Genomic DNA, 144,179 nt, shown 5'->3' with positions numbered 1-144,179 from the left:
AAATATTTAAATTCTATAAAAATGAATACTTAAATCATTGTCCAAGTATGCATACAAAGAAGCTTGAGTTAATAAAAACATATATAAATACATAAACTTCCAAACTTCAATAACAAGATTTCGGCTAGCTCCTCTACATGAATATATATTGCCAAATGAGTCTCTAGATACATTATGTTGTGCGCATGCATTATGTAAAGCATTTATTAGCTAACATATTCTCGATAAATAATTTACAAGGCGAGAGAAATTCTAATTCCGTTCTTTCTCTCAATTTTTGTTTTGCTTGTCTCGTGCAAATGAGATAATCTCAGGTTATAGAACAGAACCGAGGAAAGAATAAAACATTATTATATTATAGATGAGTTAACAAAGTCCTGAAAATTTGATGCTTATGCATTCATAGAATGAGTTTAAACATATTCCAAATTTTAAAGATTCATCCTCTGCAAACAGCGGGATGTCTTTTATATATGTCGACATGGAGTAGTTTTCTTATCGATCATTTCTTAAAAGTATTTTACACAACTGTAATTTAGAGGATCAAATATGGAGAAATAAAATACCTTTTGAAAAGCTTTCCATGGTTTGTAAGTTTTAAGAATCATTTCAAAAAATGTTTGTGGGCTATCAGGCGATGTAAAAATTTCCAAAGGATTTATTGATACTAAATTATAATTTTCGGTGAAGTTATAACTCATTGAACTATGAAGTAAAAATACTGGAATATCTTTCACTTTGGAAAATAGGCTGAACAAACAGATTGATGGTCCAGTTGAATCTTTAAGAATATCTTTCCCTTTTCTCAGTGAAGTATTACACTGAGCAGGTAATTTATTAGATAAACCTTCCAATTCCTTTAATTGGAATGTTCTAGTTATTAATTAATTTATTTGCAGGTGGAAAGATACGTGTGTGCGTCTTTAGTATGTATATCGTTTTGCCTTGTCATTCTCGCGATGAAATGTGCGAGAATAGGCATTTCAGGCTTGAATGGACATGAAGACAGGAAGTGTCTTTGAAAATAACGTAGTAGTCAGTATAATCATACCAGATGTTGCTATGGTAGCAATCCTGATGGAGTTTTCACATAATGAGTCTTGGGAGTATATTGAGATTGATCCAATAAACAAACAACATTCAGCCAAAAGCGACCCTGTGGCCAGGAACAGCTCCCGATACGACGGACCACCGGAGGCTGAGAAGAATTGTGGAGAGTTGTAGAAAGACTACAGTCAATCAAATGACAACCCAGTAGAACAGTTGATAAATAAAGCCACATTTCAGAAAGCACAACTCATCGTATCATGCACCCAGCGACCGAATCGGGTTCCACAACTGTTAGCAAAAAAAGCTCAAGGAGTGAAGGACAGGAAAAACGTTTCCTGGTCTGACATATCCCGGTTCTTGCTGTTTTACGATGATGGAAGGAGCAGCATATGGATAAAATAGTACGAGTCTATGGAATTCAAGCTGGTAGTGGTGATGTAAGGGTGTATGGAGTGTTTTCGTAGTGTACACTGAGTCCGTCCATACAGGGGAGCATCATTTGGATGCCACGTTTTCCGACCAGCGCATCCCTTCATAACTACGGTATATCCATATGCAAATGGATTCGTCCAACAGGATAATGCGATATGGCACAAGGCGAATATTGTGCCCAGTTGGTGCCAGAAACAGAAGAGTCAATTTAGCCTACCTACTGTGGTGGCCTTCTCAGTCATAAAAATGACTGGGAAGGCCACCACAACAGGTTAAATTCAGTAAATTGGATTGAGCATCACAACTGGTGCCCAACCCATTGAGCAGCAGTTGAGGATATCTTTTGAGCACGTCATTTCCCCGGTGCTAAATTGGAATTTAACGCCAAGGAAATGAGGTAGAAATAGCTGTTAGGAGTAAAGAAAACCAAGGAAATCACTGGTGTGATTTCCTTGGTTTTCTTCTCTTTCCTTCGTTTTTATATCTTTATCCACTATAGAACAGTGGATAAAAATCATTTTGTCTAACGAGTCTTTTTTTATACTTTCTTGTAAAAAAAGTGCAAAAAAATTACACTTTTTCTTGCACTAATATTAAGAGTAAAATTGTGGCATGCCAAACATGAAGCCATGCAACAAGACGGTCTCGTGTCTACCAATCAAGCAGATGGAGATGATAAAGTGATGTGGAGTTTGTTCTGTTGGTACGGAGTGAGTCCGTTCGTACCTTTAGAAAGTCGTGTTTCCAATGAATGTCATTCTGCCATATCGGAACCAACTTCACCCATCAACACTCCATTTTTTTCTGTACTAAAGTCAGTTATTTCAAGACGACAACAAAAATTGTCGTTCAAAGATTGTATCTGAATGGTACGAGGAACATTCACAAGATTTTCAAAATTTACTGTGGCTGAATCCAATTGAGAATGTCTATGATATACTGGAAAGAGCAGTTCGGTTTCGCAGTTCTTCTCTACCAACGGCATTACAGAAGCTGACAAATAGTCAGATGAAAGAATGGTAAAATCTGCAGGTAGACTCCTTCAGACTCCTAATGGAATCAATACTAAGATTTGTACGAGCTGTAATTCGAAGAAAAGGTGGCTGTACTAGATATTGAATAAAAATTTATAATATTTTGGCCACTGTGTGTACCACAGTGTGCCACACAGTGTACTCACCAATTTATTAATTTTTGTTAAAGTGGTTCCCGTGATGCTAGTTTTATTTTTTAAATGCAATAAAAAGGAAAGTATATCTAATTTAGCCATATAATGCTTGTAGATGGCCTCGTGTATTTTATTTCTATTTTCCAACGCTGTCAAACTGTATTAACTTTAATAATGCAATGTACTTCGCCCCATTTCACTTCACCTCGAATAATGAAGAATGTGCATAAGCTGATATTCGTATGATATTGTACTTTATATTCAGTAATTTAAGTTACAATTTTCGAACACAAATTATTAATAATTTATGGTGCGCTTTTTATATTATAATTTGCTGTCTAGCTTAGGGTTATTAGAAACAAATGGTAGACAACAAATACTAACAGTTTAATAAAGCAAAGCCATTAATATATGTATTACCTTTCTGATTTTTCAAAGCACTCAATTTGATGCGAAACTTCTTCTAATGTAGACTAAGGACCATAGATAGCTCAGCGGCTGAATTCGATTAGAATCTAATCTTCGTATTCATATACGTTAAATCTTTAATGCCACTTTCGAGTTTTTAGAAATTTTGCTTATAAACTCGCGTTCTTTTAGAGAAAGAAAAATTGAAAGAAGCATCCAATTTTAGAGCACACAAGTGAAAAAACACCCAAAGTGTAATCCTAGGAAATCCTGGACTCCTCCTGAGGTCCTATAAATGACTTCTTTGGTGGCAAGAAATTATGCAGGTGTCAAATGATCCTTAATCTACGAAGGTTCGGAACCACTGACCTAGTGGGTGATGCATCGGTTGCTAGGCAACCGCTCAAGGAGAAATTTAATGACTGGGGCACTGACTCGTAGTCTGAAATGCTGAACCTCTTCGTAAACTTTGGCTTCTCTTATTTAAAGGAAATTGTGCACATTTTAAGCGAGAATTAATTGACAGATGATGAGCGTCGAGCTTCGTTTCGATGCCTGCTGTAAGCCGTGCGCGTGACAGATAGGCTGTGTCTGAACATAAAAGAAGAATTCTTCAAATTCTTTCTTCCCAGGAATTTAGACAATTCGAAGTCGTTTAACAGAATTTTGCCGGTATTTCTTTAGTCATTTGTTTTCAATGTTAATCAGTTAAACACGTAACGGTTCTTAAAAGACACTTTGGTGTTAATAACTACGTTGTTTTGTTGTTAAGATAACTTTTGAATCTGTGAAGTAAGTTGTGTACATACGATCTGCTATTATAATTTATTCACAGTTAAATATCCAAAGTGCATTCAAGACAATCGACTTCATATTCGGAGCTCAATTTGAAGCTCTACTATATCTATTTCAGCTCAAAGAATTACTCGAAACTACTGAGTTACAAATAAGTGAAATATCAGAATGTCCACACACTTGTTGGACTCATTAGCAGATAAACTTGTCCCCCCCCCCATGATGGCAGACAATCTCAAATCCCTACATCTCCTGTTAAAATTATAATATCGCTTCTTCGGCTCTATGGACAGCCTGGCTTACCTCCTAGCGGTGTTTACGCGCAACGCGAAATCCCATTAGGGGTCCGGTGGCCAAAAGCCAGACCACAATAGAACCCAACATAATACTTCCCACATACAACCCAAAATACTTTTGTCTGGCTTTTACAGAGTAATGTATAGTAAGACGTATATGTATACATAAGTATACGCTAACTAACTCAGCCAAGGAGTGGAAAAAAGTCCAGAAACGTTTCCTCGCCTAATTTTTTGGTATTCGAACCGGGGCCTTTCCCATTCAGTATGTGACGTATTACTACAATTCACATTTTATTTATTCTGGAATCGAAATAGGCCTATTCCACACGTAAAGAAGGAGTAGTCATGTCCACTATGCTAACTGCGAGGGCACCTGATAAGGCTGTTGTAATGGGTTTTTTTAGGAGTATCAGCGACTAAGGCCATATTGCTCTCGTGTATATTGTCTGTAAATTGCGTGTATTCTGAGTTCAATTTTCTTTGTTGGACAAAGGAGTTCTTATCTATTACCCCAACTGGACATATTATCTAGACGTTCTGGGGGCAGAAACGTTTCAAGTGAGCGGGTAGCTAATGCCAGGGAAGCGAACCTAAAAAAACTTCAAGGGTTGTGTTAGGGTAATTAAATATACAAGCACAGTAAGTCTTAATTGTTTATATAGTAATGTTAGAAGTGTCGTCAATAAAATGAGCGAATTCGAACTGCTGGTTAAAACAAGTAAAGCGGACACAACAGGGCTTACAGAGACGTGGTGCCACTAGGAAATTGGGGATGATGAGTTTCAGTACGGTTTGTTTAATGTATGTAGGAAGGATAGGGTAGATAGAAGGGGTGGTGGGGTTATGCTTCTTATCAGAAGCAGCCTGAGTGCGACGATAGCTTTCCCGGATTCAGACGTTTCACATGCTAGTTTAGAATCTGTATGGTGTGAGATAGTTGGAAACAAAGGTATAATGCGAGTAGGAAATCTACTGACCAGGTGATTGTGAAGATTATGACGAAAGACTCTACATGCAAATGGAATGGGCAAGTAAGCGTCAATGTCTTATTATGGGTGATTTCAATTTGCCTCTAATTGATTGGAGTAAATGGGAAGGAAACTCGACATGGGGAACAAAATTTTTAAATCAACTAGATGACTGTTATTTATATCAACATGTCAGGGAAAGTACTAGAGAAAAGAATATCCTAGACCTCATCATCACACATGAATCAGATGACATAACAGGGCTGACAGTAGAGGAACCAGTGGCAGGAAGTGATCACGGAGTTCTACGGTGGATGATGACGAGAGAGGTAGCAGAAGTAAAAGGCAAAGGAATGGGTTTTAATTTCAGAAAAGGAAATTACGATGCCTTAAGGTACTACATGGCCTCTATTAACTGGGTAGATATCGCGCAGAGAATGAATACAATTGAACTGTAGTATGCTTTTAAAACATTAATCACAGATGCCCTGAATGCGTATTTACCATTAACAAAATACTCCACGAGGAGGATTCCAAGTTGGATGAATAGTGAAGTTGCCGCATTACTTGAGCAGAAAAAGGTGGCATGGAAAGGTTACAGAGCAATAAAAAGTACTGAAGCCTATAACAGCTACAAGGTGATGTGTAATAGAGCCGCAGAAAGATTCGACAGGCAAAGGCAGTTTATGAGAAATCACTAGCAAACAGAGGGGGAGATAGGGAATTCTTCACATATATAAATGCCAAGAAGAGTAGGATAAACCAGATCGGACCTTTACGTAAGGGAAAGGGTTAATAAACTCAACAGTTATTTTGCATCGATATTTATAGTAGAAAAACCTTTTGTGGCAATGGGAAATTGTTTTTTTTTTTTTTTTTTGTAGTTGTTGGCGCATCGGCTTCTGTGGCCATAATGCACCTCCCAAGGTTTTTGCAGTACTTTGATCCAAGCCCGAGGCGGGATTCGAATTAGCCATTGAGAATTAGCCATTGAGGCTAATTATGCGAGCATCACTAGACTCTGGGGAGATTCTGTTGGATTGGAAAAGTGACAATGTATCTCCCAAAGGGTGGCTCTAAGAGTGAAGTGGGAAATTATCGACCTGTCAATCTGACTTCAGTGGAAGGAAAATTAAGGAGGCAATGATCAAGGGTGGAATTCAGGATCATTTGGATCGAATTGAAATTCTCAAGGATACTCAGCATGGTTTTGTAAAGGGACAATCATGTTTAACAAATCTGGTTCGCTATTTTGAAAGGGTCACTCACGAGCTGGATTTAGGGAATAATTTCGACATTGTTTATTTAGATTTCAGCAAAGCTTTTGACTCAGTCCCACGTGAGCGGTTGCTTTATAAGCTGGAACTGGTTGGAATCACTGGGAAAATCTTTAGATGGATAGCAGGACTGTGCTGGAGGCAGAGGGTTGTGATAAATGGCTATTTCTCAAATTGGGTTGATGTAAGAAGTGGGGTTCCCCAAGGATCAGTATTAGGACTACTGTTGTTTTTAATTTTCATAAACGACATCGATGAAGGGATAGAATGTGTGATGTCTAAATTTGCAGATGATGTTAAAATTGGTAATTAATGATCACTGTCAAGCTAAGCTTCTTCAGAGAGACCTAGATAGACTTCAGGAATGGTCAGAAAAATGGCAGCTATGCTTTAATCCAACAAAGTGTAAGGTATTACACCTGGGAAACAGTAATCCCAAAATAACTTATTCACTTGGTGAAGTTCAACTAAACCCAGAAGAAGAAGAAGAACTCTTAATTGCATACAAAACGCACATGCCGTACACAATACCCTTCACGGCTACAAGCCAGTACTGGAAGAAAGGGACTTGGGTGTTACGATATGGTCAGACATGAAATTCTCTGAGCATTGTAAACAGGTTGCAAGGAAGGCCCATTGTGTCCTATCGATGATCTATCGAACTTTTGCAAGTAGAGATAGGGACGTGATAATCCCATTAGATAAGGCTTTTGTTAGACCACACTTGGAATACTGTGTTCAAATATGGAGACTGCACCTAAAGAAAGACATCGAGCTTCTTGAAAGGGTGCAAAGATGGGTAACTCGCCTGGCGAGATCGGGAAAAGGGCGTCCTTATGAAGAAAGACTTCGAATATATGTGGGTTGCAGAGTTTGGAAACTAGACACCTTAGAGGAGATTTGATTGAGGTGTTTAAGGCTCTGAGAGGCATCAGTAAAATGAATGAGGACAAAATTTTCAAGATTATAAATGATGCTAGAACTAGGGGACATAAATTCAAGTTACGCGGGGAAATGTTTAGATTGGACTGCAGGAAGTTTTATTTTAGCCAGCGAGTTATAAATTACTGGAATAAGTTGCCTTCATGGGTGGTAGAGGCCGACAGTTTGGGGAGATTCAAAGGTCATCTGGATAGTACCTTCGGGTGAGGGAAACGCGTAAAAACAGATGATAGGTTTAATTTCTTTTTTTTTATTAATTATTTTATTTTTATTTTTTTTTTGTCATTGTTTTATTCGTTTTTTTTTTTTTTTTTTTTTTTTTTGCCATAGGCTTTCTTGCACCATTGATAAGGCAATTCTAAACGTAACTTGGTCTTATCACATTATTTTCTATGGGAAACTGAATTCCGAGCGACGAGTTTCTTTTTAACACGACTATTACCAGGAACTCTTTAATGGCGTCATTCAAGAGATATCTGCACTTATGTTTTTGAGGGTGTAGCATATTATATTTATGAATAAATATTTCCATCTGCTAATAGTACTCCAACTATCCATACGAAACACTAGACTTAATACTTAAAACGAATTTATGCAAATTAATTAACATAACCTCCATATAACAGAAGAAATAAATTTGAAATCTGAGATTGTTAATTAAGTAGGTTATATGTTCAAACCAATTAGGATCATAATCAATTAATTGTTTTAAACATCCCATTTGTGACAGTAATTATCGTTGAAACTTCTATTTTAAATTGCAAACAAATCCAAGCCCAGAAAAAAGATGGTCCTATCTACTATTATATACGCTCGTTAACTATTTTGTTGGTGACTTTATGTTGCACCATGTTTTTCTTCTCTCGATAAGAGCAGATTAAGTAAGAGATGTCATTATCAGAAAATAGTCCCCAATTAACTCAGTCGAAAATCGCTGGAACTAAATGGATAAAGTTGTTGTCGATAAGAAACCGCAAACGTTGTTAGAAACCTGTGAAGTACGAGTGAATCATGATGAAGTGAAACAGAACTACTTCCAACACAAGATTCTGTCAATGCTTCGTGGCTGCAATATAATCATTAAGGCCAAAGGACAACCTCAACGAACCATTAGCGAACTCTAATGACCAAAACTTGATAAAAAATCAAGTTGTCACATTTCTATTTTTATTTAATGATGTCAGTTGGTTCATTTCCTTCTCTGTTACTCCATTCTATATTCGAGTTCAAGATAGATGATATTACACTGTTTACTCTGTCAAATTCGTTTTTAATTTATATATACGCTATCTTACCATTAATATCCACACACCCCACCGGTGATGGTCACATCTTACAAAATCTCACCCACGAGCATATTTACAATTATAAATATGCTGGTAGGCTTTCGAGGAAAAAGTTGCTGTTGTTTTCGTAGGGTTTAAGTGTGTGTTATGTGGTCGATTTGCTGTTTTTTGGACCAAACACCGGAGATTCCGGGAAGAAAAAAACATGCAACACTCGCCTAAGACCGACTAACTCAGCTGCATTATGAAAAGGCCCGTAAAAATTCCTCGCTGCATTAAAATTCAAGCTCATTTCTTTTCTACCCGGTGGGTTGAGGATGGTGATTATACCAACTGTGTTAATCTCGGACACAGGAAACTAGTACGATGGTGAATGCAAGATGCCGCGATCGACAGAATTAACAGACTTCCAGCGCGGAATGATAACAGGGTGTCACATAAGCAATTGGTTTTTTACGTGACATTTTAACGGCGCTGAAGATCCCTAGGTCCTTGATTTGTGATTTGCAAGTGAAAACGGACTGATGCAATCTTCAAGAAAAGACCAGGAAACTCTCCAAAGATAATGGAAAGTGACGGAGAGCCGTGTAAAGAATTGTCTGCTCTGAACGCGGATCGACGTTGTCACAGCACACAGAGGCCTTCATTGAGGGAATTGGGACACGTGTCGGCACTAGTACAGTGCACAGGTGGCGTAGTCTGAGGCTGTTTTTCATGGTTTGACCTAGCACCATTGCTTGTTTTGGACAAACCCATGAATGCCGAGATCCAGCTTAATGTCCTGGACAATAATGCGTTATCTACTTTGTGACTGCACGTGAGGGAAGGCCCATACCTGCATCACCAGGAAAATTCTCCATGCCATACTGCTGGCATTGTGATGGACTGGTTTGTAAGCTTTTAACTCAGCCACGGAGTAAAAAAAGCCCATTAAAGTTCCTTGCGTCATCGACGGGATTCGAACCCAGAACTTTTCCAACCTGTTTTAGAAGGTCGGTAAAGATTCCACTGTGCTACCCACGCAGACAGATAAAAGCTGACTGAGTGTATTAAGACTCAGTCAGATGGTTCAAAGAGATAGAACGGGCATTTATAAAATCTGTACATTCGGTTAAAGATGCTTCGCGGATAAAACAATGTCTCACTGCTCGCACATAGGAAAGTCATCGGCCCTCAGCAGAAAGGAATGTGTCAGATGACTTTGTCCTATGCGGGGCCTAGCAAGAACAACTTCCTCCTTACGATCCTGCGCAGACCAGACTGCTATAATTTGATTACAGGCTTGATCTGTTAAAGTTTGTTTGTTGCCTGCCGATGCCACATATCTTGCCACAGGGAGTATAATTTATTGCGTAATACTTGCATATTCTGTATAGGAGACTGACAGGTCAAGATTATTCGAAAGGGTTGGTGATTTGGCTGCATTGTCAGCCAACTCATTTTCTTTAATCTCGATATGGCTGAGGATCCAGCAGAAGCGGATATCGAAGCCACCTTCATAGAGGGCGCATATTATCTGCTTAACACGCTATAGACCTTGGACCACATAAGAACTTGCCAATACCGACAGTTTATTATATACACCGATTCAACAGGCTTTATCAGCGATGAGACACACTACTCATCCAAACTTGTCCCGGGTTTGGATGCGTAGTGTGTCAGAATATACACCTCAATTCTGCAGTGTATATTCTGCATTCAGGATGAATCTGCTCAGATATAATATAGTGAAAAAAGACAGCGGCAGATCCCACAGACGATTCTGACTTCGAGCCATCTGTAAAAATTTGCAAAAAGTTAGTGTTCGGTTTGGTGTTGTGAATAGAACTGAAGGTAGACGGCAGACGGCGTATCTGAATTCATCCAGTTTTTAAAGAAGTGGCATGGTGGAATTTCAGCAAGCCAGGGTGGAAAGGGTTGCTTTGGTGATTAGGCCACCTTGCCTACCGATAAGTTAAACTCTCTGAGAAGCTATTGGACACGAATACAAAATGGCGATTGGCAGTCTGATGTTGGTTATAAATATTTCCCCATCGCAGTTCAAAAACGGATTTTCATGTAGGGTGGTCTGGCGGGGAGTTCAGTTTAAAAGCATATTGTAGAGATAACTGTTTTCTTCGAATCGACAGGGATGGTTCGTTCGCTTCGACATACAGACTTTGGACATGTGGTGTTCTGAATGCACCAGTAACAATATGAATGGCTTGATGATGAATGGGGTCAAGCCAATGAAGGTCACAGTTTCTGGCAGCCGCCATAATCTAATTTTGATCGTACAAGTCAATGCTATAGACGGAGTAAAGCGCACCAGTCTGCACCCCCCCCCCCCACCCAAAACGTAGAACAGAGAGCACTGAGAATGTTCAGCCCTCTCATGTACTTTGTGGGTAGCTGACGAATATGCTGGAGGAATGTCAGCTTTCTGTCAAATATGAGTCCCAAGAATTTCGTTTCCGCTACTACTGGGATGATGCTTTATCTAAGTGTTAATTCAGGTTCGGAGTGAAGGTTACGCTTGTGGCAAAAATGGATGCAAACGGTCTTCGGTGAGTAACTGAAACCATTTGCCATGGCCCCGAAATTGAGGCACTCAATGGCTTGTTGCAATTGTCTTTCAATAATCCTCATGTTGCATTATTGACAAAATATGCTGAAGTCATCGATGTAGAGTGCACTGTTTATAGTTGGAGGAGGTTGTTCGGTAATACAATTAACTTTAATGACAAAAAGCGTAACGCTTAAGACAGATCCTTGTGGTACTTCCTCCGATTGGCAAAAGGGGCGAGAGAGGGTGGATCCTAATATAACTTGGAAAACACGATGGGATAGCAAGTTTTTTATAAAATACCAGGAAGAGGGCCTCTCACGATGGGAAAACACGATGGGGTAGCAAATTTTTTATAAAAACAGGAATGGGGACCTCTCAGGCCGAGGTTCTAAAGATCGTTTAATATCCCAAATCTTCAAGTTGTGTCATAAGCTTTATCTGAATAGATTATGTGGTCCAGAGTACCTGTTCCTATGGAAGGCCCTCGTGGATAGCACAGATGGTAGTATCGCCATCCTCCCCACACCGGGTAGAAAAGATCCTAGTTTGAATCCCGTCGATGACGGAAGGAATTTCTATGGGTCTTTTTCACAATGGCTAAGTTAGTTGGTTTCAGGAGAGCGAGGGCAGGGTAGCATGGTTGGGTCTTTTTCACAATGGCTAAGTTAGTTGGTTTCAGGCGAGGGCAGGGTAGCATGGTTTTTCCTCCCGGAAACTCGGGTTTTTCGTCCAGCAGCAAATAGAAAATCGACCTCAGAGCGCATGCAATTTACAGACAATATACAAGGAGCAACATGGTCTTAGTCACCGATGCTCCTAAAACCCAACAACAACAACAACAACAATCCTTCGGAAGGCACGCTGAAAGCAGAAGAGAAGATCGTTTGATTGCAAGTACCATAAAAGACGAGCTTTGACCATTCTCTCCAATATTTTGCACAAAATTCAAATTATCATATTAGGGCCTCCCGTAATTTCTTACATATACCCGTTTATGTAATATGTCTATAAATTGCGTGTGTTCTCTGTTCGATTTGCCTTCTTTGTTGGACGAAAAACCTCGAAAAACTTTGCTATCTACGCCTGAGACCGACTAACTCATCCACGGAGTGAAAAAAGTCCATTAAAGTTCCTCGCGTCAACGGGATTCGAACTCGGGCCTTTTCCATCCGGTGGGCGGAGAACGGTGACGATACCACTGTGCTATACGCGCAGACAATATTATGCACAAACAGCTAGTCAGAGCAATTGGACGTATTTTTTTGGAAATTAAGAATCTTTTCCTTGCTTAGTAAAATCAATAATAATTGCCTTGCGCCAGCTATCCGGAAACAGCTCATCAAAGAAAATTCTGTTGCATAGGAAGATCAGATGGTCCATGGATTTTGGTGACAGATGTTTAATCATAATGGATGTCTTCTGATTCAACAGCACTAACCTTGGTAGGCGTGACAGCTGTTTTCAGCTCATGCATAGTGAATGATCCATATGAGTGGATATCCTTTGATGTAAAATTAAGGGCGTGTTTCTCGGTTTAGTGTTTAAGTACCAGAAATTCTGGAGAGTAAGATGTTGTTGCTGAGATATTACAAAATGTTTCCCCAAGAGCATTGACTATTGCAGTAGAGTCTGCAATACTGCATCCATTATGTTCCAGGACCGATGAGGGTCGCTCTGTGTATTTTTCCTTCATTTCCCGGATTTTTCCTAGACCACCTGGTCGCCTTGTAAACAGAAGATGTAAAACGGATCCAGGATTCCTTTTGGCTCTGACGTCGGATATAACTTGCTTTAACACGTGTGCGTTTAAAATTATGAGATTAGCTGTGGTGGGATATCGTCGGAATATCCCCCAGACATTGTTATGCACCTTTTTGGCTGCTGTGCATTCTGGATTCCACCACGGTTTGCGAAATAGTAGAAAAAGGGGTGGACGTTTTTGGAATTGCATTTGCAGCTGCATATACAATATTTTTTATGATGTACGTGACTACATCATTGATAGGCTCCTAACTGAGTGTAGTCATGTCAAGATTTGTCATATCTTGAAAGGCACTCTAGTCAACATGATCAATCTTCCACCGCGATAACCTAAAAGGAAGACAGTCTCCCACTATGTAAGCAGGTTATCATGAGGAAGCGACCACTTCCATAAGGGTTTTCTTCCACCTCTCTTATAGGCTTAGTCATTTTGGCCCTTTACAAACACAGCACCTAAAGTAGCACCTCTCTATTAGCTCTCCCAGTCGCTTTATATTTCTTTTCTTTCCATCTTCTTTTTGATCTCCACAATTTTTTCTTCTTCTTCTTCTTCGTTTTCATTTTCTTTTTGTCAATTTTGTTCTCTTTCTTACTTTTCTCGTGTCCATTCTTCTGTTCCATTTTTTCTATCTTTCTCATTTTTCCCCATTTTCTCTTTTTTATTCCTTTTCTTTCATCTCCACCCCTCTTCTTTCTCGCATTTCCTTATTTTCTTTCTGTCATTATCTCTCTTAATTTTTCCATCTTTTTTGCCATCCTCCTCTCTCTCTCTCTCTCTCTCTCTCTCTCTCTCTCTCTCTCTCTCGTTGCCACATTTTTTCTCTTCCGTGTTGGAAAATTAGTCAAAAGAACTCATATTTCTTTTATTATAGAATTAAAGAAAAATGCAAATGACATTTCTAGCACTCTAAAGTACTGGATATACTAAGATTACTTGAAAGTTTATCATCCATAATGTTACTAGACGGTGAACTATACTTAAGAGGGAAAGTGAGAAAGAGCTCTTTTGCAAATCTTCAAAAAAAAATACCGACTGGATGCCTTTGCGTGGGCTGAAGCAGTACTTGAAAACACTCCAAACCCTGGGCATTGAAAAGCGAGCAGGGATCTAGTAATGAAGATGGAATCGCTTTCGTTTAAAACCTTAACTGCCTCGTGGTGCGAAGAGCGAACTGACACACAGCCTATTATCGAAAGGGTCAAGTTGCTTCTAAAAATAGGAGACTTCTTCAAGTTCTGCTGCAGCTGTGTGCGAGAGATTGGAACAATTTTCCGTGTAAAGAAGGTTCATTTGTTGACATATAAGATGTTCCGAAAAAATCTGAAAACAAAAAAATGATAAGCAACGCCTGCGCGAGTGAAATCTTTCGCAAGGAAAGGGTCATTTCAATCGATTTTGTGTAATTCTAGAGTTCAGTAAACTCTTAAAGCGTTGTTTTAATTAAGGCGAAGTAGAATCTGAGTGTAATGCTAACAAGATACTGTAATAACAAAAATCTCTAAGGAGGAAACTTTTAGCAGAAAATGTTGAGAAGAAGGAAAAAAACTGAAAATAAAGGAGAATGGAAGGAATGAAATGGGAAATAAAAGGAAGGAGAAAGAGAGTGAGCAAACTAATTCTATACTTGAAATTCGGGTTATTCATTTATCAATTTATACAGAAAATTGGAGTTGTTCTTTTGCTAGTAGGGAGAAGGACGTCATTATACAATACGATTTTTAAATCACACGGTATACTGTTTTCAAGTCTGGAGACTGCATCTAAAACAGACATGGAACTTCTGGAGAGGGTTCAAATTAGGGTCACCAGGTCAATGATAAGTCCAAATCGATACGCATATGTGGAGAACGATTTAGAAGGTGTGGACTGCAGAGTTCGACAACTATATAACTAAGGGGAGATTTGATTGAGGGGAAAGTAAAATGAACAAAGATTGTCTGTTCTATTTTGTAGATGAGATAAGAATTTGGGAAAGGCACTAATATAAAGATCTTGGGAAATAACAGAAGATTGGAACGCTTGTATTTCACTCATGGCCAGGGAGTTGTGGAACCAATACCGATCCCTGATGGACCTGGCTTGTTACACAAGTCCATCCGAAATACTGACCATTTACGATAACCCTCTGTCTCATATTTTTCAGCCAGCCAGTGACCCAGTGGAATTATCTTAACAGCAGTCCCCATGTGAAAATACTAACCGAAGTCGAGGTAATGGCAAAAAGATTTCCAGCATCTAACTATTTAACAACTTCATCATAGTAATTTACCAGATTTGTGAGGCGTGGCTGCCCCCTAACGAACCCATGCTGGGATCTGATAATTTTTTGTTTTTGTCTATATGGTCCTGATTTGCATTGTGTTAACGCGATGCGAATCAGGACCGCGATGTTAATCGCAGAGATCAAACTTATCTGTCTATAGTTCCGTGGAAATTCCCTAACACAAGAGAATCTTTCGGAGTCTAGTGATACATTCTAACATTTCAAACTGGCGGGTAGCACAGCTGATAGAATCGCCGTCAGTCAGTCAGTAGTAAGGTTTTAGGAGCATCAGCCATAAGGCCGTATTGTTCCGTGTATACTGTCTGTAAATTGCGCATATGGTCGATTTTCTGTTTGCTGGATAAAAAACCCGAGTTTCCAGCAGAAAAAACCGGAGTTTCCAGGAGAAAAAACCATGCTGCTATCGCCTGAGCCCGACTAACTCAGCCACGTTGTGAAAAAGGCCCATAAAAATTCCTCACATCATTGACAGGATTCGAACTCAGGTCTTTTCCACCCGGTGTAGGGAGGACAGTGATTCTACCAACTGTGCTACCCACGAGAGCGAATCGCCGTACTTCCCACACTGGGTGAAAAAGACCTGAGTTAGATTCCCGTCAACGACGTAAGGAATGGTTTTTATCCCCGGAAATCCGGTTTTTATACATAAAACAGACAAATCAACCACGCAATCTACAGACAATATACACGACGCAATATGGCCTAAGTACCAGATGTCCTAAAAACCTACAACAACGAATCTAACGTTGCCAACAGTTTGATACATCCACATGCAGACTTTTTAATTAAAATTGAATACACACCATCCAACCATGGAGCCTTGCTATGCCTTATTCTTCTTTAAATTTGTAATTGCACTGCGGTAACAACCGCCTCAGATAGTATTTATAATTCAGTTGCAAATCCCTATCTCCCATCTTTAAAAGTGTAATGGGGTAGCAAGTTTTTTTCCACATGAAGTGGTAGTCTATAAATATAAAAAGTAGATGTTTGTTTAAAACAAAGCTGTGCAGAGAGAGCCATTTCATAAATTTTTCAAGACCGTGAGTAATTGAGTCCTGTACACGTGCAATGTTTCAGACATTTTCACACACTTCTTTCTGCCAACTCTTCTTATCGAAAACCAGTCACTCTCTCTTCAAACTTTTTAAGCTGCCAGTTAAATTAGTGAACTACTTGAGTTCTCTAACTGTAAAATTTTCCTTTAAACTCATGCTGCACATCAGTAAGTACCAGTCTGAACGAACATTTTTCACACAAAGTACGCATTGTTGTAGTGTACGCCATCTTGTTTGCCATCTCTGAAATTTGAAAATATTATGACATAGTAGTGCTGCGAAAATATAATATATATTCACTGGCCAAAAAATTAGAAACCTGTTGACCAGATTTAGAAACGTGAAGACCGGTTGACCAGCTCTTCTATCAGGAATGTATCCACTGGAGCCAATTTCAAAAGGTTTCTAGGTTTTTTGGCCAGGGAGTCTATACTAGTGCCTCAGTGATTTTTATGAACACAATTTTTTCTCCATTTTCCCACTCCCAGATAGTGAGACCATAAAATTCTCAGTTAGCTGAACTGTATATTTTTTTCTTTTTTGTTTCACTACCGAAGAGTTAAGCAAAAGTTGCAAAAATCACAATAAAACTGAAAATGAAAGAAATGCGTGCAACTGTATGTGCGATTTATTTTATCGTTCTTTTCGTAAACTGAACATTTGCTTAACAATGCTGTTTCTATTCTTTCCCAAACCGAAAACATTTTATTAAGTACGAACAATAGCGGCCAGGGTTTATGAACTGTGACGTAAGATGCCGTGACCTTTTCGCAGTTATCCTTAGTAACATGTGGTCTAGACCTCGGGTTATTGCTTTGCGAGTTCGGTGTGTTATTGAGAGAGAAAGGTGACGAAGTGGGTAGTGGGGCGAGACAGGTTGTGACAGATGACAACGTCGTTAGATGTATAAAAGATGAGCCCACGATGCAGCGGAATTGAAGACAGAATAAAGGAAACACACATTACACAAAGCGACCAATGAAGCAGCAGAAGAGAAATCAAAAACAAGAGGAAAGGTGAAGTAAGGGACATTCAAATTTTGGGAGGTTTGTAGGGATAATTCTGCTCGCTACTCAAAAAGAAAGAAAGATTTGCCTTTTGCATGAATAAGTTACACTGTGACTTCATTAATTATTTACTCACGAAGAGGAATGAGAATATTCAACTGTCACCTATGCTAAATTATGTGCATTTGTTAAAAAAATCAATCCAAATATATATGATCTTTATTGTAAGGTGGAACAGGTACACGCTGGAACCATGACTTTACAAAATCTTCATGGCACCATGCCAGGGATTAGTTCCCCGTTGGACTCTGTACACTTGTTAAAACCTCTCTTTTAATCGGTGAAAGCTTACTTGAAATTCTTCCAAAATTATCTCCTTGACATGGTCGACCACGTTCTTTTAGTTGTTTTGGATGGTATGAAATTGTTTCCCTTTCATCTTCATTTTTAACTTTCGGTAATCAATTTTGAGAATGAAATATTCTAACGCGGATTGCGCATGTGTATTGTGGTACAGAAAAAGCAGTTCTTGTTTTCATGAAAGCATGGTCTTACACGTTGAATATTCTTTCCAATAATCGTTCCATTACTTCTAAATATGATTGTTCCAAAGAATTTGAGTGGTCAGACTAGAACTTCACGAAAACAATAACTAGTTTTAGTTGCATGACAATGTACCTGTGCATTCTGCATTGATTGTATGATGATTTCTTTAGGAAAAAAAGAATTGCTGAGACAACCCTCCACTACCAGATTTGGCTGACTCCTTTCTCTATGTTTACAGTCTGCGTTTGTAGCGCAGCGATTATAATCACCGTCCTCCTCACACCAGGTAGAAAGGCCAGAGTTCGTATCCCCTTAATAATGCTAGGAACTTTTATGGTGTTTTCTTTTTTCGGTCACTACACGATTATTCCAAACCCAGAATGAGATATAGTCTTCCATCATAGTTTCATTTGCCTTCCTTGGCATCCCTTTTCTATTGACTTCATGTCCTCGTGGAATCTCTTCCCATACTCTTCCCTAACATTGCCCAGATTTGGTCTGGAACGAGTCCACGTGAAATCAATGTGGCTTGACTGAAGTTCTCATTTTTCCGTAATTTTCAAACAACTAGTTCTTTGTACTGTTCACTCTTAACATTGCTAAGGAAGCCATTCACCACAAGGCGATACAACTGCCAGGCATTTCGCTCAATATCAGTCATTTTGTCTTCCAATTTATGTATGAGGGTGTCAGCTTGGGAATCCAATGCTTTTCACATTCAGCTTAATATGAAGAGTGGCGATGGAAGGAACATTTTGTTTCTTAGAACTAAGGGACTGTAAACTAAACTATGCACAGCAGGCTGCAACTCAATTCTGGCAGAGGTATTCTGTTCTTCTCTAGTTCTGATCTACTGTTCCACGGGCAAAGAAAGCTGGGAATTTAGTGAAACCATCTTTAAAACCCAGAAGGAAGCCCAGCATCTTGAAAGCTCCTTAGATATACCATTTATACTATCATACTTGATCTTCTCTAACACATTCTTCCCATTTCCGTATTCTCTTTCATCAATATGGACAGAGTGTGAAATAGGAATTAATGGTCAATGAAAGGACGCCCTCTTCTGGATTCTGGCTAAGGATTCTGCAAAAGCGAGCATAATAACATGTCTTTTTATGTATGCGAAAGTCTGTATATGGAATCTATCATATCCAATCTTTCAGATGAGATCTAATAGATTCCATTCTTTTAAACGAACTCTGCACTAGCTTTGGTTAGACTCAAGTTCCTCACTACGTCATCCAATTCATACTTATTAGGAAAATGTGGCGCCTCTACTTGAACAGGTGTAATCCTAATTATCCTGTTCAATAGAGTCATCATCAAATATTGAAGCTCTTCTTTGGAAGGTAGTTTTGGAATTAGAAGGTCTTTCCTTGAGTCACTGACGAGATTCGAACCAGGGCTTTTCCACCCGATGTGAGGACGACCACAATTATAACCACTCTGCTACTTGCGCGTGCTCTCGTACATGTATAAAGTATTATTAGGGCAAGCGAAGAATTAAATTATATGCTCATGAATAACGTCTGTAATGAGGAAGAACCTTACTATCTATGCCTGAGACCGACTACTTAAGCAACAAACGTAAAACATAGTCTCTTGTTGTTATGGATAAAGGCGATGGGGAATTTTGTTGATCTTAATAGTGAAATAAAAATATACTTAAGACTGTGTACCAAGAAGAACTTCAGACATGAAAACAGAAATTTTGTGTTTTTTTGAAATTCCTCATTATCGGAACTGGCAATTAATAATTGTCTTTTAATCCTAGACAAACAGAATGTAAAGTTATTGCCAACCAAAGCCTCTTAATTGAAAGAATAATCCCATCGGCCTTCTCTGTGGGCAAATAAGCTCTTGTTTGAGAAGGTAAATAACCCTTTGCTCGAATGAAAATTGGAAAAAGCAGTTTTACCTCGCTACTACAGTTTGTTCGGGGTTGCTGAAGACTAAATGACTTCATCGATATAAAGGATAATGAAGGTTACAATGAAATTAAGATCTATTGGAGAAAACCTTTGTTAATTGTGAATATGAATTTAACTATCCATTTTGTTGGAGAACAGTTCCTAAGCTCGATAAAAAAAATCAGCATTTATGCATAAAGTGCTAATTGCCTTCAGAATGTCCGTCTGTCTGTCCGCATGTAATAACTAGAATCCAACGATTAATTTTCTTGAAATTTTATATTGAGCTGTTTCCGAAAAATTTATAGATCCATTCCAATTTTCTTTATAAACGCATAAAAAAATTCAGTAATTATTACCGTATTTATTTATTTATTTTATAATTATCACAACAACACGACAGAATCCGCCATGTTGTTGTCCAACATGGCGGATTCTTACACATTTGTTATATATTTAAGACACGGCATCATTAAATTTCAGACGAATTGTCACATAACGTACCTCAGGGATTTTTCCAAAGAATCAGAGTTGCTGTTCCAGATTTATTTCAATTTCTGTTTTGTGGGGAAGGAGTAGGGGGGATGAAATCGGAATTGGTCCCAAACCTTCAAAAGATCCAACAAAACACCTGATTACAATTTTGTGTGTATACTTTTCCATTTGGAATGTTTTCTTTTTAATGAAACCCCCCAAACAGGAAAGTTATAAGAACTTACCGTGTGTGGATTGAAGGTTGGGAAGACTGAAGATAGTTGTTGATATTAGACTTGAATATCTGTGGATTATAGTTTTCAGAAAATACGTATAAAGGAAGGTTGTTCCAGAAAACATTTGAAGGGATAAACGAGGAAGAGAAAAAGTTGGTTCTGTGATATTGGAGTTGGACGGTGAATGGATGCCGACTGGCTTGGAGAAAAGTGAGGGGAGGGGATTACAGAAGCCAATTCAGAAGAACAGTGCCCATGGAAGTATCTATAGAAAATACATGCAGCAGAAACAAAACGTTTATAAGTCAGAGTGGAGAAACTTCGTAAGAGATGGATCATTAATTAATCTGGATGTCTTAGCATAGTTCCTTTTGAATAGAATCTAGAAGTCTGAGAGCTGTACTGGAGCACTACTCCAGATGTGGGAACAATGTTCCATGGTAAGGTGGTTTGAGATTTGTACAAAGTGAGTAGTTTGTTTAGAAGAAGAATGACACCGAGAGGGGAAAGAGAAAACCCGGTTTTTAAGATGCAGAGGAAACAATTAAGAAACCAATTCAGAAACAATTCAGATGTGCTTGTGCCAATAGAAATTACAAGTTAGAATAATTCATTGTAGACATATGTGATCTTGTTTAGAAATCATTTAGATTTAGGAATCAAGGATGAGCAAAGGAGCGAGAGATAGGACCGAGTTATTACTTAGAGATCGGTATTTAAGGACTTGATGGAGTAAATTCTGGAAGATGAAGCTGTTTGTGTGCAGAGCAAGGTTTCTCAGATTGGAAAATCGAGTGCAATGTGATAACATCTGCAAAACTAATATATGAGTCTTTAAAACTAATATATATATCAAAATGTCATAAATATGGATAGCATTTCCAGTCAAAATGTCATAAATATAAAAAAGGGAAAAGAGTGGGAGAAAGAACTGAACCTTGGGAAACACTAGCCCTAGTGAAGAAATTAGAAGAAGTAATGCCGGAAACATTTCCTCTACACAGATATTCGTAGGAGGCCGGGTGGCTATGCAATCATAGTTGGTCTTAAAAACTTCCCAAGGCTCAACGAAACATACGCTAATTATTTGGTCTCTATCCGGCTGTTCCTTCCGGGTAATGCTGGAACAACTGAAACTAATATAGATGGCTTTAGGGGAAGGATGGGCTGCAGAGTTGTAAATAATTTTAAAACCATCTCCATGACTAGAAAATTATACACTAAACACCTAGCGTCCATGTGACACGAAAACTCGAGATTAGATTTTGCGGGAAAAAAATTGGCAAATTTCTATTGGTCCGATTTTATTTAAATTTGTTAAGATCAACAAATTTAAAAATTCATCTAAATCCGTCTCCCAGTCACCGAAATTCATCGTTGTCACATGCGAACGGACGGACGGACATGGAAAGACAGTAATTTTCACCTTGTCATTCAATGTTGATAATAGATACCTTCCAACTTTTATTCTTTAAAAAAATATTCAATCCAGTTTCTTCCTTTCGTTATCTTTTCTCTCTCGTTCTTCCCTTCCACCATTCCTTTCTTCCTGACTCTTTCTGTCACTTCATTGGCCGCCAAAGGAAAAGCATTTGGCGTGTTCAACACCCTCACCAACATGTTGCCAATAGCAGAGCATCGAGATATGTAACTTTTCTCCATCATCTGGAAGATTTTTTTTTCTTATCGCGTGTTCTTCCCCTGTGCGTTAAACCTACAACGGATCGATTTCACGCGGCCTTAGAGACTTTATCGGATTATCCCTTGGTAGAGTGGAGAAATTGAAAAACTTTGTGAGCGTGAAGGGCTTCGGTGAGAGCCACGTTATTACACGAAGCTAAATTTTCTTTTATTGTCTCTTTCCCTTGCATTGTTTTTAACCAAAAATTCTCTCGCAAGCAAACTGGATACGTATGAATCTTTAAAACTAATATATAAAGTGCTGGCCATCAAGAAAGAACGTATTTCCTGCATTCCGAACCCCTTATAGACCTTCTTTGCAACGAGAGGGAACAACTACTGATCGTTCTTTATAGGGTGGTTTATCGCAAATCGAATTCACCTCGAAGTTCGATTGCGAATTACGACATTTCCCTATTTGACATGGAGGAAACAGGAAAGATGAAATATTCCAATGTCCAATATCGGTTAGGCATCTGGTTTATCAGTCCCTACAGAAAGCACTCAATTGGCTGATTTTATTGTCGTCCTATGAGGATGAAAGGAGACGATTTCATTTTATCTTTGCACGTTAAGGGATGATAAAACAGAAACCACGTAACTGTGAAGTATAATGGGTTACTCTGGCATAAATATGCTGCACAAAATACACTCGTGTCCAAATGTTTAGCAAATAAACCAAATGTTATCGATAACTATACAGTGTTAAAATATATAAAACCGTATAAAATGGTTGGAAATCATTCTCCTTTCGAATGTCATCTTTATCATCTTAGTCCATTTACTGAGTAAGAAGAATGGAATCCAAAGCGAACCCATTAACTTAAGAAAACTTAGAAAATATTTAACTCTTGACTACTGTGGATAAGCAGGTCATAGATACACTTCCAGAAAAGATAAAATAGAAATATTTGCAGATTTGCAAAAATTTCTATCTCAGGAAGCCCAGGAGTAACATCCTCTCAGAGGACTGATCATCATCATCATCATCATCATTAGACATTATGAATCCACTACAAGATGAAGGCCTCTCCAGCAACTTTCCAATTCCTTCTGTTTTGTGCAATGGCCATCCATTTACTACCCACAAACTCATGAATTTCATCTCTCCATCTCTGTCGTTGTCTTCCAGGTTTTCTTCTATCTCCTTTTGGGTACCATTCTGTTATTCTCTTAGTCCATCTGTAATCATGTCTTCGAGCTATATGTCTTGCCCAAGACCATTTTAGTTCTTTAGTTTTGATAAGAATGTCCTTTACTTGAGTTTTCTGCCTACTCCATGTGTTTATCTTCTTGTCTAACAGTCTGGTTTTCAATATATATAATTCGTTCCATTCTTCGCTGTGTCGTTCTCAGCTTCTCTTCCATTTTTTTGGTGAGAGCCCAAGTTTCACTTCCATAAGTCATGGTGAGTAGTATACAGAGGACTGATACATCTCCATAACTACAAATATATAAACATGCTACATCAATTTGTAATTAAATATATTTATGGTGGTCCTAAACATTGCTGTTGATAGTTGTGAGCTACAAGAAATTTGCTAATATTAGATGTTTATGTTCGAAAGCTGGTTACAAGGCATTCAAGAAGGATCCATGAAATGCCATTGAAATGGTTATCACAACAGTTTTAAAGTTTAATAATAAAATAGTTTCAAAAATTGACAGAAGAGAGAGGGATTAGTTTTGAAGCACGGGTTGCATGAAACACATGAAGAAATACTATTAGAATATGCAGACATGCTCGTATCAAGAAGTGCAGTAGCACACGCTCTTTGAATGGACAGTGGTTCAAGCCAGTGACTGCTAAATACGATTAACGATCGTATCAAGAAGTGTCTCTTCTTCTTATTAGTTGATATTTGTGTGTGTGTGATGGAGTATTTTCCGAAAGGGCCTCTGTTAATTCGAAAATATTATTAATTTTCTTAATTTTTAAGGTTTAGATCAATTAAATTTGTTTTAAATTCCTCATTTGCTCTCTCTCTCCTTAGTGTACTTTACGATTCGGCTAATTGTCATCTTTCTAGAGAAAATTCGCGAAAGGGATACTTCTGCTTGTTCTAATGAAAAGGCCAACGTTAAACTTCACAAATAATTAAGCCGTTACGTTCCTTCTATAATTACGCGGTATCCTGTAATTACATTTTTAGTTCGTTTTCGGCAAGCTTTGCTGAAAATCACCAAAGGCACCTTCATATTTCGCTTTCTTCTCTTGTTTCTGCAGGTGATGGCGCAGGCGCAATTTAACGTTAAGGATGAACATTAGCAAATAGAAATAAAAGCCCTACTGCACGTTTTCAGCTCATATAAGTTTCAAACAAAATGAAAGATCTACAATCGGTGTACAAACATCACATAATTAGGAAAATCTCTGGATTTTGTTTTTTTGCTTTCTGTGGTTTTTCATACTATCTGTTTTATTACTATCTCCTCTTATCTCTTGCTTTCTTTCTCTCTCTCATAATGATAGAGGCTATGGTGTTGCGCTTATATTTAAATGAAATTTTAATTTTTAACATTACTAAATAGCGAGTGCTACTTCACCGATGTTGTGTAGATACAATAGAGGGCGCCTCGTGTATTGGAATATCTGATTCTTCAATATTTTTGCACGAAAATATTCAATACCCTAAAGGACAAAAAGTGACATTTTCCAAGTTGTCAACAACTTCGACAATTTCTTGAAAATGTTTACAACGTAAATGTTAAAAATACGTTTTAGATCACTTTATGTTCTTATATGTTCTTTTATGCCAGCTCCAGATATTTACAATTTTCTTCTTTCTGTCTAGCGAACTGTCAGGTTGTTTATCTTTGGCTCAGATTTTGCAAAAATTGGCTTTTAGAAATGATGTCTAGGAAGGCATAGTGTCTTGTCTATGATGTATAATACTTTAATAATTAGGATAAAAAATATGTCATCTATATAAGAAGATCGTGAAACACCGTTTAGAATATTGTGCTCAGGTCTCAATTCTACACTTCAAGAAAGGCATAGAACTTCTAGAAAGGGTTCAAAGAGGGAAACCAGATTTGTAAAAGGTGTCCCAAGGGGTCTCAAGCTGTGCAACCAATCTAATCAAGTGGAACGCTTGATGCGAGAAGGTTCTACCTCTTCTGGCTGACCGGGAGCACTTGTTCCTTGGTGAGATGATAGATAGCCATTGTGGCGATCTTTGACTAATTTGATCTAATTTGAACTTTACCTGTTCTCTTCTCTTCTCTCTACCCACAGTCCTTCTTCAGGACTTCCACAACTGCTCCTAGCACTCTTCTTGCTCCTTTTCGCCCAGGGGGGGATGCGTTACACTCTGCCATTCCCCACTGTCTTCCACTTTCCTATCTCTTCTCTGCTCTTTCCTTGGCCCCTCTTCACTCTCGCTCCTGCAAGGGTGTGGACGGCCCGTCAGATGTCCTTCTACTTCCTGACCCGTGTCGCCGTGCCAGTGGACTAATACTAGAAAGCTTCATCCTGGTGATTGAGCCTCCCAGTAACGAAGAGGCCACTCAAACAACACAAACAATACACTACTCACACAACCCAAACTACCCACATCGACAGGCTTTGCAATGTTGTGCAGCATCACCGAGTATTTAACGCGGATTTGTGGAACCGCATAACAATAACACATTTATAAATGGTGCTAATCAAAGTCCTAAATATCAAGAACTACTTAAAAGGTGTGGACTTCAAAGTTTGATAACCAGACGGTCCAGAGGAACCTGATAGAGGTATATGAAATCCTGAAGAGACAAAATTTTGAGAGTAGTAGAACACTGGACATTATGAAAAATTTACTTTCGAGCAGCGTGTTGTTGATCACCGGAATGAACTTCTTGCTACAGTGTTCCAAGCAGATATTTCTGTAAGTTCAAAGTAGAATTGGACAGCCACTTTTTGGCAACAGTAAGGTATTAGTATTAGCTATATGGTTTAAGAAACCTCGAGGCGGGCTTTAGCTGCACCAGACAATAATTGTTCTGTCTACTTGATAAAAATAGTAGTTGTGGCCCACTTCCTTTTGGCGTGGACGGGAATTGGGAAGCAGCCTTCCTGGTGATCGCTGCTTCCTAGTAGTAACGTGGCCAGAAACAAATAAATAGCACAACTCACGCAGAAACGCAACAGTGTACTGATTTCTGTCCGTTTTCTAGAGTTATATATCAACAGAGTTCGTGAGATACAAAACACACACACACACACACACACACACACACACACACACACACACACACACACACACACTGGCCAAAAATTATGAACCTTTACTCAATATCGAATCGGGCCGCTTTGTTTCGAATAACAGCAAGTGTGAGGGGGATGGATTTTAAGGAGTTTTAGTGAGTTTTTGTCTAATTCTCGCCATTATTCCAGCAAATATCGGGTAACTGAAACAAATTTTAAGAAAGAGGACTTTGTTGCTGAATAGCTCTCTTTAGAGTGTCCCACACATTCTCAATAGGACTGAGATCCGGCGAATGTGGGACCATGGAAGATGATAAAGTGATCATCCATAAAGTGGCCACCACCTTCAGTATTAGAGTGTAACATTACAGGGTGCAGCAGATCTGGTACTCCCTAAATGACTTTGACTTTTCATTATCAACGGATCCAGTCTGTGCCAACAAAACGTTCCCATACCATCTCCAGATACTTGCTTTGTCTTAACAAGGTAAGCAGCGTCCATCGCTTCATGAGGTTCTCGCCACACTCTCAGCTTGAAAAAGTGAATCGTGATTCGTCTGACTTTCTTCCATTTTTCTCTCCAATTACGACGTTCTCTGCACCACTGAAAGTGGATTTTTTTTGTTTTTCTCCGAAACAAGTGGCTTCCGAATACACAGGCGACTGCCAATACTCTATTTCTTCAATTCCCTGCGCATGGTAGGGGTTGAAATATGGCAGTACTGGGCGTGGTTGAATTCAGATGTTATTTGCTGCACACTGGATGTTCTATTTTTCCATACACTCCTCCTTAGAGTACAACTGCTTCACCGTTGTTTATCTGTCACATTTATGCCTTTGAGATGTGGAAGAACCGCTTGATTTCCAGTCATTAAAAACCACAGTATTCAATCATTGATACGACACCATGGGCCCTCCTTGTCGTCTGTAAGGAGGATGGCTTAAAATGCATTCATGCTCTGTGATTTAATAAATTAAACAATCGTAGTATTCTGTCAACGCTTTCATGATGCAGTTTACTTATTTCTTCCATGATTTTAATAACAGTTTATTATTTGGAGCATTAGCAACTAAAGCCTTATTGCTCCAGGGATATGCGGTGGTCATTCCCTGACCTTTCCGCATCCTCCGTATTTGGTGGTCACGGGCTCGAACCCCGGTCTAATCAAGAAGCGTATGTTACGCACTGCTACTCCTGCCCACCTGGCTACGGAGGCGCCTTTTAATAGCAGATGAAATATAATACTTATTTAACATTTCTCTTGTGTTGAATATAATAACAAACAATAAAATTTCATGATTTATGCATTTAGTAAACTAATAATAAAAATCTACAACTTTTATGAGCGAACCAAGAATGAAGAATATTCCGTTTACACCCATTCGCCATATTGTCCATTCATTCCTCCAACCAGCGCATGGTAAGAAAAATAATGTCCGGTGCTTCAGCTGGAACGTACGGTACATAGATAGCTAGTATGAATCAGAGCTGTGCTACTCAGATAGATTTCATATATATCTTATAGATAGCCTATAAGATATATATGAAAAAAAAAAAAAAAAAAGAAATAGTTGAGGGATTCATGTTTGGTCCCATTTTAACTAAATTTGGGTTGACTCAACAAATCTTTCTAAACGAGCCAAATATAAAATATCATGAAAATTCATTCAACATGAACAGAGTTGTTGCACGCGAACGGAGACGGACATACAGATAGACAAATGAATATGGTGAAGACAATAGGCGGTTTACGCATTATGCTAATGCACCTAAAAATAGCATGGTGGACACGTGATGTATCCCCCAACAAAATTTAATATCCACACGTTGCTCTCCCATTTCCATACGTCGACTGGCCATGAAAGTTATGCTTATTCTACTTTCCACTGTGGAGTAGATTAGTGAGAAAGAAGATATGACCGTAGAGCCTCCTCTCTCTCTCTCTCTCTCTCTCTCTCTCTCTCTATCTATCTTTCTCTCTTTACATATGCATCTTGCTAGTCAGCCAATTTCATAATATTCCATTATTGCGTGCACAGCATGATGTAGTCATAATATGGCACTACCAGACGGGTACAATAATTTGCATAATTCTAAATCTGTCAGTTGACATAGACTTTGCCATTATACTACACATTGTTCAACTGGTTGCCATTTGCTGCAATCAATGGATTCGACCAATTCACTGATGGTATTCAATTATCAAAACTTTAGCAACAAACACAGCACCATGCTCGATCTAGCGATCCACTATAACACATAAATGATGAGGCAAATTGACAAGCAAGATTTATCACCAACTAATTATCGCGTTATGGTTACCATGGTAATGTGATCTGCACATCGCTTTCGGGTGTGTGCAGTACTGATACGAAATTTAGACTAAGTGACCTGATAAGGTTAAATCACTATCGCTAGAACTACTTAAGTACCTGCAATGAATTAGTTGCCAAAACCAGCTGAGACAGAGGATTGCCTTTCCAATTTGCCACATTCTCAAGAGATCGTATGACATCACCAGGATGAAATAAATAAACAAAGGTTAAGTTTCTTTAAATAAAAGTTTATTTTCAAGAACCTGGACATCTTCTGATCAGTTGTTTCAACTTTGGATGTATTTTATTACTTTGCGATCATTTTGAATGTCTCAAAACTCCAAAGACACGTCCAAGGTGGAAACCGCTGACAATGTTTGATAAAGTTTCACTCTTAATGCGATTTTCTCCAGCGTGGTAACAGAACCCTGTCAAGACGTTGAGCTAATCAGTTTCCAGTTGCGGTCTGGTAATAACGAAATCCATATTAGTGACCACACAGTAAAGCAATTAGAGTGGCATCCACGGTTGGGAAATTTTCCGATGCAAATTTGATACTGGACAGCTCATAGTTCACACTTCATCTCAACTAGCCTGGGGAGAAATTGAAATTTATGCAAAGAACTATAAAAGCAACCCCAAATACGCAGCAAAATCAAGATCTTTATTCTCCACTTGCGAAAAATAAATAATTAGCTAATTATGATTTTAATTATTAAATTTATTATAAATAATAAAAGTGAACAGAATTATAGAATTAAAATAATCGAATTATATCTATAAAAAGCGTAAATTAAGTATAAATTATATATAAAATAATAAGAAATATTAATCACAAATTAACGATATTAATTTCTTCCAAGTTTCGCTGAATAAACAAATCACCAGCATCATTTTGGGATAAAAAGTTTGAAACACCTGAAATGCAAAATATTTTTTTCCCAATATATTTATAATTTATATTTAAAAAAATATATATATATATAAGTAATAAATGTAAGACAAAAATTACAGCATTAACATTATTTATAATACAGATTTAAAAAAATAAACATAAAATAATCAAAGGAATAGGATAATTTCGCATACTCACTGATGCAGTCTAAAAACAGTTCTCTCAAAATTATAGCAAAGGTCGACTGATCTGAAAATTGTCGTTTGTGCTAATGGTAAACATACTCTTTAAATAGTTAAAAAAATCTAAATTTCACTTAATTAATCTATCTTCTGAGTTTAATTAAATCAGGATATTAGCTGATAGTTTTTCTGATTAGCTTCAGTAAAGTTATTATTAATATAGTTCGCATGCATTGAGTTGTTGGCCAACTTCCATCTCCCAACTGCCTTTGTGTCATTAATTAAGTGAGAAAACAAGTTTGTTAGCACGAAGACAAGGAGCTGTTTAATGATAAAATAGAAGCTAATCTGCGAAAAATGTAACCTATACTCGAAGTAAAAGAAAATGAGCGACCTCTATTGGTAGTTAACTATCACACCAGAAAAGTGTTTTATCTAGGTACCGCAATATGCAAGTGTGCATAACGACAGAGATGATCATAAAATCAGTATTGTAAAATGGTAATAAATCCACAGTTTGGTTGGCAAGAACTTTCGAGTGTCAAGTTTTTCCCTAATCAAAACCACGCACGAGCGACTCCAATTTTTGAATTAGCATGGAGACTGTCCTTGATAAAATGAAATCTGTTGAAGTGCAGATAAACATTATTCTGGAGAAAGGGTATAAAACTAAAGCAGCATTGATTTGTTAGCGTCGCGAGGGGAAGATTATATGCCTCTCTCTCTCTCTCTCTCTTTCTCTTGTGTTGGGTTGAAGGGGAATGTCCGTCTCACCGCTTTCTTTTTCTCATTGCGTGATAGTTTCGAGAATCATTCATCATCCTGCGTGATGGATGGTCTACGTGTGTCTCCATGTTCTTCTGACTACATGCCTTTGATTCCAATAAATCACCACTATAGCGATGGTTAGAGATTCTTCTGTTCTGTTTACAGAATTTTTGCTACCATTTCTCACCGAAATCCGAAATAATAACAATAAATACTATTTATCCGTTCATTAAAAAAGTCTCGTCCACCATGTTATTCTAACGAAGTCATACCGAGAGAACAATTAATTATAGCTAGTTTTAAATAATCACTCTCAAGTTTGGTTAAATCTGCGATAAATTAAATTTTAGCCAGAAATTCGGAAAAAAATAGTTCCCTAATAAAGGAATTACCCTACCGAAAGACAGTCTTCGTTCCCCTAATAACAGAACAGCGATGGAATTCAACCAGTTTGCTGAAATTTTAAATCCTATACAATCACCATTCAACCCTGATCTTGAACCTTCGGATTTTCATGTTCTTGGATACTTGAAACTCTCTAAGTTGCAGGTGTCCAAAAATTGTATTATCTCATTCCACGTGATTGAGATAATACAGTTCAACTAAAAAAAATATACAGATTTAAGAGGTGATGTCATTTAAAAATGGTGTATTCCCATATTTATTCCAGAAATATTTGGGGCTACAGCTGAAAAGAAATATTTGGGGCAACACTGAAAAATTTTGACTCGTTCTCAAAGATAAGCGTAGAGACACAGAGAGAAGAATGATTGATTTACTGTTGCTGGTCAAAAAAGAGAAAAAATAAGGAGATGTGAAGAACGAGATAGAAAGAGACAAAATAGAAATCAATAGATAGATAAAGGCAAAGCGAATTCGCGATAAACCAATTACTGTATTTGCATCGTTTTACTAATCCCTTCCCTTTATCTTCCAGAACTTTATAGAAAAATGTTTATATCGATTTAAGTACAGTCTGCAATACAACGAATGCGCATTCCTCGCTGGAATATTTTAAATGTTTTATCAGAGGAATTCATGAGGCTACAATTGCTGTCATAACAGTCTTTTCATTTTGTTTCGGACGCAATAAAACTTATATTTTATAATCGATAACTCTTCACATCTCCAAAAAAGTAAAAAATCCATCGGAAACCTGATCACCACTGCAACATTTACGAATAGACAGTCTCTTCCATTCAACGTATTCAGAACTGATATAAATGCACGTGAAATCATTAGGAAAATGTCTCTGCAGTTCAAACTGTCCATAACTGGATTTTAATGATTTTTAACGACGCCAGATGTCATTAAGTCATTTTGTTACTTGTCATCAAATGCGGAACATTGCTGGTTTGGAGGAAAACGAGAAATCCTTCGCTCCAATTCTACTTCGTGTACCGTTCGAGAAACTTAATGCAAATGTAACTATGTTAATGGTTTCGTTTTTTTTTTAAGATGTCAGGCTCAATTCAGGAATTAAGAAACAACAAATACTGTGTTTCTTGCTTGAATAACTTGAATTGCTTAGAAAATAACATGTTTCCGTTCTGGTAATGACTGAATCTCCATTTACTTGAAATTAAGTCAAAATCTTCTGCTCATAACATTAATATACTTCGTATTTTAATTTCGTAAAATCACTTTAGCCATTCAATAAATTGCTTATCAAACGGCATGAATCATTACATTTTAAACAAGTTCGTTTCGCTGCAGACAATTTATTCACTCTTGTCAAAACGTATATAGAGAGAGGGATGTTTGTTTAGCCTTCTGTTGCGTTGTTGAGTATATGACTGGCCTTTTAGCAGCCAGCCAGCAGAAATTCATCTGGAAATTCGCTGACTAGCTAACTCTGTATGAATTGCTCTCCGACCCTGCTGTTCCAGAACGCAAGCCCTTAAAGGAGGAACTGTGTGAAAGGGTGAGGAGTTGGTAGAAGGAGCGGGGAGTTATAGACGAGGTTAGGTTAGGGATTGAGAAAGAGCGGGCAACACCTAGGAGAGAACTCTGGACTGGGGACCACGAGCAGTCCAGCGCGTGTTGTTTGACAACATTCGTATACTGTGAGACAGCTTCAGCTTCGTAGAACGAACACAGAGAAGGAATCGTTAGGGTATCGCAGTAATAGCCACTGCTAGGCAGGTATTATTAACGTTGTGTTCGAGTGTAGTATACGACCCCCAAGACGCCAGTGTCAAGTTCATCCTCACCATTGAGCTCGTACCGCGTTAGGGTAGTTGGCTGTGTTCGAGACATGGCCACTTACGTTCGCTGAGTGTGTCATCCAAACAGTGAAGTTTGGTGGAGGTGCTGTCATCATCTGGGATCGTTTCATGTACTTCCGGCTTGGACCGCTTGGTCATTCTTTCTACAATTTGGAAGAAATACAGGAATGGTCCGTTCCTGTTTCAGCATGACAAAACACCATGCCGTACTGCTGGGCCTATAGTGATTTGGTTTAAAGACATGGGAATGTATATGCTTCCCTGAACTTACTGAACAATTACAGGATGGATTCAGGAGAGGAGGAGGCACAGGATTCTTTAGATTGGACAACTGTAAGAAGTGGGATTTTCCAAGGACCGGTACTGGAACCACTCTTTTTTTTTTTTTTTTTTTTCTTAAATGACATTGACGAAGGGACAGAAGGCGTGATGTTAAAATTTGCAGATGATATCACGATCAGTAGAGTAGTTAATGATCAGTGCCAAGTACAGTTTCTTCAGAACAACTTAAGTGGACTTCAGAAATGATCGGAAACGTCGCAACTTCTTTTAATGAGCAAAATGCACTTGGGAGAATAACCCCAAAATAACTTATATACTTGGTGGCACGGAACTAAAAATAGTACAGGAAGAAAGAGATTTGGGAATTACGATACCGTCGGATATGAAGTTCTCCAAGCAATGCAGACAGGCGATAAGGACGACCCATGGTGTCCTAATGATGATTTTTTATTGAACTTTTTCTTGTAGTGGTAGGGAGGTCATAATACCTCATATAAGGCAATTGCGAGACCCCATTTGGAATACTGTGTCCAAATGTGGAGACTACACTTTAAAAAGACAAGGAGCCTCTTTAAAGGGTTCAAAGACAGGCAATGCGCCCTGGTGGGATCGACAAAAGGCATCCATATAAGGAAATATATGGGATGCAGAGCATGGCAACCAGACACCTTAGAGGAAGCCCTCATTAAGATGTAGAAGGCTCTGAGAGGTAAAAGTAAATTGAATGAGGGTGAAAATTTCAATGTTATAACGATTCCAGAACTAGGAACCATAAATTCAAATTACGGGATCGGATTTTTTTAATGCCTCCTTAAGGCGGGAATCAAATAGGTGGGTCTTTTCTGTCTTTTTTTTTTTTTTTTTTTTTGCACAGGGCCAAAAAAATAAAAAAGCCCAGGGCTAATACTAATACTGCCTTCCTGTTTTTAATAATTGGTGAGCCAGCACGTATTGCATTAAGGTTCATTGAAACATAGAGAGGTACTTTTGATAATATAGAGCAAGGCCGCTTAGGTATTAAGTGGTCTTTTTTTTATTCTTGGTCTTGAACAAAAAAAAAAAAGAAAACAAGAAAAAAAATTGACTTTATTTTTTGATACCCCATGAAACTACTTAGGCCTTTTTAATAAAATTGCATATCCCGCCAGGCGTATCCATTATCTTTGATTAACTTCTTAACACCAATATATATTGCCATCCACGATTCTATTGTTATGTTCATTAAGTGCAGTAGAAATCTCCGAACACGAACTAATTCGCCATCATTCTCGATATAAAAGATGATCTTTGTATTATGGAGCTCGCCAGACATCCATTAACTGTTATTGTGCAGAAATACCCTTCAAGATTCTTCTGAAAATCCCTGGAGAAAGATGATAGCTGTTTACAGTATTTGGTATCTGTATCGTGTGAACAGTAGGTAAACAAGAATTCCTATGTAAACACAACCTCTGTCTTCATTTGCTGTATGTCTATTTGCTAAAGAAAGCTAATATCGCTCATTCTGGTGTTCATTCTCTTCTGATTGTTCCTTTCCTTATATTTTCGACTCTTATCTATGAAATATTGTTCTTTCTCATTAAAGACGTGAAGCTGGCTCTCTTTTATTTGTCTATATTTGTCTCGGATATCTCTTCTTTTGCAGCAATTGAAATCCCAAAGAATTGCAATATCGGCAATATTGCAATGTATTTTTTTTTTAATCAAGAAAACCCCCCATTATTTGGCACGTGTTCTAAGAAAATAGGGCAGTAAAATGCCTAGAGAAACCGTCTAGACTGAAATTTTTACTCTTACCATTAATAAAGAAGCTTCGATCATCATGTTCTTCTACCTTCTGACCTTCAATAACGAGATACTACGTCACTCGCTACCATTTGAAAACTGCGAGTTCGAATTCCATGACGAGGAGGAACATCTTGAGGGTGTTATAGACGAAGTTGAATTAGCAAGTTTCCCCGAGGAAAGCTCGCATTAAGGAATAATCTTAAGCGAAAAATTAAAGTGATTGCTAAGTTTTTATTTTTATTTTTAATTCAGTGGCCTAATGATTATATTTTCTAATAAGCAGTTCCAAAGAGAATCCGCCCCACTCTCTGTCTCTCTATTATCCAAATGACTTAACTTCGTTCTGCAGTAAGGATTCCTACAAGTTGAATCATAATCTCTTTGAGATTTAATTGTGTTCGTGAGACTTTCGCCATTCCTTTATCCCAAAGTTTATCAGCTATGGGATAGGCCATTATTAACTCCATCAAGAAGGAACTCTTTTAGCTATTTCTGAGCAATCTGTTCCCCTGAGCTTAAAAAAAAAAAAAAGCTATTATTTCTATTCAATTTCGCTTACTTTCTAATATCTTTGTCGATTAGTGTACACAAACTGATATTTCTGAATTTTCCCCTGCCATTTCTTTCTTCGATATTATAAAAGTTTAATATGCGATAATCTTGGAAGCGAGAGAATAATTTATATAAAATATCGTAAGATATGGAAGTTTGAATCTTCTGGTTGAAACTGATAAGCGAATGACGAGAACATGAGGAAATATTGGTTCACTCAGAACTTGGTAAAACACGCTGTTAAATACGTAGGGGCAAGTCAAACTCCAGTTCCTTCACGATCAGACTTTTACATAGGCAAAGCTGTCACCGGTTGTCAAGAGCGATACTACATTTCATCACTTCATCGGTAAGGATTCACCAACTGTGAAATCGATATTTCTCAACTTATAAAAGTTTGCAGTGTCCAGATTAAAAATAAAATTAAGTAACTTTTTTAAGCAGCGCAAGAGATTAGAAACCAGAAATCATTACGAGAATATCAGAACAAATTTATCAAATAACTTAACTTCCTATATATTTAAGAGATTGTGAAATTACAAAGTAAATCTAATATGCAATCTTTTTTTAGGATAATTTATATTTAAGCATCAATCTGAAACTCGTACAACTTCACAATTGTTACCAAGCAACCTGGTTTGTATTGTAAAAATATACCAGTGATCATGCGCGAAATTTCAGAGCCGCCGTTACAAGAATGTGGCGCTGCCAATACTAAATTAAAATTATTTGAAATATATTATTATAAATATTAAAATGACAGAAAAATGAATTGGGTTAAATTTAATAAAATATAGAGTCGTTTTTAAATAATAATAGTGTATTTTACTATTTAATATATTATATTTTTGTTGAAAAACTTTAATATCTGATTTGGAAATTGATTTAAACTTTGAAAGCCGTTACGGTGTGTTTAATTTTAAGCACGCGAAACCTAGGGTCGCATCGACCTTCCATTACGTTCCAGCAGCTTCTACTTCGCGTAAAGTTGTACAGCTCTTAGTGATGAAACCATTAAAACACTTTTTTTTTTTTCAACTAATGCTTTTCACTCATTGTAATTCGATTCATCTCTTCTTGAATAGAGACGTCACGAAATTTCCTTAATGCATTCTTGTGATAGATGTGTTAAAAGCAAAATTAGCAACTTGAACAAAAAAAAGGTCAATGCTGGCTTACTAAGCACATGAAAAATCGAATATCTGCTCACACAAAAAAGAGCTAAACGCAAAAAAAATTAATAAATAAAATTTATGCGTCAGACGTCCTAACCTACCCAGCCATGTATAAGTGAGTAATGTATCTGGTGGTCATTTGGGTATGTTATTATCAGAAAAATACAGACACTTTAAATCCCGAAAGCAGGATGTTGAGAAAGATATAGAGTTCAAATTTATTACCGTTTTCTGTATCTTGTGTGATTGGAAAGAGACTAAACATGTCTCAACAACTCCATGTTTTAGTGACTTCATTTATCAAAAGTGTCAGAGGGTATGAAAATATGCCCGTAGGCTGGTTGTTTATTTTTCATCCAGCTCGATCTCATGTCAGCGCCTATTTTCAGGAGATCAGTCAGTAAACCAACAACACACTAATAAATCCACCACCATCAGGTGTTATTTTAAAAATCTAAGATGCGGCTAGCCTGAAATTCTGAGAAAAGACTTTCGCTGCTGCATGATGTTACCAAAACAAGCAATATTTTTATAGACATCGATGGCGAAATTGGATGATCTGATACTTGACGGTTTTGTAAACGTGGTTTCTTCAAAATATTGATATTTCAGTGGAAATGAAGATCCACTTTATGAATGACTTCTAAAAATTGTACTTTGCGGGAAAGCGAATTTTGATTGAAGTAGAAGATTGCTATTTTTTTCTGAAACCTTTTACAATGTCTGCATTCCGTGTGATTTAAAGCACGACACAGTCCTATATTTGCATATTTATAGTTTAAATATTGTTTAAATATTGTTTATAGTTTAAATATTAAATACTAACTTTTATATTAGTTTTCGCAATCGCAAATTTAAGCAAAAATCCACAATGATTTCATAACTGCAGATACCAGCGGATGTACATTCTTCATCTAGAAACGAATTTTCAGGTTTTCAATGGCAATATTGTTAGGCTTTACAGATGCCGAGACTTATACAAAGCCGTTTATAATCTTTAGCTCTAGATTTTCTATACTCTGGGCATAGAATAACTTCGAGAGAATTAGAATACTATTAATCCTCTAACTTGATTACTGTTTACTTAAGTGACAATCAGTGACTCGAATACAACTGTACGATATTAAATTTTCCATTAAATAGGACACTGTCTCCTTAAAGGTTATGCTCTGTAGTCGAAATTTCAGAGTGTGTTCATATTGACTTAATCTTCTGTTGTTGATTGACCAATGTCACAACTTAGCGTTTCTCGGAATGTTTGTATACTGAATGTATTCCTGGTTTCTGACAGATTGCAACAAGGTCAGGGAATTCAGTGGAGACTTTGTAGATCGCAAAGATAATTGCATGACTCGAAGGACAATGCTGATAAAATGCGTCCGATATTCATGGCCGTTCAATTACGTGCTTGATTATGAACACTAAATTATATAAACTATATGAGCAAAAGTATTCACACACCCAACAATGAATATTGTATACTGTGTTAGAAGTCCCCTGCGCATGCGTATCCGCTCAGATGTGCTAATAAAAACCTGTCGGTTTGTCTGTCCAGGAGCAGTACATTAGTAGCCAGAATAGATTGTTAGAAGCTAGAACTTCGACTTTTAACTTGGAATGGTGGTTGGATGCCACACCTATAACATTTCTGTTACAGTCGCACACAATCGTCTGAAATGCCCAAAATTCACTGTGGCGGGTATTAACTAAAGATGGAAGACGTTATGTGACATCTCAACGGTTAAAAAATGTTTGGACTGATTACAAACTGTAAGAAGCCATTCGATACGAGAAAGTAGTTCGTGTCTTTCAAGAGGTCACCGGAACATTTGTCAGTACGTTGACCATCCATAGGAAGCGACAGACACGTGAGTGTGAGTTCAGTGGTAGGGTAGCTATACATAAGCACAGCCACCAATGCCAAATAATATTTAGTGCGATGTCATGGCTGATGTTCTTGAACTCAAAACAGTGGCAGAACATGCTATGGAGTGACGAATCAAGCTCCACAATTCTGTTGTGATGTATGAGTTTGGGTGATTGCTCTGAAAATGCGTTCAGTCGGAATTTATTAAATCGACCATAAAGTTTGCTGGAGGCTGTCTAGTAGTATGAAGTTATCTCAGCTGGAACTGACTTTGTCCGTTGATATTAGTGGCTAAAACTACGAAGTCTGTAGCCTGTTGAACGTTTGAGACACTTATGCACTACCTACATTGTGGTGGGCAGCGCATCTCGGACCCTGCCAGTATCTGAATGACGTTCATGTCATTCAACGATGGTCACAAATGACTACTTTGTGGTAGATGACATCGAAAAGTTGTACTGACTAGCTCAGAGCCGGACCACAGCCACAGTAAACACCTGTGGAACGAATTGCAGTGCAGGAAGGAAGGTTGGAACATAGAGGCCAATGATGACCTATATATTATTATTTTTTTTTTTTGTCTTTATTTAAAGACTTTTTTGTAACTACCTTTATGTATATATCCGAATACTATTTTGGTCAAAGAGTGTACACACTGGTTTTTATATATCGTGTTTTCAATTGTGCGAAAAGTCAGTGAAGAATGAATGTGAATTAATGACCCAAATGTCCATTCTATATATCATTTAACAGAATTATATCAGAATAACTGTGTATGTTCCATCATGCCAAATAAAGAAACACCTGAGATCAAAGGTTATTATTATTATACTTAAATATACATATTTTCGTTTACTTCCTCTGAACTTTGAGATTTCTGCTTTTAAATTACTTAACGGTCGTTGTAGACAAGTACACCTTAAACGCTAGCACATTGAGAAATGTTCACCTTAGAACCTAACAACGGTATCAATCCTTTTTTTTTTCAGACACTGTCTCTATTTCAAAAATCCATATATGGCATTTATTTATTCAAAATACCCCAGATAATATATTTTTGTTCAAGATTATAAAAATGCATTTGTTGCTAATAGATTAGATCGATGATATTAGGATGCCCACCAAAGTTATTAGCAACTAGATGCTTAGCTGAAAATAATAAAAAAGAACGAAAGAATAAACATATCACAAAATGTAAAATAAAGGAATGTAACATCGGTTAAATTCATTTTATACATAAAGATATAAAGAGTATTTCTATTAACTTAAAAATTAAAGAAAAAAAACAGATAGACTTAGTCAAACTAATAAAGCAAAATGCCCAAAGAACAACTTCATGCGAATCATGTAACAGAAATTGGGCACTAGAGCTGGATTGTAAAATTATTCGAAATTCTTTCAAATATGGAAAGTTCAAATAAAAAACTTAAGTATAAAGGGGGGTAAAATTTGAACGCACATTACAAGACGTTACATTTTTAAATATCTTACAAGAATTTTGTGAATATAAAATCATCCGTTATACTTTATTTGAGAAAATAAAAAGAAAAAGAAACGGTAAAGAACCTACACTATTCAAAGTAACTAAAGGAAATTATATTAAATAATAAATTTTCAATTTATACTACAGGATGGCCAAATAGGTCCTAGGCACCATTGTTTTCTTTTATGGGCTTCAAAGGGACCATACTTAGACCAGTAGTTATGCTTGTTTTGGTCTATCAGTATGGAGTCTTTCCTGTTCTATTCTCCCGTCAGTTTTGATTAAGGTATATTAGAGGCATTATGACTCAGTCTGGAGTTAGCTGGAGTTTATACTTGAAAAGTAAATGTAGCTTTTTTTTACTCTTTTTTTTTTTTTTTTTGAAAATAGCGATGGTCACATAAAATAGAACTAACTCATCCTGATTCGGAGACTAAGTCTCATTCTATACAGTATAGCTTTATTTAAACTAGGAAAATATTCATAAATGAAATCAGAATTGTTGAATTTCAATAAAGTGTGGCAATGTTTTAAATCGTTGTTTATTTTCAAGGTCGCCTTCGTAAATGTAAAAGTACTTCCTGCTTGACGAAAATTTACCAACAGATCCATTCTTATTTGCACATCTGTAGGCGTCCCGCAATTGGCACGTGCTCCTGGGTCCATCATCAGGTGCCCGGTGATATTTAAATAATACCTGACATGAAATATATAAATTAACATTAGCCATTGTCCAATATTACACTGGGATTCCACTTCATCCCACAGGTGCTCAGATGGACATATATTGGTGAATAGGACCACCAGCGCAGAGGGCTGAATTCACTCTCGTGTTCATAGAACCAGCTCTGTAAAATTCTGGCGCTGTGAGCGCATTATTCTCTTGGAAGTACCCATTCGTTCATAGATACAAATCAACCCTGAAGGGATGCACCTAGTCAGAAACAATTTCCAGTTAATTTGTGGCATCCAAATATTGCTCCGTTGAGCACTACGAAAACACTCTCCGCACCATTACCCTTGCCAGCATTTTTTGGCACCTGGCAGAATGTATCCAAGGAGTCATTCTAATTTCGCCATATTCAGATCCTTTCATTTGCTTGAAACGGTTGATGTACCGGAATTTGCCACACCAGACAAGGTTTTTCTAGTCTTCTGCTGTCCAGAGTTGGTATGCTCGATCGTCGACTGCAATACTCCATACGTGTATTAGGTTGTTATTTGACTGACCACAAGTCTCCACAAGTGTGGTCCATCCACAAACTCTCCACAAGGTCTCCACAAACTCTCCACAAGGCCTCCGCAAACTCTCCACAAGTGTGGTCCATCTCCGTTGGCCTCTCGCAGCAACGAGCTGTTTTTGACTGCAGAATAGCAATCCTCGTCTGGATGGTATTTGATTATTGGACAAATCTCGATACACCCCAGACGCAGTTGCAAGTGAAAATCCTAGTAACGTTGCAGTTTCCATAATACTCATTCAGGCGCGTCGACTACCATACCGACTATCTTCGATCACTTAGGGTACGTGTGCCTTTTTAAAATTTCGAGATTGCCCAACAAAATGGCCACTGCTTTTATAATTGAGTAATCGCTAAATAAACTAAAGTAGTTTGCACATAATGGTAAACAAAAGTCACTTCCTTTAGTTACTTTGAGCAGTGTAGATGCAGAGTAGTAATCAAAATAAGAAATCAGTTTCCGACTTGTGCTGAAAATGGATGTATTTACGAATGAGCGAAAATGTAAACAAACTGGAGAATGACAATGAAATTTTCATGCCGTATGAAATTTCAAAGAGAAAAAATAATTTTTGTACCTCTTAACTGAAATTAATAGTGAATGCCCTGTTTCCAATGAGTCACACGCATCCTATAATCTTGCAACACCCTTAGGAACTCATACAATCTTTCTATGGTCTTCAGAATGTTCCTCATATTATAAAGAAAATAAAACTTATTGGAATATTGTAGATATTCGCTGTAATATTATTTTTACAAGCAATAGTTCTTAATTTATCAAGCTTATCTTCATTACAGTTTGCATCGTTCATTTCTAAAGCGTCCACTAGGTGTCGCCGTTTCACTTCCAATCCATAATCGAAAGTAGTCTAAAAATATTTCATTTTCCTTTCACTTTATTTACAAGATTCCATAAGGATCTTTTTGAAGGCTTTACGGAACTCAATATTAAATATGGTATAGATGACAGGGTTGACGCAACTGTTCATATATCCAATCCAGGTAGTTAGAAGGAACGCCGTTACCCCTGGTCGGAAGCTGTCATCCTTTAATTTGATGCAGATAGCATCCATGATGTTACATGTGAAAAAGGGAACCCAGCAAGCCAGGAAAACTCCTGAAAAAAAAATATAGAAGTTATCAGAGGAACATCTTTGTAACCTTTTCATGCATTTTAAGACACTATAACTTATGAAAAAAGTTTGGATAAAAATCGGATGCTCAAAGGTTATATTGCTTAACTTGAACTAGTTTCGAACCAGTTCAAAGCTGCTCTTCTTTTTAAAAAGGTTTTCTACTTTGTTCGATTTAAAGAGTGAGTATGATGAGTAGCCACTTTATTAAGTGCACTAACCCCATTTTCATGAAACTGAGAGCTTCATTGGAAACAGCATCATTTGTCCTTCGTTCGATGGAACATCGCACCAAATGATCGAACCGAGTTCACACTCATATCAGCAAAAAATAAAAAAAATGTACGACTACACTGGGCTCAGACCACCAACACTGGGCAATGAAGCTCGAGAATACTGTTACACAAGATCTACTCCCTCTTAGGTAGGTGTACCTAATAAAGTGACCACTCGGCGTAATATGCAACCGTAATATACTGTTATGCATTGTATAATAATCTATAATAAGAAATTTACCTGTAATTTATTTTGTGGTACTTCTTCAAACACAAGACATCGTGTACCGCTTAGTTCACTTTAACAACTTCCCTTCCAGTTTTTTATTAATAGAATTGCGCCCAGTACAGCTGGAACAACCACGGTCGGTTCATATTAATTTATCAGCCGGGTAAAAAGGCATGATATCTCGAGACTCCCACAGTAATTATCGTTGGTAACAGAATAAAAGAGATTAGAACTCACTCTGGCAGACATCTGTCCACTACAATGCTGTGATCAATTAGTTAAACACCTTCTCTTAAGTTTGACTAAAAACTTTTCGGGCGTATCGTTGTCAAGGAAGAGAAATGACGGGATGAAAAATGACAGTTGAATGAATCAAAAATAGTGCCCGTAAGTGGTTGAGTCCATTTCAATTAGTTGGGTTGATAATCCAGTACTGAGATTTGATCAAACAGGAAAGAAGGGAAATATGAAATGGTATGTCGGATGAGCTTTGTAAGATCTACGATGATTTCTCTTGTTTCGGATTCAATAAAATGGTTCCAAGTTACCAAAGTTTTCATATTTTATTAGACGAAGCAGAGAAGACCTATAAAAATTAGTCTGTTGTATTTGCAAGGAGAATATGACAACTCGACGATATGAAAAAATTTCAGGTCAGTCTCCATTCCATTCATTATTAATCTCGTGATTCATCATCCCTTAAAGCAGCGCTCACGCGGGGACCAAAATGAATAGCGTCGCTCGAAACTGAAATCTAATGATGAGCCTTTTGAGTAGCAATTACACACTTCATCATAATCGTTTACTGTCAATAATTTTAATTATTTTCAATTAGGTTTAAAAAATTAGATTTAATTCTCAAAAATTGGCATTACTGTCCTCAAGGAATAATACAAAACAATAAAATTAGTATTATTAGGGGCAATTCACGCAAAAAGCAAGCTTACATAGAATCAACCAAAAAAAAATGTGCACGTCACCTCCAATAATTTGTCTAGTTGTTCCTTGAATTTATTCAAACTAACCCCCTCCACAACCACGGGGAACATGGAAAATTTCTTCACATCTATCCTGATCATCCTTCCTCAATTTGAATTTATGCTCCGTCATGTGCGTAGGCTGAGAAAGAGGAAGAACTCCTCCAGCATTGAGCTTGCTCAATCCATTAAACACCTCAATCAGATCATCTCGCAGGTGCCAATCCTCCTTATTAAAACCTTGTAACTGTACTTAACGGGAATAGCCTCTTTCAGTACATAGTGATCAAATTGGTTTAGCTACTAATCACAATATGAGATGGATGAACCAAGTCGTGCATCCATCTCATATCGTAAAGGCAGTTCTCAACGGGTTCCTTGGTATTGCACTACTCTAAATAGCGTTCTCCAGGGCGAGCATATTGCTTTTTATGTAAAACAATATTCTCTCCACCTGAACTCACTGTCCATGAGTTCAAGTGGTCAATGGCATGTTGCAGTTGTCTCCCGATTGCGTTGCAGGATTGAAAGAATGTGCTAAAGTCATCAACATAGAGGGCACAGATTACAGTTGAAGGAAGTTGTTCTGTGATGGAACTCACTTTGATGGCAAAAAAGCATATCACTTAAAACTGATCATTGAGCTATTCCCTCCTCATGGTTAAAGGGTCGAGAGAGGGGGTAGACCTTGTACTAACTTGAAAAGAAAGTTGGGATAAAAAGTTTTTGATAAAATCTGGGAGATGACTTCTAAGAGCAATGCAATAAAGTTATTTTAAAATTCCAAATCTCCAAGTTGTGTCGTACGCTTTTTCCATATCGAAGAACCCGGACACCAGGTGTTCTAGTTTTAAAATGCCGTCTCGTTTGGAAGTTTCCAGCCTAATTAAATGGTCCAGTGTGAACCTTTTCTTTCTGGAGCCACGCACTACATTCTGAAGAAGAGGTATAGTATTTGCCTCCAGATAAGGCCGGCGTTGACCATTATCTCCAGGATTTTGCAAGGACAGCTAGTCAGAGCGATAGAACGGTAGTTTGTTGGGATTTTGGGATCTTTTCCTGGCTTAGGAAATGGCAAATAAATCGAGCAGACTGTTAATAAAACCCTATCGTAAGTCGAATCGCTACCTCTTCTCTGTTGGTGGAAAGGCGAAAAAAAAATAAAATGTGGTCGCCCATAATGACAGCAACTCATCCATGGGCTGGTCCATACCCAGTTCTGTTCTTACGTATGATAGTGGTATTATGAAGTGTTACTACACTTCACAATACCACTAGGAAGGGCTTTCATTTGCCTTCAAATATGTCTCCTGCAAGCAAAAACAAGCTGGCTCGTGCTGTTGCAGTAGTCTCTTGATGTCGGCAGTATTTCGCAGGAATATATATTTTTATTTTTTTTTATGAGCATCAGCAACTAAGGCCGTATTGTTCCGTGTGTACTGTTTGTAAATTGCATGTGTTCTGAGGTCAATTTACTGTTTGCTGGACGAAAAATCCAATTTTCCGGGAGAAAAAACCATATTACCCTCACCCGTGAACGACTAACTTCGCCACGTTGTGAAAAAGGCCCATAAAAATTCCTCACGTCATCTACGGGATTCGAACTCAGGTCTTTTCCACCTGGGGTGGAGAGGACAGTGATCCCACCATCTGTGCTACCCACGAAGTAGCCGGAATCCACAACAATTCCACTGTAGGAAATTAGCCTTGACTTTTAATTGGTGAGCCCATTAGGCGGTTTCCTGAATGCTAAGGGCTTACATTTCTCAGTCTTGGATTTATCACTCTTCGGGAAGTATAAACGTTATCCTCTTTCCATGTGCTCTTCCTTTACAGAGTTCCAACGCGTTCATCAGGTACTTTCTTCTCCTCGACGTCCACTTTTTTCTTGGGAGCTGGGAAGGGGTGATACTTCAGGCTTGTTATTCTTTTCTCCAGCAATTTCTTTTGCTATTGTTGGAGCATTAAGGAATACCGATATGGGAGTGGCAGCTGATTGATCTTTCTGTGCTGGTGTTTGTGAGCTTAACAGGTAGCGCGCGTTGGGAGTGAATCAAAAGATCATCCTACCTTTTGGTAGGATGACCATTTCTGTCTGAGTTCCTATGGAACATCTCCCTGCTACCTTCTGAGCGTAGTTAGGGTTGTTTGTATTTATAAGTTTCACCGCATTTCTTGTCTCCTGATATGTTCAGCTCTGCCATAAGTTGTTGAATTTCTTTTACTTCTTTTCTCCTCTGGCAGGCTCGTTAGTAGGTTGGGCGTTCTGCTTTGCAGTTAATGCATGTAGCTTCTGTGGCTGAATATTATGTTGCTTCGTGGTCCTTTTAAGCAAATCGAGCTCATGCGAAGGCTCCATGGCAAGCTGTTTGCAAGTGTCCATATTTATGGCACTTAAAGCACTTTAAAGAATTTGGAACGTATGGACGCACAGGAAAATTAATATAGCCAGCTTTGATCTCATTAGAAGACGTTGGTGAATTAAATATCAGGGTGATGTTTATGGTGGGAACAAGTTTCCCATCCCTAAGCATGAATATTCGTTTTACAGCTGTCACCCTTTGGGGTTTCAATACAGAACATATTTCCTCTTCAGAAACTTCCATGGGATCCCATTTGGCGATCAAACCATGGGATGAGTTCACTGTCTTGAGGGGGTAACGGTGGTGTCATCACCAAATGGTGAAAAGCCGTTGACAGATTTAGGAGAGCATGCCAAGCCATCCAAACGCTTCTGGATGAATAAGGGTGACATTTTTCCTAAGGGCTTCTCACTAGTGGAATGAATTATCAGGTTAACGATGTGTTGGACATGATATAACTTCTGTTTTTGTCTTTTAGCAGAAGTGACATTATCTGGATCGACGTTCAATTTTTCAGTTAGGGAACGGGTTGGGGCCTCAGGAGAAATTGCATTATCAAGATTCGTGGATATATTTTTTTTTTATTAGCGCCCGGGCATCCCACCCACCCATCACAGAGCCCAAATGGGATGCCCACTCCCCGGAAAGTAATAAATGCGCTCGGGAGTAGGACGCCAGGGTTAGCCAGACACTATACCCACATTGCCGCCAGGATGAATCCTGTCCCTCGGACCATGCGGGTAGGAACATGGCATTGACATGCAGGCAAACCCGCTAGCCTATTGATCCTGGCCGAGCAATTCAGGATCATTCGTCTTGTTGAAGCAGGGGCCAAAGTGATATGTTGAAGCCGAGCCCCTCAACTACCAGGATCTCCTCCCCCTTTTCGAGTTTCCAGGGGTTGCAGCGCACGACAAACACGCCGCATTCTTATGATGTTAGACTGGAACGGTAGGCTTTGGGCGTTGGACCCAGCGATGCTAATCTGCTATCCAAGCAGTATCCCTCCCTAGCACGTACAGGTGCCCACGTCGAGGGTTTGGTATCGGATAAATATTGAACGCTTTCCTAAGGCTTCTTAGTCGATCCGGTCATCCGGAAGTTGGGTTGGTTGGTGTTAGGTTTTAAGAGCATCGGCAACTAAGGTCATGTTGCTCTGTGTGTATTGTCTGTAAATTGCATGTATTCTGAGGTCGAATTTTTGTTTTCTGGATGAAAAACCCGAGTTTCCGGGAGAAAAACCATGATGCCTGAGACTGACTAACTCAGCCACTTTGTGGAAAAGGGCCATAAAAATTCCTCCCCTCATCGATGGGATTCCAACTCATATCTTTTCCACCCGGTGTGGAGAGAACAACGATCCTACTGACAGTGCTTCCCACGAGGGCGTAAGATAGGTGATCTTTCTTATTTTCAGAAAGGTAGCATGTTTATCCAATGCTTCAATTGAGAAAAAGGCAATCACTGGTAACCGTCTGAAAAGTATACAACGATCGAAACACGAAAGTAGAATGCAGCTCTAAAAGGAAGATATGAGGTAGAGGTATTTCAAGAACAAGACCACAGCGATATAAAGTGAAATGAATTGTGCATTAGAATAGAACGTCCAGTTTGCAGAAAATGATTGAAAGATTTAATGTAGGCAAAGAAAGGCCCATTTTCAACCGAAATGATGTGTGCCATGAGTTAAAGAATTTTAGATTTGGTAGTTGTGTGCCTATAAGAAAGCCATTTCTTTGTGTAAAAAAATCGAAAGATTTGACAAGGATGATGCCAGCAACACCAAGACTGGACTTTCAAAAAGTGGAAAAAGATCATATCGTGTAACGGGTCGCGATTTGCACTTTTTTTTTAAGCAATGATAAAGTGAAATTGTGGCCTGAACAACATGAAGTCATGCATTCAAACTGTTTTATGTCCACCACTCTACGGACCGGAGGTGGTATTGTAGTATGGGGTGGTTTATGTTAATATGGATTTGGCCCGCTTACCGTTAGAACTTCGTGTTACCTCCAATGAATACCTTTCTGTTGTATCAGATCAACATCACTCTACAATAGTTCATATTTATCCGAATTACAAAACGGCAATGGAGCTATTCACCATGCGAAAACTGTACCTAAATGGTTCGAGGAAGATTCTCAACATGTACTCTGGACACCTTCTCCAGATATGAATCCAATTGAGAATGTGATAGATATGTTGGAAAGGGTAGTTCGGCTTCGCAGTTTTCTACTGACAACAGTACAGCAACTGACAAATATCCTGATAGAAGAATGGTCAAATCTGGAGCTAGACAATCTTCAGACACCTAGTGAAATCCATTCCATGATGTTTTCGGCTGTAATTCGGGCAAAAGTTGTTCTACAACTACTGAATAAAGGTTTCTAATTTTTCGGCCAGTGAGTGTATGCCATCACCCAAACCTGACAACATCTTGTAATGCAATAAATCATTAGCTCGACTAAGCTAGCGTTACAATTTTCATGCAGACTATACTTAACTCTTTATAAAGTAATCAAATTAATTGGAATTTTAAGAAATTAAATCTTACCCAGAACAATCGCCAAAGTCTTCGTTGCTTTTTTCTCTCTTCGGGCTGCGTTCTTCTCTCTTTTTTTCCTGCTGCTCTTCTGGTTTCGACCCAGTTTAAACCTGGTTTTCTTTTGTTTCAAAAGCGGAGTTTCTACTTTGTTCGATCTGGAGAGTTCAGTGTGTAAAGGCGAGGCACTGGCAAACGTAGTTCCGTTCAACTTGCCGGCAGCACCGCTTCCGACATTTCTCACACACTCGGGATTCTGCACGCAGAAATTGGTTTCGGTCACACTCGAGCAGCCCACGTTCCCATTTGTATTCGCAGTTTCTCTTGCGAGCTTCGAATTTATTGTCAGCCCGTGATTCCTCGTATTCTGAATAATATGACATCCATCTTCCTTATCATCCGCATTCTCATCTTCCTCTTCATCCTCTGAGTTATGGTTGCGTTGCTCTTCTGCTGCCTTAGAAACAGAAACCGCTACTTCTTCCTCTTTAGGGACATTAAAGTCAATCGTTGTCTCCTGCAGAGCGTGTGTTTGCGCCAGGTTTTCTATGACTAAGTCCGTAGTTTGAGGTGTGACCACGGGAGGTCGCTTTCCGATCACTTTCTTTGTTCTCTCGTGAATGGCTCTGAATATCTTGTAATACAGATAGATCATGACAAGGCAGGGAATGTAGAATGAACTTAGCGAGGAATAAATGATAAAGTCTGGGTTGTAGAAGATACATAAGCGAGGAACCCTCTCTGGAGATGTGTTCAGACCTAAAACTATTGGTGAACCAATAGCGGCTGATACTACCCAGACAATGGCAATGGTTAAGGTCACACGTTTATTATTGTTCTTGTGCTTTGAGTACCTGATAGGTTGAGTGACAGCAATAAACCTGAAATATGAAAAAAATACCCTCAGTTGTTTAAAAATTTACTTTAACTATGAATTCAAGATTTATATGGGATTAATTGAGCTAATGAATTCACTATAATTTAATTTTTAACACTTTAATTAAACTTCACTCTGAAATAGTCCTGTTAAAAATGTGCAGCATAATAATCATGATTAACAGATAAATCAAGAACAGAGTTCATTATGAAATAGATAAACTGTTAGTTAAAGCTAAAGATCTAAATAAATAAATCTTTATTTGAACGAATGACAGGACCCTTCACGACCAATAGCCAGTGGTTTCGCATCAACATCGAGAAAAATAATACTCTCTACTTCGAGGTTAGTTTGATACTGTTCCTACATGTCAGAGGTTTGTTTGGGGAATTACATTGAGTGGTCACTTTATTAGATAGACCAACGTAATAGCGAGTATATCTTCAGTCCCTCCCCCTCAAGTCCTCAGAGCAGCCTGAATTCATCGTGATATGGACCCCACGAGGAATCGAAATCGATATTGGGCAGTCCTGCCTCAATTGCTTACCATAATTATTGTAAATTAGATCTTTGTGTACCTCAATTCCAAGAGCACGTTACAACTTATCCCAGAGATTCTCAGTTGGACTAAGATTGGCTGCATTCACTCTCAAGTTTGGGACCGAATCTGTATAGTTCTGGCCTTGTGACAACATATTATTCTGTTGGAAGATCCGTTCACAGATGGATACCTGCAAACGGATTCGATCAGATTCCTTCATTGCTGCGATCACTGCAGCCATGGATTAATACATACGCCCTGTTGGAAATAATTTCCGAATAATGTGTGGCATCCAAATGTTGTCTCTAATATTGTTTTCAAATGCCTCTTTGGATACTACTGCTGTATAATGGCATCCAAAGAGGATATTGTTATTACTGTAGCCTTTCTGTTATCCTGCACAAGTCTTGTCAACCTCCATTGGTCACTCACATCAGCGATTTGTTACCAATGGCAATATCGTCGTTGACTGGATCTTATTTGGTTATTAGACCAATGTCGATACAACCAATGGCGGCCAATTTCTTCTTTCCGATTCTCGCACTGAATTGCATACATGTAGCATCCATAAGTAGCTACTCAATGTATATTTTTCTTTCTAAGCTTTAATCCATTTGACACAAAGAAGCTTACTAGTTATTCAGCGTAACTGGTTCTAGGGATCGGCAATTACCAGCTGATCCAAAATTTGAGAGAAGGCGCCACCCCACCTCTCAAGCCCTTAGCAAAAAATAAGTTAGGGAACGGTCTTCTCACTTTTCATTCTTTTCCTTTTGGATTGGTAGTTCTTAACGAATAATTATTTGCTCTAATTAGGGATGAAGAGAAAAGACAAATGCAATTAGGAGCTGAAGACATCGTTCTAAACTCAAGCCAATACAGTATTAGTTTTTGATTGAAATTTTAATAATGTTCAGTCTGGCTAATGACTATAAAATGCTAAATAATACTGGAGCAACTTTTAAATTTGATATTCAAGTGGAAAAAAAAAATCAATAAAATTCTGAATGAAGCAATTCTTCATGCCGTTTAGAAAAAAAGCGAGTAGCTTTTTGCAAACCAGAAATGTTCATTGTGAAGATTCATAAAAGAAGTACAGAAAACGATGTATTACTTTTGGTTGCCAGGATACGTGGCCCATTGCAACGACCTAAATAAAATTGGAAGCTTTTGAATATAAGATAATAATCCACCTTCCAACGATTATGTTGGTATGCGAAATTTTGAAAACAGCTTCGATCGCTGTGGAAAAACAAAATAGCAGATCCTTCAATCTCAACATGTTTCCAGACTGGAAGATTTCTTTATTATTACTACTCTCTCTCTCTCTCTCTCTCTCTCTCTCTCTCTCTCTCAGTACGTTAAAGTGCGTGCTTTGTGAATAATACACAACTCCATGAAGATAAAATTATTGACAAAACAGCTTTTGTGACGAAGGTACATGGAGCCGTTAAGTGAAGATGAAAATTGCTTGCATTATGTACGTTGACAGCCGAAATCAGCAGGTTGGGATACAACTAACTCTTATTCCATGACGTGACAGAATAAAAGACGGTTATTTTATGTGGCAGTGGAGTACTTAGTGAAATGGAATTTTGGGCCAAGTCAAGTTGAAATAGCGATACGAAAAAATCTCTTATTTTTTTGCAGAAAGGGAATAGTTATTGTGCTTGTCGCTAGATGGCACTAGAAGATTAACATTAATGTTTGAAAATCCCATTTGTTATCATTTTGTCAATTTTAAAAACAATTTCCACAACGTTAGAGAGAGAGAGAGAAAGGCTGACTTTTAGAAAGCACACGGTTTATGCAACGATGCTCGTAAGCTGCATGTTGTTCTAAGACGCTTTTATAAATAACAGTTCTAAAAGTTTATTAATTTATTATTTATTAAAAAATTTATTCATTTATCGCAACATTAATTCATTCATAAAGTTGTTCGTAATCAGCAAGTTCATTTCAAAGTAATTAAATTACAATACTTTTTTTTATTTCTCTACGTATTTATTTTTTCTAGCCTCAGTTAATAAAAGGAATATTAAAAACGATTGATCATAACATTTAGTTGTTTATTTATCTCAATATACACTGCCCTACCATTAATATCCGGACACACCTCCATGGATGGGGAAACAGGTCGTATGCATGCAACACGTCACAGAACCTGCTATAAATATGGGCTTCGAACAGACAATTGCAAAAGAGGACATGCAAGATGACACGTTCAATTTGCATGCCTCAAATACCTCCACAGTTGAACAGAATTGATCACCTCAACAAATGCTAGACGCCGATTAACATGGTGTGAGGAGCGCGAATCCTGGACTATAGAGCAGTGGTAAACAGTTCAATGGATAGACGAGTGGAGGTTCGCACTCTACCAGTCTGATGGACGTTCCTGTGTGTGGCGAATACCAGGGAAAGAGTTCATTCCAGATTGTATTCTCCCAACAATGAAGTTTGGTGGAGGCAGTGTCTGGTGGGGCTCCTTTCATGGTTTGGCTTGGGCTCATTAATCGTTATCAACAAAACCATGAATACTGTGCAATACCAGGACAACCTGGACAATTATGTGCGTCCAACATAATGATAATACTTCGGGGAATGCCCATACCTGTATCAGCAAGACAACGCGCCATGCCATACTGCTCGGGTCGTAACAGAGTGGTTTGAGAACATGGGTGTCGAAAAGTTGGATTGGCCAGTCCAGAATCGTGATCTGAACCCTATTGAGCATCTTTGAAATGTATTGTATAGTCGGGTACGTGCATGCCGAGATCACCCGAAGATCATAAAAGCAAAAGGTTTCAGCACAAAATAATAAATGTCACAATAAAAGCTCTTCTTTTGTCTAAAGGCAGGTGTCCGGATATTAATGGTAGGACAGTGTACATTCGACGACAGTCATGGAAAGAATACAAGTGACATTTATGAGCATTTAAAAACAATTAAAAACTAAGATCGCAGGATAGATATTGGGCAGAATGGATAAAAAGACACCAAATACAGCTGGATGAATTCAGAATTAAAAGAATTAATAAAGAAAAATAAAGATTCATACATCAGATGATGAACATGTGAGCATCTGTAGGAAGAAAAATGAAGAAGTAAGAACTAAATTGACAAAGCAAAAAATGAGGCATGGGAGAGAATCTGTGCAGAAGTAAACAGCAAGAAGGATGTTAGAGACTGCTGCAGTGTGGAAGGTACTAAAGAGCTTGCGACATTCGCATAAACAAAAGGGTAATCTGGGTGTAATAAAATTAGAAGAATGGTGTTTATATTAGCTTTGAGGATGTACAAACGGGAGTGAAAAAGGGAAAAACGGAAAGGTACCTGAACATGGAGTTACAAAAAAACGGAGGAGAGAAGATCATCTCATTTCTCACGAGGCTATTTAACAAAATTTGTAAAGTGGAAGAAATACCATCAGAAATGATACGGCATTACACGCTTCTGTGTTTAAGAAAGGCGATAGAAGAAATTGCTCAAATTACAGAGGAATCTGTGTTTTAAACTCAATTGCAAAGCTTTTTAGCCGGATACTAAAAACTGGACTAGAGAAAGAAATTAGGATTTCTGAGGAGAAATGTGAATTTATAGCTGAAACGTTCTTGTATTGACCATTTATTTACGGTCAAGCAGATTCTAGAAAAATGCCAAGCTACTGGATAAGAAATAGGATTAGTGTTTATTGATTTAGAAAAAGCTTACGACAGTGTCCCAAGAAATATAGTGTGGAATGCCATGGGAAAAAAAATTCAGTCGACAACCACTGATCGACATAATTAGAAAAAAATGTACAAAAATAATACTTTCTGTTTCAAAGTTGTGTCAGAAATATCATGCAAATTCAAAACATCAGAATGCTTACTACAGGGGTGCTGCTTATTCAAGTTGTACCTGGAAATGACTCTGGAGGCTTGGTCCCAAAGACACAGACCAATGGGATTATATGGGGGATCAAAACATTCACTTTTCAAATCTTTTGTTTGCAGATGACCAGGTACTGATCGCGCAGGATGTGGAGGATGCTGACTATATGTGTAGAAAGATATTGGAACAATATAAAATATGGGGTTTGACAATAAACTTCAATAAGACGGAATATGTGAATTCAATAGGGGACATTTCGAATATTAAAGGAACACTGATAAAGAATGTGAAGCACTTTAAATATCTAGGAGCTATTGTGCAGATGGACTCATCTGAAGATGAGATTACAAAAATAATTAATAAGGGAAGAAAGGTCTTGAGAATGTTGAATCCAGTATTATGGAGCAATAATATTCTTCCAAAAACCAAACAATTAATATATAAGGCGATTTTCCAGAGTATCCTGCTATATGGATCTGAGGTTTGGACTATAAACGAAAGGCAAAAGAAGAAATTACTAGATGTACAGATGGATTTTTGGAAATCAGCTCGAAGATATAAATTGGAAAGAGTCAGGAGTGAAGATTTAAGAAAAGTAATGGACGCTCAAAAAAAAAAAAAGAAAGAAAAAAAAAACATAGACAGAATTGAAAAGAAAATATTAGAATGGTATGCATCTTATGAGAATGGGGCAAGAGAGGCTACCTAAAATAAAAAGGCAATAGAATGGATTCCCTCTAGAAGGCAAAAGAGAGGAAGACCTAGAAGAACATGGATGGAGGAAGTGAAGGCCGCTATGGAAAAGTGGAAATTGAAGAATGGGGACTGGGAGGACAGAAAGGGGCGGAGAAACAATATTAAAGTATAAAAAAATAAATAAAAAATAAAAAGTTAGATGGAGGATAACCGTTAATACAACGAAGAAATCCAAGAAAAGAATATACATCTATATTTTGATAGCCCTTTTCGAAATGGTACATGTTTAGTGTAATGTACCTGTTTGAACATACTTCTCCAAAAACTTGTGAAAATCCATTTTTTTTAATGTCCATCAAAATTGCTCTAGCTGCTTTAATCGCTGCTTTTGAAGAGTTTAAATTATGGGCCACCCAAGGTGCCAGACCTGGAATACGGATGGTGTGGTACGTATGACATTTATGAATGCCAAGAAGGGCATCTTATCTATTTTGTATGGGATGACATTCTGGTACACCATTCCGCTAATGTCAAAGAAAGCTATAACAGTAGTTATTCCACTAAATGAGAAGTTAGAGGGTCCCGTATGAATCGTTGATACTTGCTCTCTAGATCGTAATGACGCAGTCCAATCTCATCTGATGCAATGATCTTTTTAAGAAAATAACCATTTATAACACTCTCCTGCCTCTTAAGGCAAGTTCCTGAAGTAGATTGAGGAATAGCTTAAGACATGCCTCAATCTACTTCAGGAACTCGCCTATAACCCATTACACTACACTACAGCTTGTCAACAGAAACTTCCCATATGGGACCATATAAAATGCTTTGCGAAAGCCTCTAAATATAAAGTATATAATGTTGTTTCTTCCTACAACTCTTGTGTGATCGGGCCATAACAGTTTATCAGGTTGCCAAACAAAATATTTTCTTTACAAAGTCCTTATGATTAATTTATGATATCTAACCCTTAATCTTATCCTGTAATAGATCCTTGACCACAGACGCCATGACCTTTCTTGAAAAGTCAACAATATTTTTGTCGACGAGACATTAGCGCTTTGCCAATCCAGACTTCTGAGTCCAAAGATGAATTAGCGCAGTAAATGTTTTAAATGTAAAAGTCTTCAGAGATATTGGCCATTATAATTTTTGTTGCTGATTGTTGATTTAAAGCTGAATTCGAACATTTTGCTAAAATGAACAAAGGGGCAATTCGCTTTTTCTAGACGGGGAAAGGCAAGTACTAATACGGAAATTTGACAGACTTATATGAAGCAATCAAATATAGGGAAGAATCTATAAAAGAATGTTATAGACTGTTTTCAAAGAGAGAGACAGTTATTTAAAAATACACTTCATGAGTCTCTCTCTCTCTCTCTCTCTCTCTCTCTCTCCTGGTGTATTTGTGTTGGTTTTATGCTTCTTTTCGTCTTTTTGTCCCTGATACAAACACCGACATATTCGAAGCATAACTTCGTCTTTTCCGAAGGGATTTCGTTTCGCAAAAATGAAAGAAGTCATTTCCAGTAAAGAAATTGATTTCGCTACTCCCTAAACCTGTCTTCCAGTAGCTGAAAAAGAAAAGGGTTCTGGTAACGCACGCACTGTTATTGAACGGCACGAGTCATCTGTATTAACCGTCTACTATGGGTGGCTCTGTGGCACGCCTGATGAAGTCTAGAATCGCAGCAAGATATCAAAAAGTAGCCAAACGTCTCCTTTCCGCCCTTCGGTGATTGAATAGGGGACTTGCTGATCGTCTCCTCTCGGTCTAAACAGAGTTAATAAGTGTGGGTTGCACCGAGCTAACAGCCAACGTCCAGCGATGTCCACCCTTTCGTCTTTCGGCACACAGTGTCCGCCCTTCTGTTTGGACAGTTGCGCAGTCTAAAATGCCAATCAATCACACATTTCTCGACTGCTGGAGAAAGTTTCGTGGGAAGTTTGGTGCTTGATTATCAGCGAGGCTGTCACGATACATTGTAAAGGATATTTTTACTTACTGGAGTTTTAAGTGGCTTAAAAATTGTCACGTAAGTTTGTTTTATTCAAAGTGTTGTGTTGCTATGCGATTGTACACTGTCTCAATGAGTTTATCCTTAAATTATAAGCAAAAAAACCAACTAGGCTTCAACCACAATCACGCGATAAGGATAATCATAATTCAGTTGAAATGTGAAATCAATAATAGTAATATCATTAATTATTTAGAAAGCTATAATTGCATTCGAATGCACGCTCCTGAATCTAGAGTTCAATGAACGTTAAAGTAGATGCATAGTGCATCCCTTTAGGATATGCAGCCATTGAAATAGATTTTTGAATTTTTGAAAGTAAACATTACGGTAAGAGTTGCCAGAGTACGGTCTGTGAGATCCTTCTAGATACTCTATGAAAAGTTGCGAAAAATTCGTTACCATCAGTAATTAGAGGGCGAGGCAATTACGTCACTTATTCGAGTCACCAACCTCGTGTACGTGCTTCATTGTCTAATATATGACCCCACCCGGCGTCATTTGATGTTCCATTGTAATGTCAGCTGATGAAGGGATCCGATATATTTTGCATTTTTGTAAATAGTTTGGTATTTTGTTAAATATTTTATTCCTGCTCTTTCGGATGCAACAATATTGCTCATGCATTACATAGGACATGTCCTGATTAGATATCGATCAGCGTGTTTCGAGAAGTGTGTTTTATACAAGTCTTCATATGGGATGAAGCTTCTATGATCCCCTGGCAAGAGTTCCAGACGATCGACCCCATCATGAGAGACATTTTCGATACTGATACTCCGTTCGCAGGCAAGCTTTTTATATTGGGTGGAGATTTCAGGTGGGTGTTACCTGTGGTAAAAAAAAAGGGAGGGAGGAGGTAAATATATTAAAGTTGTTTAAAGAACAGTTATTTATGGCCATGTTTAGAAACACATAAACTGACGATAAACATGACAGCATATTAGTAGGAGGTTTCACGAGATGGCTGCTGGACATACCCAAGGAATTGGAGATCACTGATAATCTGATTTTTGAATACGTGATACAGACTTTATATCCGAGCGGTTTCATTACAGAAGAGATCGGTAAACGGGCCATCCTTGCTTCTAGGAAGAAGTGAGAAGACCGAACAAAAAAGTGATCGCAAGTCTTCCTGGCGAGGCCGTACGATGTCTTTTAATCTATGAGGCGCTCTGTCTCGGTGGAGACGAATCCGGTGACAACGAAAACGTTTCTCTGCAATGTCCTCTGGAATACATCAACGGTCTGACCTTTCTGGACTTCCACCTCATGATCTACTGTTGAAAGAGGGCTGTTTATTGATGCTCATCCGGAATCTCTGCATATCCGACGGGTTGTGTAATGAAACCCGCTTGATTGTAAGTTGGATAGAACGAATGATTCTCCATTGCGAGATCCTCACTGGCGGTCAGAAAGGAGACATCGTTCATATTTCTAAGATCACCTTAGACACAAGAGGGGACAAGGATATGCCTTTCGTTCTGAAGAGACCCCAGTTCCCTGTCAGAGTAGCATTCGCATTGACAATAAATAAGTCACAGGGACAGACTTTTGACTACGTCGAATTGTTCGTGATCGATTCCAGAGACTTCATGTTCAGTTACGGACAACTATATGTAGCACTTTCGAGATCAACAAGAAAGGCTGGTATACGCATACAATGCGCCGACAAAGGACCTAAACATATAAAGAACATCGTATTCGATGATGAATTATGAATTGAGATGTGATCTGTTTTGTAACAATATCTCTTAGCTCTAAAGTTTTCTTCCTTAAATCACTTGATTCCAACTTCTTATTAAAGGTATTGCAAGTATGTAATATGATAGATATTACAGGCATGCATTGTTATTATTTTATGTTATAACATATATTTATATTCTTGATGCGTAAGTCAATTTTACGCTGAGTGGCCACATTATTAGATAAATCTACCTAATAGCGAGTAGATCACCCTCCTCCTCCCCCTCCCATTAACCCTCAGAACAGCCTGGATTCGTAGTCACATGGACACAATGTGTTGAAAGCCTGCCGCAGAGATGTTGGTCTATGTTGACTTACACTTAGTGATCACTGAATTATCACCACCGTATCCGTCATGGACTAACCCTCATTGCTCGCAGTATAAAAAGACGAATAACATCGTACGATAGAACAGCAGTAATTTGCATCTGGTCGAGAAAGTCAAAGTGACAAAGTAGAACTTATGGGGCGTAGTAAAAATACTAAAGGATATGATTGTAGGAGCCCGTGCGTCGAGTGCGTCCATATCGGAAACGGCACATCTTTCCTGTTGCTCGCAGCCCACTGTTGTTAAGGTACATAAAGAATGGTGTCGAACAGGTCAAACCGCTTCCAACCAACAGAACCGTTAAGGATTGCGAAAGGGGGATGTTCGTGGTGAGCGAACGGTGCAGTGTGTTGTACGGGCTCAACCGCAGGTTATTGTACGACGGTTGACATCGCAATATAATACGGGGACTGCAAGAACAATATCCCAATTACGATATGTCGCACACTGAGATGTATGGGGTTCCATAACAGACTACCCAAGAGACATCCTCTCCTCACTGCTAATCATCGTCGACGGCGAATGTAAAATGTGTTAATTGTCTGACGGCACCAGGGGTTTCTTCCATTTCCCCGCTGTGTACTCTGTTTTTGTGACACAGAACTCTGTGCAGGCCAGAGATTTAAAAAGTGTGTGGGGAGTGAAATGTCTTGTAGTGTTATATTCTGTTGTTTCTTGACCATGGTGAGACACCCAGTAGATTATTTAAGTACTCTGGCAAGCCCTGCCACCTAATTTCCAAGGATTTCAGTGACAAGACCTATTTATAAAAAAAAAGGGAGGGGTTGAACTTATTCATTAGAATTTGGAAATGCCAAAATAGGGGGAACTGAAGATTGGGAGAAAACAGGCAGAAGGATGGGAACGATAGAGTAGACATCCCCAAAGAGATCAGTGGGGACGAGCCCCACTAGGCGAAGTATGGGGGAGGCAGGGAGGGGAGGAGACAGAGACCCGTCTCCTCTCCCCCCTGCCTGGGGATGGGGTTTTAAAGGGAACTGGGTTTGAGTACCCAGTTCAGATCGCCAAATGGCGTGTTGTGCCGATTCCAGTAGGATGGTCAAACTGCCCATCCTGCTCCGGGGGTACGATATGTTCTCTGACAGTGGGGAGTGGGAGAGACGGACATTTATTTCGTTCATAATCTGCATTCTCACTCTACTTGTATTCTATTTTTATACTTTTTTCTATTATACTACATATATATTTTGTTTTCTTCGCTCACTCATTTATCTTTTTTCTCACACACCGGGGGTGGGGGGAGAGAGATGCAATGGTGTGTAATGTAATTTTAATACTATTGCATTATAGTTAAATAAGTAAGAATATAAATGATTGAAACTTAACTGTAACATTTATGGTTTGTGTTCTTTTTCTCACACACTTACACTCTCATTCATTCTTCTGACTTTCATTTCATTTATTCGGCTCTTGCTTTCTGCACTGCACTCTCTGGGCACCTCAACCTTACTGTTATTCTTCAGTTGTGGTGCAGGTTAAGCCGCAAGTTTTTTGCAGGCCAGGGGAGAATGCAGTGATAGTGTTTGTGTGGTTAGTAAATGTTTGTTAGTAGATATAAAGTAGTGTAAGTTATAGTTATTATTAACTTTGTATTCTTTCAGCCAATTACATTTGCTCTTCCACTCATTCGCATTCACCATAACTCTCTTTCCTTCGTGCTGGGTCACTCTTTCTTTCATCAAAACTGGCATTTATTTCCTTTTTCCATAATTCCTAATTCACTCTTTCACTCAGTGCCCAACCTGTTCATTCTGTCTTTCATTCTCATTCATTCTACATTGCATTTAGTAGCACTACAGTAGCATCCCCTTGCTACTAGCTTACTGATATTTTTCAGCTAGTCTGCTTCCCTGGTCTAAATAAGTAATTATTTGGTGTGGGACTCCGGGTTCCTACACATGGCAGGGTAGTCCTGGGGATACCCAGGTCAATCCGGTTTTGTCGTGTCAAGTTTCTGTCAGGGCGCAGAATACTGCTATCATCGTCTGGGCGTGGTGGGAGACGTGGGCAATTTTAACTATTGATTATTATTTAATTTCCGGGGGGGGCTGAATTGCCATTCTTTGGATAGTTCTGCGCATTTCAAATACTTTCTCTGTGAAGATTGTAAAGGCTTTACAGTTTTCCTCTTCTATAATAAACAGTTGTTCTGCTCCCCTGGGAAGGGGGCCAATCTGTGCTATTATCTCTGTTCTGGAGATGTCATAAATTATACATTCATATAAAATGTGTCGACGGCGAATGCTGAAGTGTCAATAACACGCCGGTTGGACACTGGAGGACTGGAAAAGTGTGTTGGTCGGATGAGTCCAAATACCTGGTATAAGACGCCAACGGACGTCTTCGTGTGTGGTGCAACACGAGTCCATGGATCCACCGTGCATGGTGCCCACTATCCAGGAAGATAGTGGTGGTTACTGAATATGGGACATGGTTTGATTGCAAGAACTACGACTCCTGGTGCGTATGGACCAACGTTTTATTGGTGAGATCCACCGGAAGCTCTCAGGGAACCATGTGCACCCTGCCATGTATTTTTTCCCGGACAGAAACGGGATCTTCCAAGACGATAATGAGCCATGTCATCGGACCCGCACTGTGCGCCAGTGATTCGAGATACAGTGTGAAGATATCACCCATCTTGATTGGCATCCAAATTCTCCTGATTTCAGTCCAACTGAACTCTTGTGGGATGTTTTGGAACGGGAAGTGAGGCGTTCGGTCACGCAATCGTCGTGTATTCCGAAGGCGTGCAAAGCGTTGCAGGCAGCATGGCTACAGATCTCTATGGATGTCTCCAGAAATCTAGTGGAGTCAATGCTTAGGAGAATGCTGTTATCCATGCGAGGAATGGCCATACACAGTATTAGGTAGATTGTCATAATTCAGTGATCACTGAGTGTAGCTGCTTTCCACAGTTGTTACAAATTAGCTGGCTGCAGATCTCAACTCCAAAATTGCACTTTGCATCTCATGCTACAGGTATTTATTTGAATTGAATTCTTGTGAATGGGCAGGCCACCGCATTAGGCTCAATTAACTTTCATATTCTTGGAATTAAATCTGTCTGTAAATCAGTTTCAGCTAATGGGAGGACTGGGATGTTTTTTCTACATTATAGTCCTCCCATCAACGTAAAAAAAAAGCAGGAATCGCGATTCGTCAGACCAAGCATCGCTTTTCGAATCCTCCTCTGCCCAATGGCGGGGTTCCTGAATGCACTACATCTGCACCTTATCCTAGTGGACAGTATAGTGATTATAATCGCCGTTCTCGCCCCCCACTGCGAGGAAAAGGCCTAGGTTCGAGTCCTGTCAATGACGCCAGGAACTTTTTTTAAAATAAATTAAAATTTATTTAGACTGCGTTTGAATAACACATATAGTATATTTTAATAAAAAATATAACAGTGAAAAATTGTATTTTAAATTGTATTTAAAAGCTATAAAAGAAGAAAAATATTAATTTCTAAAAATGGGGCCAAAAATGCTCTACTCCACTAAATTTTGTTCACGTAACCAAGCGCATCCACTGCATTAACGCTGCTCAGGAGCAGGTCGAGATATTTTGGAACCCAAACGAAATTCTGGATAATTCTCTTAGAATTAAATATCTGTTTATTTGTGAAAGTCGTACATTTATCTACAATGTATTGCTTTCGATTTCGCATGAAAATAAAGACTATAAAGGCTTTCAAATAAATTTTATAATTAAATATAATACTTATATTTGTACATCTCTACTGCTTTGAATACATTTTTACATCTTTACTTCTTTTCGGAGAACATTGCCCAGGCTTTTGCCAGATTCGACACTACCATGAGCCGGCTCTATTTTTTATGGACGAAATCTGTCAAATTAAATATAATAGAAAGGAAACTGTTTCCTTTTCGTTTTTATCTGAGAACAGTGATGTTCCATTTCGAATAGTTATGTAGAAAGGCAAGATCAGGAAAGGAAAAGGGATAGCAGCAAGAAGAGAGAGGAAAATGAGTAAGGTGAGATGATGTTACACAGATACAGATGGACAGAACAGATGTTTACATGGTACCAGAATGGCAGTGAATAAGATTGCAGAAGAGAGGCATTTCAAATGTAAACAGTGAAAGATAAATTTCTTACCTGTCTATGCTGATGGCCACTAGATTAAAGATGGACGCTGTGCTGCACGTGACGTCCACAGCGATATAGAAATCGCAGAGGGTGTCGCTTAGCTCCCAGTCCACATTAATCTGGAGTTAAATTAAATCGGTGTTAAACAAATATAGTCAACTTGTTTAGCAGCTATGTAGAGTGGATGATAACTTACTGGACAAAAATATTGCAATGTTTTGCAGGCGTCAACAGAAAATTAAATTCGAATATTGTTCACACCTGCCTGAGTGTAAAGATCCCTAGTCTTCCCGATGATCAGATCGATGATGCATTATGATCACAAGGAATTTATTCCTTGTGATCATAATGCAACCACCTCAAATTATGATCACAAGGAATTTATTCCTTGTGATCATAACGTATGACATCAAATGAATACTGTGCGCTTTACTGGCACTCCTTAGTCGATCTGGTCCTCGGGAAGATAGGTGATCTTTCCGATTTTTAGAAATGCCTTATTGCTGGAGCAAGTTTAGAAGGAGCCACAATTGAGAAAAGAAGGGAAATCACTGGTGTGTCGAAAGCAACCACCTCAAAAGTAGACAATGAGTGGGAAACGAAAGGAGAATGCAGTTCTTAAAAGAAGAGATGTGGTAGAAAGTCGGTACTCCCAGAATAAGACCGCGGAAATTTAAAACGAATTGTATATCATAAAGTAAGGTTCAGTGTGGGGCAAAGGGCTCAAAATTTCAATTTAGGCAGAGAAAGACCTGTATCCTCTAGAACTATGCGGCGAGAGTTGAAGTATCTGGGATTGCGTCGCGTACCTTTATGAAAGCCACTTCTTTCTAAAAGAAAAAAACAAGTCGTCGAAATATTCGTATGGTGCTTCCAGCAAGTCTGCGCGGGTAACACAGTGGTATCGTCACCATCCTCCCCACACCGGGTGGAAAAGGCCCGGGTTCGAATCTCGTCATGACGTGAGGAACTTTAATGGGCTTTTTTCACTCCGTGGCTGAGGTAGTCGGTCTGAGGCGTAGATAGTAAGGTTCCCCTCCGCCAGAAACTGGGGTTTTTCGTCCGCAAAACAGACAAATCGACCGTAGAACACACAGACATAAGACACACAGCACGGCAGATGAATTTAATTATTCGGGTGGCCTAAAAATAAAAAATAATAGTTTGGTGCTTCCAGCAACACCAACTATCGAACAGAGGTCTCACAGTTTAGTGTCGCGCTTTTATTCTACCAAAGGTAGAATAAAATTGTGGCCCGAACCTTATGAAGCAATGCATCCAGACTGTCTGGTATCCACTACCTCAAGCGGATGGCGACGATTCCATAGTATGGGTTAATATTCTGTTGGTATCGAGTTAGCCTATACCGTTAAAAAGTCGTGTTACCTCCAGTGAATATCTTTCTGTTGTATCCGACCAAATTCACCCTGCAGTGCTTCATTTTCGGAACGCTCGTTCTCCAGAAGACTTTATGATAACGCCACATCGACTGTACAGGAACTGAATCAGACTTCAGACTCACGGTTCATAGAAAAACCAATTATAGCGTTCAGCTCATGGCGAATCAAAATGCAGCGTTCGCACGCATCGTATTATATCTCATTCGTTGGATCTCTTTATCTAACACATTGTACTTTAATAAGAAACGTTCAAGTTTCATTGCGAAATTTATATTTTTGTTTTTAAATAAATTTTTAAAGAAATCTATTAATTTTAAAGATTACTATTAATTTATATTTTTAGTAGCAATGGATAAAATAGATATTTCTCCATCCCCCTTGATTATGCCATTGTTTCATAATGTTAGGTGTATAAATTTAATGATTTTCTATTATGACATGTTGAAAAACGTACCGGAACGTTGTTCCGGTGCGTTCCTGCCCGAATACACCACTGATCGAGATGGATTCTTTCACAACGACAACGCAGCTGTACACTATGCAAAAATTGTATCTGAATGGTTCGAGGAACGTTCCTAAGATTTCAAACATCTACCTTAGTCACCTAATTCTCCAGATCTGAATCCAGTTCAAAATGTGCAATGTGTTAGAAAAGGTAGTTCGGCTTCTCAGTTCTCTACCAGCCAAAATATAGCGTCTAACAAATATCCTAGTGGAAGAATAGCCAACTCTGGAGCTATACCCCTTCCCAGACCTAGCAGAATCGGTGTCATGGTGTGCAGTGGCTTTAATGTGGGCGAAAGGTGACTCTATTAGATGTTTAATAAAGATTTCTAATATTTTGCCCAGTGACTGTATATGTTCATAGTAATATAGAAACTAAGACAAAGTAGAACGGATCTCAGGGGTAGTACAGTAATTTTAGTTACTTTTCTTTCCAGAACGTGGCTGAATTAGTGAGTCTCAGATAGCGTTGTGTGGTTTTCATCCCGGAAACATTATAGTGACCCGTCATGGTCTCAGTTGCTTTGGTGCTTAACACCTATACTATAATAATAATGATAATAATAAGTCTAGAGAAATGCAGAACCCACCGATTGCACCAGGGAAAATTAGTCAACCGACACTACGAACTGCAGACTGGTAAAGAGATCGAAGCCATGACAGAGGGAGAGGCCTACAAATACCTGGGGATGATGCAGGCTCAGCAGTTACAGCACAATGAAATTAAGGTCTGCCTAACCGAAAAATATCATCAGAGACTCAGAAGCTTGCTGAAAGCAAAGCTGAACGGAGGGAACACAGTTAAAGCCATAAACACCTATTCAGTCCCAGTGCTAACATACTCCTTCCAGGTCATAAATTGGACTAACACCGAGTTGGAGGCTATCATGAGAAAGATGAGGACAATGATGACCAAGAGCCGCCAACACAGAAGTCAGCCGTAAAGAGACTGACAATTGCTCAGAAAGAAGGAGGAAGGGGTCTGAGAGCCCTCATCGAGCAACAGAAAACAGTGATTGCTAACCTGAAGGATTACTTCCAAAAACACACAGCAGCACTCCACCAGGCCATAAGGAAAAGAGACAAGCGGTATACCCCCACTCAAACTAAACGAGGAGTCCCCTCCCATCTAGAAGGCACAAACGAAGCTAGAAAGATGGACAAAGAAGACACTCCATGGCAGACACTACAATGACCTCCATCAATTTCACATAGATAAAATTCCTTCCAATGTATAGCTCACGAGCGGGATGCTCTTCCCCGAGACTGAAAGTTCATGCTCGCCATCCAAGACCAGGTAATCAACACCAGAAACTATAGAAAATACATGGCAAAGGAGCCCGGAATATCAGGTGACACATGCCGACGATGCCACCTGGCCTCAAAAATGATCCAACACATCGCCGGAGGGTGCAAGGTGATCACCCAGATTGGTAGACACGACCAGGTAGCCAGGATAATACATCAGAAACTAGCAAGGAAATACCAGTTAATCAATGAAAGTGAGCCATACTACAAGTACGAGCTCCAGGTAGTACTAGAGACCCCAATTCACAAGCTGTACTGGGACCGCGCCATAATAACGGATAAGACAATACCGCAAAACAGACTGGACATAACCCTTGTGGACAAGGAGGAAAAGGCTACCTATCTGATTGACATAGCAGTACTCAACACTGCCAACCTGCAGAAAATCCATGGGGAAAAATCAGGAAGTACACGAACCTAAGACAGGAGATCAAAGAGATGTGGCTTATGTAACAAGTAACTACCATCCCGATCATCGTGTCAAACACCGGTATGGCGCCAAAGACCCTGCATAACAGCCTACCAGCAATAGGTCTCCCAGCAAACACCTACGAGGAACTCCAAAAAATCGCATTCCTGAACACCTGTACGATAGTCAGAGAGTTCCTCGACCAACAGTAACACCAGACATAACAACAACGACCCTATGTACTTGGTAGCAATACCCGACACGGGATGGAACCCCAATCAGGGAGAAATAATAATACCGTAATCAATATCAAAGCGCATTTTTCATATTCAAATTCATATTCAGTTTTCAATGCACAAAAGAATTACAACGTATATTCAAAACGATTTCAAGCCAGCCCAAATATTTGTGTTTTTTAACATGCCCGGAAAAAAAAAAAAAAACACAAAAGTATTTTTATTTATTTTACAATATAGATTATTCAATTTCGTTATTATGATCATTGTTAGTGAATTATTATTAGTGAATTATACGATTAGTTTATCGGGAAAAAGCACCGATTGATAGTATCTAAGCCTGAGGGTTGGAATGATCTGCAAATATGGGAATTAGCTGCAAGTGGGCAGAGCCATGGGAAATTTGCTGAATAAGCTGTCTCAAGTAATCCGATAACAGTGTTAACAACACGTGTTGGGGCAGCAAATGGCACAGCTGTCAGTCATTGAATGCGTAACGGAACTCTTAGCGTTTAACGAACCATTTAACTTATTCTTCTAAATATGGCTTGGTAAAACAGAGCGACGCTTCCACAGATATCTTTAATAACCCAATAACATTTCAAGAGGAGAAAACTGCAATCTTGCAAATAAAACATTTAAAATCTCAAAATCGAGTTCCTCTAACCTAATTCACAAACTTTCCTGCTAGTTTGCAAAAATTAAGTGGATTCTCGATTTATATGTCACATAATTCTATCCCAGATGTAATTGATGAACTAGTCATCTAAGTAATTTCTTTAGCTGACCTTTTTGAAACCGCTGCTATCGGAGGTGACTTTATTCTGCACCTGAGGGTAAGTAATATTAATTGCAATACTGTGATTTAAGGCGTCCAGATGAGTGAAAAGAAAGGCAGGGTTTCTTGGTAATGAGTCCAGACAAACTAGAAAAGACAATTCCAGATTTCTATTTGGTGTTCCAATTATTAAAAAACATATAAAATTTGTCTCTCTTTTTGTTTTTCTTTTTGAACTTATTTTTATGGAAAAATAGACTTTTACCGAATCAATCTAAATAATCCAATCCAATCCAACACCTACTCCCAAAAGTAACACGCAAAAGCGGTTACTTTAAAATTAATTTATTTTATAATATACTTTAAAAAAACTTTCAATGTAGTCCTTCTACACCTTATAACTGCTTCCCAAAGTTCGAGTAATTTTTGAATGCCGTCTTAACTGACTGTTGAACTTAAGTTATCTGATGCTTTGGATTGGGTCTAATGAGTTCTAAAGACAAAATTCTCTTTTACGTAACGGTTCCTTGAGCTTGGAGAATAGATCATAATATTAAAGGACTCATATGAGGCATATAAGGGAATGAGGTAGTGCTTCCCTCTTGTAATCGATAAAAACAAGCTGTCCAGACTGTGTGATGTGAGAGGCCTTGCGTTGTCGTGGAGTACGTGGAGCTTAGCCATCGAACTTGAAATACCGAAGTCACCTGGTAAACAGGTGATTTCGGTATTCTAGGTTTGTCGGCTATTTATTTACATGTCATACGTCTGCCGTCCTCCAAAATGGTGGTAATAATGACTGTCGATGTTGTCTGTTGATGGTTTCGGTCTACCAGAGCGCTGCTTGGCTTTAACACTAGTCTACCTTGACGAAACCTTGGACGAGACTGAACACTGAGCAGCTGTTCAGAGTACCATAGACCAAGGAACATTTGCCGTGATTGTCGCCGACCTACGTTAGAGGTCGGCGGAGATGGCACACGGAGAAGAATAAAAGAGATTGCTATATAAGGTGCGCCATCCTGGGATCTCAGGTAAGATCCATAGATGGATTAAGGGAGGGCTGTTTTGCGTTACTGTTGCAATCCGATAGTAACGAAAACGGTTGCAATTAACGATTACTCTTCAAAAATGGTCTAGTATTAGAAATGAGGGGGTCTTTTGGAAATCGGTGCTTGGACTGCTCCTGTTTCTGATTTTCTTAAATAACATTGATACAGGGCGAAATGTGAAATTTTGCAGGTGATGTGAAGATTGGGAGGGTCATTAATGACTAGCGTCAAGAAATGATCTTCAGAAATGATCAAATAACTAGCAACTACACGCACTGGCCAAAAAATTAGAAAAATTCATTTATTATCTAGTAGGGTGACCTTTTGTCAGAATTACCGCCGTACATGTCGTGGCAAGGATTTCCCTAGGCATTTGAGGGAATCTAGCTTCAGATTTAATTATTCTTCCTTTCTTTGTTAGCTGTTGAGTTATGGTAGGTAGAGAATTGTGAAGCGAACTGCCTTTTCCATCATATCCCAGGCACTCTCAATTAGGTTCAGATCTGGAGAATTAAGAGGCCAAGGTTATAAATATTGGGAATGTTCTTCGAACCATTACGGTTCAATTTTCTCACAGAGCGGACATTTGAATTGTCGTCTTGAGCGAATCCATCGCAATTCGAGAAAATATGAAGCGCTGCAGGGTGAAGTTGGTCCTATACGACAAGAAGATATTCATGGGAAATAACAGGACCTTCTGACGCCATAAGCTAACCTAATCTATACCAACACGATATATACCGTACCATGAAACCACCAACTGCCTCTTGAGTGGTAAACACGAGATAGCCAGACAGGCTTCATGAGGTTCGCGCCACATTTCACCCCACCACTGGTGCAAAAAGGTAAATCAAGACAAGTCAGACCGCATGATCTTTTTACACTGTTCTACAGTCCAGTCGTGTCATTGGCGGCACTGTAATCAGTTCGGTTTGAAATGGGCCTTTCTTTGCATAAATGGAATTTTTCAATCATTTGCTGAACGTTCTGTTGTGACGCCCATTTCGCTTAAAATTGTTACGGTCTCGCAACAATTCCTAAGAACGAGACCACAACAATTTTACCACATTCATTCTTTTTTAGAGTTAGAGCTGATTCTCTTGTCATCTTTCATTCATTGTGTACTTTTGAGATTGATGATTCAACACACCAATGAGTTCCTTTATTTTCTCAATTATCGTTCCTGCTAAACTTGCTCCAACAGTAATATCTTTCTGAAAATCGGAAAGATCACCTGTCTTCCCGATGACTGGGTCAACTAAGAGCCCCAGGAAAGCATATTTAATATCTAATAGGAGTTTTTGGCCAGCGAGAGAAGATTTTAATGATGAAAAAATGTAAGGTTTTATACGGTGTTTTTAAATCATAACATATCTTATATAAACAAATCTTTATGTGTCCCAATAACTCCCAATGTTTTTGCATTTATATTAGTCCAAAAAAAATCTATCTCTTAATGATATCTGTGGTTTCTTAGTGGTTTTCCAGTTATAGAATTTTAAAGGGAGAAAAAAATTTTACAACCACTATGTATACGTGAACAGGGGAAAAAAAAAAAAGGTTTGCTTAAGGCTTAAGCATCCAGATATGCCTAGAGCTAAAAATACTTTCGTAGTTGCTGTATTGCGTTACATTTTTCAAAGAACATTTTCAGAACCCAGCTTAGACTTCCATTATACAACCGTTATGGTTAAAAGATTTGGCCCCAAGCGATACAGAAATTTATATAATACTTTGGAATTAAGTAACGTATGCATTACTTTTATAAAAATGTTAGATTACAAATTTAGAACACTGAAAAAAGCTTCTTGCAATATATTCAGTCATGTATAAGTAGTGGAAACATATTCCCAAGATAATCCGTTACAGACAGAAGAATACTGATAAAGACAGAAAATATTTGATTTTCTTCTAAAACAGAAGAAAAAAGCATAATTCAAATACAAACTGAACATTGGTTACTCCATTAGATTACTATGTTTTGTCATACTTTGATTTCAGTGAAAAGTTAAGAGTATTTGTAAATAGCACTTAGCTAAAGTACAGATTACTTTCGCTGTGTGTGTGTAATATTACTAAAAAAGCTTCCAAACACATTTGTATTTTAAAATTTTAAATATATCTTTAAACAAGTTTATTCAAACAGAATGGCGGTACGTATAAATCTATTATGAAAATGACAGGATTATTTCTTAATAGAAAATGAAAAAACATCAAATTATCCTTAGGATTCCACATTTTGAATTCAATGTTTTTAAAATTATTCTGGTTACGACTTTAAAGCAAAAAAATTATAATAAAAACGCTTCGTTATATACAGATTATAAAACTGGGCTTTTTATTTATGATCTGGCGCGAAATCCATAGAAAAGACATTATATGTACGTTTGTTATAATCCTGGATTATTCATTGCATTATCATTTGTTATAAGCAAGGATTTGATTAATCCAAGTTCGTGAGGAGACTCGTTGCATGTTCTTTAATGGCGATTATTCGTTGCATGCGAGTTTTTTATAGGTGATGAGTTATGGGAATGTTATTACTTTCTCATAAGCAACTACATTGCTCTACCATTAATATCCAAACACCACTCCGTTGATGGTCACGTCCTACTCAAGCAACCATAAATAAGCAGGTAACACTTCGAGGACTCACTAGTAGTATTGTCATGCAAGATATCGCGATCAACGGAGTTAACAGACTTTCAGCGTAGAATGATTATAGTGTGTCACATAAGCAAGCGATCTATACGTGACATTTCAACTGCACTGAAGATCCCTAAGTTACGATTGGTGATGTGATCTCAAATAGTAGCGGACTGGTGCTGAAACTGTCGCGAAACTACCAGGAAAACCTCCAGAGCTCACGGAACGGGACAGTACAGCCTTACAAACAGTCGTCCGCTAGGAACGCATTACACTCCCACACAGGCCCTTAGTAAATTGATAGGGATACATGCCAGCAGGAGTATAGTACACAGGACGCTGCTTGATATGGATTACCAGGGTCGGGCAGCCGTCCACAAGCCACTAAAGCCAGACGCCATCTAGTTGGTGTAAGGCCAGCCATTCTTGGACAGTAGACCAAGATCTAGGAGTCTAACAGAAGTGCGTTGCTTGTGGTGGATGTCGAGAGAAACTACCTGTCAGGTTGTACCATCCCGACAGTAAAGTCTGGGCCTGGTCTGAGGCTGTTTTTCATGGTTTGGATTGGGATCATTGCTTGTTTTGGACAAAAATATGAATCTTGAGGTCTAATTAGAAGTCCTGAACAATAACGGGTTACCTACACTGGCAGCAGGTCGGGTAAGACCATATCTGTATCAGCAGGACAATGCTCCATATGATACTTGTCGCGTTGTGACGGACTAGTTTGAGAGCATGATCGTAGAAAATTTGTAATAGCGAGCCCAGAGCCCTGGCCTCAATAATATAGAGAATCACTGGGATTATTTGGATCATTGGGTGCGTGTGAAGAGAGACTGTCCAAAAATCAGAGCTGAAATTGTCGCTGCTTCGAAGACTGAATGGTGGAAAATATCAGATACATTTATAAAAAATTGTACAGTATACAACTCTTCGTTGTATACTGTACAACGGATGTATGGACGTTTCGGGGTGCAAATAATTTTATATATTGTATATTTTATGTATTTAATATTTTCAAATAGTGGAATAATTAATTAATGTTTGGTAAAAACGATTATTCTCTCCAAGACTTAAAAGGGTGCATATGCGTTTTCCGATAAATCTTTAAATGGAATATTTACATTGCACTAAAGTAAATAATATTCATTTCTCGGAATCAATTCTTCAGGGCATTAGAAATCTCTGTTTTCATTTTTCTTTTTAATCTGTTAAACAATTCAGCTTGAAAATAGCTGGAATATTTCACTTAAATTACTCCACCTTAGACTGCTGTACAATGGTTCTGATATCTTATTACTTGGAATATCTATAAGAAATTTTAATTTCATGCTACGATGCTGGATTTTTCCTTGCATAAAAGCACTAAACGAAAATCGGGGATTAAAAAATGAAAACGTCTAGCTGCATGCCTGCTCATGTGCGAAAAATAATCGCCAATCAGTACAGAACCATTGCAGTGAAGCGAATATTACTAGGAGATGAAAGATGTGAAGCGTGCAGAAAAATAGGGGAGGGAAGGGTTTTTCTTCCACTTTTTTTCTCTGACGATAATTATTATATTCGCCAGCACACAATGAGCAGGTGAAAGATCAATTTATTTCTCTTCATGACGATGTATAATGATCTGAATCTTTATCACATTCCAAGTTTGATTGTTAGATTCTGTCTCTCTCGTTATCAAAGGCAGTGGAAGTCAAATTGTTTTTCCGCTATTCCAAGTAAAGAAAAATAAAGTTTTTTTATGATCTTCTTCGATGTTAGATTCATCCCCCACTGATTTACAGTACATTTTGCAACTTGTGCCTCAATTAACGATTGTACAGAACTCGTCCAAGCATCAATTATTCAACCTATTTGTTTACATTTATATTATTTTAAATAAAATTTTCAGTTTCTAAAGTTTCATTTATAAAGTGAATAAAACATAACTAAAACGTATAAGGGAGGTTATAAAAATTAATAAAGAATCTTCAGTTATAACAAACCCAAGTAAACTATGTTTAAACATCAAATTATGTTATCGCTTAAGACAAAAAATTAGAAACCTTTCGCAATGGCGACAACAGATAATTAAACGTACGATATAAAAATGTAAGTTGTCACATGGTGTGATCACGTCCCTTGGTGTCAGATAAATACTGAACGCTTTCCTGGAGCTTCTTAGTAGATCTTGTCATCGGGAAGACAAGCAATCTTTCCGATTTTCAAAATAGAGCGTCCAGTGTTTGGTAGATGACCGAGACAATGAAAGATACATTTCCATCATTCCTCTTTCTTTCTGTAAAAAACACAAGTTCGACTGGTGTGTTGCAGCCAAAGCCGAGACTGGACTATAGAACAGAAGAAAAAGATCATTTGGTCTGATGAACATCAACTTACACCTTATTGCACCAATGGTAGATTGAAAGTACGGCGTCAACCTCACGAAGCCATTCATCCAGGCTGTCTCGTACCAACCACTCAAGTGAATGGAAGTGGTATCATGGTATGGAGAATGTCGTTGTGGTACAGACTGGGTCCGCTCATACCGTTAGAAGGCCGTGTTAACTCCAATGAATATCTGTTTGTCTTGTCAGGCCAACTTCCCCGTGTAGTGCTTCATTTTTATCCGGATTGAGATAGAGTCTTCCAAGACGGCAACGTAAATATGAAACCGTGCAAATTTGTACCTGAATGGTTCAAGTAATATTCCTAAGATTTCCAACATCTGTCCGCACTGCTTGTTTCCCAAGAATCCAATTGAGAATGTCTTAGACATGTTGAAGGGGAGACGGCAACGTAAATATGAAACCGTGCAAATTTGTACCTGAATGGTTCAAGTAATATTCCTAAGATTTCCAACATCTGTCCGCACTGCTTGTTTCCCAAGAATCCAATTGAGAATGTCTTAGACATGTTGAAGGGGAGTTCGGCTTTGCATTTCTCTACGGACAACAATATTCCGGTTGATAAATATAAGGAAGAATGGTCGAATCATCCTGAGCTAGGCTTCCTCATACACATAGCAGAATGCCTGCCACAACGTGCATTTTTTTGGCTAGCGAGTATATGTATGAAAGCAGTTCGAAAAGTTTTATTAGTTGTATAATTTGAAGAGATGTTTCTTCATACTTTAGTAATAGCGGATAATTCAAAGGTAGTTAAGCGCATTTTAAAACTGCATAACTGTTTTTGATTTTCAGTTTGAATAAAAATATACATACAGATTTTTCATCTTGACTTTAAAACGAAACGCTTTACGATAGATGGAAACTTAAAAGTGTTTCACCATTTATTACATCACTCCTGTAATCTATTTCCATATGAATTAGGCTGCAAAGGTAAACATACCTGCATATTAGTTTAGTTTACAACGTTTGATCAAAACGTTCGGTGAATGTTGCAAAAAATTAATTTGATTCAATGATAAATATTTACCCTCTAAATATTCTTAAACATAATCTCCTTCTGCAAATAATACACTTGTTCCATGGATCCTGCTACTAATCATAACATTTCTAAAAGTCTTCTTTTGTAATTGCTTTTAGGGGGACTGTCGTCTTTGATTAGATTTCTTGAATGGGCTCAAATTTTCATTTCATGTCCTGCTTTAAGTTTTTAAATAGCCAAATCAGAAGAATGAGGTTGATACAGCACGATAGGAATGTTTTTGTTACCAAAAATTGAAGGACGGCGAACATCAACTCGTTTTCAAAAAAATGCAATCAGCGTGACCTTCGAATGTGATTTTGACAGCCGTGCTTCGTTTTAGGTCTTGGTGGCGACGTTGTTTTCCATTGGAACCCAAACTTTGAACCTTGCACTCCATGTCATATATTATCAGCTGTTATATTTTTTGTTAAAAATGTATGATCCGGTACAACTTGCTCGATCAACTCACATGAAATGAGTACTCGATACTATCTTTAATCTCCTGTGAGAATGCTTGACACAAACCTGGCGCTCATTCCCAATCACAATGGCCTGAACCGATCGAATGATGGTGTGTGTGTGGACTTCATTGATGATTTAATCACTTCGGTTTGACAGGCGATTGCTTCTTTCTTCATCCTGAAATAAAAAGTTTCCCTCACGAAACTTGATGAAACCAATTGAAACTGTACTTTCGTCTCAGCCTCATCATCTCATTGATGTTTTAATAGTTTGATATAACTATTACAAAAGCTGGGTTACGGAACTGTTTGTACAACTGGCGGGTATTTTCGGACTGGACTTCTTGTGATTACCGTACTATTTCTTTCTATATTGATAGTGTACAGCCATTTCAGAATGTACAAGATCGAATTCCGGAACTAATTAGATTTTCGCTTAAAACAATAAAAGGGTCAATGTTTGAGGATTCTGTCTGTATGGATTTTCCGACGCATAAGCAGAAAGAATTAATAAACCTACCTGCATTGGTTATAGTTAGATATATTGAAGAGTCTACGTATTACAAAGGTGGCCTATAATCTGTTAGAAAGAAGACAAGTTCTACTAAATCATGCCCATGGTGGTCACGAGATTTAGCAGCGTAGATTGGTGTATCGTGCTAGGAAGTAATTTCAGCGGCATTGACTCTGGCCTCCCAGTGAGATTGCTAGATTACATCAAGAGTACATAGCACTGAAAAATGATTACAGAAGAGCAATAACAATTCGTAAGAGGGAAACATGGAAATTATTCGTCCAAGAGTCGTGGAATTCGAAACCATGGGGACTGTTGTACAAAATTACAAGAGACAAGCTACACAATTCGGATGTTTTTAATACTGTGCGTACATGTTCGACAGAATCAATAGGATTGATGGATTCCATTGATGCTATAATTGGTAAAGTATTCTCACAAGATGATTCCTTGGAAGATACTTCAAACGGGACTTCAAACGGGACTTCAATAAGAAGAGAAAATAATTCTTTACATGAACCTCAATTAACTACGGAGCCATTGACACTTAATGAATTAGCACGTGTAATTGGTAAACTAAATTTTAACAAATATCCAGGATATGATTTGATAGAGAATGAATTTATAGCACGGTTTTATAAATTGTTTCCTCAGTTGTTACTTCTACTATATGACAAATGTCTTGCAGAAGGATATTTTCCACCAGATTGGAAGGTAGCTTTATTGAAGCTAATCAAAAAGCCTGGTAAGCCCCTCTCAGATCCTGGATCCTACCGGCCAATAGCCCTTCTAGCTAACGTTGGCAAATTACTGGAAAGGTTGATGGTTCTGCGCATTACGCAGTTAATAGAGCAGCGTGGAATGATTTCAAATAAACAATATGGGTTTACTTCTGGAAAGTCAGCAGAGGATGCTTTAGTGGACTTTCGACACACATCGAGAGTTCTGATTCAAAGTATGAATTAGCCATTTTTGTGGATTTTCAGGGTGGTTTTAACTCAGTATGGTGGGAGGCTGCTCTTGCTCATTTGAGGGTAGCTGGATGTTCTCAAGAATTATATACATTGTTTGGAAGTTATTTTAGTGACAGATACCTAATTGTTAAATCTAAAACCTTTTATATTAAAAAGCAGGTTTATCGTGGTTGTCTCCAAGGTTCAGTCTTAGGTCCTTTCATATGGAACCTTGTCTTTCAAAATGATTAACTCGCTCTTTTTCCAACTGTAGGACAATAGCTTTTGCCGATGATTTAACAATTATAGTGGCTGTGGGTTCTAGGAGTAGTCTTGAACATAATGCCGATATTGTATTGACTGGTTTGCATCTCTGGGCACAAAACTATAAGTTAACTATTAAATTCGTTCAAAACTAAAATGATGCTTTTTAAAATCAAATTGGACCCTGCTCGACCTCCACAAATAAAGTTAAATGGTATTTAGCTACCAATGACATCTGAAGCTAAATATCTAGGAATATTAATAGATTATAAACTATCATTTTTTCCACATCTAACATATTTAGGATCTAAAAGGGAAAAATTTCTCTGGTGCTGTTATTCGTGTTTCTAAGTCTGACTCGGATTTATCCCGCAAGACTCTCTCATTATATTATCAGGCAGTATTTCTCCCCATGACAGCATATGCAGTAGGCCCTTGGTTTCATCGTGATGTGTTGGTGAAGTTCCAAGCAGAACTCAACTATATACAACAATCAATGCTTCTCAGCATGTTGAGAGTGTGTAGGACCGTATCTACTGCAGCAATTCAGGTGTTGGCCGGGGCTATTCCTTTGGACTTGTTCCTTATATACCGAGGACTATTTTAGCGGATTAAGAAGAAGATGCCCGCTACGTTTCATAATATTACAATTGATACTCTGGTAGATATTAAAAAGGAAAAGAAGCGGTGTATAAAGGAGAAAATTAACCTATGGCAAACGAGATGGGACATTAGAATTGCGGGAAGGGTGACAAAGTTATTTCTTCTTGAGGTGACGTTTCTCCTAGAGAAAAAGAGTAGCTGAATGGTTTACGGCTGGGTTGGAATTCCTATATATAATAACAGGCCATGGCTCATTGAATGAGAAACTATTTGCTCTAGGATTAACAAATACCGAATTGTGTTTTTGTGGAGCTAAGGAAAATTGGTTTCACATTTGGTGTGAATGTAATATTTATGATAGTGCGCGATCAATAATTAGTGATCTCCTGGTGAATGTAATTCCTGGACAAGCTTTTCATCTCTTGATGGAACGAAGTAAACTTCAGCTGTTACAAACCTTTGATAAAGCTTCATTTGATCTAGTAAGTATGCTTCCACAGTTAAGAACTGTTGTAACTTTGGATAATTAACTGTGATTAACTGTGATTTATTATTGCTTATTTATTTATTATTTTTTTATTTTTTTATTTTGTCTCATAAACTGAGACCTAAGGCGTCCCATCTACTGGAACTGGCCCACCTTCCCGTGGTGTGGATGGGTATCTGGAAGCATCCCTCCCGGTGATGCTGCTTCTAGGTAGCCAAGAGGCCAGCACATCACAGCAACACAACATACATAAAATACACAAACATGACACTACGCCAAGTCTGGCCTAGTTTACAGAGTCTGTTAAAACCTTAAAATGTTTATTTTTTATTTCCTCAGATTTATTTATGTAATATTAAACATACATCACAGTCTCGGCCAGCATTAAAATGCATACACACGTAAAAGGCACGTTCATAATTAAATTTTAGTCATACTTAAAAATATTCAAGAATTTTTTTCTCAGATTTCTTTGACAAGACTGGGAAAAGGAGAGAAAACGTCGACTTCGAGATTATTGACAGACCTAGTGACAGCATGGGGTCGTGAAAAGGAAGTCGGTGCCACAGAAAGGAACTTTAAAGGTATTTTCTGGCTAGCAGAGAAGTGAGGAACATGGAATTGTAGTTTGGACAAAAGAGAAGGTGAATAATACGAGTGTACGAGGTTTTAAATGAATTGGAGGTCATGTTTTTTCATGCGCAGATCTAGTAGTAGAAGAAACTTAGAGGTGGTGAGATTTGTCACCATTTATTACGACCTGGTGGTTCACTCAATAAAAAAGGGGGACAGTTAGAGTCAGTTATAGTTAGTAGAGATAATGCCATGGGGTTTCAATTTGCGCAATAGACTTCGAGCCTGGACAGTCTAAGACATAAGATAGTTCTAAATATAGAATATTTAGAACCGAAATGTTTCCCGGATTAATAGTGGACAAGAAAGTTGTGTGGGTCAGAACCAATTAAGAATGAACTCGGGGTAGCTCTGAAGTACCATTTTAAAACGTTTGGCGAGGGTTTTTATTATGGTTATTGACCTGTGGTCAGCAGAGTCAGATTTCTTTCCAGTTTTGAAGATTGGAAAAAACCAAACTCCCTACACATGAGATTGACTAACTATAGACCCAACTGAAGAGGTCTTTAAGAATTACTCCGAACTTGTACAGGATTCCAATCCAGACTTCAACAAATGGAGGGTTCATGTTTGAATGCAACTATACTGGCGTCAAGTTCTTGTTCAGGACAAGTTGAAATCAACTTATTTTTACTTTTAAAACAAATATTCAAATGTTTTTGATACTTCTGTTGTTCTTTAAGTGTACTTGTGTTTATATTTTAAATAAAAAACAAAAACTTAAAAAATTATGTACAAAATTAACCCCAGTTTCATTTGGCGGTTTAAAGTTCGTGAGGAAGCATACATTTCTAATAACAAACTATAAAAACAATAAAAGAGTGATTGATTTTTTTTTTTTTTTTTGGTGATTTTTAATTATCATTATGAGGGGTGCGTCTAGGTGAGGTTTAATCCTCTCAAACAAGATAATAGCAAATGTGATTTCTATAATGGTTAGAAAAATCGAAGTTTTCCATTAATTTTTGTCCACCTTTGACAGTCAAGATCATTTACCAAGAGCCATCATCGCTTTGAACAAATATTTGGCCCTATGTCTCAACCTTAACTATGCTTATAAAAGATTTAGAGAGAAAAAGAACGAAAATCAATCGGTAGTTACGCACGATTAGACGTTGGCCCACATTTTGGCGACTCAACGGTCAGATTTCGAACACTTAACTCTAAACTTCCTGAGATGGTGTAGATCTAGGGCACGTTACAGATGTGAATCATTTATTTCGTATGACAGTAGTGGCAATTTTTTTTTCACACGTTGACAGTATTTTCCAGACAGTTAGCAGAAAGATTCATCTTTAAGAACAAATTTTTCTTTTGGCTGTTTTTTTCCCTTATAAAACGTTTCCACTACAAAAATGTTCTGCTGCATTTCACGTATATAAATGCGTACGTTGAATGCTTATAGTTGGCAAAAATATAGGGCATCGTTAAAGGAGAAAGGAGATACATTTACAACAAACATTCCTAAAATGCTCAATACCCCGAGAATACGTTTAAACCAGTGTGATGCAAATTTTATATTACAGTTTTTTCTTCCAATCTTTCTGAGATTTAGAGGTTATCTAGTTGGTCTCATAAGGAATATATTTTAATTCTGTATTCGCAATCTTCACAGAAAGTACAGAAGCTACTGTACTAGAACAGACCACGGTCATCCCAATCGTGCTCTGTCCTTAATGGAACCAATTTCAAGCTCCTTCTTCTCCCAGCATAATACCGTATCCTTTAGTGGTTCTGGCTTATTGAATCATGCGTTGAAATCATTCTTGTTGTCTTTCTTGGTTTTAGTGGTATGTAGCGTTTGATATGCTCCTTTCCTCCAGAATGCAACTGCACTGGTCAGCACATGCTTACACAACTGCTGGCAGGAGGTGGCATGGAAAACAAAGTTATATAAAAAACATAATGGCTTCGCATGGAGCTTAGTTTAAAGCTATCAGTGCAATTTGTCCAATCATATAAACTATGCAGATATTTTAAATCTTGTTAAGATATATTGATATTTTAAATCTTGTTAAGATATATTGATATTTTAAATCTTGTTAAGATATATTGATATTTTAAATCTTGTTAAGATATAGCTTTGATATATTTTAAATCTTGTTTATATTTTCTCTAGAAATGGAAAAAAAATTAATAACTGAACGGACTACCACATGTACAAAAAAGAGCAGGCCACCTTCCTCAAATGTAAACGAGATGAAATCCAGCAGGTAGTACTCAACGGAATAAATCACTCCATGTGGACGTGTGGACATATGTTGTGTCTTATGTACGGCAGCGCCTAAACGCTAGTTCAACTCCACCATGTACATTGTGATGAATACAGAAATCTGTAAAATGGCTAGAAATTAGTATGGTGTTATGTCTGTGAAGTGTGTGTCTTGTTCTACTGTTTTGTTGTTTCTGGTCATTTAGCTACTTAGCGATCACCAAGCTGGCTGCTCCCTAGTACCCGTACACGCCACAAGGAGGCAGGCCACAAGGTAAGAATCCAGCATCCACTGGAGGGAAAATAAATTCCAGTGGATACCAGCACATCCCGTACCACAGTCAGTCCAAACCGGTGTTACCAGCAAAAATAAAAGAAATAAATAAATAAAAATAAAGGCAATAAATAGATTGGAGTCCTATACGGTTTATTGTCCGCTGTCGCTCTTCGAACCTTTCCTCTCGAGGTAAGGTGATTTCTCGTCTTACGCGATCGACCTCAAATTGTATACAACTTCAAATGATCCTGCACAGACTCACCTCGTAATTCATTGAATCGCTACCTTAATGGACAGCCTCGTAGCTTATCTACAGCAAATTGGTCTGGAGCTCAATATATTCAAATCAGCTCAACACACCTTTACCAAAAAAGAGAATGAAGAATGATATCAAAGCCTATCATAAAGGTTCGCAGATACAGAACGACTCAGATACAGAAGAGCAGCCAGTGTAATTAACTACTTGTCTATTTAAAGTGCTTCCTCTCTCTGTCTCATAGACCTTTCTATTACTTACTCTTGTGGGCTCTTCTCTTATAAATTGGCATCTGTAACCTCTCTCTTTCAAATCATTCCAAACAAGAAACAGCCATTCACTGCCAAACTCCAAACTGACAGAATCAACTTTTTCTCTTTCACATTTATCTTTTCTTCTTCTGTTCTCTGGAATAATATTCCTTCACATGTATTTGCTGAAAATTACATCGTATATAAATGCAAGTATTCTACTCCAAGCTATCATTTACCGAGCCCGATAACCTTAACCATTCGAGGTTGATTTCTCTACATTGAGTTGCCAAGCAACAACTGCTCCACATCAATGACCCGAATCTGCAAAAAAGATATATTGTATCTAATCTTACCCAGTCGTCCTAAAGCCTCAGAAATATGGACCTCTGTTGCCGAATCAAACCTTAAAAGAATGGATTGGATTCCGTGGAATTGTGGCTGTTAAAATGGGCCAACACCAAGCTCCAGCTCTTCTCTCAGCTCTCAGAGCAGCGCAGTTAACAAATGCCCTTCAACTGCGCAGATTGCGGTCCTACATCAGAGAATCAGAAAGGCAACCTCCATGAAATGGTACACAACTAGAAATACAGAGAGTAAATCCTCGCTACACTAAAAACTGTTCCAGCCAACTGCATTTTTTATTGCCAATAGTAATACCCGTGACTGCCACAGACGTGTCCTAGAGATGCCAATCACTGCATGTGACCCAGTTTAATAATTATTTAATTGTATATGTACTTGTAAACCCCTGGCACCACCATTCCATGATGGTATTAACTGTACATGCAATTAAAGATTCTATTTTCAAGATGACAACAATTATATCTTTTATCTTTTCAAACTTCAACCCATGCACTGTACCAAAGGTTCTGACACCTTTTATATTTGGCGCTGTCTTAACAAAAACTAAATTCTTAACTATAGAATTATTTGCCTACTGATCATCTGGCTCTTCACGAAACTAGCGATTTAATACATTTGCATGCAATTTCTATTAAATCCGCCATGTAACTTTAATTCTTTCATTTCTCATAAGCACGAACAACGTGGCCTTTGTTCACGTTGAATGATATTTTAGCTTTGACTTTCAGTATTTAAGGTCGGGTTTCCAAGTATTGCTTTGCTGCATTTTTAGCAGATATTTTTTATGTCTACTGCAAAAGGCATTTCTTTTTATGTTTCCACCGGGCTAAGCGTGTCACATTATTTTGTTTTATCCATAGTTCTCCTAGACGTTCTCGGACATTATTTCAAAAAGCGTACCATGAGCGAACGTTTCATGTGACTAGGTTTCTTGAAAATTCCTGTCGCACGGTTTTTTGAGAAAAACATTTCCTCTAACTATCGATTAGTACTCGCATTTTTTTAAAACACTGAGAGTTACTTCAAGTACGTTGGTATCATATTTTTATTTTAATCTGTCGTATTTAATATTATTTTTAGATTGGATTACTTTTTTTCTTTTACTTTTATAAGCAATCGCTGAATTTAAACCTGTATAAACGTACTCAAGATAATGCACAAAAAAAAAACCCTATCCTAATCTATCCAACAGCGGGTCTGGAGATTCTCTATAAATGAAACCATCCCCAGGATTTTTCTAATGCCCTTCTTCCAGTGAAGGAATATTTTATTCGTAGTTAAGCTGATGATAGCATTTTTCTACCTCCTCTGACAAACAACCAAATCCCTAATTCATGCTCGTTCCAATCGTTGTCGTACAGACGTAGAGTCCTCGCTGGTAGCTTCGTGGTTATAATCACCATCCTCTTAAAAACCAAGTGGAAAAGTCTCGGGTTCGAATTCCGTCAATGCCGTGAGAAACTTTATTCACTTCATGGCTGAGTTAGTCGGCCTCGGGAGTGGACAGAAAGGTTTTTTCTCCAGGAAAGTACTCGGGTTTTTAATCCTGAAAAACAGGCAAGCCGACCAGAGAACACACGCAATTCATAAATATAATATACATGGATGGATGAGATTGCTCTTGGGCAATCCATACAATTTCACAATTTATCGCACAGATGTTCGCTTACTGATGATTAAATTTCTGCGACTATATCTGTGGACAATTTTATTCCAAATTAACGACTGTAATTCAGCTGATTTCCATAAAATAAAGGGAAAAAATTAGAACACGTCGTGTAACCAGTCAGCGCCTATTCACAGTTGCACTCCGAAATCACTAAAATAAGTTTTCTTTCTCTTTATTCACCCTTTCAACTTCCAAGAAATTTCTCTTTCCTTGTACGTAATTCTTGAAAATCACAATATACAGAAATCCAATTACATTATCAACAAGATTCTTTTCACTTTTCAAATCATCAGAGATAATACTCGCTATTAGGTAGGTTACACCTACCTAATAGCGAGTAGGTTCCCCTTTAGCACTCAGAACAGCCTGAATGCGTTGTAAATTGGACAGTTCATGAAAAACCAGCATCTGGGTTTTGCTTGGTTCACCTCAAATGTTTACAAACGGCCTCCGTAGTTGAGTGGTCAAGATTGGGAGTGCAGTAGCACACGCTCCTTGAGTAGACCGGGATTCAAGCCCCTGACTGCTAAATACGGTTGATCTGCCAACTGTTGATAATGGACCAGCGTGGCAGATTATGGTCCATCTCCTTCAACATGAATTGTTGAGGAAGTTTCCATCCTGCAGTGGGTTGATAATGGCTGCAGTTCACTTTTTTATCTTTAGGTTTCATCCCAAAAACATCAAAACGGCCACAATATATTGCGCCTTCGTGGCTTCATATTCGGGAAAACTAACTTAAATTTTAAAATTGATGATACAATCATTCTATTTCATGGTACACTTTGGGAAAAAAAACTTTAGCGTTAGAATGAATTCCGTCTTACACATCTGAATAAATAAATAGATGGAAATTAACCCATTCGAACCCTCTTCCAAATCGATATTCCGAAATTTAATTCAAATTGTTCGAATCATTTATAGCACAAGTCAGCAAGGTTGAAATACAGCTTTCAATACTTATAGAAATTCGCAAACTGTTTAATGCACACTGAGTGAATACTTTACTAGGTACATCTACCTAGTAGTTTCCCCTTTAGCACTCAGAACAGCTTGGATGCCTATTCATGAAAAACCAGCATCTATGTTTCGCTTGCTTCACCTCAGATGTTCACAAATTGGATGGTTGCGGGTGCTTGCTCATTCGACCTCATTCCACAAGTGGTCAGTTGGATTAAGATCCGTTGCCTCCTCAGGAGGCCACGCAGTAGGCTAAGTTCACTCATACGTTCCTGGAACTAGGTCTCTACAGTTCTGGCCTCTTAATATGGCGCATTATCCTGTTGGAAGAATCCATTCTTAGGTGGATCTTGCCATGTGTCAACGGTGCAGACTGCACCGTTGACACATGGCAGGATGTATCAATGGAGGCGGATTAGTAGAGCGGATTGGGGCCTAAAGAATAAAGCTCTATCATTAATATATAAGGCAGTATATGTCCCGATTGTGTGCTATGGAGCCTCCATCTGGTGTGAAAAGGCAATCCTGGAAAGGAACAAGCGCAAGCTTGATTCCATTCAAAGATTTGTGTTACTATCGGTTACCAGGGCATGCTGTACTGTCAGCACCCCCTGCATTACAAGTCATTGCAGGTTATTTACCTCTCTATCTGGAAGTTGTCAAGAGGGGTCTCTTCCAGCCCCTGAAGAAGGGAATCCCAATGAAATTGTTAAATCTGCAGTTGGACCATGCAAATGACCCTAAGAAGGAAAGAAGAAAAATTGCAGACCACCTACAAAACCTTTGGCAAGAAACATGGGACACAACGCCGAAAGGAACAATCACCAAAAGGTTTATTCCCTCAATAAGTCGGACTTCCCCAAAGCCTCCGCCCTGGAACTCGCCTGGATTGCAAGTCACCTTCCTGCTTACAGGCCATGGACCGTTCCAGCAAAAATTAACAGCCATGGGAATAGAAAATAACCCATATTGCCACTGTGGTGAAGAAGAGTCCTGGGAACACGTTATGTACGAGTGTATGTTATGTACGTTATCACTTACGACAACACCAGACTTCAATTCCTCACAGAGATTCAAGGAAAACCCCCGCAATCAGGAGTCAACTTTACTTAAAGAAGAGGCCACATTCCTGGCCTTAACACGCTACACCCAGGCTGTTTTCAATTCTAGAAGAGAAAGACTTGCGGAACTCAGGGCAGAACAGAATAACGTGCCACCCCTGCGATCCCCGACTGGGGTTAGTAAAAAAAAGTAAAGTGCAGCCATTAGCAACCCACTCCTCAACAATTCATGCTGAGGGAAATGGACCATAATCTGCCACGTTGGTCCAGTGCGGGTCAGAGGCTCGAACCCCGGTTTACTCAAGGAGCGTGTGCTACTGCACTCCCACTCCTGTCCACTCGGCTACGGAGGCCTTGGAGGACTGGGGTAGGATAATGCAATTCACCCTGGGTGCAGGATACACAGGAACACCTGCTCCTGTGATTTTCAACTTCCTTCTCCATCCTCTACCTTAGAGTGGACTGCCTTCCCTTTTGGTCCACTCCAACTACTGTTCCCCACATTTTGACCTCTTCTTCTTCTCTTACTCCCCCATATGCTCTCTTCTGAAAGGGGAAAAAAAACCGCCTCAACTTTTTTTTTTCTCTCTTTTCATTTTTTTTCTTCCCTCTCTTTTCATTTTTTTTCTTCCCTCTCTTTTCATTTTTTTTTTATTTTTTATTTATTTTTTTTCTCTCTTTTCATTTTTTTTTTCATTTTTTTCCTCTCTTTTCATTTTTTTTTTCATTTTTTTCTCTCTTTTCATTTTTTATGGCCTCTGTCAGGAAGCTCAGGCAACCCTGGCAGAAGCAGCCAGAGTATAATGGGCAAACCTGGCTCACCTCCCAGTGGTTGTGGCGGGCAACGTAGGGTCCCCGCAGCCAAGCAGCCAGACACAACAACAGAACAAAGCACAATACTACATTAACCAGACATTACACTTTTTTTTTTTTTCTGGCTGTGCAGTAGTTCTGCATTTCATCACAGAGTACATATGGCGCAGGTGTGGGACACCACCGGTAGCGCCTGAACCTAAATACTATGCCACTATGTATCCATGAACCCATGTTTTCATCGCCATATCTCGTCCTTCCATTGGCGTGAAATAGCAGGAACCCACAACGTTTTTCCACTGTCCAGCGTTGGTATTCACGAACCCATTGTACCCATACCTTGAGGATTTGTGGGGAACCACTGGTGCCGCTTGACGATGAACACCACCCCAGCAAAGGACAACTGCGATGGCGACGTCACTTCACTTTGCCCGACTTCCAGATCTTGTATTTGAAAAACGCCTTGTTCTCACTGTCAAGATGACAACCGGAATGGTCTCGGAGCCAAGCATCTGGGAACTGTGTGGCTGGAGGATCCCTCTACCCGGACTGAGGTCAGCTCCCACGCTCACAGCGTGGGAGCTGACCTCAGACTAGCACTCAGTGACCGCTTTCTCCCCAGGGAGATGCTCCCCACAATCCTTTCAATTGACGGCGACCTCTGTAGGTTTGTGAAGGATCGGAGGTACCGAAGAGAGATCCTTAAGAGCCTGACCTTGGCCAGGCAAAGTGCACATTGATAAGGGCAGCATAATAATGCCCAATATATTGTAAATAATGTTCAAAGCACGATGTCTTTATGAATATGTTGTAAATAAAGTCAACAATATCTTTATGAATATAAATAACATAATGTAAATCTGAATATCTTTATTATTTCATTGTAAATATTGTGAAAAGCATAATATCCTGTAAATAATCTGACACTGATTCTATTTTGTTGTTGGCTCTGGGGGATGAGCCCGAACTTCGATGTGGGCCCCGTCTCCCCAAGGCTATTATTGTACACCATCCAATGTAAAACCCCTGGCATTGCTGCTGTGAAGGGTCTATTGTATATACCATATTGTATATACCATTGTATATGCGAAATCCGGTTTAGTTTTAGTCTGCAAAACCCCTGCGGCGTAATGATTTGTGCGTTCTAAAGTGCCTCTTTGGTTGCCACTGTTGTACTGGAATTTATTAGCCTTTCTGTTACCCTGCACAAGTCTTGCCAGATTCCGTTGTCCTCTTGCATCGAGCTCTTTTCGAATTACAAGATTGCCTTTCGCTAGATGTTATTTGATTATTGGATCAATCGATACGTCCGAGACACGGTCATACGTGAAAACCGTAGTGGTGTTGTTGTAGATTCCAGCTGCCCATACCAGCACTTCTGGTACTTAATACCGTACCATGTTTAAAGTCACTTAAATTGATCTTTCGTCTTGCATACATACAGGCATCTCTACGTGTCTGCTCACCTGCTTTTTATCCCATGGTATGAACATGTATGCTGTTATTTAAGGAGTTCGCTATTTCATGAAAAGGATGGGAACACCTAATAAATTGGGCAATGAGTGCATATCGTACAAACCAAGTCCTCGTTGAAATGCTTTTCAGTTTTTCCCCCCTTTTAATTTAGTACAATATGTCCAAAAACAGCCGCATGTGCTAGTAAGCTTGTTTTCTTCACACCAGTAAACTGAAGTACACGAAATGAAAGAGTAAATCGATAATTTCTAAGAAATGTTTGGAATTTAATATTAGCCTGAGATTTGCTGAACGGGACTTAAAATTATTTTAATGGAATAGTCGGTCGAAAAGACTTCAAAGCGGATTCTACATCAAAGAGACAAATTCACATTTGGAATGAAATTAAACAAAGCGGCAATCCTCGGGCATAAAAAAAACAAATAAATTGCACAATTATTAAAAATTGCCGAACTGCAATACAACAAATTGTTTATGTAGTAAAATCCAAAGAACGGGGGGTGGAAAATTTGTTTAAGCTTTTGATTGCGAAATCATAATATTCAAAGTAGCCATTGAAACTAAACACAACAGACGTCTTCGCTTGGAGGCATCATCATTGAGGTTTACATCAGACAGACTCTACTTATAGATCTAAGTCGCATTTCATAATCGTAATGTTTACAATATTTACTTAAGGAATTGAGTTTGGGTTGGCAATATTACGATTGATCTGTAATCTTTAATAACACAGAAACCGTGACATTGCTTGCCCTTGGCATTTTAAAACAAGTCTATCCCATTATAAATCATCTATTCATTTTATGAAAATTAAACTGTGTTCCTGCAGATATTGATTCCAGAAAGTTTAACAACTTTTAAAACTCATCGGTTGAATAAAGACTAAATAATAATATTTATTATACAATTATTGAACAAACTTTTCAGGTTGGGAGACTCTATATTTATAAGTGCGCAAATAAACATCTAGAATAAAAGGCTTCATCCAAAATCTATTGTAATAAATACAAAGATATAATAAATGAAGATCCGTTTTTAATAGTCTACATACTGGTCAGCATACATTGGCTTTCTGTAGAGAGGAAGGTGATTTTGACTTCAGTTGATTAAAACATTGAGGAATGGTAGTTTGCACTAAAAACTGTACATTGGGATGAGCCGGCCACGAATGTTCCACGTGATCGAAAGGATGAAACTGAAGGATGAGTTGCTGTACGTCTAGTCAGTTGTCGAGTTAATCGGTCTCTGGCAAGATTCAGATGGTTTTACCATCTGGAAACTCTAGTTTTTCATCCAGTACAACACGACGGAAGAATTATACGCAGTTACAGAGAAAATAGACTGATGCTTCATAGTCTTAGTTACTTTGGAGCTTAATGCACATCTAACGAAAATTCAGAGATGGTCTTCGTCACAGACCTGGCTTTCTTCTGCCACATTTCCACAACTTCAATAGAAGATTTTGCATCATTTATACATTTTTTAATCTGTGACAATTCATCGTCATACTGAGCTTTATATCTGGAAAAGTTTTCATCTATTTTTTCATTTTCTTTCAACAAAAATTTATAAGAAGGCATACATGACGCTGAGTACTGATTTAACTAGTCTTGCTGTGCCTACTATAGCTAATGGTTATTCTCTATCCAGTGTTATAGCTATAGTTGCTTTTAACCTATATCTTTCTTAATGTTGTCAGATCTGATTAAAGTCCCAGAATCTGGGACGAATGTGAACAGTGAATTACTTTCAGCACTGCAGAGCTTAGACACCAACTACCTGGACTTTGTTGAGAATAAAAGTACAAAAAGCAGGTGTTAATTTAGGCGCATAACCCTCCTGGTGTTTCCATGAGGGCGTTCCCTCCCCAAATGAGCATCCTGCTGTGTCCATGACCACCCATTTGACTGTACTGTGAAAAGTTAAAGTAGAAACCTCTAAGTGTTCCCAAGTGCTAATACTGTACCATCATTTCTTCATCTTTATAATTCAGAATTGAATTAATATAAATATTTACATTCGTCAAAAAACAGTCAGATGTCCCTGTACTTTTCGGATTATTGTGTTATGGTGTTCACAAACGAGTAGACAGAGATAAAACATGGGCTCTACTCTATCTTAGATAGGCAAATTACCAAACAAACAGATCGTAAAAGAGAAACGAAAGTAATATTACCGAGTGCTATCAGTTATCAATGAAGATTTTATCTTCTCTGTCAATCCAGATAGACAACATTGGAAATCTGTCTGTACAGCCAGACAAGTCCGTTATGTAAAAGAAAAACGTATGTTTTTGATTTCTACGCATAGTCCAGATCACATTTTTCGGCTAGAAATTATACGCAACTCAAAAGATAAGCAGAACAATAAGTACAATTATATGACATGTGAGGAAATACTCGCCCGCTTCTATTATCTACAACTGTTTAATGTTCTCACAAGCGTAATTATTGCAAACTGTAACATCTCTGTGTGTCCTTTATCTTCCATAATTAAATGTCAGATCTCCAAATGGAAGCTATTGTGGTGTGTAGCTATGAGGTTGATTTATCATCTTAACTCTGCCCTGCAGTTTCTCTTCTTCATAATGGACTCGAGTGCTCGTGCCTCTGAGAAAGAAACCCATCAGAGTTAAACGATTGTAAGATGTCTTCTAACAAACATTAATTAAAACAGAGCTGCTTACAGCGAGTAATCCAGACGGCAGATATCCTTCCCTCCTTCGCGATATCTAATGTAATTAATTGCTGTTTACTAGACATTAGCTTCAGCGAGGAGGGAGTGCCATTTTCAAGCTTCCTTTTGGCGTTCTTTTCATGATAGCAGGAAGTTACGAAAATTCTTAGGTGGCTTGGAAACAAGAAGGAAAGGATGCACAAAAAAAAAAAAAAAAAAGCGGAGAGAAGAGAGGAGAAGACACGCTGAACAACACAAGTATGAGTTGAGTGCTTGGGGATCACATTGCTTCATCTTCTTCTAAGAGATCAAAAGAATGTCTGCTGTTTTCCCTTTAAATTTTTCAAAATCGACTCTAATAACATATCTGTGAATCTCTTTTAAAATCTTGCTCTTAAAAGTCGTAACCATAAGATTTCGAAATGGATCAAAGCATTTAGAAATCTTATGGATTTGACCGGTTGGAGCATTTCGGAATTTTACAGTCTGGCAAAATCCATTTTATATCTGTCTTTAATGTGCAAATTGGACATTTTCACCATTTCTTTTATTCAATGACTCAAATAACATCCACATAATAGGAACAGGGTATTTATTTATCACATAAATACTTGTTTATATGGAAATACGCTGATATAAATGCACAAGCTGACTTTTTTTTTTAGCACTCCTGAAGAATCATTTCAGTTCTCTCTCTCTCTTGGATTACAAACTCATCACGTCGAAAAAATACACTGCTAATTTGGGGTTCAGACAGGGAATTTAACCACTGGAATTTAACAAATGCGCTGTTTGGTTGTTTTTCTATTGATTCATCTTTGAGTTTGTTATAGCATACCGTATTCTTGAGATAACTCTAAAGGAAGATATAAAAGTTTACTGGATCGGTTAAATGAAACGATCATAAGTTCTCTTTGAAGCTTCCATGTTATTAGGGATCATTAATGGAACGCATATATGCCTCAACAAGATGGAGAACAATGACAAACTGACACTAAACATCGGACCATTAAAATCCAAAACAGAGTGTGGTTGGGGCTAAGCCCGTAACGTGCGAGTATATCTGATGTTTTCGACATTGTCTTAAAAACAAACTGCGAATGTTCGTTTTATTTTCTTTTTGACAAAAAGAATTATACTGACCACTCAGAGTTGAATTTTAACCATTGTGGAAAATATATTTATATATCTCTTTAAATAGATATTTATATTTTGATATGCATGTAAAATAAAATTTTTCGACTTTTATTTACGATTCTGTCGATAAATTCATGGATATATATCCTAGACTCCATTCAAAAGAGGGAAACCAGTGTTAAACAATGACCCTTGTCTTTACAAAGTTTCTGTGCTCTGGGTCCCATAGACGTTTTGTTCAAGGAGCATGCCTTTTCTATCGATAATTCCATGGTAGTCAGTTCTGAAGTGTCATTTGTATTTCCACCGCCCGCTGTCTTCCAAACCAGTCAGAACATGTGCCTCAACGAGTCAACATCCATTCACTGGCTAACTCCCTACTAACAGAACTAACTTTTTTCTCTTCTATAATTCTCCATTTATCCCTTCTATGTACTTCTGTTCTCCAGCACAACCTTCCTTCACATATATTTCCCAAAAATTACAATCTAAATGAATTCAAGTCTATTGTCAACAAGTATCGTTCTGTCTTCTCAACTTTTAACTATGCATCTTCTTCTTCCAGTCACATAGTTCCCTAAGGAGCTGTTGTAGCCATCAAAAAAATCCTTCAACTGCATCGATCATATGCTATACGAGCGGCATCGCAAAATGTCACGCCCAAAACTTCACTGATCCTATCCTTCCACCTAGTTGCAAATCTTCCTTTAACAGCAGTTTTTTTTTTTTTTTAGTTGGTTTGTTATGGTCTCTGTGGCATCAGATAATGTGATGGTATGCCATTGCTTACCACATAACCATGCATACTAAGTCCTTTAACCATGCATCTCATGCATCTGTCTTCCTTTAACCATGCATAACTGTACCATAACTTGGTTTTCTGTTCATTACCATAAATGGCAATGTTTTTTTGCTGTAAATTGACCCGATTTACTTGCTTTTCCATATTTTGTTTTACAAAATTCGTAAGTACCAGTTGTAAAGGAGATAAAATCGTTCCAGAAAGGTATGTATTCTTTTCCATGTTGTTCTTTCCAAAATATTTCTTTCAAATTCAGTGTAGACGAGTTAAGGATTCCCCACGAAAAGCAATCACAGGATGTTAAACCCGCGGAGCACGGTGGCCATTAAATGGAATCCCTTCTTCCGATCCATCGACTAGGGAAGTTTTCGTCTAGGAATTCGTGGACAGTTTCTGCGATGTGAGCTAATACGCCAACCCGCAGTCTGCGCGGGTAGCACAGTGGTATCGTAACCTTCCTCCCCACACAGGGTGGAAAAGGCCCAGGTCCGAATCCCGTCGATGACGCGAGGAACTTTAATGTGGTTTTTTTTCACTCAGTGGCTAAGTTAGTCGGTCTCAGTCGTAGATAGCAAGAGCTTTTTCGTCCAGCAAAAACACAACTCTCTAAAACATAACATACTGATTCCTCATGATCTCAAATTCCTTGTGACGCATTATAAACAATCGAGCCCTAATAGTAGTTGAATTTTACATTCGTTTTCGAAAGACTGGTGCATTTGACGTCTGCATTTGTTTTTGTTTTCAACCGGCATATACATAATATGTGTATTAAAGTAAAACCTAAACATCAACTGATGAAATTCTTTATATTACTTGGTCTATGTTTTCATTCAGCTGTAATAGATAAGAAAATAAATAAAATTTACAAACTCCATTCTTTGTCCTTTAGAGTTAATAACTCTAAAGGACAAAGCTGCATTTATTGATGAGCTTGCCTTTATTTGATGCATCCAAAATTTACAGTAACTCGTGTTTGATGCTGCAATGTCTCTGATTACTAGTTGTAAAATTATACAGACGGGTAAACGGACAATTCATTTCTAAGTACAAGCAACATTGCAGAAAACGATACAAGTTACAATACGATACTTGTCCACAATATACATGGTACATTGATCTTATCGATTCATGCTACAGAAACGAGAAACAAGCTATTTCAAGAAAATACTTAAAGTTAAGACAATTTCTCTTTCTTCGAAAGAATAACTACGCATGTCTAATTTTTCAGAGTTTAAGCATGCCTCACTATACACAGCTCTACTATTAATATCCGGATACCTGCATATCAACTAATAACTTTTATTTACAGGCAAACTAATAAGGTGAGCTGAACCTTTAGCCTTTATGACAGCCACCAATCTCGGTAGAATAATCTCTACAGTTTTTTTTTTTTTTTTTCAGAGCGAAGACCAGTTCAGCATTGTTATTTTGGTGATCTCTCTTCAGGTGCACCCGACGATCTTAATTCACCCTAGAAGTTCTCTGTAGGATTTGCGCTGGCCAATCCAACTTTTCGATGCTCATGTCCTCAAACCAGTCCATCACAATGCGATTAGTATGACACAGAACCTTGTCCTGCTGATACGGGTATGTGCCTTCCCGACATGACGCCACAACGCCGATAATTGTCCAGAACTTCTAGACAGACATCAGAATTCGTGGCTTTGTCCAAAACAACCAATGGTCCCAGAGAAAACCATGAAAATCAGCCCCAGACCACTCCGGTTTAATCGAAATGTCATGAACAGGCCGATTGCTTATGTGGCACCTTAATATGATTCTGCTCTGGAAGACTGTTAACTCCATCGATCGCGACGTCTTGCACTCAAGATCGTACTACTGTCTCCTAGAAGGCATAAGGGCGTATTGGTGTCGGGTATGTGGTGTTGGTTAGTACGTGACCATCAGTTGATGGTTGTACGGATATGAATGTAGGGAAGTGTATATCCTTCACTCTCCACTTACGACTACTTTCATCAAGTAAATATTAATTTCCAGAAGTCAATTCGAATAATTATTGTAGCCTCGAAAATCCCCATTCAGATTCGAGTCTTTAGGATGAGACATTTTTGCCACGATTGTTTCAGCACGCTAGAAATTCAAAGCCTTTATATCAATTTAAGTAAACACGAAATTGATATACCCAGAATGTGATTGGTGCAATAGAGAAGCTCAATTTTCTCATGATAATATCTTGATAAACATCACACTATCGCAAGAACATTCATTTCCATACTTTTAGCTTGTATTCTGTCTCGAGTGTTACAAACCGAAGCTTATCACCCCAAGAAAATTACAAAACAGTACTGCTCCTAATGAATCCCATTAGTGTATATGACAATGTAAATAGCTTATAATAAAGATTGTTCGATAAATTCGAGGGCTTCATTCCAGCTGGAAGATTTCAAATTTCTTGTAGGTTAATATACTCATTAAAAAAATCATTAAGTTAAATATCAAAGGACAAGTCTAGACTTAGATCTATGGAACGATAGGTCTAGACGTAGACCTGATATTTTCGTCCAATAAGGAACAAATACACGAAACTTCATATATTTGTTTCTTATCGGACGGAAAATATTTCTTCCGTACCCTCCAAGAATTTGTGTAATTCTCCATTGAATTTATTCGACCCCCCCCCCCCACTTCCACAACAACAGATGGAAGCCGGTTCCAACATTCAACTATCCACTGGCTGAAGGCTGTTTGTTTGTTTCGGGATTTATTAGGCGCATCGGCAACTATGACCATAGTGCGCCAAGGCTGAAGGCAAACTATCGCACATCTATCCTGCAACCATCTTTCCTCAACTTGAATTTTATGCCCCCACACGTGTATAGTCACAGCGTGGAAGAATACCATTAACATTCAGCTTACTCAATCCATTCAAGGCTTTAAACACCTCAATCAGATCTCCCAGTAGGTGCCTAGTATCGAGACGCTGCAGTTTGCAGAACTGAAGCCTTTCTAGGTAAGAGCACCCCAATATGCAGCGGCGACTTGCCTGATGCACAATTTATTGTAGTTGATCCCCAGAACGTTGGAGAGTTGTGGTATGGAGCGATGAATCACGGTGCACAGTTTTCTGATCTGTATGTTTCCAGCTGTGAAATTTGGCAGAGAAGCGGTCACCGTCTGGACATTCTGGACAATTTCGCTTTTCTTACACTGTGGCAGCAATATCTGGATAGCTGTTTCAGTATGGCAATATACCGCGCCATACTGCACAGCCTATAGTGACTTCGTTTGGAAACATGGGTATCGGAAAAAAACCAAATTATGATATTAGGGTCACCCGTAAATAATTACATCTACCCGTATATTTATTGTGTCTGTAAATTGTGTGTGTTCTCTGGTCGATTTGCCTTTTTTTTTGCTGGACGAAAAATCCCAGTTCTGGGGTGGAAACCTTGCGATCTACGCCTGAGACGGACTAACTCAACCACGGAATGAAAAATGGCCATTAAAGTTCTTCGCGCCATCGACGGTATTCGAACCCGGGCATTTTCCAACCGGTGTGGGAAGGACGGTGACGATACCACTATCCTACCGCGCAGAATAGAAAGCTTCATTAGCCTGTCAGAGCTAACTGCGTTGAACACATTTGAGAAGAATTGGAACTTTGGGTTCGGACCAGGTCAACGCCCCTACTGTCAACAGATAAAGTGACTGCAGTGTTGAATGAAGAATGGACTGACTAAAATACCGCTTTCAGGTTCTTTGAAACATGAAAGTGTCCAGCTACTTTTCGCAATACAGTGTCCTTGTATATTAATACGCTTTTGCATTCTATAAAGCTCTAATCATTGAAAAACACTCCTATAATTTAATTCTTTATTATGGTATCTTTATTTCCTGTTCGATTCGATTGTAATCACAAAGATTATATTGTTTCTGTACACTTCTATCTATGGATTTTTCCGGTTAATTCTTGAAATGTCTTTTCGCTTTTTTGTATGTATTCCCTCACGATATCCTATCTTTTCTTTGGAAAGTTCTTCTGCTTTTGCTACAAAGCAATCACCTTAATATTTAAAGAGAATCGGTTTTTCCTTTCTTATTATTTCTTCCTACTTAAGCAAAGGGATCGAGACATTGGTAATTATAAAGAAATCGATACTTTCTAACAAGTTATCTTTGAAGAAACTAACAGACTCGCATGGTTTTTAAAGACACCATAAACCGCTCACATACAGAATACAAATTCAGTTTCTCCCAAAAAAGAGCATTATACTACTGGGGATTAATTCACTCAATTTGCCTGGAAATTGTTCTTAAAATGTAGAAATTTTTCGTATTCCTTCTACGTAATATTTATTGTTGTTGTTTTTTTCACTCTGAAAGTGTTTTATATTTTTTGACAGCTTTTAAGAATAACCGACATGCTGGATCTTAACGATTTTAATGGATTTCACTAAGTATCCCCATGTCAATAAAACTCATATTCATCCAAAATTACGTTGGCGTTTTTCTTCAAGCATATGCGATCTTAGAAGAAGGAGAAGAAGAAGATGGGGCCCTTGAGGGAGTGCGACTACTTGAAAGATTCTTGCCCTAGCAATAAATAAATAAAAATTATCACAGACGATTCTTATTTCAATATTTGTACTAATTTTTGTCAGTATATCCTTGTCCAGACAACATATACTATATTGCCAAAAGTGTCGAGATACCCTGGGATTTGGAGGGAAAATGAACCTACTTGTCACCCACACGTCAGGAATAGGTATAAAAGCATCTGTATTCACAGCAGAAGTAAACAGATTAACGAAATACAGTAGCTGGATCGAGGCGTCGAGCCTAGCGACTTCCAACAAAAAGTCATCACAGGGTGCCATATAAGCAATCAATTTGTTCCTGCCATTGCGCAACCCCATAGATTAACGGTGACTGACGTAATCACTACATAATTTCATGGTACTTCTGCAGTCTGGGAACATCTGAGTAGGCCACAGAAATTGACTCGTCTATGTGTGAGAAGACGCTAAGAAGAGATACGTAGATCGAGCACTCTTCATGTAATACTATAACCAAGAGTTCATAGAAGCCATGGGAACTGATATTTAAACAAGAACGTAGAAAGAGGCATTTAATCGGATTTTACCGAAGAGATGCAGCACACAGATTAAACATCACGAAACGCAGTGCACAGTGTTGGTTTGTATGGCGCACAACCCAACCTAAGTGGGTCCTGGGAAATTGGAAAGTTGTTTATGGAGTGACGAATAATGGTACACAGTATTCCGATCCGCTGGCCACGTTTGTCTGCTGGATGCCCGGAGAACGCTATTTGCAGAACGTGTCATCCCAACTGTGAAATTTAGGGGAGATGTTGTCTGGGATTGTTTCTCGTGGTTTGAGGTCGAACGAATGGTTGTTATTTCTGGAACAATAAATCTCATGGGGAATTCCTATGGACAATTCCGCTCTTCCTATGACAAAATTATAGGGGCGGACCCTTTTCTCTTTCAGCACGACAATCCACCATGTCAAACTGCACAGCTTGTAGTGACTTGCTTTGAAGATACAGCTGGCAAAACCTTCTCAGCCTGCCTTTGGGATGAACAACATATTTCCTAGCTTAGGGCTAGGAAATACCCTGCTCTGAAGGAAGAACGGATAAAAATACTGCTTTGTCTTCCTCTTCCTGTTATCAAAATTTTATTCGATGTCCACCAAAGGCGGACCAACACGTTATTAAATATTTTGCTAATACTTGCAAGTATTCGCATTCTTCTGGCAACATAGTTTATATTCATCATGCATTTGGAATATAAGTACTGGAAACAGAATTTCAGATTTTCGCAAGTCTCTCCTACTGCGAGCGCCTAAATAATTCCCTACTACACAAAGATTAAATTCCTCATATAGCTAAGCCAGAAGGTTAAATATACCGAGGGGGATCTTCTCCTCTTTCCATAATCCGCTCCCTGTGTCAATTGCTCTCCACGACAAGCTGCCAAACTAGATCGAATTAGAGCGCAGTTGTGCTTGCCCATCATTACTAGGATGAAGAGAACTTACGAAACTGTTAGAGGTGAGATAGAATGTTAAGCAGATACGTAAACAGTGGAGCGTACGATTTCAGAGGTACGAAGAATTCGTTAATCCACACATCAGCCGTTACATTCACACAAATTTACATTCCGGTTAGCTACATTCAAGTATGGTATTACTAATACTCTTTTTGAATGAGAAAAGATGGAAAAAAGTCTCTTTGGAACAGCTATAATCATGATAAACTCAATTAGAGAAATTTCCTCATCCAAAAAGAGTTATTGAAGTTTGTTGACAGAGAGAGGCAGCTTCCCTGAGGGGAAAGAAGTGTTCCTGCTTGTAGTCACCAAAGGCATAAAAACCGAACAACAGGAATCATGACTGTCATCTCTTTTTCCTACCATTCACCGTTGGTTTTATTCAATGGACAATGCCCAGCGACCCCATATTGAAAAGTTATCTGAAATTTGTCTCCTAACGAGTATACATGAGACATCTTCAGACTGAGTAGTAACTTACAGCCATGCTTCAACTATAGTAGCTTTAAAGGGACAGTTAACTCACACATGGGTTAACTGTCCCTTTAAAGAATATCAGGCATGGGTTAACTGTCCCTTTGGGAATATCAGGAATCTTTTTGTTATCATACAATAACAGGAAGCATAATAGTTGTATTATTTCTGGCAGCCAATAAGGGTTATACTTCGTAATAAATAACGATCTTCGATTATGATTATTTCTTGCGTTCACCTATTTGCATATCCAAGTTCATATAAATTGTCCTCTAACAAGGTAGAATCATTTTATATAATCACTATCCTTTCAACACCGGGTGGAAAAAGCCTAAGTTCGAATCCAGCCAATGGTAATTTATTTAAGTAATTTATAATTATTACAGTAATTTATTAAATACCCTAATAGATACATGTGATCTTGTTTAGAAACCTGCGTGTCATCGAATATTTGCATAGAAGCAGTAAACTTTCTTTTCGAGAAATAGTAATAGTAGTAGTGGCATGTGATGCAAGAAAGCAAGTGTATGAGCTTATGCACCATCAGCCAAAAAAAAAAAAAAAAATCACACCATTCCCTCCAAATGCCTGTCCAGTTCCTCCTTAAATTTATTCAACCTATCAACTTCCACAACGACAGATGGAAGTTTGTTCCAGCAATTAACCACCCGCTGGCTAAAGGCAAATTTCTGCACAACTATTCTACATCTGTCTTTTCTTAATTTGAATTTATGCCCCCTTAGGTTCGTAATTTGAACAAGTGGAAGGATCCCATCAGAATTCAGAGTGTTCAACCCATTCAAGGCCTTATACACCTCAATCAGATCACCGCGCAGGTGCCTAGTCTCCAGCCACTGCAATTTGCAGAACTTAAGCCTCTCTTTGTAAGAGGATCCCTTCATTCCCCTCACCAATCTTGTTGCCCTTCTCTGTACACGCTCAAGTAAATCTACATCCTTCCTAAAATGAGGCCTCCAGACCTGTACGCAGTACTCAAGGCGTTGCCTGACCATTGCCTTATACAGGACTGAGTGTTAGGATTGAAGTTAACTAAGTTTTCTTTTTCCACACTGGAGAGAAGTTAACTAAGAATTCCCTACTAGAGATTTGTGGAGATCAACATTTAAGGAAGTGAATATTCAAGAAATTGACGTTGCTTGTGTAACTTAAGTTTTTTCAACCTGGAGAGTGGAATATGGTGTGCTGTTATTAGCCAAACTATAGATAAGATTCAGAGCAAGTGGAAGAAAGTGGTTAACGATCAAAAGGACAGCTTTGCAATGCAACCATGAAGCAAATTCCAAAATCGTCGAGTTGGAAGAATACCTCAATTGCATTGGGCTCCGATTAAATGACCACAAGACGGCACAAATGATTTTCACTTAGCGGAAGCGAGGTCAAAAAAGTTCAGACACATGTTGATCTTAGTCTGAAATGGGACGAAAATCTGAACTTCACGCCATATTTCGGAACTTCACACCATATTTCATAAAACTTATGCACCACTATGGCCCTTCATACAAGAGCTGGTGGGAGTTAGGAGCCTCAACCTTATTAAGAAATACATTTTAAGATGCGTCATACCTATCCCTCTCTAAGCATCTCAGATTTGGTCCTCTACCCCAGACACTACTATCAAAGCTTTCCTAGGTTTAGAGTACTAGGTCCTGAGATAGATAAACAGGATCACTACGCAGCCATTTACCATCTCAGTGGCTATTTGATACAACTTGGATGTCACGCCGTGGACACACATAATCATCGCAAAGAATATTATCACACTCGCGAAACTGCTGATTCACCGAAAGTGGAATATTTGCTGACTTGACCTTGCATGACTCAAAGGTGTGAGAATAAAACGCCATCATCTCCACTTAGTAGCGCGCTCACTCAACTGGAAGTCTTCAGCGATTTTTTTCATCGATCACTATCAAGATCTACAACGATCTCCAAGAAGACCCAGAAAGGCTTTGCACAGAGAAACACTACAAGATGGAAGTTTTTCAGAATGTATTACTCCACTTATGAATTATGGGAGCAAGTGAAGCTCACAGAAGAAAACAGAATGCAGAAAATGAACAGTGTAATGAATTCGGGAAAACAAATGTGAACAGAGTTAAATGTACTTTAATTTTGTTTAAATTACAAATTATGCTTTTAATGTAAAAATAACTATATAATAAGACAATGATATGTATAAATTATGAGTGGATAATGATACGTATCACTTATATTTGTATGTACACCCCATAGTCAGCAACCGTAACTGGGTGTCTCTTAGAAGAAAATAAAGATAAGAAGAAGAAGAAAGAGGAGGCAATTTTTCTCAAGTGTATTCATTTGAGTGCACGTGAGAAAAATTAAAAAACACTTACTGCATTCATTGTATTCATTCAAATTTCAGATATTTTTTTCGACTTTTGACAGCTACGTTTGAACAGTGATAATTAACACATTGACTCGTATTTCTTCATTATTATATTTACATATTAATGCCTACATATACAAGTATATATTAACGCATATGCGTAAACCACCAAAATCTTTACAACATTTCTGTCCGTTCGGGTGTAAAAACTCGACTCCTAAAGGATGGATTTCATAAAATTTTATATGGCTTTTAGAAAAATTTGTCAAACCATTCTAAATTTCATTAAAATCGAATCAATAGAAATCCGTAATTATCATTTCTTTGTCCGTCGTTCGCGTGCAATAAGTCGACTCCCAGTGGACTCAAAGAAATATTATTAGTGTTATTAGTGGCAAATGATGCAAGAAAGCAATGTTATACAGCATCAGCCAAAAAAAAAGCACCTCCCCAATCACCTGTCCAACCTTTCTAATAGTCTGTTTAGTTCCTTCTTGAATTTATTCCAACTGTCCACTTCTACAACACCATGAAAGTTTGTTGAAACAATGTCCTACATGCAGCGTGAAGGAAAATTTTCGCGGTCCTCCCCACACCCAGTGAAAAAGACCTGGGTTCAAGTCCCATCGATGATGAGAGGAATTTTTTATGGGCCTTTTTCACAACTTAGCCGAGTTAGTCGGTCTCAGACGAGAGTAGCATTGCTTTTTCTCGCGGATCATATGTTGTATTTTAGAATTAGCATTAGCAGTGGCAAATGTTGCAATAAAGAAAACTAATACAGCATCAGCTAAACAAAAAAAAAAAAATGACACCTCCCATTTCATCTATTCATTCCCTCCTATACACAATTTGTATATTTCTTCCTTGAATTTATTTAAGCTCTCAACTTACACAACAACACGTGCAAATTTATCCCACAATTCACTGGCTAAAGGAAAACTTCCACACATTCAGCAACCGTCCCTCCTCAATATAAATTTGTTCCCCTTCATGTGCATGGTCTGAACAAGAGGAATCCCGTTAGCATTGAGCTTGCTCAATCCATCACAGCCTTAAACATCTCAATCAGATCACCTGGAAGGTGTCTGGTCTCCAGACTCTGCAATTTGCAGAGAAGTCTTTCTTGGTAAGAGCACCACTCTGTTCCCTTCACCAATCTCGATGATCTCTGTACTCATCCCAGAAGCTCCTCATCCTTCTTAAAATGAAGCTTCAGACCTGTATGCAGTACTCAAGATGTCGCCTGACCATTGGGATAATCATCGCCTTATCCCTTCTAGCAAAATTCCTGTATATCATTGACAAAAGCCCATGAGCTGTCCTGGTTGCTTGTCCGGGAACTCCCCTGAATCCAAAGATGCTCTCATAATTATGGCTAAGGGTTTGTTTATTTCTTTCACTGCCTCCCTTAATATAATTGGATAGATCCCATTTGCCTCAGGTGCCTTCTTTATGTTTAACTTCGACAAATTTCTCTTCCACTTTCCTCTCAGTTATTACAAAATCATTTAGGTCCCTGTTAGAGTTTGATAAACTTCCAGCATCCCTTTCCCTAAAGAATTCCTCATGTGTGAATGTAGATGCAAAATGTTTATTCAGTTTGTCAGCAACCTGAGCAGGATAATCAACAGTGAAACAATAGATATCGAATGTACCAATTTGATCCATCCCCTTCCTTCTAGAGTTTATATGAGTAAAGAAGTCTTAGCTGTATTTCGTTGCATCTTTCACCAAATATTTCTCGTAATCTGCTTTGGCTTGCCTGACCTCCATTGTGAATTGGTTGCAGATTAGCTTTTATCTATCATAGGCTTCTGTGACGCCTGATAAGTTATATAGATCCCATACATTTTAGTTCTCTGCTACGAGTTTCGTCAGTTCATCTGACATCCATTTAGGCCTATACTTTGAAGAGTATTTCTTATTTGGTATGAAAAGCCTAATCATTTTGAGGATAGCGACTTGAAAAGAGATACTGCTGGAAGCTGTTTCATAAATGATATACCTTTTCATTTCTAAATATTGTGCATTCTGCGTGCCACGCAATTTATTTTCTCCTTCTGGTGTTCCAACTCTAGTTCAGAACTCAATGTAGCGACCAATCTGAGAGTTAAGTGACTGGCTGTCGTGAAACTGCGGAACTGTACTTCTCTGGCAGTAAATCTATTATAAATGTCCAGCGAGAATCCAAGCGGAAATTTGGACCACAGGATTTCCATTTCAGAGACGCATATACATAATGTTGTGGCATTTCATAGCACAGAATGTGAGAGAGAAGCAGTATAACGCTAGCCACAGAGAGAGAGATGCGGAATATGGATGGCAGAGAGAACTCGAAGTGTTCGACCAAAAACCTACTACATATCAAACGACCAACTGGAATAGTTGGTCTGAAATTGCTGCCAGTAGTTGAATGCCCGACTTAGACAAATATTTGATAAAAAAAGAATAAAAATAACTGCTTTACTTAATCTACTTATCTCTCTGTCTCTCTTTCACACCCACACACATAAACAAGTGAATATTAAAGCCATTTGTGAACAATCGGTTAGACATTATCAGTTATGCATACTGATTGGCAACCTTATTAGGATGTTGAAGACTTGGGCTATATGCAACGATTAACGCAGCCAATGAGGTAATTTGGTGTGTGACTTGCGCAGAAAAGCTCTCTAAAGCTGTGTGATCGGATTAATGATCAGTTACGTCCACTAGCTATGGGAACGGACAGGATTCCACGAACTTCCAAAGCAGTAAGATTGTCGAAGTGCGTTTAGCATGTCCCAAAACAAAATAGATCCATTTTGGTTGCACTTCTTCAGTGTTCAGAGATAGCCTCTAACAAGTGAGAAAGTCCAGAAAATATTCGTCAACAGATTCAGCTGCACCCGAAAATGTAAGGTGATGAAGTGAGGGTCTCTTACTCCCGTATTTCATTCTCTGTAAGGTTCTTCGCATGGTGCGGGTTAACCCTGCGATTTTTCCCATTAAATACAGAGATTAATTTTTCCATTTATAATTACACTTTATAATCCTTGCTAAGCAAGGATTATAAAGTGTAATTATGGGACAATTATATTATACCAGTGCACAATTATAATCCTCGCTAAGCGGTAGAAGAGCTCGTTCCACCTTGTTCCAAAGGTGCTGAATTGGTGACTGAGTAAGACCACAGAAATTAACTGTCATGTTCTTCTTACCAGTTATGTACAATTCTGGCCTTGTGACATGGCACATTTTCCTGTTGGAAGAAATCATTCGCATATGGATACATTGCTTCAACTAAAACACTCCTCACGCCATTATACCTCCACCATCAGCCTATTTTGTTGACACCTAGGGTTGTGTCTATGGATCAATGCTGTTTTCGCCAAGTTTTGGTCCTCCATCAGTAGGAATCGGGATTCATCTGATCAGGCAAGGTGTGTTTTTCGTACCTCTTAAGTCTTGTCTTGGTGTTCCTGAGATCACTGTAACCATACCTCCTTGTTTTTTGCTGACAGGAGTGGAATCAGGTTTGGTCTTCAGCTGCGATACCACGTCTGTGACAAAGTAAAACGAGTTGTGCGTTCTGATATGCCTCTTTGGTCTCCATTGTTGTATTGGATTCTTACTTGACGACTGTAGCCATTCTGTTACTCTGCCCAAGTCTTGTCAACCTCTGTTGGCTGAAAGTTATTTAGTTGTTGGACCAATTTCGATACATTCGAGACTCAGCTGTACGTGAAAAACTCTCGCAGTGTTTAAGTTTTCGAGATACTCATACCGGCACATCTCACGCCAACTACCATTCCGCCCTCAAAATAATTTAAATCTTTCATCTTGCTCATTCTCGTACTGAATTAACTGTCATGTTCCTCTTACCGGTTCTTTACAATTCTGGCTTTGTAACATGGTACATTTTCCTGCTGGAAGAAATCATTCGCAGATGGATACATTGCGGTTAATTTTCGGACGGATACATTGCTTCAACTAAAACTCTCCTCACACCATTATACCGCCACTATCAGCCTATTTTGTTGACACATTGGGGTTGTGTCAACAAAATTGTACACATGCTGCATCCTTGCATATCTGTCCACTTGCCTTATATCTCATAGTACGAACATGTGACGCTGTTACTGAAAGAGCACCCCATTTCATGAAAAGGGTAGGTTACCTAATAAAATGGCCACAGTATGATATTGACGTCACAGAGCAAGAATTTTTACTACAAGAGCAACTATGAATCTTTTACGTGCAATCTTTATGGGCCAACTTATTTTTCACTTTGGAGATGCATCGTGGTCCCTCACCGTTCCCTTGATCATATGGTACCTGGCTTCTTAAGGGGGGGGGGGGATATTACTCTGAGAGTTGTGTGTACGCAACTAATTACCCAGGAAATCATGATACGTATGTGTAGAAATTCCTGAGATAAATAAAGAAATTAAAGTTTATTTTAACAGTTCGCCTGTCGATGCAATATTGTTTTAATATGAAGAAATGGGAGGGAAAGGTATGACAAATGTTAGCATTTTAAAGAACGTATAATATTGTAAGGGAAACATTTACGATTGGGTAAAGACATTGTTTAATATAAAAATGCATCAGTAGGTAGGTTTCGACGGATCCTTTACAAACACCTCATGGGAAAATTGGAAAGCATGGGAAAAGTTTCCATCAGGTTATTCTAGTGATGGTTTATGTACAAAGGAAAATACACCAAAAAATATTAGTGATTAGATTTGGGCTTCCAAAACAAATCACTAATATATGGATCCTTATTATCTTTAAAAATTGTCCACGGACCCCCAAACTTAACAAAATTATTTCTATGAGGACATTATTCGCGGATCCTCTGGAGTATCTTTACTGACCCCAGAAATCCACGGACCACTGTTTGAGAAATACTGGTATACAGGACAGCGGAGCATCACAATAGAAACAATAGTAAATTATATAACTTACCAGCACATAGACTGCAAAAGGCATAACTACTGCAGCCACTAGGAGGTCTGCGAAGGCTAAGCTGACGATGAAATAGTTGGTGACAGTCTGCAAGCCACGCTCCTTAAACACGCTCAGAATGACCAAAATGTTTCCGAATACCGCTAAGAACGGTAGGAGCACAAGCACTAAGGCCCAGTACACCTTGTCAGGGGGAGTTTCATCCACCCTTATTAGCGTGGAATCGTTAAGTGAAGAATTGGCCCACTGACAGCCGGACATGTTGGCAGAAAAGACGCACTCAAAGAAAGGAAGGGGGAAGTCCTGTCCTCCATCAGTCGCCGGTGAAGCATTCGTAGCTCTGAAAGCGGTGTCATTTAAAATCCCCACGAGATTCAATGCGCTTCTGTCTGAGAAAGATGATGCCCATAATTTAAGATTGCGCTCTGACATTTTCAAGTTTTCAAGTTATCGTTTACCATCCAACCACTCATAACAAAGAAAGTTTCGCAAAGAGAGGTCGTTCAGAAAGTGCGAATATCGAACCCATTCATGTGTTCAATTTTATCCTCCTAAGCAACGTAATCGCATCACTGTTTGCCTCTTCCATTCTCCCATCATCTTTAGCTTTTCTCTTCCCGCTGGGGTCGCCTGTCTAAGAAGTGGCCATCAATTCTGCCCTCCACAGCAACCGTAGATAAACCACGTCTTGAACGATCTTTTATTAGAATTTCAGCAAACGTTCTCGGCACCCAGCGGAACTTTAAACAGCGTTCCAACCGGCGTACCTGACAACAGGTACGGTTCTTATCACCACGATTCTGCAACGTCCGTCTCGCTCCGTTAAACAATCGTGTTGATGCGCTTGAGAAATTAAAACAACAGAGCTTTCGGTGCATCCCATTATTTCACCACTCGACCGAACACACGGAGAGCAAAGTTCATTGGAGAGAGTTTTCTTTTTATTCTTCTGTCTCCACCCGTTTTCAGTTATATTTTCCCAGCTGCATTTTTATGAAACAATTAGAGAAAGTGTCAACTTGCGGCACCTCCACGTTGAAGAGACTGAAATAGTTTCTGATGTTACTCAGTGGACCCAGTTATGTGCAGAAATAAATATTCATTTCACCTGTAGAAAATGAAAAAGGTTAAAGGTTAGACTAATTTTTAAAAAAATCATTGAAATTTTGTTTAACAAATAAATAAGTGCAAAATATTTGCAAAGTTTTATTATTGGAAAAATGCTGTCTAAGTTGGTTCCCAAGTCAAGAGGCCCATTTTTGCCACTTTTTCTTTTCCTTTCTACAAAAGTATCGTGTCTGTAAATCGTATGTATTTATTCTAAAGTCAGAGTTATTCTGTGCAAACCCGAATTTATAAAACCCTCACTCGAGAAGAACAAATCTCATTTTGCATGTCAATAACCCCAGAAAAATTGTTTCCTGCGGGGATATTGAATAATAGTGTATTTTCGTATTCTAATAATTATTCAGGAGTTCAAAAAAATTAATCCAGCCCTACATAATGAAGGACTGGATGTGGACTTGCTCAGATGTTGAAAAGACGGCTTTTGTATTGAGATCAAGTTCACCATATTTGGGCATTACGCGTAATAATTTCTGGACTATTCATAAATATTTTATCGTACCAGCAAATACTAGGCCACTTTAGGATCGAGAGCTAATAGCATTGGACTAATGAAGTATTCAGACTTCACAAACAAACTTTTGGACCATTCATGTAAAAAAAAGTCCTCAAATCCGAATGGATCTACAGTTCACAGAATTCATAGGAACATTGACTTTTGTTATAGCATCGTTTTAGGAGAATCAGCGACTAAGGCTATATTGCTCCGTATATACTGCCTGTAAATTGCATTTTCTATTTGCTGTACCAAAATCTGAGTTTCTAAGAGAAAAAACCATGCTACTATCGCCTGAGGCCGACTAACACGGCCACGTTGTAAAAAATTCCTCCTGCAATCGACAGGACTCGAACTCAGGTTTTTTTTTTTTTTTCACCCCGGTGTGAAGAAGACGGCGATTCTACCAACTGTGCTAACCACGAAGGTTTTGCCTCTTTTATGGTCCTGTCCATTTTCTTCCTGTCTCTTCACTAAATTTGGACTTTGGTGTACGTCAGCCGCAATGAGTTTCCTATAAGTCTTGTCATAGAAATACCTCTTCCGGTTTATTTTTAAGTCATTATTAATTCAGGTGTTAGCAAAAAATATTGGCTTTAATCCCTCTAAATCATCTTCGATTATACAAATGTTTGCATAGATTATTGAAATAGTCCAAACTTCCACGGTCTTAATAATGTGGTTATTTAAAAATTTAAATTTTTATATAAATTCATTTTTAAAAGAAACATTGTGTTATTTGTAATAACACAATAGTCATACTTTAAAAATCAGTATTTTTTAAAATCATTCAAATATTAAATAGTTAGTTTTTTACAATTGGATTTCATAATGCGACAGAATTTTCTACCGTCGTTTTCAGATAATCATTGTTTTTCAACTCCTTCAGAGATATTTAGATTAGTGAAATTCAACAAGTATTGGTGTAGTTTGGAAGACACGGACTGAAAATGTCTGTGAATTTGACGAAGCATGCTACAGTATTTATCTCTGGTTGCATGCTCAGAACTGTCCCGATTCATCTGGCGTTTTCATTTACTGCCTTGTGTTCTTGTCTTCTCGGCTGACTACGTGATTGATGATCAGCGGCATCTTGCTGGCCATCCCAACATATTTCAAACTTGGTTTTCTTTGACCTCGTAAGTCAGCTGGAAAAACGCAACTTTCCGTGTTCCACCCGCCATGAAATTTTATCCAGCTAATGCCTTAACTAGCGCTAAAATGGACAGCTAAACTTTGAAAGTTTTTACTCTGTTTTGTTGAAAAGAAATGTCCTTTAAAGAGGGTCTGTTTTATTCATTAATTTCTATTTTTCACATCGCTTATAATTCTACACATCATGGTTTAAAAACTGCCCATCGGCTACAAAGAACCTATTTTTTTTTATCATTTTTCTTTCTTTCTTTATCTCTGTCATTCTTTCTCTCTTTCACAGAAAGAGAGGAAAAAATCTCTTTTACCCATCTCTTCTCTTTTACCATTTTTATTCCTTTTTTTTTTCTCTTTCATCCCTTTTTTCTTCTCTCTTATCTTTGTACTTCCCTTTTAATCGACCTTTCTCTTTTGTACTTTTCATTCTCTTTCTCTCTTCTTTTCAACCATACTTTTCTTTTGCCTTTCTATGCGTGTATACACCACAGTGGGTCTTCATTATTGGTAAGTTCCCCAAGAGTCGTTTCGCATATAAATTACGGTGCTGTGACTGCTTTGTGTAGCCATGGCTGAATACTCACTCCCAAAACAATGGCCATCTTGCTAGGTGCCTGCATGGCCAGAAATTGCACACGACACCATCAATCATTCGTTCAGTGGAGAAAATAGAATTGCAGGCACGACACGTCAGCTCGAAATTACACGAAAGCAACCATGTGATATCTGCACGCAAAGCGAGTAGTATTTGTTTCACGTGTCCAAGCAGGTGACACAAATAGGCCTTCGAAGGATCGCCCTTCGGCAAAAATTCTCGATATTTATGTGTTTTCGAGGAAATATCTACTTTTCAACTTTGACAGAGAAAAATTATAATCTCTCGTTCGCTGCTACGTATCTATCTTTCCACCCGATACTTGAGCACACAATTGCAATGAGTAGATAGGAAAACTCGTTAATTCCCCTGTACATATCGCAAACCTGCAGAACCAAAATGCAGTACAGAGCATCCCTATAAGGTACATAATATTTAAATCTAATTATTATAAAAAAATTCTCCTTTATGGGATTTTATTATTATTATAAAAAAAACCTTCTTTATGGAGTTTTCTCCGCCCCGTGACGGGTACTGGTACCAAATGCATGGGGGTGGTTGGTTGGTTGTGTGCGGTTACTATTATTATTATTATTATTATTACTGTTGATCGAGGAACTCTCTTACTGTCCTAAAATGTTCAGGATCGCGACTTTTGGAGTTCCGTGTAACTGTTCTCTGAAGGCTTATTGCTGTTAGGTTTAGGTTGTTATGGCGGCTCTTTGGCACCGTGTCGGTGTTTGACACAATGATCAGGATGGTCATTACTTGTTCCATATGCCATCTCTTTGATCTCCTGTCTTAGGTCCGTGTTCTTCCTGATCTTTTCCTCTTGTGTTTTCTGGAGATTGCTAGTGTTGGGCACCGCAATGTCGATCACGTAGGTAGCCATTTCCTTCTTGTTGATAAAGTTTATATCTGGTTTGTTGTGCGGGATCGTCCGAGTATAGTCTGCGAATAGAGGTCTCTAATATGGCCTGAGGCTTGTACTTGTAAAACTATAAACTTTCTTTAATCAACTGTGGTAATTTTGCGCTAGCTTCTGCTGCATAATCCTGGCCACCTCGTCATGGCTGTGAGTGTACTCCGTCTTGGTGATCACCCTGCATCTGCAATGATGTGCTGGATTGTTTCTGGGGCTAGATGGCATCGTTGACATGTGCCATCTGCTTTTTTCCCTGTCCAAAAACACTTTAGGCAGGAGTATTTTATTATGCTAACATAGATTGGAATATTAACAGCACTCTTTTGATTGTCATCTTGTGTTAGATCCTCTCTTTGGGATGTGTATACTTAGTATTCTGCGTTGAAGACTGTAGCATCAGAGTTATATGTTATGCGTGAGGTTGTATAGTAAATGGATATTTCTCTTACAGGTTCTGAATTGTTTGTTTGGGAACTGACGCAGACTGTTTGGCAGTTTGGCTAAGTGTAAAGACCATGAGTATGAACCCCTCTTAGGACCTGCTTATTTGATACTCTGTCATTGAGGATTGTAACTTATGAAGTGCAAGATACATACGAGGTTGAATCTTTAGTAGACATCCCTCTCACCGGTTTTGGACTGTAATAGTTTGGAATTGATACTGTTCTGTTGCGGGCGCTTCCATAGCCAGGAGGGAAGGAGCAGCAGGGCGTGACCACCAAATACGGAGGATGCGGAAAGGTCAGAGAATGACCACGCATATCCCCAGAGCAATATGGTCTTAGTTGCTAATGCTCCTAAAAACCAAATAACAACAGTAACAACAACTTCTCTTGCCTAAAATATTGGGATTGTTCTCCCTTCACAGCTCTGTTGATGTTTCAGCTTGATACGTACTTTTGTAATTACTATATATTATATTAAAAGTTTAACATTGTTCTTTAACGGCTTACATTACTAGGGTTTCTAGTTGCAGGGGATAATTCTCCCGTCCAGCTGTTAAATTATTTTTACCATAGTATTAGTAAAGACAATCACTGTATATTTGTAATTTGTTTTGATTTAATAATGATAATAGCACATGGCAACCTTTGTATAATTTTAGTTTAGATTATGTTAACGGCTTTAAACTTTTTGTCTAATTTCTTCATTTTCGGGGATGTCTTCTTCTTCTTCCTTTTCTTCTTTCTGCTTTCCCTCCCCTCCCATCTCCCTAACTAAACCTTCTATTTCCTATCTTCCTAGCAGTTGAAAACTCGGGGCTCCCAGGCTTGCCTGATAGCCCCAGTAAGTGTTTCTAGTTGAAAGTGGATCATGGCGCGCCTCCTCGTAGTTAAGGTTGGGAGTTGGGAGCAAGGGACCTGGTGTCCCCTGTCCCCTGGCTGCGAAGTCGCCAGGAGCCGGCACTTAACACTCAACATAACAAAAGACATACTTACACACCTACATAATACATACACTTGCCGGTCTTAGCCTTTAGCCATTTCAGAAGTTACAGGGAGCATATAGGGGGAACCCTGGAGACCGCAATTAAACAAATACACCTTGACCTTGACCTTGTGTCATCTGCTGCTCCGGGATCCTTGGCGATTTATTTCCTGTAGTTTCTGGTGCTAATTGCCTGCTCTTGGAAGCGAACATGAATCCCTCGGTGTCTTGTAAGAGCCTTCCGTTCGTGAGCAAAACGTTGGAAGCATTTTTATCTATGTAGTCTTAATGGAGGTAATTGTAGTTTCTGCTATGGAGGGTCTTCTTCACCCATCTTTCTGTCTTTGTTTCTTCTGTCTGTGTCAGTGTGGTCACCTTGCTGAGGTTTAGTGTTGTGTGCCGTTTGTCTATCTTTCTTGTGGCTTGGTAGATTGGCGCTGTGTTTTCCTGGAAGTAATCCCACAGGTTCTTAATCGCCTTCTTCAATTGTTCAATGAGGTCAGTCAATCCCCTCTCTCCTTCTTTACGGAATATGGTCAGTTTCATGATGTCCAACTTTGTTAGCGTTAGCTCCTCTTGCTCATCATAATCCTGGTCGATCTCATAATCTCCTCCAGCTAGGTGTTGGTCCAATCTATGATCCCGAAGGAGTATGGTACTGGGACTGCATAAGTGTTTATGGCTGTGACCGTGTTCCTCCCATTCAGCTTTGATTTTAGCAGGCTTCTGTCTCTGATGGTATTTCTCAGTCAGGCTGGCCTTGATCTCCTTGTGTTCTAATTGATGGATGAGCCTGCATCATCCCCAGATATTTATATGTCTCTGCTTCTGTCCTGGCTTCAATCTCTTCGACGGTTTTCAGCTGGTAGTTTCGTCCGAGTGGATGTCCTTGAAATCTATAGCTATTGCATTTGTCTAGGTCAAATTGCATCCTGATGTCAGTGCTGAACTCTAGGCGATCCGGAGTAGCTGTTGGAGTTGATTCTCGATTAGAGTTTGATTCTATCCATGTACATCAGGTGAGAGAGGTTGTACAGGTTCTTTCCTCGCTTCGTTTACGATATATCCGTACTTGCTGTTATTAAGCATGGTGTTAATGTTACCAAATTTAAAATAATTTAGCAAACAAATTTGCCGAACATGCACCAAACTGTCTGGCTAATCGAAATATTATGTGTTCATAAACCTTGGTTGTGTTGTGGCTTCTTGAGAAGATAATGTGTACCTTGGTTTAGGATCAGTTATTTATTTACTTTCTTTCTTTTGTATTCGCCATATTTTCAAAACCGCCCCACGCGCTAGCCTTAATTTTGGTTTTCCGATTTCGTAAAGAACCGTGGGGTGAGGTGGGAAAAGCCCTTCTAGGGGTTTTTCCCCACCTCAACTATTGACTGTCCCTCGTAAAGCCATATTATTTTATTAAAAATGGAATAATACCTTATTTTTTGATATACCATAATACTTCAATCCAGTGGAAGAAATCGCAATTCATTGTCAAAATATTGTGGTCTGGTTTCTATTCGATATCACATACTCTTTAAATTCTAAAGCTATTCATTTTATATTTGTTTGAGCATATATAATTCGAAAGGCACTCGTAAAGCTAATTGAATCTGATATAATTAGCTGTAATTAATTGTTTCTATGAGTGGTAATTTGTAATGAAAACTCCCGTATTAATTAAACAAGTTGGTCGACCAAGAACTGACCTAATAACTACACGAGAATAGCTATCAGTCATTTTCAAACAGTATTCTGACAGTTGGAGAAACTAACTGTACTCGAGATTCGGATTCTAACAGTTTTAGCAATAATATTGTACACTGTAACTGAAATTTCAACAGCAACACTGCAATAATTCTACGATAAGTTTTTGTTAATGTTCGTACTGTCAACTGTATCGTGTGTTGAATTACAACCGTGATTTTGACACTAATATTCCACATTCATTACGTATCTACATTGGTCCTCTGTATTTACTGAAATATTTCTTATCCAGGTCTTCTGGATAAGAAATATCTCAGGTGGTGTAAAGGTAAAATTCGGCAATGAAGTTTGAGACGTTCCAGTCGTTTAATTTTTTTAATGATTTGAACTTCACTATAAAAAAGCCCTTTTGCAATTTTGATGTTAGTTTACATGCATCACCGACTTAGGGCATATTGCACCATTGTGTATTATGGCTGCATAAATGTATTCAAGGCCAATTTACATATTGCACGCGATGAAAACCAAGAAAAACTTACAAAAAAAGCTCTACTCCCTCCGCTCGAAATCAGACAACCCTAATTGAAGAGGCAATTAGAAATTTCTGCAGTCCACGATGGGACTCTAACCTAGACTATACACATACTAGTACACGTGGTTTAGAATCTCTTAATCTCGTTTATTATGTAATTGGAGCATCAGACCTCATAGCAAATACGTTTCAATACTCAAGAATATTATCTACTCGACAAATGAATCCAATTAAATTATTCTGCATTTCACAAGCATCATGGGTAGCGCAGATAGTAGAATCACCATCCTCCCGTAGAAAAGACCCGAGTTCGAGCCCCATCGATGAGGTGAGGAATGAATTTTATGGACCTTTTTCACAATGTGGCCCAGTTATTCGGTTTCAGGTGAGGGCAGCATGATTTTTTAGACCGGAAACTTCGGTTTTTCGTCCAGCAAATATAAAATCGACCATAGAACATTCGCAATTTACAGACAGTATACACAGAGCAATATGACCTTAGTCGCTGATGCTCCTAAAACTCTATTACAATAACAATTTCACAAACTAATAGTAACCCTAGCAATATTTCTGGTTGGAATCACTTAAAGGTGACGTTTGCAACAACACGTAATTTTAAAAATAATACTAGTAAAAATATCTTGAGATCCCTGTTTAAACTACAAATAAAAATATCTATTTTTCCACGCGCATTTGAGCAGAAAGCCATCAATGTTTGTTTTCAAGACGAATAAATTTCTTTTGTTTTTTTAATGGAAATATTCTTTATGCTCAGATATTTCGATTGTATCCTTTAAGTTTAGGTATTGCGATAGAAATACAAATGTGAATTCAGATTAATGAGTTGAAGCGAATGAAGATTTTTATCGGGTGGTAATACCAAACCCCGAATATAGCGTTAGCCTACAGAAAACAGCAAAAATACTTTCATAAGATATAAAGGCTGGTTCGTATAGATGGCAGAACTGAAAGATGCCTTGAAGGTATACAAGCGGGATCCAAACTATAAAAAGAAATCTGCTCTGCAACGAAGTCACTGACAACATAAAGCCTAGTTTGTACCAAAGAAAAACATCTTATATTACAAGCCGTTTATAAACCTGTTGGTTCGAAAGGAAAGAAATTCCTTTTTTGAAGAATGCGTGCTGCATATATGCAGAACGACTTCTTTCAATCAATTTTTTTCCCTTTTGGAGAAAAAGTAATATAAAAGAAGCCTAGCCATCACCCTCTGATGCCACATTAGCAAACAGTATTTTTATTAGAAAGTCGTGTCTGAGTGGCAATTTCGTTTTTTTTTTTTTTAAGCATTACTTCTCTGATCTGAATGCGAATGTACGAAAGAAAAAGATTTCACAATACTGTAAAAGATATCAGCCATGCAGAGCTTTTCGCAAGAACTTCTCTCTTTTTCCGTAAATTATTTTGTGCTCTAAGGTCTATCCGTCTCTTTGCGTGGTTAAAAAAATGCTAAAGATACTCCTACATCTACCAATCGGAAAATATCCTCAATGAATCCCTTGCGCCAACTAAAAGATCCAAACTGATGGAATCATCTTTCCATAATGTTTCTTTTATGATGAAGATGGCAATCATGTGCCTTTGTAAATTTCTGTGAGATCCTAAACATATATTGTTCTCCAGAAAAGCAGAAAAAGTATATGGTGAAAGAGGCCTATGCGCTCCGGATTCATGTTATTGAAAGAAAAAAAAAATTATAATTCCTCAGAGCGGTTTTTTTTTTTTTTTTTTAAATTTCAGAATACACATACAAGTACAGTTAATATATAAATATAAAGAGCTTTCGGCTGAGTGGAGAGCCTTCTTCAGTTAGAAAATATATTAAAATGGCAGTTGGAATGGAGATGTGCACTGCCAAGATGGTGCGTGAGGCGCGTGGCTAATTGTTTGAGGTTGAAGTTTGTGGCTGTGACGTATGATGCAAAGTGTGTTAAGTGTCTAACGGCACCAGGGGTTCCTCCCATCTCCGCGTTGCTTTCATTGTGAGTGTACCAGTTCACTGGGAAGGCCAGAGATTTAAAAGTGTATGGATCATGTGAGTGTGTTGTGTTATGTACCGTGGTTCTTCTGGCCATTTAGCCGCTGGACCCCAGCTGAGGCCCAACGTTTCCCGCACTTCGCCCCGTGGAGGCAGACCAGGTAACCACTAGTTTAAATTTGCACTCTGGCAGGTCTTGCCACCTAATTTCCTGGGATTTCAGTGGCTAGGACCTTTAAAAAAAAAAAAAAAAATTTGCATGGGAATATTGCGCTAGAATTAGAAAAGCCAAAATGGTGGGCGAACAGCGTAATTTAGACACGGTTATTTTTGGCGTGTGGGGCATTCGCTTGCATACAGATAGAGTTGGGTAGGGAGAATGAAGACTGGAGGGATAAAGACAGAAGAATGGGGTCAATAGGGGAGACGACCCCAGGTAGAAACAGTGGGGCATGCCCATACCCCACCGGAGGGAAGAGTGGGGTCGGCAAGGAGGGGAGGAGACAGGAAAGCCGTCACCTCCCCCCGTCGGGGTAAGGGAGAAGAAAGGGCCGAACAAAGGAGCCGGCTCAGATCACTAACATGGCGTGTATGTAGCAAAGCTGTGGCTTCGTCAGGTCCATGACAGTGTACAGTCCATTAGTTGGTCAGTGTTGGGATAGGATCTCATCTACTGCTGTTCCAATAATCAGGGTGTCAGTGTGGGATGGTGTCACTAAGGGGATATAGGTCTCATCCAGTAAAGTCCTAGTCATTGTTGTCCGTTTCAGTTGTCAGAGTTCCAGTGTCGAGTTTAGGGAAGTTGTGGTAATGCTCGTAGTCTGCTGAACAGTTCGTGTGCAAATTTCGAGAGGGCTCTATAGTACTCCTCCTCCGACAGTACAAGGTGTTCCCGATCCTTCGGGTTGAAACATATTTTTGTTATAAAGTGACATCTTACATCATCAAAGAGGGGGCATTCATGCATCAGATGTGTCCATGTCTGATTTTCACCGCAGTGGCATAGTGGTGATTCTTTTATTCCGAAGGTCGAAAGTTTGGCATTAAAGGAACCATGTCCCGTTATAAGGAAGGTGGTGTAGAGCCCCGGTGAGAACCAGGCCGGCTGGTGGGGATAGACTTGGGTAACGTCCGGGATAAATTTCCGGGTTATGGCGCCTTTAGTTGATTCTGCCCATCGGGACTGCCAGGTTTGCCGGAGATGGTTGATAAGACGTTTTTTCTCTATGTTGCTGTTGTTGGCTGGATCGGTAGTGAAGACGATGCAGGATACACTTTTACCTCTGGACAGTTGAAAGAGCATGCCGCAGCGGACAATTTCCAGGTCTAGGGGGAGTGATCCTGCCAGGGCCTGCAGCGCATGAGAGCTGACAGTGCAGCATGCTCTTGTGATTGTGAGCAAGATGCTACGCTGTATTGATTCTAATTTCCTTTTGTTCACAGCCGTGGTTGCTTTGTTGTACCAAATCCCTGCAGCGTATGAGACGGCAGGGATGAAAAAAGCCTTGTAAAAGAGAGACAGGGTCCGTTTCCGTAGTCCCCAATCTTTTCGTGTGACTCTTGCTATGAGGGCTGAGTAGTTCCTGATCTTTCTCTGGAGATAGATGAGATGTGGGGTAAAGGATAAGTTTTTATCCAATACGATTTCGAGGTATTTTAGTTCTGTAGTTAGTTTAATCGTGGTTCCTTCTATTTTGATTTGTGGTGGCCTTCTCGTGTCGAGAGAACCCTTGAGAAGTATTGAGGATGTCTTGGTTGGTAATATTGTTAGGTGGTTCTGTTTCGCCTACGTTTGCAGGGAGTCAATTTCCCGGTTTGCAGTGGCTTCCAGTTGTGCCCGGCTGTCCTCCTCCAGCATCAGGACGAGGTCGTCTGCAAATGCTTGTGCATCTGCCCCATTGAGATTCTGATTGAGGAAGCCGTCCATCACCAGATTCCAAAGGAGTGGCCCCAGGATTGAACCTTGCGGGCACCCCCGGAAGATAGGCCGAGTAAGTTGAGAGTAGGGAGCACATACTGAGATCCTTCTATCAGATAGGTAGGTTTTGATATAGTGGTACAGGTTATTGGAGATATTTGCCTCCCGGAGTCTGCCGAGGACACTTGGCCACCAGAGTGAGTCAAATGCCCCGGCAAAATCGACAGAGATCATTAGGAAGTATTTGCGGTTACAGTTGTTAGCTGCGGTTATTATGCGTTCCAAGGCGTCTACAGTGGAGCAGCCTCTACGAAAGCCAAATTGTTTGGGGGATCGTAGCCCTGCTTCTAGGTAGTGGGTTTCTATTCTGTTGTGGAGTAAGTGTTCAAATAGTTTGCTCAGTACCGGTAATAGTGCTATAGGTCTGTACGACTCCGGAAGTTCCCGTGATTTTGTCGGGTTCTTCAAGATCAGTCGGATCCGTGCAGATCTCCAGTCGTGAGGAAAGTAGCCTGCAGAGAGACAGTGATTGAACAGATTTACGATAGTTGTTGGGATGTATTCTACGGCCTTTTTTACGATCTCTGGTTCAAGATAGTCTTCACCAAGCATTTTCTTGTTTCGTATTTTGGCGATCGCCAAGTAGAGGTCTGCTAGTGTGAATGGGTCTTCGCGTTCTACTGGGTTGTAGTTTGCATTTTCTTCGCAGAGACGGAGCTGCTCCAGGGAGTGAGCTGTCGGGAGTTGCCGAAAGGTGGTATTGAGGATATTGTCTACAGATTGGTGCCATGATTTTGTATAGAAGCCAGCAGGTGTTTTAGTTGAGGGAACTACCTCTCCTTTGGGTAGCTTGTTCATTGCGACTTTATATACAATCCCCCAAGGGTACTCGTTCCCGGTAGTTGAAACTAGCATTTCCCAGGATCGTTTCTTCCGTTTTCTGATCAAGGCGGTGTATTCATTCCTGACCTCACGGTATTGCTGCCTGAGGACCTGCACCTCTGCTGCCGGCCAGGATCTTCTTGCTCGTTGAAAATTTTTTCTGCGTGTATTTACCTCATGTCGGAGTCTCTGAAGCTCCGGGCACCACCAGGGGACCGCGCCTGGGGATGGTTTCTTCCTTCTGATGGTTGCGTTTGCAGCCTCTATAATTATGTTTACAATGGCGCGTTGGTGTTGGTCCGGGGTAAGAGTTGCATAGTCAAAAGTTTGGACAGAGCCAGTCAGTGCTTCTTGAAATTGTTCCCAGTTGGCCTTGTCCACGGCGAATCTGTTGATGGTTATTCTAGGTGTGGGTTGTCTGTTAAGTGCACGGTGCATCTGGAATGTAATAACTCTGTGGTCAGAGGTTGTCCAATCCTCTCTGACCTTCCATGAAGATATGTGTCCAGCAATGGAGCGGGTAGCAAAGCTTACATCTATTGTTGCTTCCCATAATGTGCTTGAGAACGTGGGCGGATTGTTTGGCTGGTTTAGTATTGCCAGGCTATTGTTGGTGAGGAATTCTTCGAGGCGCTGGCCGTTAGTAGTACGACGTCGGTCAGGGGTTGCACTGTGCCACGCCGGCGACCTGCAGTTAACATCTGCACAGACTATTACTTTGGCGTTGGGGAGCTCATGTGACGTATGGTGGTGACGTGGCCAGCGTTTGCCTATGGACAGAATAATACTTTAGTAAGTTCAATACTTTAATTAATGAATCCCGTCAATTTCGTCGCCAGCATAACGCCCCTTCCACAGGTTGCACGGATTTCGTATTGAACCTGAGCAACAAGCAGTTATCTGCAGAACAAATAGACTTATTGACTCTTGGCATGGCATTTGCCGTTCTTCCAAAGTACCCACCGATCACTGACATCGCCTTGGGCGTGGAAACATGTTTATCACGCCTCCCAGAAGATGTGGCCAACGCAATCCGCTTAAAGACTGCAGCAGTTCTACACCATGCTCGCCTTGTCTCTTCAAACCTCAGCTGTATGCAGATTTCTACCCTCAAGGCACTGAAACGGGATTCGTCCATCGTCATTCTACCGGCGGACAAAGGCCGTCGTACAGTTGTAATGAACCGCACTGATTACGTGGCGAAAGCCTTACTGCTTTTACGAGACACTTCCGTCTACAAACCCTTAACTGTTAACCCCAGCAGAGCATTGGAACGATGGGAGTCAGAGGTGAATATCCTCATCAATAGTTGGCTCAAACAGGGGAAGATAACACAGTCAACCCGTAATCACCTCCGTGCCTCTGGGTGTCAGATCTCACGGTTTTACGGCCTGCCGAAGGTACACAAGTAAGACACACCACTAAGACCAATTGTATCCTGCTGTGGATTCCCGACTTACGAGTTGTCTAAGTTTGTCTCCAGGCTTCTTTCTCCTGTAGTTGGCAAGACCACCTACACCGTCTCCAACAGTATTGAGTTCATAGAAAGGATCCGCACTATATCCATCTCACAAGATCAAGTCACGGCATCGTTCGATGTAATATCACTCTTTACCTCCATCCCAGTGGAACTTGCCATCTCTTGTGTAAAACAACGCTTGGACAATGATGAAACCCTTAGCGACAGAACCAGACTGACACCTGATGACATTTCCACCGCCCTCAGACTGTGCTTAACAGGGGGTGCAATCATGTTTAGCTACTCAATTTACCAGCAGGTACATAGCACAGCCATGGGTTCCCCTGTCAGTTCGGTCACGGCAAACATCGTGATGGAGGAGTTAGAGGGACGTGCGTTTACACACGCACCAGATCACATCGCCTTTTGGTGTCGCTATGTAGACGATGTGTTCGTAGTTATCCCTAGAGACTCAGATCAGCGAATCCTAACCCACCTCAACTCACTATCGCCATTCATAAAATTCACGATCGAGCTGGAGTCGAACAACACCATACCATACCTAGATACCCTCGTCGGGCGTGAAGACACATGCTTGAAGACGACAGTTTATCGTAAACCTATGTGTGCTGGCCAATTTACCAACTTCCGGTCAGCACACGCACGGGGTCACCTCCTCACCACTGCCCGAACCTTGCTAACTCGCGCCTGGACACACTCTAGCTCCGCAGGTGAAAAACACACAGAGATCACCAGGGTCAAAGTGGACCTTGCGAGGTGTGGCTATCCCATCGACATCCTTGACAGGTGTGACCTACAGGCACGCGACAACGTGACGACCAACAGTAACGCCAACAGTGGCGAGTCATCCACGAGGGCATTTATCCCATACTACCCCAATCTGTCACAACAGATCGGTAGAATCCTAAAATCACATGGGATAAAGTGCATCCAACTCCCAGGCAAGAAACTGCGTTCTCTCATTTCCAACGTGAAAACACCTGTCCCCACCCCTTCTGCAGAGCGGTTTGGTCTATCGCATCTCTTGCCGTGACTGCACTAGCTGCTACTTTGGAGAGACTGGACGTCGACTCGAGAAACGTCTCTCAGAACATAAAAGGGCGATCCGTTTGGCAGATGTGGAACACTCAGCTATTGCCGAGCGTGTCTGGACAACCCACCACGACATTGACCCACACCGCGATGTCGTGGTTGTGGACAGGTCCCACCATTACCTAAGGCGCACCTGGTTGGAATCGTTAAACATAAAATGCTCGGATACCTCTTTGAACAGGAACAGTGGTTGTAAAGTTAACCCCATCACAGAAGCAATAATTCTGTCCATAGACAAACGCTGGCCACGTCACCACCATACGTCACAGCCACAAACTTCAACCTCAAACAATTAGCCACGCGCCTCACGCACCATCTTGGCAGTGAACATCTCCATTCCAACTGCCATTTTAATATATTTTCTAACTGAAGAAGGCTGTCCACTCAGCCGAAAGCTCTTTATATTTATATATTAACCGTACTTGTATGTGTATTCTGAAATTAAAAAAAAAAAAAAAAACCCGCTCTGAGGAATTATAATTTTTCTTTCAATAGAAAAAGTATATTACAGCCCATCGCAAAAAAAGATTATTCCCATAGACATAGCTCCAAATCAAATGGTAATTATCGAACTTATTCTACTCGACAAATGAATCCAATTAAATTATTCTGCATTTCACAAGCCTCATAGGTAGCGCAGATAGTAGAATCACCATCCTCCGGTAGAAAAGACCCGAGTTTGATTTAATGGTTAAATAAACCTTAAGCCAAACACATTGGTTTCCAAAACTTCAATGATATCACAAAAAGAATATGATAAATAATAGTTTTATTAATGGCAATGAAACCGGACTCACAACGACTCCATGTGCTCTTAATGGGGCTATCACGAAGCCCAGGTCGCAATGATGCTTTCTGCTGATATACAAGGGCAGTTTATAAGCTCCTGGAGATTGTGGAAGTTGCTGGAGAGTAGCAATAAATCTCCACTATATGATTAATTTTGGGAGATTACGCCGGCTAATTTATATAGATAATATCGTTCATTTCCAGATGGCTGTAAACTGTGCTGGTGCCATGCGGTTGGGCTTATCATCCTATATGAAATTATTCTCTGGTGTAAAGATGGCTGTACAGAGGTGTCAAGGATATCATTCCTGCACTTCTGTGCAACAATCATTGCCCCTGAGAGTACATAGAGGTCGATAAGACCATTCAAATAAACGCCTGCTCAAACTAGCACGCTCCTTGCTCCAGTCGATGTCCTATGTCCCTCCCTCCCTCTATGGGTGTACATCTCTGATCACTCTATAGAGAAAATCTGAACACATTATTGAACAATACTTTGAGTGGCTAAAAGTTCCAAGAATTACTTTAATAAATAAGTTAATGAACTTGAGAATTATGTGATTTGTCCCCTTCAAAGTAGTTTCACGTAGGGAAGTTGTACATGAAACTATTCTCTTCTTCCGAAGGGAAGTATTTATTGTACTCTTTTATTAATAATAAAAGAGTACAATAAATACTTGTACTTCTTCCAGGGTCCAAAATGTGTCCTTTTCGTTTGAAAATAAAATGATATCAAACTGGGATAGGTGATTAGGGATGCTGTGCGATCTGAAGGACACATTTCTTAGTTATAAATTATCTTATCAATAACGCAAATGTGAGCTGCCCAGTTGGACAATTTCTGACAAAAAAAAAATCCAAATCCTTCAGATGGAACGCTCTTTTAACTTTCTAATTTTGCTCCTTCTGACCTTTTTCTGTTCCTAAGCATAAAAGCTTCGCTGAAAGAGAAACTTGCAATAAGTCATTCCTGGATCTCTCTCTCTCTCTCTCTCTCTCCTGTGAAGAATAGCGAAGAAAACACACCATCAACCATCTTGCATAAAAGTCAGCCTCTGTATCCTTCCTCATGACAACGGTAAATAGCAACGTCCCTGTGGCGGCCGTAAAACGTGAAAGTAATTGAAATGTATCGTCAACCTGTCTTTATGGTAACATTCAAAAGATGTTTTCATTCAAGGTTACAGGCTTCCATCTACCTCCACCAGGTTTCTTAGTACCAGTCCCCGAACTTTGGAGCGTCCTTCGAAGTTTGTGGACAACTATATAATCAGCATTGAGCCATAGGACTACATTTACTTGAAATCAAGCTTTTCGGAACAAACATAGAATCAGGTGGTTCCGTTTCGAGCGTTCATAACACCGTGGAAACCCTGTCGTGGCTCATTGATTCACCGAATCAAGGAAAACTCTCTTTAATGACTGCTCCTGAATCGGTTACTTCAGCTTGAATTCAAGCTCATAAGTTGATTTTCATGCGATACATGAAATCAGTCATATTTTGGATATATATGGATCCTTTCATTGCATTCTTATAATAAACAGTAAGTGACACATATTTTACTAAGCAGGTTAATATTGGTTCCTTGATACCTGAACAATATATGTTATTGTCTCAAGGAAACACGTTTGCTAGGAAATGCGCATTGATTGATTAAAATTGCGAGAAAACATTGATTAAATCAAAGGTAAATGAAACAAAAGAAATGTTATTTCATGGGCTAAAGTTTAATCCGAATCACTTGGCTGGTGTGCAGTTCCTCAGAACAATCAGTTAAATAGTTTCTTCGTTATGCCATAGTCGAAAATGAAACCTTTGTTTATATGGCATATATTATCTTACAAATTATTCAAGCTGGTGGTTAAATCAGCATTCTTAAATAATTAATGATCCATAATACAATAAATAGCGATGAACACAACCTACAAGTTATTGAAATTTCATATCCTCACTCTGGGTTAAGTTTGCATGTCTATAAACTGTTTGAAAATTAATATATATACGTAGATAATATATTGTTGCTAGGGGACTCAGGTTAAAATTTCTAGGGAATACACCGATGAGCCAAAACATTATGACCAGTGAGTCGTTCTGCAGGTGAACTATGGCGCGTGCGCGGATCGGGACACGGTATAAAAAACACCTGATACTGAGCTCCGTGTTAATCAGTGTTACTCTTGTTCTTCAGATGGGAAACGCAGCGGACTTAAGCGAGTTTGACAAAGGCCAAATTGTAATGGCCAGACGACTGGGTCAGAGTGTATCAGAAACAGCATGGCTGGTGGGATGCTCACGGTCAGCCGTGGTTAGTACCTACCCAGAGTGATCCCAGGAGGGAAAACCCACGAACCGTCGGCGAGGTGTTGGACGACCACGGCTCATCGATGCTCGAGGTAGGCAAAGGCTCTCCTGGATGGTACGTGGCAAAAGAAGGACGACTGTGGCGCAACTCGCCGGGAATTGGAATGCTGGTGATAGAGTAATGTGTCACAACACAGAGTACATCGAACCCTGCTGAAAATGGGGCTGCGTAGCCGCAGGTCGCTTCGAGTGCCCAAGCTAACCACGGTTCACCGGTGACAGCGCCTACAATGGGCACGCGAGCATCGAAACTGGACCTTGAGTGATTGGAAGAAAGTCGTCGTCTGGTCCGACGAATCACGTTTCCTGTTGCACCATGTGGACGGCCGTGTACGTGTGCGTCGTTTACTTAGGAAAGCGATGGCGCCTGGATGTAGCGTGGAACGAAAACAAGCCAGTGGTGGCGATGTCATGCTTTGGGAGATGTTGTTTTAGGATACCCTGGGTCCAGTCATCCATGTGCCGAGCACTTTGATGTCTACCACCTACCTAAACATCATTGCTGACCAGGTACACCTTTCATGGCAACGGTCTTCCTCTCTGACGGTGCCGTTTTTCAGCAGGATAATGCGCTATGCCACACCGCCCGGATTGTTCGTGACTGGTTCGCAGAACATGACGAGAATTTCCAGGTATTGCCGTGGCCTCCAAATTCCCCAAACATAAATCTCATCAAGCATGTGTGGTTTGTGTGGGAACAGCAACTCCGATCTGCAGCATCCCAACCACGGACCTTACAGGAGTTAAAGGATCTGCTGGTTACGTGTTGGTACCAGATACCACAAGGCACATTTAGAAATCTTGTAGCGTTCATGCCTCCCCGGGTACGAGCTCTTTTGGCTGCACGTGGAGGACCAACATCATATTAGATAGGTGGTCATAACGTTTGGCTCATCGGTGTAATTCTTTGCTAGGCAATGCATATGAAACTAAGTAAAAATTAAGGGAATTTCAGAGTTGGTTGTTGTTGTAGGGTTTAGGCGCATCAGCAACTTAAGCCATATTGCGTTGTATATAATATGTTTGCAAACTGGACTGTTCTGTGGTCGACTTGGTATTTTTTGGATAAAAATTCCGAGTTTCAGGGGAAAAATTCATGCTACTCTGGCCTAAGATCGACTAACACAGCCGCACTGCGAAAAGACCCTTAAAATTCTTCGCGCCATTGACGGATTCGAATGCTGGTCTTTTCCATACAATGTAGGGAGGATCGTAGTTCTATCAACTGTGCTGCCCAAGAGGGAGGGAATTTCAGAGTCCTTGGCTTTGAAAGAGAAAAAAATACGGTGGTTTCCTTCTAGGATCGGTGACATATCTCTCTTCTATGCGGCGGGAATTAAAGAATTTGGATTTTTTAGTTGTGTCGAATGATTCGACTGGAATACGGACAGCACGCCACAACTGGGCTACGGAACACTGGAAGTAGATCATATGATCCGATTTGCGCTTTTTCGCACCAATGGCAGGAGGAAGGTGTGGCGTGAACCTCATGAAAATGCATCCAGACTGTTCCTTGTCCACCACTCAAGCGGTGGAGCTGGTATCATGGTTTGGGGTATGTTCTGTTGGTGCGAACTGGTAGAAGGTCGTCTTACCTGCAATGATTATCTTTCTGTCGTATCGAACTAACTTCACTACGAAATTCTTCAATTTACTCAGACTGTGGTGAATTCTTTCAAAAGGAGAACGCAACTGACCACTGCAAAAATTATCTGAATGGTTCGAGAAATATTCCCAAGATTTCCAACATCTACTCCGCCCTCCTAATTCTTCAGATCTGAATCCATTTGAGAATGTCTGGGATATGCTGGAAAGGGCAGTTCGGTTTGACAGTTCTCTGCATCACAAGTCAGCAACTGACACATATCATGGTGGAATTACAACCAAATCTGGTTGTAATTCCTAATTGTTTAGCACGCGAGTGCAATTATCATACATTATCTTACACTTGTTATACAATTAACAGATCACTGCACATTCTGTTGTAAAATTTACCGTATGGATATTCATGTGACTTCAAAGACAGCAAATATTCATGGCCTGATGTATAGATATAAATTATTGAATTCTTCAACAAATGCAGGCCGAGAATACACAAGTTCAGGGTGCAACCGTGCTGTTATATACTCAACCATGTCGCAGATGCGTCTAATTCGGATATAATAGATGCAAAAGGTAACACCCCTGTCGATCATTGTAGTAAAGCATCTGAAAATATCACCTCAGACAGATTTGTCGGATTCTGCCACTAGGAAAACCATCAGTAGACTGGAGACAGGAGAACCATCAGTAGACTGGAGTCACAACGTCAAGTTCATCGTGGGGCTTGGTGTGTCAAAAAGCATAGTCAGCAGGTCTTGGAATCATTTCCAAGACACCCAGATCATTTGTAGGGCACAGTTGGTCAACAATATGTCGGAAGATGAAAGTAACGTTCGTGTGGGATGGCGTGCCTATTCCTGCAGTCATTTTTCTATTGAATACATCAGAGACATCCTAGGAAGACGTTTTGTAGCTCACGGGGACTATCCAATGACATTCGCTGGAAATTGCACTTGCGCAAGGCTGTTTAAGGGATATATTAATGGATCAACAGCTGTGGCTACAGAGCGCCATGCATACGATGGAGGTTAGCATTGATTAGATGAGTGGTAAAAAATATGTGCTGTATTCCTAATAGTAATTACAAATGGTTGCAAATGCCAATTCATTTTGAATTGGCAGAAACGATGGAAAATCCTGTGTGGATTTGGAAAAATTCTGCTTGGGGTTCACAGGCTGGAGAGTCCACTAGAGTGTAATTGATGTATTGCCATGTCCGTAAATCTTTAACGTAGGGCGGCTCCCGAATGCGTCCATCTTCACCGAATGTGATGGTCAGTAAGTATCTCATTATACTGTATGGATGATACGAAGGCGATTATTTGGCTCTGAAGAGATGAATGTGTGATGTATATCCTATTCACAGCCGAACCAGTGTGACTTCTTCTTGCCAGTTGGCTCGAAGACTTGAGTGAACGGATGCAGAACTGGTTTGATGTAATTTGTTGTTAATTTGACCTTGCCAGGTTTGTTCACATTGCAGTTTGCAGCCGTTTAGGATTTTCTGTTTAAAGCCATCATATGGTATCTTCGGTCCATTATTTGGAGGTGTGGGAATGACCTGGTGGTATTGTCAGCTAATTCTATTCCATATCACTCTCACTCTCTCTCTCTCTCTCTCTCTCTCTCTCTCTCTCTCTCTCTCTCTCTCTCTCTCTCTCTCTCTCTCTACTTTTTTCGGAAATGAATGAATGAAATGAATTTTTAGATTTCTTACAAATTCTAAGATTTGCCTAAGTACAGAGTGAGAAGCCTCTAAGGAGACTTTTAGTGTATTCAATGAAATTTGAAATGATCTGATCATGAGATTTAAAACGATAGTCTAAAACCGAAGAGGTAACCTAAGTTCCTTAGGCCCAACTTCCATTTATGACTACTGTTTTAAAATCTTCGTAATTCAACAGAAATCACGCAGATTTTAAAAGATCACGCAGATGTTCCCTTTGCGAAAAGACAAGAAGGGAAATGGCCATTGGAGAAAAACTGAGTTCGTTCTAAGGAACAGTTAATATAGATATTTTCTGGTATTTTGGTAAATTCAATGAACTTTGTAACATGATCTGATCATGGGATTTAAATACTATAGTAGAAATCGAAAGTAGAAATCACCTGCAGTTTTGAAAATTAAAGTTGTCAAAAGGAAAATCACTTCATTATTAGGATGATTTAAAAGAAAAAAGTCAAATTTTATTCAAAGAAATTTGAAAAGTTCCGAGGGATATAGTAGTTTAGAAGACTTTAGATAGAAATAGAATTCACCAAGAACAGAATTCGGATAATTTAGACTCAAAATCATGAAAATTAAAATTCCAGAACTAGGAGTGGATTCGGGGAAAATCTTCATGTGGAATCAACGTGTTACTACATGCATGTGATCAAGTGTTTTTAAAAGTCATGTAACCTCCAGATAAAATATAAACGTAATCATCAAGCTGCCAGGGCAATCTCCAAAGACGTTAATTCCAGCCTTATCATCAACTAGATACTTTCGACAGGAGACAGAAAATTGGTTGTTGTAGAGTTTTAGGCCCATCAGCAACTTAGCGCATATTGTATTAGTACTAGTGTTAGCAATGGCCACATGGTGCAGGAAAGCATAAGCTGGTGCAGCATAAGCCTATGGCTTATGCTGCACCAGCCAAAAAAAAAAAAAATTAATTAAATAAAATAGCAAAAAATAAATAAATAATAAGAATAAAAATAAAATAATGATAATAAGAAGAAAATTTTAAAAAATTATAATTAATACGAGAAAAGGAAATAGACAACCTATGAATTACCTCTTCCCGTAGGTAATCCAGCTGACCTTTGAATTTCCCCAAACTGTCAGCCTCTGCCACCCATGTAGGTAACTTATTCCAGTAATTTTTATTAATCGCTAGCTAAAATAAAACTTCCTGCAATCCAGTCTAAACAACTTCTCCCGTAACTTGAAATTATGGCCCCTAGTTCTGGTTCATTTATAACTGTGAAAATTTCGTCCTTATTTATTTTAATCATGCCTCTCAGAACCTTAAACACCTCAATCAAGTCTCCTCTAAGGTGCCTAGTTTCCAAACTCTTCAACCCAAATATTCGAAGTCTTTCCTCATATGGATGCCCTTTTGACGATCTCACCAGGCGAGTTACCAGTCTTTGGACGCTTTCAAGAAGAACAATGTCTTTCTTTAGGTGCGGTCTCCATACTTGAACACAGTATTCCAAGTGTGGTATAATGGAATTATGACGTCCTTATCTCTACTAGCGATTGTTCGATAAATCATCGATAGGACACCATGGGCTTTCCTTGCAACCTGTCTACAATGCTCGGAGAACTTCATGTATTACCGTATCGTAACACCCAACACTTGGCGGAGTTGAACTAAAGCCGGTAGTGGAGGAAAGGTCCTCCACTACCGGCTTTAGTTCAACTCCGCCAAGTGTATAAGTTATTTTGGGGTTACTGTTCCCCAGGTGTAGTACCTTACACTTTCCTGGATTAAAGCATAGCTGCCATTTTTCTGACCTTCCATGAAGTCTATTTAGGTCACTCTGAAGAAGTTCTGCTTGGTGGTGATCATTAATTACTCTACCAATCTTCACATCATCTGCAAATTTAGACATCACGCCCTTTATCTCTTCATCGATGTCATTTATGAAAATCAAAAACAACAGTGGTCCTAATACTGATCCTTGGGAAAACCCCACTTCTTACATCAACCCAATCTGACGAATAACCATTTATTACAACCCTCTGCCTCCTGTCCTGAAGCCATCCAGCAATCCATTTAAGGATTTTCCCTGTGATTCCAACCTGTTCCAACTTATAAAGTAACCGCTCATGTAGGATTGAGTCAAATGTTTTGCTGAAATCGAAATAAACAATGTCGAAATTATTCCCTAAGTCCAGCTCTTGAGTGACCCTGTCAGAATAGCTAACCAGATTAGTTAAACATAATTTTCCCTTTACAAAACCATGCTGAGTATCCTTCAGAATTCCATTTCTATCTAACTGATCCTGAATTCCACCTTTGAACATTGTTTACATGATTTTCTCTACTACTGAAGTCAGACTAACCGGACGGTAATTTCCCACTTCGCTCTTCGAACCGCCCTTATGTATTGGAGATACATTGGCACTTTTCCAATTGAACGGAATCAATCCCGAGTCCAGCGATGCTCTCGTAATTAGCTACAAGTTCAATGCACTCACTTGCCGCCTCCCTTAAGATTATAGTGTATATGCCATCAACCCCAGGAGCCTTACTGGCCTGTAGGCTCGGAAGTTTTTTCATTAAATAAATATGTGAAATTTCAGCATCATTAATTACATTTTTTTCAACTTCACTCCTAGAATAACTCATTGACACAAAGGGTTTTTCGTCTGTAAATATCGATGCAAAGTAACTGTTGAGTTCATCTGCAACTTCATCTGGGGTATCTAATACTGTCTCGCGTCCATTACATAAGGGTCCGATCTGGTTTGTCCTTCTTCTTTGCATTAATAGATGTGAAGAATTCCTTATCCCCCCTACTCTTTGTCTCTTTGCCAGCGCTTTTGCAAGTATAATATGTCTCTAAATTTCATGTGCTCTGTGGTCGATTTGCCGGACTAAAAACCAGAGTTTCCAGAAAAAACCATGCTACCCTTGCCTGAGATCGACTAACTCAGCCACGTTGTGAAAAAGGCCCATTAAAATTCCTCGCCTCATTGACGCAATTCGAACTCAACTCTTTTACACACGGTTTGAGGAGGACCGTGATTCTACCAACTGTGCTACCCACAAGGGCTGAGATAATTGATCTTATTAGGTAGCCAATCTATCGAAGTGCAGCTCATACTTTGTCACTTTACACAATTCACTGATGTCTGGCACAGTGGTTTAAGGGAAGATAGACTGTGCCTTTATGTGTTTTGTCAGTATGAGAGTGCATTCCACCCGAGATTGGCTAACCGTACCCTCAAATGAAGAAGACTTCAGAAATCGATCCCAAATCTCTCCAAATGAATGATGACACAACTATATTGTCATTGGGTCTTCTGTCCTGATACGGCGTTCAAGTTCAATCTAAAGGCGTCCAATCGGATTGAGGTCAGGGCTTTTGACCTGCCAAGAGAGTAGCTGGACTTCGTTGCCCTCAAATCTACAAATTTATATTATTCCCATTAAGGGATACAGCACTGTCGTTCTAGAACTTGACGTTTTCATAGAATTGAAGAATTTCGGTATCAAGAAATTGTCCATAATATCAATGCGTAGCTCTACAGTGATGGTTTCTGGCGCTACAACCAATACTTTAGCTTCTTTAAATTCACATGACGCCTTGCCGCCACTCATTCTGCTTGGCTGATTTCTTTTAAGCCTGTTACTTCTTTACATGCATCTCATCCGCCGGTCACTATATTGGAAGAAGTGTCCAAATACTTTTGGTAGGATTGCGTACATAACCAGGTACTTATCAGAACGTAGCCTGTGCAGTGTCCTCACTTACGGACTACCCGAACTCTTATTCACAGCTGGACGAGTAGAAGCAGCGAGATTATTCGCTTGCTGGTTCAAATCCTAAGGATTGATTTGTCACAGAACACTATGATTGTGATTTGAATATCACCATAAGCAGCTTTTAGACTTCTAAATGGTAGCCGTATTACACAACGAGACATGTTCATGTTCCTCGGCTATCAATAACAGCGACCAACCTCAGAGACTTTCGTCCATCCGTTTCTTTACAATCTGTCCTACATTTGTTTCTCTCTTTCTCACGTTATCCTTACCGTTACCTTTCATCTCTGCCTCCATCGTCACTTTGAGGAGCACTTAGAGGAGCAACCTCTAACATCTCGTGCCTAAACTCTTTTGTAGTTAAACCTAAACAACCCTAATAATCAGCTTTTCTTCATTTATCTCTTTCATCTCTACACTTACGTTTCATTTCCATCTTCATCCCTCCATCACTTACGTTTCATTTCCCTCTTCGTCTCTCCATTCCTCATATTTCTTTCCTTTTGTCTTTCGTCTAACTCGCCACTGTGAATAATTTAACCGCTCCTCTTCTGTTGTCTGAAGGCGGTACACCATAAGAAATCTTAAGTTGCGATGTAAGGAATGGTGCCCCCTTCTCAACAATCCAAGTTCCTGAATGTGCAGATGACAGATACAAAATTAAAAACGCTACTGTGTTTCAGCCGCGAGTGTTCCTCGCTAGCAGAAAGCTCTGTGCCTTTAATCTTTCAACTGGCTGTGTTCTTTTCTTCTTGTTGTTCTGAATAAGCAAAGCGTGAGCATATTTTCCATTTCGCTGTTAGCGGTTTCATCTGAAAGCGAAAACAACTTAGAGGAACGAGTGACACTCTTGACCTTCTCATCCCTTCTTCAACATTTTCTTCTTCTCTTTCTCCACTATGATCTTTCACTCTCACTCTCTCTCCGAACCTTTATCTTGCCTTCTCTCCACTCTATCTATAATTTCTATATTTCTATATATTTTTTTCTATTTTTTTCTCCTTCTTTCTTTCTCTCTCTCCACTCCATATTTTCTTTTTCTCTTTCTCTCCACTTTCAACCTATTCTTTTCTCTTCTCCAGCCGCACTAAGATCTCCCTCTCTCTCCCTGGCCATCTCTCTTGCTTTCTCTCCACTCAGTATATCTGTATTTTTTTTCTCTGCACTCTATCTCTCAATATTTTCTCTCTTTCTCTACATATTTTCTTTTCCTCTTTCTCTTTCTCCGTTTTCTACCTATTTATCTATTCTTTAATTTTCTCCCTCCCTACTATTCTCTGTCTCTGTATCTGTCCGACTTTCTTTCTATTCTGTCACCCAACCTCCACGTGTCTGTCTGTCTGTCTGTCTAACTTTCGTTCGCTCAATAGAAAGCACCATCTCTGAACAACTATTGCTTAAGAGGCTCACACATTTAGTCCTCACATCCACTCTGTTACTGAAAATAAGTGTTTAGTGTTTTTGCAAAAATTAAACTTTAATCCTAACTCACAATGATATTCTAGTTTATTCATTTTTAATATCAAGTATCGTTTCTAAAGTCTCAATCCTAGTGATCCAAATATTATTATTTGTCTATAAACATATACACATTTTAAGTAATTATCGACAGAGAAATTCGATCAATTGGAGTCGATACTAATCAGAGAACTGAATATTATGAATTCTGCGAAAGAGAATGAAAGAAATTATGATAACTTAGAAAGATGTACAAAAAAGATAAATACAAGTATTAAATAATTGATCAAATAAAAAAATAAGAAAATCGGTGCATTTATGTAACCCACGTGAGATGTTTTTCACGTGTGCCAACTTCTATCCATTACCGATTGAATTTATTAAAGTCCACTTTTGTTTCCAGTTCCTACAGAAAACAAATCAGAGCGTGTCAATGCATTCAAAATATTTTGGTGATGTTCCATCAACCAAAATGTTCAAATTCATTACGATGGATGGAAGATGCTAGATGTATTACTCAGTCAATAATCTTTGTAATTTCGTTTAAAATCCACAACAAAACAGACTTTTCAAATTAGGTTTAGTTCATGTGGGTTAAATTTTAGGCTCACTTCCGAAACTGTTCTCAAAAATGTGATTTTTATCAAAATTAAAGAGAAACGGAATAATTCTGACGCACTTGTCAATCGAAGTACTTTAAAGGGTGTAAAACATTCCATCCTGGGTGAATTCAATATATGAAACTCTTTGTCCAAAAAAACGAAACACACAAAAGTAATTTCAGTCCATTCAAGGTGCCTTAGTTGAAAAAAAATGCGAAAAAATGCGCCGGCTGTTAATTTTAAAAAATCATTAAAATATCTAAGATTAAGCATCAATACGAATTTGAATTCGAGGTGTTCGTCTAAGCCTACAATCACAAGAACTGCTTGTGTCTACCCACCTTTGGTTTGGATCTTTAATTTAAATGGTAAAAGTGAAATTGGTGACACTTCCTGCAGGTATTTTCTTTTCCACCATAAAATATACGGGGCACGAGTTTATACTTAACACACTTGTCCGCCGTGTGGTTCATTCCTGAGTCTGCACAAACATACACTCTCGCACTCACGCACACACACACGCAGACAGGAAAGATAGCTTCGTAGTCCGTGAGGAGGCTACGCACATTCCAGCTGCACGAAGCACGGGCAACTTGTAGAACGCGTGTCATCAAAAATGACAGCTAGGTCAGGAGTTGCCCACTCGTCGGCAAGTTATCGAGCGAATAACCACGCACTCTGGAAGAAAACGCATAAGCGATCCGAAGTGGACGTCGAAGCCAATAAGAAAGAACATGGTGGACATGTTGCTCTACCTGGTGTCAAATTAAAGAATCAAATTGGATGGTAGCTTAAAACGTGTTAAATGTATCGTTTGGTTTAAGTTTGCTGGGCGAGAAGTAAAACTGTGAAGGACTGTTAGCGACACCTGGTGGTTTCTTTTATATACGTGTAGTTAGCGCTGATTTATCGATTGCTTAATCTTCTCCCTCTCTCTCTCTCTCTAAGATCTTTTTTTTTTTCGAGAAGTGACATCCCATACTTTGCGAATTTTCCAAATTAAAAGATTATATCCAAAATAAGTGTTATATGTGCAACTATTTGGCAACTTCTTTTGCCATTTGCACGTGCTTTTATTGGTTGTAAATCGTGTTTTCATTTTTGTAGCTTCATTTACATATTTTGTGTCTTTTTAACGTTTTTTTTTTATTCAATTAGTTTTTGTCGGTTATCTATTTTCATCGATGTCTGTATTTCTTTCGCTTCGTAGCGCAGATGTTTTGTTTCAATTACTTTGTTTTCAGTTTTCGCAATTAAATTGTTTTGTAATAACAAATTCGTTTTAAACTTTACACGCATGTTATTTTGTTTGTATGCTTGGAATTATATTCTTTTTTTTTGTAACCGTTTCTATTTTATTTTATTTTATTCCAAAATATTGTTTTATATTTAACTAGAGTGGATTAGCATTAGAATTGCATTAGACTTTCTTTAAAAAAAAAAAAAAAAAAAAACAGTGTCTGAAAACTTCGAATATTGAACAACATAAAAAAATAGAAAATATGAAATGATTGTATTTGTTTACTTCAATGTACTTTCCCCTAAACACGGTATCTGGTGTTCTTAAAAGTCAAAACAGCTTTGGAACTTATTTTTGAAATCCATCATTAGGTCTGTTTGAATAGTTTGAAGTTTTGCGTTCGTGTGTACATTTTAAAACAGCGATGAAGAATACTCAGCCGGGTTAGCCGGTCGTGGGCAAGAGTTTCATGATCTCTACTTTTCACTACTGCAAAACTGAAGAGCTGGTTCGCACTGTGGGTACCCGACTAGATGCAGAACTCTACCATCCTCAACGTTTTGCTTTCTATCGCAAAAACAACCCACAAATATGCATAAACATGATAAAACTACAGAACCCAAAGTTTTAAAGATCGAAGCAACGTTTAAAATTCACTCATTGCTCGTCCATTCTCTTGCATTTACTAACTATGACGAGGTGATGCACAAAGCGAGATGTTTCGGTTTAATGGAGATCAAATAATGGTTCGGCATCTCAGTAATTTATATCACAATACATAATTAAATATTAATGAATAATATTGGTTAATTTATGAATTAATGCATCTATTCTTTGTCTAATAGATAAGGACTACTCCTTAACTTTTGACATCTGCATATTACATTTTTTAACGTGATTTATGATTACTGTGTACTTGATTGACGTAATGAAACATGGATAAATAAAATTTCCAGCGCAGAAATCGTTAGATAAGCACAAATAAAAAAAAAAAAAAAATAGCGGTTCTGATATTATTCCATCGGATTTGTAGTTAATAAACAGTGCTGTCTAGATCGTAGATATAGCTTAGCTTAATTATCGGATATAGCTTATCTTAATTATAATATCATCAGTAAATAGTGCTGTGTATATAAAGTGCTTAGCATCATAATACACAGCCATTTCTGAATAAACAGAAAATTTTTATGGTGGCATCGTTTTAGGTTATATCTCATATTGTGAATGCCTTCACAACGAGTTGCCATGATATTGCACTACTTCGAATAAGTAACGCTTCGAAGTAGTTCGAAGTAGTGCAATATCATGGCAACTCGTTGTGAAGGCATTCACAATATGAGATATAACCTAAAACGATGCCACCATAAAAATTTTCTGTTTATTCAGAAATGGCTGTGTATTATGATGCTAAGCACTTTATATACATAGTCTAAATTTGTTCGCAGCTTGAGGCTCTAGCCCTAAATGCGCCTTAGTCTAAATAGTGCTGTTTATTTTTAATGTATGCTACTACTCAGATGTTTTAGAAATTAGTCAGCTTTTATCGGTGGGTTACCATCTGCCAATATTTCACCACCTGACTCGATGATGAAATATTTCCACAGCATGAGAGATGATACTCACGACGAAGAGGCAATAACCTCTGAAACAGCTGTCTGGGTAATTAATGCATGCATTATGACATTGGGAAATGGGCTAACCGTACGATTACGAAAAAGACTGCATCATTTACTTTTGAAAAGATTTAAACACATGTTCTTCGCATTCAGTCAAAGAGACAAGGCTGAAGGCTGACAGAGGACGAATCAATAATTCGTCATGCTTCACATCATTCCCGAACAGTGGCCAGTCGATGTTGGCAGACTGGAGCATAGACAACAAATCGTTTACTTGCTTGCTTTCGAATATGAGATTGATGCATTTTATAGCAACCTTATTATCCGATGCTTTACTCTAAATTTCATTCTGTTTTCAAGTAAGTGTTGTAATTTTACATTTAACGAATCTCATTCACAGGCATAACTCCAAAATTTTAAACAACCGCAAAGAAATAAAAACAAAAGTTAAGAAAAGCAAAATGTTCAAGATTGTGACATCATCAATGATGACCAATAATTTTGTTAATATTGCGAATTGCACAATACCGCTTCAATATATCGCTTTAATTGCACAATACCATACCGCTTTGGAACAGGACCAGGGTATGTCTGCCAGGGGCAAAAGTTAATGACGTTTTAAAGTTAATGACGTTTTTTTAAAAGATATCATCTTTTAAGGGCACAAAAGGTGATATTGTTGTACACGTTGGAACTAATGACATTAAGAGTAAGAGATCTGAAGATTTACTCAACAAGTACAGGTCAATGTTGAAAAAAGTTGCTATTTAGGGTTGAATGTGAAAGTGTCTGCAATTCTGCCCAGACATGATAGGAAGGAGTATATGATGAGAGCCTTCTTGATCAATTCGGCCCTAGAGAGATTGTGCAAGGCTAAAGGGGTAGATATTTTTTCAGCGTGGTCTGTGCTTGTTAACAGGAGAGACTGCTTCTACAGGGATGGGGTACACTTAAATAGAAAGGGTGCAAGAATATTTGCTGATGCTATCGAGGCAGTGTTAGGTGGGTCGGAAAACTGATAGCTTGGGGGGATTCACAGACTAAAAGTTTAACAGTGGCCGCAGTCAGAGGCAAAAGTGATTCTTGCACTGCTTCTATTAGAATCAGCAGCAACCTGGAAAGAAAGGTGATGGAGATTTCCAGGACTACTGGGAGTCATATGGAAGCGTAAATACATGGGCTGTGTTAGGGTAACTAAGAGTAGGAACAGGTGCATCTATACTTGCATGTACACCAATGCTAGAAATATAGTTAATAAATTTGATGAGCTTGAAGTGCTAGTCAAGGCATCAAAGGCAGATATTGTTGGGATATCAGAGATGTTGTGTCACACAGATATAAGAAATGAAGAACTGGAATTTGGGGAGTACAATGTCTACAGAAAGGACAGATAGGATAGGAAGGGAGGAGGGGTTATGTTATTAGTTAAGAAACATATAAAATCTATGGAAGTGCATCCAATTGATGTTGGTGGACAATGCAATATTGAGTCTGTTTGGTGTGACATAAGGAAAGGAAAAATGAGAGTAGGTGTGTGTTATAGGCCTAATGAATCTGATGAGTATAATGAACAATTGTGCAGAGAAATAGAGTGGGTCAGTAAATCAGAATGACTTATAATGGGAGGTTTTAACTTTCCAGATATTGACTGGAATCTGTGAGTTGGTCAATCGCATACTAGCAAGGTTTTTGTGGATTTATTGGATGACTGTTTTCTACAGCAACATGTTCGAAAGGCAACCAGAGGATTAATACTCTTGAACTGATTATCAGCAGTGATTTTTTTTATGTGAACCCCAAACACGAGAAGTATTAGAACCTATAGTACTTAGTACGGTGCTTGGGTTGGAGATTGAGAAGACGAAAGTAGATATTTGTTGACATTGGACTTGAACTTCTGTAGATTGTAATTTTCTGGAAATACTTTTGAAGGAAGGTTGTTCCAAAGAACGACAGTTGAATGAATAAACGAGGAAGATGAAAAGTTGGTTCTGTGGGTTTGAAGTTGGACAGTAAATGGATGTTGGCTGGTGGCGGCACGTGTTCGGACTGTTTTGAAAGAGAGAGCGGGAATTATAGAAGCCAATTCAGAAGAACAGTGCCCATGCAGCAGAAACAGTACGTGTATGAGAAAGCGAGTGGAGAGACTCTGTTCGAGATGAATCATTAATTAACCTAACTGCCCTATTCTGAATGGAATCAAGAAGCCTGAGAGAAGTTTTGGGGACACCACCCCAGATGTGGGAACAATATTCCATGGAAAGGTGGATTTGCGATTTGTACAGAATGAACAGCTGGAAGAAACAGTTGGAAGAAAAGTAACGCCGACAGCGAAAGAGAAAACCAAGTTTTTTAGATGCAGAGGAAGCAATATTTGTAATGTGGTTGTGCCAAGAGAGATTAGAAGTCAGGGTAATCCCCAAAAGAGATATATCATTTTGCCAAGAAATCGAAGTGTCACCAAAGATAATCATAGGAGCTGAAGAATCCTTTTTTGCGAGATATAAGACAGGACTGAGTTTTAGAAGGATCGAAATCAAATAAGTTGTCTTTGCCCCAATGGAGAATTACCTGCAAATCTGCATTTAAGGAATTGATTGCGGATACTCGAGAAGTTGAAGCTGATTGAGCAGGGCAAGGTTTCTCAAAATGGAAAGGAGAATGCAATGTACTATCAACAGCAAAACTATGGATAAGATTTCCGATCAATGAAAGAAGGTCATTAATATACAAGACGAAAAGAATTGAAAGAAAGAACTGAACCTTGGGGGACACCAGCATTAGTAGTGAAGTTAGAGAGCCATCTACCATCACCCTCCGTGAGCGGTCAGAGAGAAAACTGGATAACCAATTACAAAGAACAGTTGGCAAACCATAAGATGGGAGCTTGTTTAGAAGACCTTTATGCTAAACGCGATCGAAAGAATTTGAGATGTCAAGAGCAACTGCTTGTGTTTCACCGAACTTTTCCATTGAATGTGTCCATAAATTGGCAACAGGCCAGAATATCACCTGTGGATCGACACTGATGGAATCCATACTGGCGATCGTTGATCAGACGGAAGGTTTAAGTTTAAGAATTGACGGTTAAGTGATTTCTCCATTACTTTAGAACGAGTAGAAGTAATTTGATGGGAGGGATTTGTCACCCATTTTTGGAACTGGCTGGATATGAGCAAATTTCCAAGCAAAAGGAAAAAAACACCTTTGGAATAAGAAAGTGAATAAAGGTGACACAGAACAGGAGTACGTTCAGGAGCGTAGGTTTTGAGAACAAGTGGAGAAATACCATCAAGACCTGGAGCTCCATCGAGAAATACCATCAGGATATAATCTTCATTATGTATTGAGATTGGCGTCACAAATTTGCAATCAAAATTTTGAACAATTATTTAAAAATATCCAGTCTCAATAATCTCATTAAATGTTAATTTTTGTGCAGTAAATGTTATTGTGTATTGTACTTAATAAATTTTTCGAATATTTCAATTTTAGGTGTGTCATTATATTTATTTATTCACCTCAATATTGAAAAGTAGTGATCCTTTTCAGATTGTAAATTTTCTAAAATGAGCATTTGAAAGCAAAAGTAAAGTATTTTTTTAAACAAAAATGAAGTATTTCAAACAGAAACAAAAGTAAAGTATTTTTTAAAAAAATAAATAAATAAGTCATATTTTTATAATTTTAATAAAATTTAAAAAATAAATCACTGACATATATCTGTTGCATATAAAAGTGCTGGGAATTTGCATTTTGTATATATAGCTTGAAAAGAAAAAACGAAAAAGAAAAAAAAGAAAAAAAGAAAAAACTTTTACGAGTAACAAGATATAGAAAATGTGACACAATTTTTTCTCGAATCACTCTGTCCGTCCCGCGAAACAAATCTAACTTTGAATACGGCCCCCGTACGAGAAAAGTTTGGACACCACTGGATAAATGGGTGGTTGAGTGGGAGACGACAGAGAGTGGTAATCAATGGACACTGCTCTTCGTGGAGAAATGTTATTAGTGGAGTTCCCCAGGGTTCGGTGTTGGGCCCATTGTTCTTTTGTATATATACCTTTTTTATATCTTTTGATATACCTTCATCAATGATATTGATGAAGGTATATCAAAAGATAAGTTGGACAAATGGGCTGAGAAGTGGCAACTGAAGTTTAACATGGACAAATGCAAAGTACTGCATATGGATAGCAACAACCGAAAAGAAACGTACCAACTGTCTGATACTACACTCAGGGAAGTGGAAAGTAAAAAAGACTTGGGAGTAATTGTGCAGTCAAATTTGGAGTTCGCTGAGCAATGCAGACTGGCTGCCAGGGCAGGTCGTGGAGTCTTCTCAATGATATATAGGAATTTTGCTAGCAGGGACAGGGATGTGATTATCCCGTTATACAAAATGTATAACGGCCACACCTAGAGTACTGTGTACAAGTCTGGAGGCCTCATTTTAGGAAGGATGTACAGTTGCTAGAACGAGTACAAAGAACGGCAACAAGATTGGTGAGGGGAACAGAGGGGTGCTCTTACCAAGAAAGACTTAAGTTCTGCAAATTGCAATGCCTGGAGAGTAGGCACCTGCGAGGTGATCTGATTGAGGTGTATAAGGCCTTGAATGGGTTGAGCAATCTAAATTCTAATGGGATTCTTCCTCTTGCTCAGATTAAGAACCTGAGGGAGCACAGTTTCAAATTGAGGAAAGACAGTTGTAGAATTGATGTGCTGAAATTTGCCTTTAGCCAGAGGGTAGTTGATTGGTGGAATAGACTTCCATCTTTGGTTGTGGAAGTTGATAGCCTAAATAAATTTCAGCCTGAACTGGACAGGCATTTGGAACGAATGGAGGGGTGAAACGGGAGCATTTTTTTTTTTTTTTTTTTTTTTTTTTTTTGGCTGATGCTGCCTAAGCTTGCTTTCTTGCATAGGCCTCTGCTCATTTCTCACAGGATACTCAGATGTTTCTTATTCTTCAACTGCTTCTGGGAAGTGATGCAGTGTGGGTAGTATAGAGCGATTCAAAATTCGCGCAATACATAAATCAATAATTGTAATTGTAATAATTATAAATGTTCAAACGCCTGTAGAATTATGTGATGAAGCATTGTACTCTACTGTACTCTACTTCAAGTCTTCTTAGTATACGAAAAAGTAAACATCCAAATTTCCTGCTTATATAAATCACAGATAATTTCCTGTTTGTTTGCCCACCTATTCACCTTTGTAATGGTAAAACAAGGATGGGTTATTCTCTCTCTTCCCTTTTTTTTCCCGACATTTTTCCCGATGGAAAGAACGAGCACATTTGAAATGCATTTCTCCAATTTATGGAAGAACGTGTTTCCCCTCATGATTCAAGTAAAAAGGAGTAGGGAACGATATTTCCCCTTCGCCTACTACTGCTTCATAGTCTAAACTGCAGAGTCACGCATGGAAAACGAACTTGACAAACATAAGCATGAATATAACTCCAGTTACAAGAATTATAGAGTGCGGGCAAAAAAACTTAAAAAATTTATATCTTTGGCCGGTTTTTATTTGTCTCCTGTATCAGAGCGCCTTGAGTCTAATAAATCCTTAGGGTATCCACGTAAAGAACACTCCGAGTGATTCTCAATTCTTGCACGCATTTCTTAAAATTAAACTTTTTTTTTTCCCTGATAGATCTCTTTGAGAGGTGCTCTACAAAAGAAATGCGAGCAAAACGGGAGGAGTTGTTTTGATGGAATAAAATGGTATTCGTGCTTGCAGGTACACACACGTCAACTCACACTTGCAAAGGAGAACCAAACGGCCCTACGCAGAGCTATTTTTTATGAAATATTTAATGCCACAACACGTTCTATCCATTGTGGCCTCCAGACACGCGGTTGCCATGGAAACGGTAAAGCGAAAGACCCTTTTTTTTTGTTCCAAGAAAATCTGCATTCTACAGTGATTTCAGGAGAATCCCAAACAGGTATAGAAAGATGCGAAATGGCATATCATGGTTAAATTGACAACCTCTGGAATACTGAGATTCTGACTTGTATCACTTAATAAAAATGCCCGCTAAGTTTGGCTACTGCAAAAGGCGTGGTACCTCTTATCTTTATTCTAACTTTTCACTCCAGCTGGTATCAATGTCTACTGCTGCTTAAAATTTCAGTGATACCTCATTTTCGTCAAAATAATTGTTACATTAATAATAGAACAAATGATCAAAGTCCTTTGCTCATTACTGGGTTCCAATTGATACATTTAAATCATATTTATTTAAAGACATCGCTCTCTAAGCTTTTCAAAACGTCTCTGAAATTAAATTAATAATAATTTTAAAAATGAGCTTTGTTGAAGTTTCTCATACAGAAAAATATTTGGAGTTTTAGCCATTATAAATATTTATTCAAAATGTTTTTTTTTTTTTTTTCTAAATAAGAAAATGAAGATTCACCATCGGACCCCATACGTTTAATATCACTTCTAGCAAACTGTTGGTCCGTTTGGGAAAGTTCAGTTGGGTTTTGGGAGCATCAACGACTAAGGCCATATTGCTCCGCGTATATTGTCTGTAAATTGCGTGTGTTCTAAGGTCGATTTTGTGTTTGTTTTCTGGATGAAAGCCCTGAGTTTCCAGGAGGAAAAACCATGCTACCCTCGCCTGAGACCGACTAACCCAGCCACGTTGCGAAAAAAGTCCCATAAATATTCCTCACGCCATCGAAGGGAATCGAACTCAGGTCTTTTCCACCCGGTGTGGGGAGGACGACGATCCTACCAACGGTTCTACCCACGAGGGCCTAGCAAAACGTCAATAACTGCTTTGATTCATTTGGATCATCGCCGTTTGATAGATCGTGGCCAAGTTTATCGGCATGGCACAGAACTAGCTGAATAAAGTTCAGGTGTCATCTTACTTTAAATATCTTTCTCCTGAAAACTTAAATATGAGATACGAATATGACCGACAAGCTATAGTATCCTCAAAATAATACTTTGGATTTGAAACTGCTTTGAAGAAGGGCAAAAACCAATCAAATATTTTGAATTCAGAAAATTAGCATGTCAAGTGTTATTTCTTTACATGTTTTCTCACAAGAAAAAAAAATACATATTTATTCCTCAAGGATCTGTTAACACATTTTTCTTTATCAGTTAAAACTTCCAGTGTGTAAAAAAGTTTCTGGGCAATTTCTGAGCTAAATTGAAATACATTATGATGCAACGTCCATTCTTATATTGGTACAATATGTCTTCATTATCCTTACATTTTATCGAAGAATGAGTCTTAGCTCCCACAAGACTCGTGAACGTGAAAACACATACACGTATACAAGCTGCAAACAGTAGAGAAACACTCCACATTATCAGAAATTTCCTGTTTTTTCCATCAGCAAAGACTATTGCTTTAAGTCTGTCATCAAAGACTACGGAG

At 38.8% G+C, this 144,179-nt stretch overlaps 1 protein-coding gene across 1 annotated transcript; it reads right to left on the bottom strand.

Moving 5' to 3' along the window:
- Window positions 1-41,620: 41,620 nt before the first annotated feature.
- On the bottom strand, window positions 41,621-134,551 carry LOC150080071 (dopamine D2-like receptor). The gene is made up of 5 exons (XM_090382167.1): window positions 134,248-134,551; window positions 106,283-107,390; window positions 62,841-62,950; window positions 48,628-49,496; window positions 41,621-42,213 (listed from the first exon to the last, which is right to left on the bottom strand). Exons 2-5 carry the CDS (start codon window positions 106,712-106,714, stop codon window positions 41,993-41,995), a joined length of 1,632 nt encoding a protein of 543 aa, XP_090238293.1. The 5' UTR covers window positions 106,715-107,390; window positions 134,248-134,551; the 3' UTR covers window positions 41,621-41,992.
- Between the last annotated feature and the right edge of the window lie 9,628 nt (window positions 134,552-144,179).

The sequence above is a fragment of the Mastigoproctus giganteus genome, chromosome 9, assembly GCF_048544385.1.
Source record: "Mastigoproctus giganteus isolate SK-2022 chromosome 9, ASM4854438v1, whole genome shotgun sequence".
NCBI classification, from domain to species: Eukaryota; Metazoa; Arthropoda; class Arachnida; order Uropygi; family Thelyphonidae; genus Mastigoproctus; species Mastigoproctus giganteus.
The sequence above is the reverse complement of the archived record's forward strand: the minus strand, read 5'-3'. Positions and strand labels throughout refer to the sequence as shown.

Excerpts from the sequence above, each read along its gene's own strand:
- LOC150080071 (XM_090382167.1), bottom strand. The coding sequence starts at position 106,714 with ATGTCAGAGCGCAATCTTAAATTATGGGCATCATCTTTCTCAGACAGA. Across the intron at positions 62,951-106,282 it reads CTTTTGCAGTCTATGTGCTG|ATTAATGTGGACTGGGAGCT; the intron begins GTAAGTTATATA and ends ATTTAACTCCAG. Across the intron at positions 42,214-48,627 it reads GACTTTGGCGATTGTTCTGG|GAGTTTTCCTGGCTTGCTGG; the intron begins GTAAGATTTAAT and ends TTTTTTTTTCAG.